At 52.3% G+C, this 140,298-nt stretch overlaps 4 protein-coding genes across 7 annotated transcripts; 2 read left to right on the forward strand and 2 right to left on the reverse strand.

Annotated features, from left to right (window-relative positions):
* The first annotated feature begins 3,056 nt into the window (after positions 1 to 3,056).
* Positions 3,057 to 6,860, forward strand: NPPC (natriuretic peptide C). Its single transcript, XM_063338101.1, has 3 exons — positions 3,057 to 3,213; positions 4,732 to 5,041; positions 6,438 to 6,860. The coding sequence occupies exons 1-2, from the start codon at positions 3,121 to 3,123 to the stop codon at positions 5,026 to 5,028; spliced, it is 390 nt and encodes a 129-aa protein (XP_063194171.1). The 5' UTR covers positions 3,057 to 3,120; the 3' UTR covers positions 5,029 to 5,041; positions 6,438 to 6,860.
* Positions 6,861 to 6,884: 24 nt separating this feature from the next.
* Positions 6,885 to 25,913, reverse strand: COPS7B (COP9 signalosome subunit 7B). Of its 3 annotated transcripts, none has more exons than XR_010071539.1 (8): positions 25,823 to 25,913; positions 23,571 to 23,746; positions 22,279 to 22,354; positions 20,654 to 20,742; positions 19,930 to 20,132; positions 18,542 to 18,647; positions 12,365 to 17,073; positions 6,885 to 12,262 (listed from the first exon to the last, which is right to left on the reverse strand). XR_010071539.1 is itself a non-coding variant. In XM_063338100.1 (7 exons), the coding sequence occupies exons 2-7, from the start codon at positions 23,730 to 23,732 to the stop codon at positions 16,915 to 16,917; spliced, it is 795 nt and encodes a 264-aa protein (XP_063194170.1). In that variant the 5' UTR covers positions 23,733 to 23,746; positions 25,823 to 25,913; the 3' UTR covers positions 6,885 to 16,914. The 3 variants fall into 3 exon arrangements, 1 of the variants encoding a protein (XP_063194170.1); XR_010071540.1 differs by having other exon boundaries at positions 6,885 to 7,329; positions 8,163 to 17,073; XM_063338100.1 differs by having other exon boundaries at positions 6,885 to 17,073.
* A 6,711-nt stretch (positions 25,914 to 32,624) lies between these two features.
* Positions 32,625 to 75,511, forward strand: PDE6D (phosphodiesterase 6D). The gene is made up of 5 exons (XM_063339891.1): positions 32,625 to 32,815; positions 66,024 to 66,112; positions 71,379 to 71,504; positions 72,363 to 72,468; positions 74,861 to 75,511. The coding sequence occupies exons 1-5, from the start codon at positions 32,766 to 32,768 to the stop codon at positions 74,940 to 74,942; spliced, it is 453 nt and encodes a 150-aa protein (XP_063195961.1). The 5' UTR covers positions 32,625 to 32,765; the 3' UTR covers positions 74,943 to 75,511.
* Positions 75,512 to 86,544: 11,033 nt separating this feature from the next.
* Positions 86,545 to 95,830, reverse strand: PTMA (prothymosin alpha). 2 transcript variants are annotated; one of them, XM_063339003.1, is made up of 5 exons: positions 95,673 to 95,830; positions 91,339 to 91,410; positions 90,536 to 90,623; positions 87,906 to 87,979; positions 86,545 to 87,449 (listed from the first exon to the last, which is right to left on the reverse strand). In XM_063339003.1, exons 1-5 carry the CDS (start codon positions 95,715 to 95,717, stop codon positions 87,402 to 87,404), a joined length of 327 nt encoding a protein of 108 aa, XP_063195073.1. In that variant the 5' UTR covers positions 95,718 to 95,830; the 3' UTR covers positions 86,545 to 87,401. The 2 variants fall into 2 exon arrangements, with proteins under 2 accessions (XP_063195073.1, XP_063195072.1); XM_063339002.1 differs by having other exon boundaries at positions 90,536 to 90,626.
* Positions 95,831 to 140,298: the final 44,468 nt, after the last annotated feature.

Here is a 140,298-nt window from a genome sequence, read left to right on the forward strand (position 1 = left end):
TTTGGGTGATGCCCCGCAGGAGCCAAAGGGGCGAGAGGCTTGAATCCAGGCTGGATGGAGCCAGCACGGCTGCCACCATGGGGATACCTCTGAACAGCCCTTAGTCTGCTGTCACACGGGAAGCATTATGTGACACGAAGAGCAGTCAAAAATGGATTTTCATGCCTTTCTTAGGTCACCTCAAGCCACCCCCTCACCAAACGCACCTCAGTCCATCTCCCCATAGCCCCTGGTTGGACGCTGGTGTCCCAGGGGCAGCCCAGCCCTGGAGCCCCTCTCCCCGCCCGGGGATGGGGAGGGGTGTCTCGTCCTCCAGCCCACCCTGGGGGGTCTCCATCCCTCCCTGTCCCGCTGTGCAGGATCCTCTTTGCTCTCCAGCCCCCGAGGGAAGCCCTCTCTGCCCCACACTCCCAGCTTCCACACATGCCTTGAGTCTGCCAGTTCTCAGCTGATGTGAGCATCCTGCAGGGCCTTGGGCCAAGGAAGGCACATCCCTTCAAGGGTTAAAGTCTTTCAGGTCCCCATCCCACGAAGCAAAAGGGTTTCGTGCTCTTAACCCCTTCCTGCCCACCTCTTCTCCCCCCTCTGAGCTTTTGCCACCCTGGTGGATCCGATCTGGTTTGAGTTAAGGGAAAGGCTTTGTGTGCGCCCGGCTCTGACTCCAGCGACTTTCAGCAGAAAAGGCAGGGTAATTTGAATAACAAGACTAATTGGATTTATTAAGCACAGCCCCTCCCTCCCCCCCCCCCCAAAAAAAAAACAAACCCGAGGCTCTGCACAGTGTGACAAAGAAAACACACTAATGAAAACCACGCTGGTGAAAGGGCGCGGGACGAGCCTCCTGCGGGCAGGCGCTGGCTGAGACCTGACCACCTTGTGGCATTTGTGGCAACGCTCTCATCCCTAGGGGCGAGGGGCTGGTGGAGAAGCTCTGATATGGCTCCCGACCCCACGTCCCGCAGCGTGCAGGGGGCAGGTGGCAAGCAAGGCACCCTTCCTCCCCACGCTGTGACATTTGCCCCTGGTGGTCTGCCCCATCTCCTTCCCCATCCTGGATCCCCCCAAGGAGAAGCCGCAGGGCAGCGCTGCCCGCGGCATCCGCCAGCACAACCAGTGACGGCAGGAGCCCGTGTCAGCTGTCCCACCGCTGGTGACCTCGGGCACCCCAACAGCCCCAGGCTGCGGAGATCCAAGGCTCAGTTCCCCGCTGCTCCCCCTTCCCCTGCACAAGCCCTGCTGAAAGCAGTAGTGCTGCAGAGGCCCCCCCTGCACCTTGCACTCCAGAGAGGCTGGGTGTCACACCTCAGCACGCTTCGGGGGGGATGAGAGCTGAACCCCAAGAGAAGGGGCCTCTCTCTGCTCCTTGCCTGCACCCACAGCTCCCTGGCACCCGGGGTCGGCTCTAATCCCGGCTCCCTCGCCTCGCTCTGCCTGCACGCAGACAAATGCCCAAGCACAACTTTACACTCCAAAAAGTCCAAGTTGTCTCCACCTGGCAGGCATGATGGAAAAACCACCGAGACCTTCTCCTTCCAGCTCCCATTCACATGGAGCTGAAAAGCCAATCTCCTTTGAAGTGTCCCGTGCCCAGTAGCCCGGGCTGGGGAGGAGGAAACATCTCCCTGCTCCCAAGCAGGGAAAACACAGACCCCCAGAGAGCCATGGTCCCCCAGCAGGGGCAGCTCCCCAGGGATTTGGGGAGCAGCAGAGCCCAGAAAGACCAAGAAAGGGAGTGGGAAGAAAGGACCAGCCTGGAGCCGACCCCGGGGAGAGCAGGAAGAGCAGAGAGCATTTCCCTGGTTCCAGGGAAAGGATTTGGAGTGGAAATCCAACCTGGTGCAACCCATCCCTGCATGCTCCTGCAAAGAGAGGGGGGTCTTTCCGCTGGCCTGATCCCAGTAAAAGCATCCCCCTTCCCTGGACGCGGTGCCAGGGATGGTGCACCGGAGCAGCCAGAGCCCCAGAGCTGCCCGGTGCCGGGCACACCATCAGCAGCGGCACAAATCCTGCCCTGCCGGCTGCTGAAGGGGAAGGGGGAGGGCAGGGAGGGGGGAGCACCTACTGTGTCCCCAGAGGCCCTGTGAGATGCTGGGGTTAATCCCGGGATCACATCCCTCTTCCGCACCCTGCAGCTCCGGGAGCAGGTCGGAGGCCAGGCTGCACAGCCCTGTGGTGGGTCAGCCCTTGGGTCCTGTCCCCAGCGGGGACCCTGTGACACTGACTGTGCCCCACAGAGGACATCCCCAGGGTGTGTGAAAGCCCCATCTCCAGGGCCAGGGACACCATCCAGCCCCCCCAGGAGAGTGGAGGGTGCAGGTCCCCCCCCTCCAAGCCAAGGGACCCACCTGGGTGCCCTCAAGCAGCGCCCCTGCCCCCTGCATCCCCCTGTGTCCCCAGCGTCCCTGCCAGGGAGGGCAGTGTCCCCCCTCCTGCCAAGCAGGGACCTGGGAGAGAAGTTGGGGGACAGACAGGTTCTGATTTAATCCTGAATGTGAAAAAAAAAAAAAGTGCTTTTTGCACTCATTCCTGTCTTTTGGGCTTAATCCCCCACTGGGACACCCCCCCTCCAGCCTGTGACAGCCAGCCCCCCAGGCTGGCCCGTATTCCTCCACAGGGGGTCACTGGGGAAGTGGGGGGGAGTGGGGGACCGTGGGGCAGCCGGGCAAGGGGAGGGCAGACAGCTTTCGGGGGGGGTCCGGGGGTGGTTGGTGGGGGGGGGGGGCGGACGTGAAGCCAAATGCCCCCCGCTTTCCCCGTCTGCTCTCCAACTCCCCGAGCCGGTTCCTTTGGGCTGATGTGTCATTCGTTCCTGCCAGGGGAGAGGGGACACCCCCCCCCTACCCTCCCACCCCCCCTTTAAATTCCTGCTATTGTGGAGTGGGAGGCCGGGTTGGACCTGGTTGTTTAGATGACATCACCGAGCAGGTTGGGTTATAAAATGAATGAAGCAGAAAGCCCAAGTTCACACGAGCTCGGCACTTCGCGGGCGGCTGGAGGGACCTCGGGGCTCCGCTCTGAACTTTGACTCCCGCCGGTCCCGGCCTCTCCCCGGGGCTCCCCTGGGCTCCCCGCTGTTTCCCCCCCCCCCTCCCCGGCCCCCCTCTCGCTCGGCCTCGCAGGATGCAGATCTCACCCTGGCTGGCTGGTGGACTTTTACTCGCGCTGCTCTCCGTCAGGCTGGAGGCGAAGCCGGCGTCTCAGCTCCCACAGAAGGTAGGGCTGGAGCTGCCCCTCGGTTCTCCCTCCTCTCCCCGCTCCCGCCGAGGGTCCTGAGGGCACAGGGGGGAGAATGCGGGGTGACTTTGGGGTGGCGGAGTCAGTGCAAAGCCGGGGTCCTCCTTCCCCGTGGACTTTTGGGCTGCTAGGGGAACCCACTGCTCCTCCAGCCTGTCCCAGGCGTGCGTGTCCCGGGGATGTCAGCCCCAAACCGGGTGGCTGGAGGGGGATGCTGTGTGCCCGGTACCCTGCAGGATTGGGGCCGGGGAGGGTGGCAGTCCGCTCCCCGGTGTCACCCCTTCTGTGCCAGGCGCTGGGGAAGGGGAGTAGAGGCGGAGCAGGGTGGGCAGCAGGTGCACGGTGAGCAGGGTGGGAGAGCAGAGCACTCCAGGCAGCCCTGCCCAAATGAGGGGGGGGGGGGGGGTGTGTGTGTGGGTGTGCAGGGGCACCCCAAATGTGTGTCCCGGGATGCTGAGGAAGAGGGATGCACTGGCGGCCACTGACACTGGGTGGCACTGCCCCAGGGGCCAGGGACAGAGATGGGGACATGGACTGAGGGGTGTCCCAGGACAGCGGCGGGACAGGACTGGGGGTGTCCCTGTAAAGACCTGGGGTGCAGGCGGCAGAGAAAGGGGTGATACAGGGGGGTCAGGGAGATGATTGAGGGGGGGAGCAGCCCCAGGGCTTGGTGGGCAGCAGCCCCGAGCAGGGAGGCGGGGGGGGATTGCCGGGAGATGGGGGGGGCAGTAGGGAAGGGGGTGTGACCCCCATAATTGCGGGTCAGAACTGGGGGATTGGGGGGACCCAGACAGCATTAACGGGGGGGGGGGAGGGGGGCAGCAGTGGGAAAGGGGACCCCTGATCTCTGCACTGCTACTGGGGACACTCTGCAAGGCAGGGGTGCAGGGAGGGCTGCTCAGAGTGGTGTGACACGCCCCCCCCCCCCCCCCGGAGCTGGGATGGGGGACAGGAACACCCCTCTGAAAGCTAGCAGGGGACACAGTGACCCAAGGGGCCTGAAAGCTGGCAGGGGACGCAGTGACCCCCATTGGGGGTCACTGCGTCCCCTGCCAGCTTTCAGGCCCCTTCAGATTGAGCAGGGGGGGGAATATGTGCCTTGACAGCAGCACAGCTGGGGGGGTGCAGCACCACCGGCCCTTTTCTGGGAGGGATGCAGTGAACCCAGCTGAGGCGGGGGGACACACAGTGCCGGGGGGGTGTCGGGAAGGCACCGCTACAGCGTGAGGCAGGGGGATGCTCCGACCCCAGGGCAGGGCGCACGGATTTGGGGAGAGGGGAGGATGCCCTGCGCACAGTCCCAGGGTGATGGGGGGACATTGCTGGAGGCGGGGTGCGGGCTGGGGGGGGATGTGTGTGTATGCACAGCCCCTAATCCCGGCTGTGCATCGCGGCGGGGGATACGCCGACCCCGCTGCGGGATGCGGGGAAGCCGGGGCGGGGGGGGGAGCGCTGAGGGGGGCGGCGGCGGCTCTCTGACCCTCTCCCCCTCCACAGGCCTCCCGCGGCTCGGCGGCGGCGGGTCCGCCCGAGGCGGCGGCGGCGGCGGCGGCGGCGGCGGAGCGGGAGAAGGAGCGGGAGAAGGAGCGGAGCGGCGGCGGCGGCGGCGGCGGGTCGGGCCCGCGGGAGGCGCGGGAGGCGCGGTCCGAGTCCCGGCCGCGGGCGGGCTGGGCTCGGCTGCTGCAGGACCCGCCGGGCCGCCGCCACAAGGGCGTCCATAAGAAAGGGCTGGGCAAAGGCTGCTTCGGCCTCAAGCTGGACCGCATCGGCGCCATGAGCGGCCTCGGCTGCTGAGGGACCCCTGGCGGTGAGTGCGCGGACGGGGCGGGCGGCTGCCGGCGGGGGGTCCCGGGGTGGGGGGGACCGCTCCGCTGCCCCTCGGTACGCTGCCGGGTGGGAGATGGAGCACCGAGCAGGGTTGGAGGTTTTCAGCCCGCTTGAGCCATCTGCAAAGCCCGGTGTGGCTGGCGGGTAAAGCCACATAGTTGGGTTTAACTGTGCCGCCATCCATCCATCCATCCATCCATCCATCCATCCATCCATCCATCCATCCATCCATCCATCGGGTACCTTGTCCCTGCAGAAGGATTGCAGACCCAGGCCTTAGTTCACGGTGAGCCAGACCCACAGGCTCCGGGGGGGGATGCAGAAGGAGCTCCGGTGCAGCCATACGTTCCCAGTTGCTCCGAGCATCCTACGCTTAGACATAGGTGACACATGGACATGTCTCAGAGGGCAGGGTACCCCCAAGTGCCTGTGGTGGGAGGATTAGTGAGGCACGTGGCTCAGCCACACTCCAATTAATTTAATTCAAGGGAAAAACAAGACACAAGTTCCCCAGGTGTCTCCTAGTTGTGATGACAGCCACAGGTAGCACTTTCCTAACCTAGGCTTTGCATCCGAGCAAGTTACAGGGAGCTGGGAGAAGTTCTTCCCGCGGCACTCCACAGCCGCTGTACTTAGGGACTGAAGGGCAAGAGAAGCATCACTTCCCCGCAGTGACCGGTTTGAGAGAAGCCCGGCAGCTCCCCCCTGGCCAGCTCTTCCCGAGGGGGCTGAGGGCTGGCCTGGTCCCTGCCAGCAGAGGAACTCACACTCGGGGCAGCGTTTGCCCACTGCAGCCCAGGCCACTCTTCTTCCCACGGCACAGCGCTGCCCCACGCAAAGGGATGTCCCTTGGCCCTGCAGTAACGTAACGGGGCACGGAGGGGACTGGATCCAGAACCCCTGTTGCTCTGCAGAGCAATGGGAAGAGCAGTTGCCCGCAGGACAGCAGCGCTGGTCCCTGGCCCTGCCCAGAGGGATGGGTGCTGCCCCTCTGCTCCCTCCTGTAGCAGCTCCTCGGTATTCCCAAGGAATCGCCCAGCTCAGGGCTCTGAGAAGTGCACGCAGGCTGCGCAGCCAGCTCACACCCATCCTCTCTCCTTAAATTCTCAGCAGGAAAAAAAGATTTCTGCTAGAGCCAGGGCCAGGAGGAGCAGCACGCTTCCCTCCGACTCTCCCCTAAATACCAGGCAGCCAGAAAGCAAAGGTCAAGCTTCTTCCTCGCTTTAGCACAAGCGAAAAGCTCAGAGAGGTTCTCTGTTGACTTCAGCATCCCCCGGCCCAACGCCAGGATTATTCTCGCCGGGGTTTCAGCTTGGGATGGGCGAGGGGTGGTGTATGGCAAGTACTAACAGGCACTTTGTTCTCGTTCCTCGCAGGGCTTTGAATCCGTAGTCCATTTTCTCCTGCCGTGGCCAGGCAGGGCCATCCCCCAGGCAACGCCTAGAAGAGCAGAGACCCTCCCCAGAATGGACAAAAGATGTGGCTGTGTTTTTCTTTTTGGTACGAGGAGTCATGGCACCAGCTGTTTTGGTTTTGTTATTTTTTTAAAAAGTGCTCTCTATCTTATATATATTATATATACAAACACTCACCAAGACAAGGGACAGTGCTTTTCCAGAGACTGATGAAGCCAGCTGTATAACGTTGCTGTTTGTAAATTCATGTCATGCATAAATGTATTTATGTTGTAAAGCTATTTATATATTGTTTATAAAGAGATATTTATAAAAAAATTATTTATGTAACTAAATGAAAAGTCAAGCATCGTAACATTTTTTTGTCCTAAGTAGTTGAAAAACTTTAAAAAAAAAAATCATTCCGTGTGGCATTTTGTAACCTGTCTTTATTTATCAAATTCACATACAATTTAGATGTCAGATTGATTGATTTTAACAGAGTTAAAGCAGGAATTGTTCAGATGCTTTAGAAAAGTCAGGAGCGAGAGAAAGGCCAGCTGATATTTTAAGCTTTGATCCCGTATGCAAAAGTAAACTTGTGCCCAATCCTGCGATGCTGTGATGGACCAAATCCTGCCCGGCGCTGCGGGCGGCTCCAAGCCTCTGCAGAACCCAGCTGAGCTCCCTGCGAGAGCACGCGGCCTCGGGAAACTCCTCTATCGCCCAGATCCCCACTGGCGCCTGCGGAAATCAGCCCACGATGTTCAACAGCCGAGCACCGGATCGATAGATAGCAGCACGACAAGAGCCGAATGTGGCCTAGATGCCTTTTATCTGCTTCCAGCCTGCAGGTTGGGGTCCAAATTTTGTGCTGTAAATAAAGCTGTATCACTGGGCGCCGTACAGAGGTGCAGCCCCTGCCGACAGCAACAGAGACAGTGCTGGACCTGGCCTCCGGCTGCGCCAGTGGGGACGGAGCTTTATGCCGGAGGTGTCGTTATTCCAGGATCCAGCAGCTCCTTAAGTATCTTGTTGATATTCCCATTCACCAAACCTTCGCCACTAAGCTGTAAAGCCCCTTCCTCCAGCAGAGATTTATTTAACTGCGCTTGGGACAATACATAGACAGACCAAAATATACTGAGGGCCGCCTGGTTAAGGATTCATGGGCACAGCTGTTGCTACAGCTTCTTGCTATGTAAAGTGCATGAAATAAATCGTTAAAATGACTCGGAGCTCTAAAGGCAACAGCAAGCGAGGGGGCGGGGAGTGCAGCAAACACACAAACTCCTGCATGAAGGCTCTTTGGTCTCGTTCTTCAAAGAGGCCTTAGAAAAAAAAAAAAAAAAAGAAAAAAAAAGAGCGGCAGGCGCCCAGCCCAGCCGTGACGGGAGTCACAAATTATGCCCTGACCATTGTAGTGGGCTGGGAAACAACGAGCATTATGTTCTGCTGGGCTCCGGTGCCTAGGACAGGGCAAAAAGAAAGTCACCAAGACCTAGAGGCAAAGAGATCCTATTCCTTAGCAACCACCAGGAAACCATAGAAACCTCCAGCCAGACTCTCCCCAACTATTAGAGAACATTAGGTTCACAGAACAAGAGGATTCATCCAGACACCTGACAGCTCAATCATCAGGTTAGGAGCGTGCATATGACGTTCCTAGCCTTGTACAAGCAAAGCCTCCGTCAGAGAGGTACCCACCTCATGGTGCCCAGAGAGTCCCGCCGGACGCGGAGCAGCAGCTGATGGACTACGTAAGTCGTTACCTACGGGGAACAAAACCAAGACCTGGGAGGCCAGGCTGGGAGGGAGGGAGGCAGGATGGGCAGCTGGCAGCTCGGTGCCCTGCCTCAGGGTCACCTGGAGCCCTCCAGAGATGTCCACGGGTAATGACAACCCACAGTCAGGGCTCTGTAAGGCAAATACAACGCCTGTGAAGGTGACCCTACCAGCCTCGCACACCTCTAGAGGGAAGGAGGGGCTGTGCCAGGAGCTCCTAAAGAGATGGCCATCAGAGGGGACTGCCCGCTGTCACCCAGCAAACCAAAGGGACAATAAGGAATCACTTACTGTGCAGACCTTACACACCAGGTCTGAACAGTGGTGCAAGAAGATGCTACTGCGGGTCCCCCTCAGGGTCCTGGTCCTTGAGCATGAAGCCAGAGTAGTCACCGTAACAGAGTGCCAGGCTGGGACGAAGGTGGGGACAATTCCCCCTGCAGAGCCACAGCAGGAATAAAACCATCTGCCTGGTGACAGAGGGCCTCTCCTCAACAGAGCAGAGGGAACTTGGTCTCAGGAATTCGGTCCCCAAAACATGACAACTTATGCAAGGCACCACCTTGAGCTCAGGCTGGGGACTCCCAGAGATCCCAGCCTGGGGTCACATTCAGTCTGGATTCCCATTTCTCCTTTGCGGCATAGTCCGAGGGGAACAGCGCAGCCCCACAGCATGGGTTCCTTCCATCTGCTGGGCTTCCTGGAAAAGAGCAAGCCCGAGGAAAAGGACAAAGCTGCATTGCAAAAGGGCATTAGTTCGGTAGAAGAGCAACCAGAGCAAGCGCTCCCTGTGCACAGGGAGGGATAACAGCTTGGGTCCTCGCCTGACTGCTTCCGCTCTGACCAGGGATAAGTCACCCTGGCCCTCAGCATGCTGGTGTCCCACCTGCGGGACAGGAACATTGCGCCCATGTCGGGGTGGGAGGTGATGTGGAAGAGAGAAGGCAGCACTCGGGGAGGGAAAGAGCACTTGGGAAAACCTTCGGATACACTCAGCCTTAGCACCCGCACGGCACAGCCAGACCGGTGGGTCTGACGCCCACAGAGTGGCCTTGCGAGTAGAGGTCAGTTTTCAGATCGGTTTGGCAGACAGGCCAGAATAGGAAATGGCTCATTAGAGCCCAGCAAGCACCTGATAAGGCCACAATTGGGTCTCCCTGACAGGGGCTCAGTAGGAAACAAGGCCAGCAGGAAAGAGAGGGGCCACAGGAATCTAATTAAGAGGGGAGGAGGCATCACGTGCAGCAGAAACAAACTGATCTCACATCACTGCCTCCTTTGTGGGCCAGCTAGGTCAAATCCTCACGACATTCAGTAAAAGGATCCAGGGTGAGCACTGGAAAACTCCCTCGCCACATCCCAGCCTGGAGACAGCATAAGTGAACATCAAGAGCTGTCCCGGATGCAAGCTGCAGCCTCAGGGGGTGGCATCTGCCATCCCAACAGCATGCTCCGAGAATGGCATTTCGCAGAGGTGGATACACACACCTGGAAGTGAGGGTGGCAGGAGTCCCAGGCTCCACTGTCCACACTGAAGTCAAACCTAGCACCCACAGGACCTACACGTTTCCTGCTCTACCAGCTGAACGAGCCGCAGCCACATTCAGCTTCCAAGCAGCAGCACTTGAGACGTGACATAGGAACTGCCTTGATTTCCCCTTTCCAGCAGCTGTTCCCAGCACGAGACGAGCCATAAGCCCACGGCCTGAAAAAACACACTGCTCTCTAGTGAAAAAGGACAAGAGCTTTCTCCAGTGCTGTTGTACAAGTGCCTTGCAAAGCCCAAACAGGCTTTGGAGCTCCGGTAACAGGGACACAGTTGCCCTCTAACGTGTGGGAATCAGTTCTGTTCCCCCAGCCCGCATTGCATGTTTTTCCCTGGTACCATTAATGTGGCTTTTCCAAGGTATTTATTGCTGAAGGGTTACAAAGCCCAGCACAGGTGACAGCAAATCCCAAACCAATGAAGAAAAAGAAAAGCCCAGAGCCCCAGAGCAGGACAGCAGTGGAATTTTCCAGCTGGAAAGGGACTTGAGGTGTTGAGCAGGGACTGCCAGGGGCAGCAGCACACAGGCCCCTGCCACTTGCTCTAAGACTTCTCCAAGCATGGGCTGCTTCCCTCAGAATGTAGAAAAACAAAGGGAAGGGATCACAGGGCAGCTTCCAGAGGGAGCCTGCGCTTGACACAAGCGCGAGTCGAAAACAAAAAGGGAATTGAATCCAGGCCCCTTCCTGTCAGTCAGCAACTAACCTTGTCAGAAGGGATGGCAGCACTAACCGAATCAGGCAATTCATTAGGTTGGGGCACACAGCAAAAGCCCACGCTCTCTGGAGCAGAACTACAGTGAAAATCCAGGGTAATGAGTTGCAAACTGCCTTTGTAAATGACACTTCTGCAGTGGCTCTGGCAGGCTGGGAAAAGAACTAATAGGAAAATCATTAGGTAGCATCCCTTTGATATTGTTGAAAACGGCACAGGCTATTTTTCCTGCCCCCTCCATAATTAACCTGGCATATTTCCCATAATACTCCAGGCCGATATTGCCACGGTGGACCACCTTATTTGCATCACGGGAAAAGAAGGGTGGGGTACACAGGAGGAAGATGACTTTTCTAAGAAAAGCTTAAAAAGCTTTAAGATTCCCCCCTTCCGTACACACGCACCTTCTTCAGTTCCATCAGCAACGAACCTCTGCCCAGCCAGGAGACCAAAGCGCTTTGCAAACTTCTTTCACAAAGTCAGCACAGAAGAGAGAGGCTGTCCTGGGCAACGCAGCTGTGGAGGAGCTCATTTGCCCAAAGTTGCTTTCTGCAGCTGCAGCAGAGCTGGAATAGGACACAGCTCTGCGCTTTGTCCCTTATTCGTAACGCTGTCCTTGTCCTTGATTTCCATTACGCTAAACCAGGTGACAGCCTGCACCTCCCTAGATGCGGAACAGCTCTGAGGAGCGATGCCTACCCACCTGCCTTGTCTGCCAGCAAGGAGAGGTGTCATCTCACAGTCGTGATGTAAAAGGAATAGCATCAGAGCTGGCAGGTGATCCTGTAGGAACCGGTGCTCTCTAACAGCTGCGAAGGTGACAATGAAACACCGAGACGTTACTTATTGCATCAGCACAAACCAGCCTTAGGACTGCGCTGATCACGAGACAGCAACTGAAATGCTAGGGCATTTGGTGAGATAAACAGCATCTTCAGGAAGAGTCTGGAGGGCCAGACAGCACTACTTCCAAACTTCATACCCATGAAGATACAACCCTACAGTCAGAGAAGCTCAAAATACTCGCAAAAAGGCCACTCTCTGATGGAGCGAGGCTTCACTTACCTGCCACAATCAGCGCTTCTGGAAATACAGAGGTATCTTGTGCACAAGCATTTGAAAAATGGCCTAATGATACTGAGATTTACAAGCCTCTATAGGAGACCTGGAGCTGTGGAAGGGTGTCCGATCTTCTACTAAAATTACACCAAGCAAGGGCTACTGGCACAAATTCTTTCGTGCTTTGTGGGGAAATACAACTTTCAGGACTGTTAGGTGACCTTACAGCATCCTGTTACCACCTAGAATTTCCAGTGTGCACGTTCATTCCCTGGAGCGAGGGCATCCTCCCTTCTTGACAAGAAAAACCCCTGGTCACAGCTATCACGCTCATGCAATTTGCTATCTGTAACGAATACATCGGGGCATCTCACGAGGTCTACACTCTGTGGGAAAAAGAAGCGCGCGTGCCTATGTATTCGGAGACAGGGAGCAAAGTGCTGCTTTGCCTAATCCTTTGCCTGGTTCACTAATCAGAGATGGGGGTACCTCCACAGTGCCACTTAGCAGCAGGGTGCAGCCTAGGCTAGGGCGTAAATACGCACTCTCCTTACAGTACACCTCTTCAGCTTCAATCCCTTACCTCTGGTAGCTCTGTGGTAGGGCCAAACTTGATGAAATATCAGCAAAATGTCAACAGTCCCTGAGAGACACCGACCTTCGCCACGGAGCAGAGTGAAACAATGACACATTTCTAAAAACTCTGCCGAGAAATCCAATCATACTGTCAGGTTAAAATTCCATAATAAAAATACAAGGCTGAGGTTACAAGTAGGAACTGAGATCACTCTAAACTTTAATTTACCTTTCTTGATGCCCCTGGGTTACTCTCTCAGGTTACACACAAATAAGCTAGACGGTTTCGCTTTTTTGTTCCCTCGCATTAGGTCAGATGCTATAGAGGACTTAGCAGGGAAAAAAACCAACAGCATCGGAGTAAGTGACAGAGATCTGGCTAGCTGGGTATATATATTTGTGGGGCAGGTTCTTTAATTTCTCCATTTCCCCATTATTTGGGGAATAATTGCAAAGCTTGCAACAGGCTCAGATACTGAAGTAACAAACAGCAGCCCCAACACACCTAGGAATGCATAAGCTTTGACTGTTTTACCCCAGCAGGAGGTAGGCTTTATTTGGTTTTCCAATCAGAGGCCTCTCTAAACAGTTTAGATGCACTCACATAAAACCTGTACAGAACTGAAAGTTTAGGAAAAGACCGATTCATCCATGTCATTTGTTACGTTTTAATACAGCTAGCAAGAGTTGATGGCACTCTCACTTCTGCCTCCCCTGCAATTAATAAGCCCGTCTTCCTTTGTGTGCAGGTGGACCAATGCATTTTCCCCTCACAGGATGAGCAGAACACTAAAAACACACATAATAGCACCCACTGGGTTCTGTATCATTTTCCATTCTTCCAGGAACAGAAGCTGCTCAGCAAAATTCACTTTGCAGGGCTGGTGGGAGAATGGCCATCACTTACCACCACTCTCATCCGCGAGAACAAAAGCTCCACTCTGGAGAGCAGCTCTGCAGGTCCTACTCCTGTTGTCAATCCATGGAGAGAGACCTGCAAGCCTGTGTGCAGCTCCACAAGCACCCATGGGATTTTAGAAGTCTGCACAAGACTGATTGTGATATGGTCTCAAATCTGAACACAGAAGGGTCTGTCAGCATCAGTGATTTTCCCTCCTGCTGTCAACAGAAGACTAAGCTAGCATTCAACTTATCTAAGGAGGTGAGGAGGGAAGTGAAAGAACAATAGATTTTGAGCCAAAACTTTTTTTCTTTAAAAAGACTGACATCAGTATTGCTTTATCATGTTCCAGAATTGCCTGATGTTAGCTGGTATCAACTGAGTCACAGCAGGAATGCCAGGGACATTTGTTAGCATGAGGCACAGCTTTAGGGCTAGGGCAGTCTACCAGCACTGCAATCAGCTGAGATCCTCTCTTCCATTTTCCAGCTCAGTGCTCAATTCCATATTAAAACAAGCACTAGTACAAGTGGAGCTGCAGAACATGAAGCTAGACAATAAAGCCCTGAGGAGCAGAGGGAAGGCAGCTCCATCTACTTTGTCTCCCTCCGGGTGGAGGAAGCAAACAGAAGTTCAATAGCTCAAACTCTGTCCTGCTGCAATCTTGAAGTAAGCTGCAGCTGGAGCAGCCCGTTGCTGTCATAAAATAAAGCAGGGCAGGATGCTCTCCCCACATCAGGGAGCAGAGTCCAGCAGCGCTGACAAGCTGCGGTAGCTGCCTCCAGCCGGCACATGCAGTACATGGGAGTTTGTATCAAACCCACCTCTGCTTCCACCTCCCCCGTCCCCATAGCGCAATTAAGCTCCCCAGGCACTCCCCAGTCAAAACTGTCTGCAATTCAGCCCCCACCAGCCCCGAATTCACACAACTCTGCTCCGAGTTGCTGACCTCCCTGCAGTCACAGGAAGCCAATGCAGTCTTTATCTGTTGTCCTTCTCGAACAGCACAGCACCTCCTGCATCCTTCCCTGTTAACAACTATGCCTTCTGCTTCATTCCTGGAATAGCTTCTACCTCTTTCCTTCAAGCCAGATTCATTAACCAGCTGCCGCAGAGCTGTTTGCCTCCCCCAGGTACTCTGTGCATGTCATTTGTTAATGACTCATCTCAGACTGGGCTCATTGCAAAGACGCCCCCCTCCTTTTGCGGCACCAAGTGCGTCGCTGGCACACCAGGAAAGGCAAACATGCAAACAGCTCAGTTCCCTCCAATACCCCATTCCCTTCTCCATCCTCTATCACCGTCAGCATGGGACAGCTCTTTATTCAAAGTGCTATTTCCTCCCTCGCTTCTTTGCTGATCAAAGGCAATGTGTACTGAAGCATAAATAAGATCTTCACCCCCAGCCAGGCTTTGAGAACAGGAAAAACGCAAGAACAAACTTGAAAACTTCCAACACACTAAAGAAGCTTCAGCAAACTAAAGTGACTCCTGTCACTGGCAGGCAATAAACACCAAGAATGCCAAATTTACATCTATTTCCCCAGCAGACTGTGGCTTGCCGAGGAGCTAAAACGATTTCCAAAGGCATTTGTATTCCTCCTGCCTCTTTGCAGGACAGATATTAAAAATGGGAAGGAAAAACGGCTAGTGAGGACCACAGAACCTCCCTCACTAGTCAAATCTAGTGAGGAACTGGATGACCAGTACGCTGCAGCTGCCCACACGGGAAGCCAGAAACAGACTTTGTCCATTTCCATCACACAGACCTATTAGACTTCGGTACATAAAGTCCACCTACACCTCCTGAGAAGCTGTCAGCTAAACACCGTGAGAAGCTACACAGAAACCAGTACTGCCACTGCTTGGGAAACAGTTCCCTTGAGATATAGGGGAAAGCTTCGTGCTCTGGGCTTATCCACTTAACATCCTTCCCCAGGAATTTTTTGGCTAGCATTTCTAGGGGGAGAGAGAGCTGGCAGAGAATCAGAAACCAAGGGACTTGACCCAGAGGCAACTGGATGAGAGGTATTTAGAGCCACCCCTCAAGATTAAAAGCTGGTGTGCCTGCACTGCAGGAGAAGAAAAGGAGAGGAATTTACTTTCACAAGTGTACAACGAGTCCTCTGACTGAGGACTGAAAACACGCAGACGGCAAAGACTTCTGGTAGCAATAAGAGGGAGGCACAAGCATTGCACAAGCAAGTGCAGGTGACAGCTGGCTGCAGGACTGGAGCATTGTCACAGTTCTCTGCTTAAACAGGTCCCCTGCCCGCTCACGGAAAGCCCTTCTCTTTACAGCATGGAGTGAAATGCAGGGGCCAAATTACAAAGCAGTACTCTGCCAGGCCAGAAGAAGGAATCGACTGGCCCAAGACAGAGAACAACTACGAACCTTCCACAATCAGGCATCCATGGTTTCTAGGCTCAGGACATTGGGCTCAGCTACTGGCTTTGCCACCGATCCTTCTCTTCTCACAAATTTGGACAATGAAGAACTACTGACAAAATGGGAAGAGTGCTTCCCTGCCTCCTGGATGTATCAGGGAGATCACTCAGACCTTCTGATAACGTAACACTGAGAATCAAGTAAATGCTCAAGTGAACAAGTGCTGTTGGACTACAAGCCTAAAGCAGCCTCAAAGCCAAGACTCCAGACTCTGACATTAAATCAGCATTTTTAATTTTTTTCTAAAATGTGCTTTTTTGTGAATTCCTGTTTCAATGCCAACCCCACCCTCCCCCTTAGAAAAAAAACCCACACCTTGACAAACTAGGTGCAAATCACCTGAAGTTAGTCTGTAACAAATAAAAAACACAAAACAAAGGCTGAAATGCTTTAGAATCACAACAATGTACAAAAAAAAAATGGAGGAAAATACAACCTGAAAGTGTTCAAAATTCAGAAATACTAGTCAAGTCCATTGCTTCAGCAAGGGGATGCTGCTGCGACCCCTGCCAGTGGGTCCTGGGCCACCAGCCTGTCACGATGCTAAACGGGCTCTTCTCCCATGCAGACCACTGTCGCTAGCATCCAAGGAAGAGCAAACGCATTACCCTTTGAAGGGATCAATGGGGGAAAACAACTCACAAGCAGCTCTGGGAGGTCACATCACATTCAGAAGGAACAGTTTTCTAGTATGCCTCTAACCACCTGCAAGAAGGAAGGCATGAAAGAGCAGCCTGCTTCCTCCTTATTGTATTGATGCCTCAGAGATGCAGAACAGTGCTTTAAATCTGTGAGAGATTAAAGGGCTTAGTAAGGGCAGTAAACAGACAGTTAAGTAAACAGCCCAGCACTGGATCTCATCTTCACAGAGCGAGGTAGCGTGAATTTCACCCCAGTTTAAAATAGACAGGGGTAGTGGAAAGGCTGAAGACTTCCATGTAAAGCAGTTCCTGGTCTAGAAACCCTTCTGCGCTCCCTTCGGGAATTAAAAGATCTGTGTCGATGGCTTCCTCGCTCCCAGCCTGGCTTTGGCAGCCACACTTCAACCCTGGGATTCAGACACTTGCTACAGAAGTTCTCCCAAGATCTGATTTAGTACAGCAGCTTCCTCAAGGTTAAGCAGCAATGAGACTGGCTGGGAGGGAGCAAAACTGTCCACAGATATTTTTTTTTTCCCCTGCCCCTTTTGGTTTGTCCCTTTCTTTAGAAGTTCCTCTTTACAGGACCAGAACAGGGACACCCTGGAAGTTAATAGAGGCTGCACAGTGTAACTTAGCCAGGTGCTGCTAACTGGGAGCTGTATTCAAACAGGGCTTTTATTTGCCAGCCTGGAAGGGACTGGCCCAGAACCCACTGAAAAAGGTGACGCAGGCCCTTTCTTGCTCCTCCTGTTGTCATTCCTAGCTGAATGACATTTAGATGGTATGTTCTAGTGACGGCTGGAGACCAGCCCTTTGACTTTGGACATCTTCTTTGTGGGCTGCCTTTGTTCTGTGTGTGGAGGGCATTCTCGTTCTACCAGCTGCTGTTCCATCTCCTGTGCCGACGACGAGGCTGTAGCTTTTAATGTTTTCTTTATGTTTGTGACCTGGCCAAGAAGAGACAGTGAATCAGCACCTGCTTCTTCCTCCCCTTGCAGTAGAAACTCTGTTCGTAAACATATTGAAAAACCCCTGGAGTATAGAGTGGAGATTATAAAACAAACTCTCCCCCCAGAAACATGCTCTGCACTTGAGTTTATTAAAGGTAATGTCTCATCCTCACTTAGAGCCAGGAGTTGTTAATATTTCCAGTCTGGGTCCAATACAGAATAACTAGAGACGACTTCCCCCCGCCCCGCAAGAGACAATGGCACAATATTGTACCACCTTTCTAGCTAGCTGAAGGGACCAACTACCACCTCGGTGCAGAAGGCAGCCATCCTACCATTCTGTCGGCCAGAAGCAGGAAGGACAAAGGAGACTGTGAAAAAGCAAACTTACTCTTAGGACAGCACATGAAAACAGAAAATGCCATTTGGCCTAACTGGCTGGCTGAGCCACAGATATTTGCTAGAAGCAGGAACAGAATTTGGTTTTGGGGGAGGCAGCAGTAGTGCTTCTGCTACTCTGGCTGAAAAGGAGAGATACAGCACCAGGCACCATACTCTGTCCCCTGGAAGCCTGTTGGGCTCACCAGAAATACAATGAGCAAACCTTAAAAAAAAAAATTCCAGGCCAAAACAAGTTTAGGAGTCAGGTGTGCCAACTCCAGGTCAAAGGCATCTGGCAAGCCAAATCTGCTATGGATGCCAATCAAGCCGCCAAGCATACGCTGCTTCAGAAGGCAAATGTAAACCTGCAGGGATGCAGCACTCTGCAAGAAATAAACCCTGAGCAAGTGTCTCAGGAGGACCATTTTCACCTTTACAGCTGTATTAGCCAAGATTTGTTCTCACAAGTAAATACACATCAGCAGGGGCTGAAATCGCGTGCCCGTGCTGCCATCTGCTGCCTAACTGCAAATGCAGCAGAGCAGGAGCGCTCCCAGGTCACGCTGCTGAAGAGAGCGTGTCAGAGCCCTGTCTGGGTGCTCAACTTGACCCCAAGAGAAAGACGCCAAAGGAAGCTGCCCAGGGCACTTTTTGCAAAAGCAATGAGACTCGAGAGATTTTTGTTAACTACACCTTCAGGTTTAAAACAAAGTGAACTGCTTTTTCCTTCCTGCCTGCCTTCTACAAAAGGAACAGAATTGCTCTGCATTAAAAGCACTTTCCCTAACAAATCAACTCAGGAAACCATAGCTAGCGCAGCCACCCAGCCTAGATTTATAAAAATTTATAAAGAAAAGTTCCAACCTGCTCAGAGTGGGCAAATTTGATGTTTGTGGTGTTACTAGCACATGGAAGCAGATGTGTTTTCTTCCTACCCCAAACCAGCACATCTGATTTGCATGATTGCTAGCCTACTTCAGAGAAGCCACAACCATGAACCAGGTGTTACCAGATTATTTTCTTTAGCAAACAAACATACACTTATCAACAAGCACATAGCAGTCTGAAGTGACTCTGGACTCACCTCCATCTCTACCTGCTGTTGAGTTCGGTGATGGTTCTCTTTGTATTGGTTGGCTCTAAGTACTTGCTGCTCAATTCCTAAAAGAACTGCTTCGCAACCATCGCACCTGCACAATACAATGTCAAACAGTCTTTATGAGTTCTCTGTGGAGCAGCTCAAATAGGCAATCTGAAAAGTCATGCTCGCCTATATGTTTAGGAGATTATGAAATTTATACTTCCTGCTTCAAGAGTTGAGTTCCAAAAAGCTGTCAGGAAAAAGCTTTGCTGTTTACCCAATGTATTTCACAGCAATCTTTAGCTAGTCCATGTTACTCTTACCTGCCCATCAAAAAGTAAATGCAGGTTCAATGCGCTTTTAACTTCCTTTTCAATCATAATTACTGCTTAAACAGAGATGCGATGCATTTTTCAAAAGTAAGTAAAAGTTTTAAATCAAACAAAAAAGGCAGATTGAGACAATCCCCCTGCCTCTTAAGCATTCAAAAGACAAGAGCACTCCTCCAACACAGATATTGTAACTGGAGAAGACAGAAAGGGAATTGGCAGTGGGTTCACTATTACCTTCCAAACAATGCTGTAAGGTCCTGGAAGCTGCCAGAGCCCTCCCACTGAGATGGGATTGAGGGAGTTGGAGTAGAGAAGCAAAAAACCTGCCCCCACCTCAGGACAGCATATTTGCCCAGCAGTTTAATTACTTTTCATGCACCCATTACCATAGCAACTAGGAAGCAATTCCCAGTCATCTCAAAACCTGCCACAGGCTCCACAGTCTACAGAGGAATTTCTTTGGGTGGGAAGGGAATCCTACAAAAAGATGAGAAGTGGCTTCCTGGCAAAGGTACAGAAGATAGTACCACAGTCCCCATATGGCTGCATGCAGCCTGCGTCTGCAGGAACAAAAAGGCAAACAAAGGCATCTGAAACTTTGAGCTTGAAGAGACATCCCCTCCAAAGAGCTGCGATTTGCCCATGCAGTCTTCATTACAGTGAAAAAGGCTGAAAAGTAATGGACAGTTCTGGTTTTGTTATCAAGTGCAACAGCAGAAAGAGGAGTAGCTCCCACCATAAGACCATGAGTCCAGTTTGGCAAGTCTGTTTGACAAGGCCTTGATTCCTCACTAGGGTTCTGCCGTGTAAAAGCTACAGTGAGAGCAGAATCTCAAGGCATAGTATAGTTTGACTTGATATAGAACACAAACTGAATCCTAGATGGGACCTTGGAAAACTTGTCCAATAGAATAACTCCTCCAAGTGCCTACTTACAGCATAAGACTTCTGATTAATGGAACATGGGGAAATTGCGCCAGCACTTGAAACTTTAAGGAATACGAAAAAAACAGGGTAAGTTATGTACAAGGAACAAGAAAGGTGGAGAGACTGCCTCACCATTCCTGGAGTGTTTTAACAATGTTACTGATGTCCTTCTTCTGAATGTCTCTGCCGATACAAAAATCCACCTCTAGCACCTGGTTTCGTTGATCCAGCTTCCCCTGGATAATATCTGTATAAACCGCTTCAATAATCAGATCTTCCAGCTCCCTCAGATTCCTCATATCCAGGTCCTTCAGCAACACAGAATAGGGAATGCACTAAAAACAGCAAGTCCAAGAATAAGTTAACAGTCCTAGAGCCAAAATGAACAGCTAAGTCTCAGAAAGTCAAGCCCCAAATGTTTATTGTATCCCACACTTTAGCCAGCAAGTACAGCACTGAGGGAGCATGGCAGAACAAACGCCTGCTACTAGGCTACGTAATATTCTGACATAACTTTGGTCATTCCTGAAACTTTGACATAGCACGTTCTGGAGGAAAAAAGGTAATGGGATCATGAAAGAAATTAACAGAGTTGATTAGTTATCTCCAGAACAAGAAGTCAGTGTTTTTAAGAATGATCCTCCATCTCCTGCAGTGAAAGAAGCCATACAGTTCCCCAGACCTTACTGACCAAATTCCATATTCCAAATTACCTCTACATTACAGGTACTTTCCTAGCTGCAGGATTTTTTGCAAGTACTCATGCAGTCTGATACAACTCCAATGCTATGAAATCAATGCCATTTTCAAAAACAAACAAACAAAAAAGACTGCTATCATACACTGTGTACTTTACCTTCATTCGGGAAGCCAGGCTTACAATCGTCAAGTGTTTCAGCTTGTTTTTCTGAGTCGCTGTTAATTCAGGCAGGTTATCTTTGTTTGCTGTTAATGTTAAAAAGACAGGATTCAGGACTTTCCTTCATGAATTATATAACCCAGGCTGCAAAACTTCAGGCCAGTTACACTTCACTAAACCCCAGAAGGCTGAACTCCTCCAGCTACTGGAGGTGCCAGTGAGCAGATAAAGCTGACGCTGATGACAGATTAGCACACCCAGGGAGAGACAGGAAAAGTTAAAAAACTAGTTGCAATGCCATTTTTCTCTGTTCTTTAGTAATTCTGGTTTTGGAATTAGAACGTAATTCACATCTATACAAATGGTGTCCTGCCAAAACGGTTGGTCAATGCTTTTTTCATTAAAGCGCTGACAGAATAAAATCTTCCCCCTTTGCTGATCTGGTTGTAAATACCGCTGGTCTTATTTCTCTGAAAAACTGCAGAATTTAGGGTCAAAAGTGTAAAGCACCAGGCTAAGCAAGAAAGGAGAACTTATTACTCTAGATACTTATATGGCCTCACTGTCATTGCATTATATTCATGTGCCTCATGAATATTTAAACTGAAAGGAAACTGGCAGCTTTCCAAAGCAAAGAAACTCTTTAAAATATCTGCTTTAACGGAAATTAGTGTTTTAGGGCCACTCAAGTTCTCCCATCCATCCCACCTCATTCAGTGCTCTACATTTTGACTACTTTTCCCCCCATTCTCTTTCTTCACTAGAAAAGGAAGAACAAACTGCACTGTCACATGCTGGGACACAAGACCTATGCACAGCAAACACATCCTCTAATCAGTCACAGAATTCACGAGGCTCGTGTTGCTCTACAGCCACTGGAATTTCCAGTCCCTGCACTTACGGATGCCACTTCTCCTTACAGAAACTAGAGAGCTCATCCACCACAGTGATAACCAACACTATGACAGAATTATTTGTCACATTCTGTAATGGTCTGGATTAGGCTGCTACCTGCAAATAAAGTATTAAATTGTAGCAAAATGGAAGCATAAGCACCAGAGATAAAAGCACACCCCGACAGATACTAAGATGATTCACACGTAGTCCTTCTGAAGCTGTATAGAAGTCATTATTTCGATTTGTATTCTTGCTAAGAAATGCTTCGTTTTGTTTCAGCAATGCCATCACAGAATAAGAGGTTATCGCATAAACCATACAGGTTTTTATAAATAATGCAAAACAATTTTGTCTAAGTTTTCTGCAGCTTCCATAACCATTGTCATCTGAATTTCAAAACAGATGTCTGAAATTGCACTCCACAGTGGTAAGCGGCCTGTGAATGTCAATGAATACTGCTACAGACCAATTCGAACCAGTGCTTCAGTCCAATCCAAACCAGTAAAACACCACAGTCTCTATCCCTTCCCTCACATTTTAGCAATTAAAAAGCACATATGACCCATAGACTCCCTACAAATAATTCGCCTCCCAAACAAATTATGTTCTTGGACACTTTCAGCCAGCGACACTACACCAGATACCACAGAAAGCAAAGAACCACCTCTGACAATTCTAAAGAGCAACCCAGTCTCGTACTCTGCAAACAGGCAACAGTCTCTTACCTACATAGTCTGGGTACGTTCCGTACGCAAAGAGGTTCAGCAGCTGGAAATAAGCAGCATTAGACCCTTCAGCAAGCTGGATGGGAAGAAAACAAAACAAATTCCATGTAACACGGTAATAGCCAATACAACACTGGTAGGCAACTTCTCCAGAGCATGTTTTAAATCTACACAGGACAAGTAGTACCCAGAAAAGCGATTATGTCCAGACCTTAAAGAGCTGGACACTCTCTAAGGCCTCATGAGCAGCAGCAAATTTCAGCATTTTCAGAGTCAACATGATCCAGCTATTTCGATGCACCAGAACTTAACTACAGTTCAGACAGTCAACTGCTTTGTGCAGCGCTTCAGCAGGTAAAAGAAAACGTGACTCTTAATTCCAGCTGACAACCTACAGGGCCAGCTCTTCTCATCATGTGGCAAGTAAGCAGGCAATGGCATTGGTTCAGCATCCTTACTATTACTGGGTACTGAGAAAGCTAAGACAGCTTAACTGCAGAGCCACAAAAACTTTAAAGCAAAGCAAGCTAGAACATTTTAAGTTGACCGCATTTGAAAGTAATAGCACCCCCCTCACATGCAAACGCTTCACTGGAATAACTGCAGCACCAAGCAGTAATTTTTATTGAGGGGTTTTTTAATACCTTCTGCTGCACACAGATCCAGGGGGAAAAAAACCCATACTTGCGATTTGATGCTGAATAACCATAGAGGCATTTTTCGGCGTATCTAACAGCCTGTTTGGAAAGCCAAACTTGCCGTATGCCACATTACTTCATCTGCAGAGACACTCAACCTAGATTCCCTCATTGTAGTAGAGAGGGGTGCTGGCGAGCCATTCTCAGGAAAAGCTCTGGAACTTACTTTCCACCCTGGTTTGAAAAGGTTTGGATTTGGTTACCACCCAGGCCTGATTAGACATCTGTTCATGAAGACTTTTGGAGAGTGCTGAAGTTATGCTTTCCAGGACAATGAAGGAGTAGAAAAGGATTTTTTTTGTTGTTGGCTGGCTAGGTGCCTTCTTAAAATTGTTACTGAGCTGCTGCCAGGCTTTTGCTGTATTGGCGATCACATTAAGGTAGCAAAGCTTTATATAGGTAGTTTTTAACACCTAATATATACAGGCAAAAGCAACATCAATGTCTCATACACAAACATCTCAGAAGCAAGGTAAGTCGCACCAAGCCCCTCCTGGCACAGAAATTTCACACACACGCAGCCTGTAGAAACTTCTGGGGATCCTTTATACCGGGAGTGCAGAAGGGGCATTAGGATAGAAACTCATCTCTTACCTCTTGCACATTTGTTAGCTCCAATAGCTCTCCAAAGACATAAACCCCAGGAGCCTCCAGCACTTGATTTATAAGAGCAGTCAGAGCTGAGCCACTTGTACCTTTGGCGAGTAAAATAAACTGCTCTAGAAGATTGCAGGATGGTTTCTGTTCTCCTGCCATTCTAGGTTATCAATCTGTCAACAAAAGAACATGATATTAATACATCCTTTCTCCTCCGCTGAATTCTGTCTGGCAGTGGATCAGAAGGTATGCTCAGCATAGTAACATTTTGGTGTCAGCAGAGCCAGGTTTTTCTTCAGTATTCAGAGGGCAGGCCAGGAACCCAGCAGGTTCGACTGCTGATTTATCTGGGGAGCAAAAAACAATTCACACAATATCTGAGCAAAATTTCTGCAGACTGTCCAGTCAGTTCCCTAAAAGGATTTACTCCTGCTAACAGGAAAGGAGCTTAGACTTGATGCTGTTTTCAGACTTTTCCTTCTACCAATGCTGACAAATAATGCCAACTGCAAAGATGTTTATTATTACGTCTGTTAGAGGCCAGCTAAGACTTCCTCCTTCCTCATTACACAGCTTCAAAACAGCAACTAACTTATTTATCCGTGAAGAATTGATCCAGCTTGTAGGCCTGCAAATCGTACCTTTTGCTTTGATATCAGCTATAGGTAAAGCATGAGTCCGTAATTCCTATTGCTTTCTGAGCCTAAAAGGCAAAAACAACTGTGGTCTATAAGTAGCTCACCAGTCTACATTGCACAGTTCAAGTGTTTTGGGTTAACTGGAAAGCTGAACTGATAAAAATACCCTTTCCACAAAGGCTCTATTTAAGTCCCCATAAAGAAAGGTCTTTGTCTTCAGCTGCTGCCCGACATTTCTGGTGTGCATGTTGTCTCCCAGCACCAACAAGTTGCTTTTGAAATGTAAAACACTATTTATTAACAAGTTCAACAAAATCAGTTATTTGTTTACAAACAACTAAGAAAAAACTTCCGAAGCATATTATTCAGACACCAAACAAGGAGCTTGGCAGATAAGGGCTTTTTTTTGTGTTATGTTTGTATCAGATAATTCTCAAGCATAGCATGTATCTTTTACTCTGGTATAGAAAACCAGACATGACAGAAGCTGTAACATTCTGTGTGACCACTGGGAGCACATCTGCCCTCGTGGGAGGTGGTACAGTCACACAGGTGTTCGCACTGTTTTGCCATGCCTAACCAAATTAAGACTTGTGAAGGCAACAGAACCAGCTTCCTTTACCAGTCAAATTCTAAAAATACACCAGTCCGTTACACTTGCAGATACAAATGGTCTCAACCTGACCGAGCAATCTTTTGCACTCTCTGAACAAAGATTTCTTGGTTATCAGTGTAAAGTCTTTTTGTTTCACCAAAGGCACGCGTGTAGCCTGACTGAAGAGCACCTCAGTTTTGACTGCGAAATCCCTGCAATACAGGTAACTCTCAACGTGGCTTCCTAAGACACCTGAGGGTACATCGGTACTAATCTCCCCGCTCACAGATAAGGAGCAGACACAGAGGACAGCCAATTTTCTCAGGAGAGCGCATGAAGTGACTGAGCTAGGAATGAAATCCAGATTTCACAGTTGCCAAGCCGTTGTCCTCCCTCACAGGTAATCAAAGCACGCACTGATGTATGAGGTTACAAAAGACTAATGGGGGTTTATCTGTGCCCTACTGAAAAAGAAAAAACAATTCTTTGCCCCTCTCTAAGTTTACATTCAGGCAAACGCGTTGCTATTGCAACCTGCCTGCACAGCCGTGTCACCGGAACCTACCGCACTGCTCTCTCCACAACTGGCGTACCCTGCTGAGAAGCAAGTAAAATACAAACGGAAAACACCTTAACGGAGCTCGCCCAAAGGCCACAGGAACCCACACACGGGCTTCTCCCCTCACCACGCCTCGCTAAGGCCCCTGAAAGGGTTTCATGGCAGGCAGACCCCACAGGAGGGGGGCGGCCAGGCCCCCCGGCCCTCCCGTCCCCACAGACCCCCGGCAGGGCCCTCGGGCCCCACGGGGCGGGCCGAGACCCACCGCAGGGGGCGATTTACCCGGGGTCCCGCCGCGGGGCCCTTTCGCCCCTCACCGCCGCCCCGGTTCCCGCTCGCTTCTCAGGGGACCCGCACGCCCGGCAGCGCCGAGACGCGGCCGCGGACCCGAGAAGGGAAAGGGCCGGTGCGCGGAGGGACGGGCGGGCGGGCGGCTCCTCCCTTCCCCCGGCGTTACCTCTCCGCTCACGGCCTCCCCGCCCGGCGGCTCCCGGCGCCGTGCCCGCCGCGCCTCAGGCCGCCATGATGGCGGCGCCGGTGTCCCTCTGGCGGCTCCTTCCCCCGGAACGCGCGGCCGCGCTCGGAACGTTCCGCCGCCGGGCCCCAGCACCGGCATCCCCCCGTAACCGGGCCGACACGGCCGGCGCACGTTCGCGGCGGGGACGAGGCGGGCTGGGTCCCCCCCGGTCCCCCGGAGCAGGGGGCGGCAGGCTGGATGTGCTGGCAGTGGCTCCCCCTCAAATGCTGCCTCTCCCCGTCCCAAGAAGCTGCTTAATTACGAGCAAGTGGAGTTTCTGCCTCTCCGTTTCAGGGATACGAGGTGCTGTGGGAGCATCGTGGGCTTTTTGCGCTTGACCCATGCCAAGGGGCCACCATCGTCAGGCCACGCTTCCATGTGTTCTTTGTTCTGACAGTGTGTTCTGTTTGACACAAACAGGTCCCATTCCTCTGTTGAATCCTTGTCTACGCTACAGCCTTCAGAGGGGATTAAATCTTCTGGTTTATGGCAAGAACCAGGCCATGCCCGAGAAGCTAAACTGGGGCCATTGGTTGCCCGGGGCAGGACGATGGAGACCACCGGCCACTGGCCAGTCAGTCCTCCTGAGGTGCGAATGGAAAAAAAGATGGCATGAAAGATCACAAAGGTGCTCAAAGTGATTTTAAACTCCACAGAAAAATGGCCCAACCAAAGTGCAGAGGTCAGTCTGTGATGTGGGGGAGCAGGGAGGGAGCTGGAGGGGTCGAGAGCCTTGCCAGGACACAGACCAAGAGCCAAAAAGCTGTTGGGGGCAGGGTAGAAGAGCAGGAAACAAGAGGGGGTTTGGGGCTTGTTAGCCTCCCCGACGTCTGTACCACACGATGAATAAAGTGTGCTTCTGTTAAAAATCCTTCAGCCAAGAGCAAAGTGCTTCTGGCTTTCAGTCAGCTAGTCCCTGAAGATCAAACCATGGACCAGCACTGTCAGGAGGGGTGAGCTTTCAGGGAATGAACATCAGAAACTATTAGGAAAACTGATGGTGCTTAGCCTGCGCCTCAGAGCCATCCGCAGCAGGTCCCCGGGGTCCCATCTTCCAGAGAAGGGGTGTCAGGCAAGCACAGAAATGCAGGTGTTGGGACGCTGTTGTGTCACGGCAAATTGGATGTAAAAAAACTAGGCTCTGTGCAGCAAGGGAACTCAGCCAGGGCTATAACAAGCCATTCAGTAATTTACTTAAGCCACACTTAGATCTCATCTGCGCAGGGAGGGAGAATTACCTCTTTAATCACATCCTAAACAGGCCTTCTACCATGGTTCGTGTCAGCCTGCAGACACGCTGGAACAGTTGCCATGGGCAAGCGAGTGCATGGCCTCATTTGTCTCAAGATTCATTAAAGCTGGGATCCCAGGCTGAAATAGGAATGGAAATACACGATTGTGAGCTATTTCCCATGGATCATTTTTGCACCCTCTTGCTGGAGCCTGCGGGTGAAAATCAGCTGCATTAGTCACACGGAGGTCAGCCAGGAGGGTCTTTTAGTCAGGTTGTCCTGACACCTCCTGACTGCAGCCAACCAACCTGGCTGGCTGACATGGACTTTGCAGGATAGTGTCAGCTAAGCTCAGCTTTTGGGATGGATTTCTTTTCTTTAAGTGAAATATATGAGGATGGCCAGCTGTCTCATCCCTTTTTAACCTGCTATTGCAACCTCTTGCTCCACCCATCCAGCTTTCTGCATGCAGGGAGATGTTAATCCATTTTATCTTTTAATGTTGGGATTATCTCTTGACTCACACCATCTCTTCCCACTATGCTGCTGGAAAGCCATGACATAGTGGCCATTACTGAAACTTGGTGGGATGATTCCCATGACTGGAATGTAGGGATAGATGGATACAAGCTCTTTAGGAAGGACAGGCAGGGGAGGAGGGGAGGAGGTGTTGCCCTCTACATCAGTGACCAGCTAGAATCGATGGAGCTCCACATGGGGAAGGACGAGGAACTCGTTGAGAGTGTATGGGTTAAGATTAAAGGGAAGATAGGGGAAGGTGATGTTACAGCAGGGGTCTGCTACAGGCCACCTGACCAGCAGAGCCAAGCAGATGAGGCCCTCCACAGGCAGATAGAAGTGGCTTTGTGTTCACAGGCCCTGGTCCTCATGGGGGATTTCAACCACCCTGACATCTGCTGGAGGGACAACACTGCAAGGCACCTGGAATGCATAGATGACAGCTTCCTCCTCCAAATGGTAGAGGAACCAACAAGAAAAGGTGCTAGGCTGGACCTCGTTCTCACCAACAGGGAAGGGCTGGTGACCAACGTGAGGCTCAGGGATAACCTTGGCTGCAGTGACCAGGAAGCAATAGAATTTAAGATCCTCAGGGCAACTAGGAGGATATATTCCAAGCTTACGACCTGGACTTTAGGCATGCAGACTTTGATCGCTTCAGGGATCTGCTGGCCAAAGTGCCATGGGACAAAGCTCTAGAGGGAAGGGGGGCCCAGGACAGCTGGTCAGTATTCAAGGATCACCTTCTCCGTGTCCAGGAGCAAACTATACCGACAAAGAGCAAGGCAGGAAAGAATGCTGGGAGACCTGCCTGGATGAATAGGGAGCTCCTGGACACACTGTCACACAAAAAGAAACTTTATAAGGAGTGTAAGAAAGGACAGCTAGAATGAGGGGCATATAAGGAAGCTGTCCGAACAGCAAGAGACCTGGTGAGAAAAGCTAAAGCTCAGTTAGAATTAAATCTAGCCAAGGAGATCAAGGGAAACAGCAAAAATTTCTATAGGTACATTAATGGTAAGAACCAAGCTGTGTAGGGCAGCTGACACGCTGGAGGGAGGGGATGCCATCCAGAGGGACCTTGACAGGCTGGAGAGGTGGACCCATGCCAACCTCATGAAGTTCAACAAGGCCAAGTGCAAGGCCCTCGATCTGGGTTGGGGCAATCCCAAGCACCGATATAGGCTGGGCAGTGGCTGGCTTCAGAGCAGTCCTGAAGAAAAGGACTTCGGGGTGCTGGTAGATGACAGGCTCAACATGAGCCGTCAGTGTGCACTAGCAGCCCAGAAAGCCAATCGTATCCTGGGCTGCAGCAGGAGAAGCGTGGCCAGCAGGTCGAGGGAGGTGATTCTGCCCCTCTACTCCACTCTCGTGAGACCCCACCTGGAGTACTGCATCCAATTCTGGAGCCCCTACTACAAGAAAGATATGGACATGCTGAAATGTATCCAGAGAAGGGCCACGAGGATGATCAGAGGGCTGGAGCACCTCTCCTATGAGGACAGACTGAGAGAGTTGGCATTGTTCAGTCTGGAGAAAAGGCGACTCCGAGGAGACCTTATAGTGGCCTACCAGTATCTTAAGGGGGCCTACAAGAAAGCTGGTGAGGGACTTTTTAGGATGTCGGGTAATGGTAGGACTAGAGGGAATGGATTAAAACTAGAGATGGGACGATTCAGATTGGACGTTAGGAAGAAGTTCTTCACCATGAGGGTGGTGAGACACTGGAACAGGTTGCCCAGAGAGGTGGTGGAGGCCCCATCCCTGGAAGTTTCTAAGGCCAGACTGGACGGGGCTCTGAGCAACCTGATCTAGTGGGAGATGTCCCTGCCCATGGCAGGGGGTTGGAACTAGATGATCTTTAAGGTCCCTTCCAACCCTAACAATTCTACGATTCTATGATTCCCCTTGTGATTCTGCAATCCAGGTCCCTTTTAGGCAGCAGATAATTCACCTTATTTCCCTGCATTGCCTGAGAAAAAAAAGCATAAATCCAGAGTACCAGAGTACTCCAAGCAGTGGGGTTGTGGAGCATCAAGAGAGACTTTGAGAACATCGTTTCCCTCAGTCAAAAGCCAAGGCATGAGGCTACAAAGTCACCTGTAAGGGATAGAGACCAGGAAGGGTGTGATTAACGTACAGTGACACCCCTCTGTCCTGCAGCTTCTGTCACACTAAGTTTGGCATCTGGTTCTTCAGGCTCTTCAGCACCCTGTGCCTCTGGCTGTTCATCCTGCTGGCGTCTGCCTCCTGCATGCCAGGCCAGCGACACCAGCTTCGCCCCTTGTAGGTGTGCACCTCCCGGTGCCCCAGGACACAATTCTGGAGCTGGTTCTTCCTCTCCTTCTGATGAGGGATGTGTCATTGGCAAGAAAATTACCACCCAGCCTCACCAAGGAGAGGGCCAACAGCGAACGCGGGTACTTTTGTGTTTCTTATCTTTTTCCTTAACTTTCATAAATAAGGTGGTTTAAATCAAAAACTCTTGTGAAAAGAGGTACATTAGGACAACGCAGGACCTTACCAATAACCCGCATAATACACATTACATTCTCAAATCATACACTAGGCTAGATTTAGCTACCAGGGCTAGGATCTGGTTCCTAAAGCATCTGTAATAATTTCACTTCCCAACAAACTTAAAGCAAAATGAAATCAACTGTTGGCACCATGGCCATGTTAGAGCAGGAGCAGGTGCATCTGCACGTGACCGAATGGCCAGTAGCTCTAGGGGTAAGCTGAGCTGTGTATGGTTCCGGATGCAGTTTTGTTTCTCATCTGTGTGTGCTTTCACCATGCATCATCCATTTATCCTCTCTCCTTCCAGGCTTCTGACCCCTGCAGCTGCCAGCACACATCTCCAGAACATGGGGTGATGGGAGCTCCCACGCTCTGCTGAAGAAGCTGTCAAGCTCTCCACATTTCACAGGATTCAGAGACTAAGCTGCTTGCTGGACTCTCATCTCACACCTTGGCCAGGTCGTTGCAGATATGCAGTTGTACATCCCCTTCCATGAAGTGTGGGGTGGGATGAAGCCCCAGGTTATGGAACCGTCTCCCGGTTACGCTGATCTGGAGAAACACCAGCTCGTTTATCTGCACCATGAGAGAACAGCTTCTGGGGATGCAGAAAGCAGGCTGGAGGCATCTTCTCACCTGCAATGGCAGCTCAGAAACTGTCACACCTGCCAGAGATGTGAAAGCAAAGGTGAAGTTTTCAGTACAAAGTGGCACAAAGGGATAGTGAGACTTACAGCAACTTTCTTGCAAGCAGATTGGAAAGACGATGTGCTCAAGGGTGTCGTTTGCGTTAACGCAGCCAAAGGATTTTGAGAGGAGAGAGATCTCAGGGTTTCTGTCACTCTCTGAGTTACTGCGTCACATGTTCCACTGCTGCTTGTGCCTGCAGCAGTCACAAAAACTTCACAGTTCTGCCATGAGCTTTTTTGTCATTTTCAGAAGTTCAAAAATGAGAGGCCTGAGCTTTCCTGAACAGCAAGGTGAATTTGGGGATCCTGAGATTTGGCCAGAAAACACAAAGGCCTCAACTCTAAATTCTGGAAACACTTCTACCCCTGTGCTAGAGAAACCCTTCAACACTGCAAGAGTTGCTCGCTGCAAGATCCGTTCGGTCTCTGGCTCTTTCATCTCTGAGCAGCCTGAACAGAGGCAGGATTGAGTTCCTTATGTCTTGAGTAAACCAGCATGTCGTACTTCCACCTGGCAGGATCCTCCCACACACCATTTGTTTCTGCCTTCTTCAGGTCTGCTTTTTTTCTTGCTCACCTTTTCTCCCCATCAGTCTCTTCTCCTTGGTGATCTTTAGTCCCTCTTCCTTAGATTGGCTGTGTAATTACATGCTATCTAAAACCCAGGAAGGACTCTTAATAAAAGATAGATATATATTGGCATAGCATATCCCTGGCGCTCTGCCCAGATTCAAAATCATGCGTTCATACACTTTTCAACTGATGGTGTGGAACTAAGCGTGGATCACATACATCAGGCAAATAGATGCTACCTATTTTTATTATTAAGATCTCTTATTAGTTATACTGGCAGTGGCCTTGTCGTTATGCATTAAATGCGATCTTTATTAATGTTCATGTTCTCCTCATTTGTACAGCGGCTGATTTGGAGGCAGGTGGAGCCACGGATGATTGTTCGCTGGTCCTGGATTACAGCTGCTGCCTTTATTTTTCTCATGACTTATTAATGCCTTGTATTAGCTGCGCTGATTGTTAATAGAGCAGTTAATTTGTTGTGCTCATCTTAAAAGAACAGCCTGGCTTCTGGGATGCGCTAACGAACCAGAGACTTCCCCCCACAATCTACTTTGCCACGCAAAGGCCAAATTTCTGCAGTACAAAGTAGGCTGCTTTTGTTGCAGGGAAAACACACCCTTTATTTTAAACTTTCTGTAACGCTGGTCCTGTCAGCCCCAGCCTCGGCACACGGAGAAGCGGCTCCGGGTCTGAACACAGCGAGCAGCCGGGCAGTAGCCAAATTCACGGCTACGCAAGCTGCCCGAGGGCCCAATTCACCACCAGACCTGGCCTCCTGAGGGGAAGCACCAGCCGAGCCCCCGCAGCCCGGGCTGCCGTCGGGCGGCTGCTGACCGGGCCTGTGGCGGCTTCTCGCCCCCTCGACTACCCCCGCGGCCTCCTCTCGTCGCGGCCTCCTCTCGTCGCTCCCTCCACTCGGCCCCCCCGCGGCCCGGCCTCACAACGGAGGAGCGGAGCGGCCGGAAGAGATTTGTCCTGCGGCGACTCCCGTCCCCCCGGCGACGTCAAGCCCAGCCGGGGCAGCCGCCTTAACGACCGCTGCGCAGCCGCCCTTGAATGAGGGAGGGGTGAATGAAGTCTGATTGGCCAGCCGCGCCGTCCTTCCTGCGCCAGAAGGCGGGGCGGCGAGGCGAGCGCGGCGGATGATTGGCCGAGGGGCGGTGCGGCGGGAAGTCGCTGGGGTTGGTTGCGTCGGCCAGTGGCGGGTGCGCGGGAGGGCGGGAGGGAGGGGGGAGGGGTGGGGGGGTCCTGAGGCGTCGCTGTCACCGCCGCCTTCCCGCCCAGGCCCGCGCAGCCAGGCCCAGCCCGGCCCAGTCCCGTCCGCCCGCGGCGCGGCGCGGCAGGACCATGTCGGCCACGGACGAGCGGGCTAAGGAGATCCTCCGGGGCTTCAAGCTGTATCCTCCCGACGGGGGCTGTGAGGCGGGCGGGGGGGGTGGGGGGGCGCTGACGGGACCAGGGTTCGTCGCCCCCCTGTGGCGAGGGCGCGTGCAAGGCCCCGCCGGGGCGGGAAGGGGGTTGTCATGGAAACGCCTCCCCGGCTGGGCTGTCCCCAGTGGCGTCGGCGGGGGGGGGTGCCCCTCCCGGGGCTGGGGCTGCCACCGGCCGGGAATGGAGGGGGACGGAGCCCCCGTAGCGCTGGGAGCCGCAATGAAGTGCGGGCTGCGGTGGGGGGAGGGCATCAGGGCGGCAGCCTCCCCGGCCCCCCGCCGCACCGGAGCTGTCCGCCGGGCGGCTGCTGACGGGCGGACGGAGGAGAGGGGCTGGGCTGGAAGGCGGCGGCCTCCGAGCGGCGGGAGCCCCCCACCCCGGCGGCGAGGGCAGCCCACGGAGAGCAGGTTGAAGTAGCTCGGCGCCCTCCGTCCCGGGAGGATCTGAGCCCTTCCCCTCCGGCCTGCGCTGAGGCATCTCTGCTTGGAAGGGAAATAGCTGGTCTTCAGGTCCAGGAACAACTAAATATCGTGTTTCTTTCCATATTGTGAGGTACTGGCACACATTGTGTTGGTCATGGGTGGGGGGTCATACAATGTCTTTTATTGCCAATATTGACATAATCTAGGTGTTAATACCTTTCTGGGCAGTTCATTTTAAAAACTTTTAATGTTGTGGCTTTCAAAAAGCATTCTCATTCCATGTCTATGTTATCTGAATGTGAATTTAATGCTGATAAAATGAGATAGAGCTGAGCTTGGAAGAGAAGTGAGATCCTGTGTGCACCCCTCCAACTCAGGATTTCAGTGGAGAAAGGCTTAACCTACAGGCCCATGCGCAAACTAAATATGAGAAGAGAAATATGCCACATATAAAGTAAAGCTACTATTATTTTACTATAGCAGATTCTTCGAAGCTTAGAAGACAGATGCAAGCTTGCTAGCTTGACCTTCAGACACCAGAAAATTGTTGTGGGTTCGCTTGTTTGTTTTTTACAGTGAAAAGGACAGAAGTGAACGGAGTACCCTCTTGATCTAATACTATTATTTCTAAACAGGGTTTTTTTTTTGCCCAGCGAGATGTTCATAATCTCTATGCCAGCTATAGCAGGATCCAATTTTCGAGGTTGGATTTAGACATATAGCTGCTATCAAATGATAAGCAGATGCTTTTCTTAACTTTTGAATCATTGTCCTCTCCCCTAGCTGGTTCTGGTTCCTACTGCATCTGGTTCCTTTGCTTCTGCATTAGCACTGTTGACAATTCTTTTTATTTATGAAGACATAGTATTTTAGCTGTCAAAACATGATTTAAAACCCCTTGTGCTGGCAATTAGAAGAAGAATAAGCTTCTGACAAGACCAGACTAAGCTGTTGGTAGATGTAAGGAGTGCTTGGAAAATTAAGCCTAGGGAACAAACTTTTAAGTTCTTTTTGCATGTGTGTGTGTATATAGTCTTTGCTGAGTAGCAGAATTTACATTGAAGGCCTTTGTCTAACTTTGAATGAAATAACCCATTTTGTTGTTTGTTGGCTTAAGTAGAAAATGCTTTTGCCCTTTGAGAGAAAGGATATTAGACAAACCTAAGGTAAACTTCTATTATCTCAAGTACCATAGCATGGACAAGAAGATTTAGTAGAAATAGTCTGCAGTTCCATGTTGAAGTACCTCAAGTTTAGCCTTCCTTTGCTCATCCTTGCAAAACACTGATATCAATTTTACTTATGACAGGACCGTTTCAGGCAAGAACCTTGACTGTGCTTCTCCAAAAACATGCTAGAGTACTTTGATAGTTGCCATAGGGGCCAGGAAGTATAAAGTCTGAGAAACAGGAAAGTTTGGAGAAACATTTCATAATTGGAACTTTTAGAAAGTTAAAATAGCTGAAAAACATTTATGTATGCCTTTAGTAAGCCAGAGGAGTGGCTGAACAGACATTCCTCATTTATGAGAGGAAGCCTTGAGACACTGTGCCATCCACACAGGAAGCTACTCATGCCCAGATGTGACCATGCTCTCTGTAAGGCAGCCATCAGCTCAATCTTCCATTTCCTTTTCTAAGAGCAAGCATGTATTCTAGAGAGCATTACATTTTAAAGAGATGCTTTATCTTCCACCCATTCTACTGCTGCATGTGCTGATTTAATTTCCTTAATAGAAAGGAAGAGAGAAACATGTTCTGAAGAGCTGTTGATACTTTGAGTACTTGAAAACTTTTTCCTTCACTGACAGGAGGGAGGGAGTTCAATACCACCAACTTCAGCATACCCTGCAAACCTGGCATTTCAAACTGAACTTGCTTTTAGCACAAGAAATTAGCACAGTATTACATGCAGGGTCTGTATGTATTAGATTCCTTGTGTGGCAAGATCAGTTGCTAGGGCAGAAAGCATCATTGAGGAAGCAGGCTTCCAAAATACATGCTTGCTTTAACACAAGAACAGCCACTCTAGCTGGAAATCCAGTTCACATTGAGTAATCAAAGTTTCCTCAAACAAGTTCTGTTTACTTGAGGTTCCCAAGAAGAGGTTAATTACAAGCTTACCAAATGATTGGGACACGCTGCTGTGGAAATTAAATTATAGCCCAAATCCACCCTCCAGCTTTAATGGTGAGATATGCTTTCCTTCCTCTATGACACTAGTGCAGAAACACGTTGTGGCTAGTGTCCTGAAATTTAAGCTGGAAACATTTACTCCTTCTCATGGATTTTGCTATTTGGAAGAAATTAAAACCAAAGGAGAAATATTTGATGCTTGCAGGCAAGTGAGGATATTCATTATACTTTTACACTTGTCCTAAGAATTTTTATGGCATCGGTTAGAAATTAAACACTGACGGCCCAGTACATATGTTGCAGTAAGAGACTGAAAGCAGCCAGCAGAAACTTTTATAGCTTGTCACTTCAGAGACAATATTTGTTAACAGAGCTTGTAAGTATTTTCATCAGCTCCTTGTTTTGAGGGCACTCACTTGAACAGCAGTCGTTACTCTTAACATCTACAGGTAGTCTAGTACTAAGAAAATGCAGACTGGTTGTTTGACTATAAGCAATATCAGTTCAGTTTGTAACTGAAGATTCATTCCTCTGGAATATTAGCCAAGTCTTACTTCTGCAAGTATTTATGCACAGCTGGTTGTATAATCTCCACTACATGACATTTGATTATGCCTTTTTTCTCCAGAAGATGGGACAGTTACTCTGCCAGGCTACAGAATAGCATCTTACTTGACCCTCACCCTTTCAAACATTCTTCAAGTTTCATTCTGGCATTTTATCTTTAGAGTTCATGTGTACTATTAAGTATATGTACTTAGCATCCTTTTGCAAAAAAAAAAAAAAAAGTAACACTTATAATGTATTTTCCTAACAGTCAAAACTCAAGGGTTTTTTTTTTTGATAGCTTCCAGCCCCCTTGATAATTTGTGGGTTGCCTATTTATCTTTGTTCTGATATAAACTAGCACAGAATGTTTTGGGTTTGTTGTTTGTTTTTTTTTTTTTATGCACTATGTTCACTAGAATGAGGACACTGTAGACAGTTATCCTATTTAATTTGGTTTGCCATCATTTGGAAAGCATACATGCTTTGCTTTCTTACCTAGCATCCATGCTGTACATTGGAAATATCCAGTCATGGTTTGCAACAACAGATTCACAGCCAGCTCTTGAGGGACCACAGTTCGCCTTCTTTATGCACCACTTCTTGTAACATTTCAGCCAGAACAGCAACAAAGAAAAAACCCAAACAAGTCAGTTGAGTCTCATAGCACAGTTAAGGTACTTAGTCTAGCCTTTCAACAAATGAGTAAGCACATCCGTTTTTCTATTTTAAATCTTACAAGTCAAACAAGGTATCACCTATTTTATTTTCTTCTGTACAGAGGAGTCTCATCAGAATTGAATCTCCATAGTGTTAATTGCCCTATAGATATTTATCAGTTTAGGATATGTTTTTCCCATGAAATTTCATATAAGGCTTTGCAGTGTGTCTTCAGAAGTCTCCTGAAACAAATGAATATGGTGAACAAAAGCACAAAGAAACAATAGGTCAGAATAATTACAGAGGTATGGAACAAGTATTTGTGGTCAGTATAAACATACACCTGTAGCTCAGGCACTCCAACATTTGTAGGCAAAACTTTATATGTCAAAGGCTCTCCTATTTTCTGGAATCTTCAAAGTTCCCTGTACAACATTCTCCTAGCTCCCAGAACTTCTTCCAGTACTGCTCTCACCATTATTTTTCTTTCTAGGAAATCATTCTAGCAGAGCATTAACCTCTTAGAGCGATGGATAGAGCTGTAATGAAAATATAGTTACACCAGAAACCATTAAGAACTTCTGGGAACTTTATATTACTCTGCAGACAGAGACACTTCTATTTCCAGCTTCTACCTGGTTTCTGCTGTACACACAGAAACCATAGTCAGTGACAATCTTGCCTATCAATTCCTAGAATAGTCACTAAAGCTTTTAACTCATTTGATGCAGCATTCAAGAGTTGAGAAATCCAAATGGAATCTCTATCAATTTGAGTTTCCAATTTATTTGTTAGGCCAGTAGATGTTTAGCTTATTCACTTAAAATGCTTATCTGTTGCAGTGTTTACAAAACTAACAAGGTAACAGCTTTAATTGGGTTAAAAATTCCCCTTTGTTTTGAGGTTTCCTACGTGGCTTCCTCAGATTTTGATTTATTTAGACTTCTTGCAATGGAATAGAAAGATGAATCACCAAATTCATGGGTTAAAAAGAAACACTGGCCAGCTGAAAGAGGCAACAAGGCTGCCCAAAAGCCGAGCAATGTACTCTGTAGCAAGCCAAAGCAGAACTTGCACGTAGCTTGTGCCAATATAATTTAAAACATTCTAGAAAACATGCATTTTTGCTTCCCCATTTGTGTTTTTGGGTCCTAAGAACTGGAACGTTCTTCCATCTAATGCAGAGTTCATTTATGTGATATGAAAAAATCAACCTTCTGTTGTTCTTGAACTTTTTTTTTATCATTTTCCCCATCTACAAACCTTAGAGTACTTTACAAGCAAGAATCGTCCGCGTTCCCCGTTAGTCTGCCGAACGAGTTCCATCCTGGCGGCATCAAGACATCTTTGTTTCAAAGAGACTAGAGTTTCACATAGAAGCTTTAGCCAAGTTGTACTTGGTAATTGAGTAAGTGTCACTGTGGTCAAGGTACCTTTACCATATCAGAATTGTTTCCGGCATTGACAGAAGTTCTGCAGTATGTAATGATCTATAGTTCTGGCATACTAAACACAGACTCTTTATGTTTCTTATGCATAAGTCATGAGGCATACCTGCAAATAGAGCAGGAGCAGTTTTACCAGGTTTGATTTTACCCAGGCTCCTCAGTGAGCACCAAAAACTTCAAGTCTTCCACTTGTCAACTTTCATTGAAAAAAGTATAAATATTTAATTATGCTTAAACAGTGATTTGCATTGACTTTATATCTGAATGAGCTACAGTCAGTTTTCTGCATTTCAGATTTAGTGCAATCCACTCAAAGTGTTGCTTTGTGCCCTTGACAGTGGCAGGGGCATTAAGACCTCCACCATAGTAGGAAACAAATGAGTTGCCAGGTGCTACAAAGAACACATGTTAACTAAAACTGATTAGAAAGTGTAAGCTGACACTGAAGTTTGAGGTTTTCTTTTTAGTGAGCAATATTACTTCAGCACACTGTGGTTACATTTTTATTGCTAAGAATTTATCCTTATTCATCCTTTCATCTCTCCAAAGCTTACTATCCTGCATTCACTGGAATTATGGTTCAGTATTTTTAATTATTGCTTAGTGCCAACCTAATAAGGTACCCAAAATAATGCAGTTGTCATTAGCAAAATTATTTCCCCTTATTTCCTTTATATCATATTGAGATAATAGCAGTTACTCTTGGCAAAAAAGGCCAAGATTACCTGTTCATATACCTGCTGCATGCTTGGCAGGGATCAATATCCCTCGAAGTTATTGGTGCCTTATGCTTCAGCCACTGTTACAGTATCAGAATTTCCACACAGCAGAAGATAGTAATTTAATCCATCAAGTGATAATTGCTTCTTCCCACCCCACAGCCCCATGCATCTTCACAGCCAACATGTAGGAAAAATGCCACACTTGCAGAGATTTAGACAAGCAGGGAAAGCATCTAAGAGTCCTCAAATTAAGCAGATTCTGTTCAGAGTAGGTGGGGTTTTTTATATGGACATCTGATGTGTCTCCAAATAACAGTCTTCTGTTAGCTAAAGCGGTCTTAGCATGGAAGCTGATTCAGCTTGCTCTTACACATGTTTAACTGAATTTAAGTTGATCTGCAAAGAATGTTAAAAGTGGAAGTTTTACATGAAGTCAGTAAGATAACAGGCCACTGCACTCAGACTTCTGCCTTTGACTTCCACAATTTATGTAAAATATAAGCCTCTTCTATTTCTCTGTCTCTAAGCTGGGAAATTAAGGCAGCTTCAAATTTGAGCTCAAACCCTCCATTAAAGATTAAACAAAGCATTGGCTTAATCTAGATAATCAAAGTTTGTATAGACGTATGAGATATGCTAGGTTCCCAGGTACTGATAACAAGCAGAAAATATCATGATCTATTAATGTCCACTGGCAATATTGAATTTTGTCTTTCTCTGCATATTAGTTTAGCATAATTTATCAAAAGTTAGTTCTGCAAGCACATGAAAGGTGACTTTTGCGCATCTGTTGCTCACCTTAAGGATCAGATTTACAGGTGATGTGCAAGAAAGAAACTACAGTAGCAAGCACTGAGTACTAAAAAACCCTACATTCTCAGGGGCTGCCTTTTTATCCTGAGACTGAATCAGGAGCAACCACAGAAACCAGACGTTTGGCATCTGTGTAGCATCACTCCCAGAGCAGTGTTAAAGAATCAGTGACAGTTTTTAAGGGAATACCCACACATGCTCTCTGGGCATTACTGTGAAGTTTCCAAAGCCCTTTGACATCACATCCAAGTAGACATAGTAGGACTATTGGGAGGCTCTGTCCAGAAAACACCTGACAGTAACTGATGTTATCATGAATGACAGTAGGAGCCACATCTCAGCTACATATTGCTAAATCCTGATCAACAGCCAGGATTTTCAGTTATTATGAACTTGACATTCCATTGTCAGATTTCTCCTGAACCCAGTTCTCATTGTGACACAAAAGTAAGGTATAGAAGAGACTTAAGTGAAACACTATCAGATTAACTTAGCCAGAAGCAAACCTTTGAGTTGATTATATTCATGACTAGAATATCAGGCAACATTCTTCTGGAAGAATGGCAGGTTTAAGTAAAAAGCAAGAAAAATAATTTTTGATTTTCAGTCAGCCTTTGGGATAACAGTGCACAAAAGCATTACATTATTAAATTTATCCACTCCTATATTGAAAGGATTGCTTAACTAGGAGCAATATTTTCTTCCATTAGAGAGAATGGGAGTGCAGGGGATTTTACTACTTAGTAATTCTGTAGAGGAATATTTATATGGGTCAGTTTGTATGCTACACTGTGTACACAAGCTTCATCTGCTCTGTAGTGAGTCAAGCTCATTTGGTCCTTGGAACAGCTGATTATATCTTTTCCTATTTACTGTATCAAGAAAATGGAGGGGAACTTTAATCACCAACAAATGTATATCCCACCTAAGCAAATCACCTGCATGCCTCTCTCCTCCTCACTTCAGGCCACTTGATTTAAGCCTTTCCAAAAGGAAGGTTACATATACTTGGAACCAAGAAATCTATCCAATGTTAAGAGTGTCATAAACTTCTAATCAGGACAGCCTGCTGGGCAAGCAGGGAGTTAACATGAAGTCACTTTGGTTTGGAAAGTCAAAGGAAATTCTACTTTAGGAGACAGTAAGAACTGGCTGTTTTCATTGCTTTAAATAAAAATTCTTTCTGTGTATGGGAAAACACTTAGAGACCCTCACTAAGGAGGAACCCATTTTCCAGTCATCTGTTGGCATGAGTTGTTACTAGCTCTGTGCTTAAAGGTGGCTGTAACATTCACAATCCCTCTTGAAGGAAGAGCTCGGCAGAGAGGGGGTAGAAAAAGAACCATTGTCTCCATTAGTGTACTGCCATGTGGTGGAATAGACCAACCCATCTGGAAATCGGACACCAATAAATACCTACTGGCCTTTAACACAGGGGGATCTTCTGGAGATGCTTTAGATGTTTGACTTCCAGTGTAAGTCTTTAGCATAGGCTCTTCAGTGCATTGGAAAACTTGCCTGTCAGTCACAGTCCAACTTCAGAATTGATTCTTCCTCTAGTAAAGCTTTTTTTTTTCCAGACGCTGAGATGAGGAGGAAAAAAGTCCATCTGACTTTTGTTTCACTTGAACTTTATTAGCCTTTAAGTGACAAAAGCTCAGTCCAGGAAGTGGTATGGGTTTGTTGCTTCTAAGGAAAGAGGACATCTGCAAAAAATATCTGCCCTTACATTCTTTTTGTTGTGTGCTTCTGTCACAGCAGCTGTGCAGAGCACAGATTACCATCCCCAGCTGCTCGTTACCTCATTTTCAGATTTACTAGCTGAGAGCTGAGCTGCTCAGATGAGCGCTGCAACCTCCTGTTTCAGTGGGAACGAGGCATGCTAGCTTAAACAGCTTAAGCGATAGGTTAAGGAGCAGAGACCTGTGCTGGTCAAGTAGATCAGGTTAGCAGTTTTACAAACAGCTCAGCTGCTAGATTTGGGGGAGAAAGTAAGAAGCAGCTGGGAAGGGCTGTGAACAGCAGTCCAGTCCTCCCTTCAGCGACCGCTGCTGTCAGATGTCATGCCCACAGCCTCAGTCTTACATCAGATAAGCTTGTTCTCAGCACAACCTCATGCTGTCTTCTCCAGCTGTCAGCACCAACTCACCTGAGGAAGGTTTCTCACATCACCATGCTTAGTTACCCATACAGTGCCAATTCCAAATGTCCTATCTTAGCATTGTTAGTTTAGCATTTTAACTTCACATGTCTCTTAAGAGAAACACCAGATCGCATTGGTAAGGTAGTCATCTCTCCCCTTACTCTGTGCAAGAAGTCTTTAACATTAGTGTGCTGTGTCACAAGTTACTGCCCAGCAACCAGGCAAAGCCACAAACAGGGTCTGGGAGCATGTTAACAAGTGCCCTTGAAAGCTCAATTCTCCTGCAATTCCCATGAGCCAGACATAGGAAATCACTGGCTGAAAATCACATCCAGCCTTGGAGAGCAAATGCATGTTATTTTTAAAATACTCTTTCCAGAAAAAGGGAGAGAAGCCAATAAGTTCCTCAATCCAGTTTGGGCTGTTCAATTTATAGCACCCTCATTAATCCGTAAGGAATCATAATTACACCATTGCCATAAAAATGCAGTGTTCAAACAGGTCCAGGAAGGAACTGTTTTATGTGTTTCCACCTGCAATTCCTTCAAAGGGAACTGCATTATATTAGTATAACACTGACCTTAATCTCAGCTTCTACAGAGAAATATTTAGCTTCTTAGAAAAAAGGAAACAATGGTTCCCTGGTCCTACCTGCATCTTCTAGTCTGTCACTAGAATAAACTCCTTAGAGTTTTAAACAAAAAAAAAAAAAGTATTTTAAAGTAGCCTGAACTGAAGGACTACCTGCAAAATAAAAACAAAGATTCCCTAAGGAAAGTTGAAAGCTTACCTCTTTAAAGAGGTTCTGTTCCTCAGAAAGGACGATCAAAGCTCCCTTCTCACCACTCGCAGACCCACCATGACATCCTTCTCCCCATCTATACAAAGTAGAGGTGAGGCATTAATCAGGCAGCTGCGGAGCAAGGCCCTACTCCTCCAAGACCTCCAGCCACACTGCCCTCATCGAGGCCCTCTTTCTCATTTAAATACAGCCCTGCCAGAGGCCAGGTGAAAATGTTTCACAGTTCATGATGCATTTATTTCACCGATAAAACAGTCCTGCTTAATAACATTATTTGTACAAGTCCTAGTTTTGCCAGTTCTGAAGTAGTAAATGCAGTGATTGAGGCAGAGGCATGTGTGAAAAGGGGCAAATTCAAATAAATAAAGACTGTATTTTAATGTAGGCAAATCTGTAAAGGGTCCAGAGAAGGCTAATTATGGGGTTTTTTTTGAGTTTTGAGTGCGTAACTTCACAGCATTGACATTCATCTTAACGTAAATGCTTATGAAGATACACACTTCGAAACAACTAAATATTTTAACAAAATAATAATTTAAAAATATAATATTTGTATCAGCTGTATGTCTAGCTTTTCAATAACTGAATTTTTATTATTAATAACTAAATCGAAATAATCCCCTTGTGAACTACAGCTGATTGAATTATTTATATATTCCCCAGTGACATGCTCAGAGGTTCACATCAGCATAGTTTGCAGTAGTATATCTGTAGAAGTAAAGTACAGCATTCAGAACCAAATATTAGTATTTTACCTGTTCTAAACTACTTGGGAACTTGTAATTTCTGTGTTTTGCTGTTGTGCTTTTCCAAACAACTTACTCTCTTTTCAGACTGCCATACTGTCTAATACTGTGTAAAATGTTGAAATGGTTAAATTGTCAAATCACTAATCCACACTGCAAATTTAAGTACTTCTCATATTCTAGTAGGTTCCTAAAAAGGCATAGTAATTCTGATAGGGAGTCCTTGTTTTTTGAGAATTCTGCCTCAATCTGCGTAAATCCCCCTTTATTCCTCCTCTCTGCCTCCGCTTTCAGCAGCCTCTGGTCCATTTTCAAGATTAGTTTCCTCATCCAACTGCCAGTCATTTCCTCCTGACTGTATTTTCAATTTTGTTTCGATTCTCCACTTGGTCTGTACGCTCTAAGTTTTCTTCCCTTCCTCAGAAGAGATAAGATAATGAACTTGTTTTCCTTGAATAATCTTAGTCCTGTCAGTTTTAAGTGGAAAACCAAAAATTGTTTGATCTATATTGCAGCATGGGGTCCTGCCATTAAGCTAATTTACTGCTTTCACTTTGTTAAATGACTTACTTGTGTCCCATGTAGCAGCTATTGATTTTTATATCCTGTGTTTTTAATACCACGTGTCTTAAAATGAGTTGTCGAGTTCTTGTTTGTATAGCAGCCTCCTATCATGTCAGCTGAAATTGTTCCTGGCTCTGAAAAATAACAGTGCCATATCGGCAGAGGGAAGGCAGCTTTTTAGAAGATACTGTAAAATCGTTCTTTCAATGACTTGCAGAGTGCTCCAGAGATATAACTACTTCAGTGGCTCAGATCCATGACCTATTTTTCTCTTGTCCCTTGGAGGACTACATCTGATTCTCACTGTGGCCTTGTCCTGTGAGTTTAGAGAGCCACTCACATTCACCTAATTACTTACATCTTTACTTACTCGGTTGGCTCAGTGTTGAGAGTCATTTTTTGCCAGTTCATCCCTGGAAAAACAGGGTAGCTGGCAGTGAAGATGTTCTTTGTGTTCGGTCATGGAGGCCCTGGCTGTAAGGGCTGTACTGTTTGTAAGGCTAGAGTATGCCCATTTCTCATGCATGCATAGCCTAACTTAAAAAAAAAACAACCAAAGAAACACCAACAAAAAAAAACCCAAAAAAACCAAACACGAAGTATTTGTAGCTCCGGTGAAATTCAGGACAGTACTCTCCACATGGATTGTATATGTGAGGAACCATTTAAGCTAATGCCAGGGAAAGGGTGGCTTATTCCCCTGCTGTGCCACATCAGCAAATAGGAGATTGGCATTTGTCATTGTGGACTTCGTGAAAGTGCTTGTCGTAGCTGTTTCTCTGGCTGATTTGCATTTTTATTTTGTTTATTAGGTGAAGAGTGTTAGTGCCAGGGCTAAATACTGTTTTACTCTAAAATCTCAATAAGATTAAATCCCCCTGTGATTCTCTAATTACATTTCAAGGATACTGACTTGCTTTCCCAGGGAACCTGTGGTGATCTCTAGATGTATCCCTGGTTACAGAACAACAGTGGATTGAAACAGCAAGGGATACGCTGTGTGTGAGATATTTGGGGCAGTGTTAAAGGTGCAGAGGTTCAAAAAAAGCCTGAAGTCCTTTGAGTAAACCCCCTTTAGTAGAATCGAGTGACTCCTGCCCTGCGAGCTCCAGTGTCACTCTCGTGCCGTGTGGGTATGCTGAGTATTCCTAGGAAATTGAAGAAAACAGAAGAACTGCGTTCAGCTGGTATTACTTCTGTTGCAATAGTTAGTTTTCACTCTTGTCATAAACACAAATCCTTACAGACTAATTAACAGATGTACTGCAGCAGCAGCACTAGTTTCACCTTTTCCCAGAAGGCTGCAATTGGCATTTGCTCTGAAAGCTATTTAAAGAGTATCTTTTCAGGATTTCATTCATTTTTGTCGTTTTTTAGCATTACTTGTGAAACAGGGCATATGAATGCACCTGGTAAAGGAAGTTCAATTGTCTGGCCTATTTTCCTGAATAGCATACAGAGCTATAATCCCACCCTGAGGGAATACACCCCATCTTTATGCCAGCTGGCTTGGGCAATATGGACCTTGTCAGTGCCAGGAGTTTTTGAACGCATGTGGCTACACCGTGTAAATGTACTGCACTGAGATAAAGCAGTGTCAGTGCTTTTCTTCCCCAGTGTCAAAGAAAAGGTGGCTATGCTGTTGCAAAAAGCTCTAATCTAGATAAAACCATAGGCTTTATATGCTTAAAATTTACTCCAGTGTAACTGTTTTTCCTTGATTTCCCCACTGTGTATGCCTTTATGCCAGGATGAGTGTGTCCAGTTCCAAATCACAGAAGTCACTTCAAAGCTTTGGAATTGGACTCTCTTGATGCAGAATAAGAACATCCAGGCAAGGATTAAATAAGGGATAGTTAGCTCAACTCTAAATTCACTCCATGCCTTAATCTGGATTGGCTTCTATGCATTGACAAACTCCTAATTAATTCAATTGCTAGTGAAAGGTACTGTTTAAAAATTAACGTTGTGTTGATAAGGTTTGGAGGAACAAATTCAGTAGAGTAAGGGGAGTTGAGAGAGAAGCAGTGTGTGACTGCAAGAGAAATTCAGTGCTTGATCTTTTATTCGTACCTTCTCTGAGACCGCCAACAAGAATCTCTAAGTGCTCTTGTTACTGTTGATTTTGGTGGCACGAACACCTGTCAATTAACAATTAGAATAAAACTCACAAGCTTATTTCCTGGAAGGTAGGAGTTATCAGATGTGATGACTGCAGGCTTTATTGATCTGATGGGGATTTGGAGTGCTAACAGGCAGCCTAAAGGTTCCACGGCCAAATAAAAATCCCTGAGTCCCTCAAGTCCTTTGCACAAATGAATTCTTCCTCTTTTACAGACCTCTCTGAAATGAAGACATGTCTCTGTGAAGACTGAGCTACAGATTTTCCCTAAAAGGAGTTTTTACAAACAGTCTTTTTCAATGGTGATTTTTTGCTTTGTTCTGTATAGGTGGATACCTCATTTGACAATATCTCTGAAACCTTCCCTGGCATAGTTTCTGTTCTCAGTACCACAAATTAAAAGTACGCTCTTGAAAACAGTTTTATTTCTGCTCTTTGTGGTTCCCTGGAAGAGCAAGAGGCTAAGCAACATCAACTTTATCAGAAATATAAAAAGTCAAGAGCAGGACTTTCTCTTTAGGGACAACTATCTGTCCCTCAAGTGAAAGAGGAGGGTGAACAGCTCTTGATATGAAAGATGCCTACTTTCATATACCAAGCATTCACCAAATGTATAAGATTGCTGGAGAACAACAAACTACCACTTGAGAGTTGTTTAAACTTGTGGCTCTTGAAGACTTTTGTGGTAGCTGTTGTTGCTTGGATATCCAGAGTTAAGGGTATCTGCCCTCCTCTGCATGGAAGGTAGTTCTAAGGCCCAGCTCAGAACAGGGTCTCTCTCCAGTAATAATGCAGCATGCTTGTAGCCTCTTCCAGTCTTTGGGCAGTTAACCAGAAGTAAGAAATCTTTCAAATGTACAAAATCTGTACTTCTAGGCTCTGCCCTGGGCAGTCTTTCTGCTGTAGAAGATTTTAAAAAATGACAGTCCCTCCCAGTTCCTAGATTTGATGTTCAAGGACCTGTGTCACAGTCCATGCTAATATGGCTCTAGATGTTGATTTGTCATGTCATATACATGAATTGTAATTTCCTCCTTTTTTCTTATAACATCTTACTGTCCGCTGATAGCACTGTTTTGGTGTGGGGTTCTCCTTGCCAAGGTGGGTATATTGGAATATTTAGGAGGCCAAGCCCAACTAGTCTTGAGTCTTTTGGAAGTCAGAGCAAAGTTGTGGACCATTTGTTCTATGTCAGTGCAGAGAGGAGTGTGTTTCAGGAAGACATAAAACTGTACGTGTGTTGCATTCATTAACAGATCCATCTAGTACTCTTTTAAAGAGAAGGTGAATGCAAACCTGCTTATCAGAGGTCTTAGGCTATACAGAAGCAATTCATCAAACTAACATCATCAGTGCCATCTTTTACAGATAAGCCATACAGTTACCAGACCTTGTTGTGTCCAAACAAAATCATAGGTGTTGAGTGAATGACTGTGCAGAAGCAGGTGGATATCAATTTATCCTCTCTTTCTACTGGGATCTAATCGGTGTCTGAATCAAGGAAGATTGGCCCAGCAGAGTACATGTTCTTGTAAGTCCCAGGGAGGCCTTAACAGACCTGATCCCACACAGTTGATCTCTGAGCCTCTGTATTCACCGCCCTGAGTTCAGATTTCTTCATGCTGCTTGCTACTGAGAGAAGAAATTAGTGTTCAGCAATATTGATTAGTATTGCTTTGCCAATAAATTAATATTATTTATTTTGTGTATAGTACTTTTTATCAGCTATACAAATGTTTGTGGGCATAGTGCTGAACCTCAGAAGAAAAAGTATCCCAATAGTCTTTGTAGATAAGCAAATGGGATCTATTTTTTCTTGTAGGTATGAAGAAGTACTTTAATTTTAGTTCAGAAAGGATGACGGAAGAAAGCTTTACTTATAACAGGTGACACAGAATAATCTACTATTGAAGCTGTGAGATTCTAGAATTTACATCTAAGGAATTCTGGAATCTCAGGAATTCTGGAGGAGGCTTCTGAGATTGCTTTGAAGATCTGTTATTTTTCTTCATAGGTGGAAAGCATTGCTTCTTGTTAAGGTTTTGCTGGTTTAGTTCTAGCTCCAACAAGTAGAATCCTTTTCTTATCATTTTAATGGGGTGAATCAATTTGCTGTTATTATACCAAAAATTTAACAGGAAACAATGTTCTCACTGATACCTTGAATAAAGTTTAAGTATAAAATATAATCTGAAATTTATAGGTAACACTAGGTAAAAATTATCTTGGAAACTAAGAGGTTTTCAAACTTAAAGTGTAGTTAACTAGGGTTAAAAAAAGTGTTTGGTTTTCAAGACGCATCTACTTTAGGACACGTTCAATGTGTAAGTATGTCAACAAATGATATGAGTCTGTCACTTGACATACTTGCTGCGCCTTCTTCATTGCTGAACTAAAGTAGTGTTGTAAAGAGATTTTGTCTTGAAATCAGCTCTTTTTAATGATTTAGAATTTAATGAGGTTAATGATTTAGAGTGCCCAAGTTGTTTAGTTCAACTGAGAATAATACTGGGATTAAGTTACTGCGAACAACTGCTGATTTTCCTGCCCAGATTTCCACTATCTCACATGTTAATGTGTTCCTCTCTTCTCTGCTCTATATCAATAGGGGTACTTTGGTGGAGAGGGGGGAGGTGGTTGCTCCTGTGGTAAATAACCTGTTTCTTTTCTCTTCTCTTAGTATGTGCATCTGTGTGAAAACATTTTCATGGAAGGCACGTTACTTCTCTTACCAATAGTTCTCCACAGAACAGGTTTCTCCAAGGGATATTTAACGGGTGTACAGTTCAGTCTAGGAGGACTCACGTGTATCTCCTCCTTATTTTGCAAGTTTTGTTTGGTTTTTGTGTTTTGTGTTTTTTTTTTGGGGGGGGGGAATGTTTATTAAGACTGAGAAAAAGGATTGCACTAGAAGATGGAATATATATTTGGTTTGTGTGGAATATTTTTTGCTAACAGCGATTACAGTAAAAATCTTGAGTAAAGAGCATCCATCTGAGAGAGGTAATGAAGCTAGCAGGACTGTTTCCTTTGTGAACGCTCTAATCACCTACTTAATGTTAATTTATGGCAGTACAGGAATGACTAATAGGAGGCTTTACAAACATACATGTCTAGGTAGTACATGCATCCTGTATGTGTGAACTACGTGGTGCCGATCTTTGACATGGGCAGCAGTCCAAAGGAATGGGGGTATGAAGAGCCAGGTGTTGCTGAACTGCTAGATATTCAGTGATGCTACAATACCCTGCCTTTTTTATCCTTAGAAATGGAATAAATAAAGGTCCTCTACGGAGAGGAGGACCAGTTGAGCAGCTTGGAGTATAGGCGCAAAGAATCCAGAGAATTTTTTGCACTGTTGAGGATGGTAGCATAGTAAAATAGTATTTTTTGAAATTAGAGCTCTTGTGGATTAATAAATATAATGGAAGCCTTTATGCAAAATATTACTGTAATTGCAGGCTCATGTTCTGATTGCCTTATCAGGGGAGACGAATCCTCAATGGCATCTTTGTTTGTCTTACAGTGGAAAAAGATAGAAAATAAGCAATTAAAGCAGACTTATTTAAATGAAAGGCAGTTCAGATGCCACATATCTGAGCATTCAGCTATGCAGTTCTAGCTAAGATTGTTGGTTAGTTTTTCTATTTAAAAAACCCTAATTTATTGCTGCTTTGTGTACTTGCTTTGTAGTGTGGCCAGACTACTGACAAGAGATAAATTTCTCTTTCTGTTTCAACTATGATCTTCTTTTCTCTCTTCCTGCTTCTCACCCTAAAGCAGTCTTATGAATGCGAACATAGAAATGAGAGGTTAATTACTTCCATTATGTTCTTGGGATCTTTGTTATACCAATGAATCTTGTAAAGAAATACTACAAGATCTGTTACTGGTCAGTTCAAAAATAAATGGACTTTGCTCTGATTGTATACCAGTTGACATTCTAGCAGGGAATAGCATGCTTATTGAGCTTTATGAAAGTGAAAAACAAACCCCTTGTTCCCTAGCTTGTGGTGTAAGTGCCGGCTAGGCATGGGCAAGTCCACCATTAAATTCCTATCTCCCAGGAACATAAGATACCCTAGGGAAAATCAGCAGACATCTTTTATATAGTGATAAAGAAATGTATTTTCAAAAGGAAATGGTTTAGTTTTTATCCTGTAATACCTACTCATAACAGCAGTCTGATATTAGTGGAAGATTAACATTATTCAGTCATTTAAATGTCAAATCTTTATGGCAAACTGGCATAGATTTTTAGTTAAATCTCAGATTCTTGCTTTCTCGTTGTGTGTCTGTTGCTTAATCTCCCTGGCCAGTATAGAGGATGTTGTGATCTCCTTGTTAAAGACGTCACACTGAGAAGATTGTAGTAGAGGAATAAATAGAACAAGTGTTAGGAAGCCAAGCAGCTCATCTTGCTTGAACTAAAATGCACTCCACAAAACTGGCTTCCCCACAGGTCTATTTATTCTAACTTTAAGTAAGATTCAGTTACCATTTTGCAAAGTTTCTAGCTAGCTCATTTGAGGCTCCTCTAAGTACATTTGCATCCTTTTCTGAAAATTTGTTTTACCTATTTGTGCAACTAAGTAGACAATATTTTTTACAAGAAGTTTTTCCTCTGGTAGAGACACTAGGCAAGGGAAGTGGCTCCCAAAGTGTGAAGAGGCTCAGAATTTCACAGGTGAGGTTCAGTAGGGAGCTTGAGCACTTAAAGGTCTGCTACATCTGGGCTGGCTGTGTGCAGGCCCATCTCGTTCTAATTATCTGTGCAATGCATTGCTAAAACCCGGGAGTTACTCTGGGTAGGAGCTGCCAGACCCATCCAGGCTGATTCTCTGTTTCCAGGTGCCAGCTGTATGGTCACAGTCTGCATCTTTGCTAACAGATATGCTGTTTCTCCTTATAATTGGCCTGTGTGGAGCAATCTGATGGGATAGGGCTATCAAATGTTCAGAAATCCTTCACAGATAGAGGAGATCCATCAAAACAAATAGACGTGTTTCTGCATGTCATTTTGTGAAAAGAAAAATAGCATATATGGCACTGCTGTATTTAGGAGTTCAACTACAGGTAGATATCTAAGATTTGAAAGATCTCCCACGAAAATGTTAAACTGTATGTGTTAACAGATTGCATAAAAACAATACAAGAATGAGTGAAAAACGAGTCCTTGCCCATTCTCAACTGGATCTTGTGAGGCTGGAAGTACTGGAAACTTTTTCAGGCAAAGTTAAGTTAGGAAAAACTTGTTGCTGGAACTTACTGCTTTTTTCCAGAAGTTTTTTTATTCCAGGACTGTGCTCAGACCTTGTTCTGCTCTGATTCCAACAGATTCTGAAAGAACGTAGTGAAAAGAGGAAACAAGGCAAGATGCAACAGGGTGGACACTTCCCCATAGTGGCTGCCTGCTTGCAATCCAACTCTGGGAAGCTTCAATGGGTATGGAAACACCAAATCCCAAAATACAGTTCCATTACAATACAGCGTAAAGGAATATCTCAATGTTACGGGTCCATTTTGGATCCTTGTAATAGAGCTGGTTGGGTGGCATTCGTTTTGCAAGCACAACTCGGCCTAGCACGGAGAGTTTATTTTTATTATTTTAACCAAACAGCTTCAGGACTTGGCATTTTCTCTGAAATTTAGACTAATGGCTCGACCACTGAATGCCCGTGTTCAAGGAGTCTGACTCTGAGAGTGCGGATGGAGTGCAGGTGGTATCAGGCTGTTTGGACTTACTTAAGAAAATATGTTTTTATTGGTTCAGCTCTTAAGAGTCTTTCAGACAGTAATCTCTGAATGTTCTGTACAAAATGGATGGTCACTTTTTACAAAATGGTGCCTGCCAGTCCCTGCCAGCAATGAACAGCCCTGGCATTTGTCCTAAGACTTCGTCCTTTCAGATTAACTGCTCACTACGTTTTGCAAAATTATTGCTACAGTTCCCAGACCTGGCAGTTTTGAGGACAATTTGAATACATAAGAAAGTGCTGTATTTCCACTCACTCACTGGGCTCCCTTTTACACCTAACGAAATTTTGTGGAAGGAAACCTTGTATATTAAAGGATGTTAGAAACTGTGTACCAGGAGCATCTCTAGTTTTTAGAGTCGGGGAGATTTTTTAACTTAGCTGGCCACCTGTCTTGTATGAACAAAGAAACTACCTGCGATATTAAGCATGACCCATATACGGACTTTGTTGAAGCACTTTGTCTGAGCTCAAAATATCCTTGAGTGTTCAGAGTTGAAAAAGAAAAGGAAGTTAAGCATTTTCACAGGAATTCTGCTTGAATTAAAATGAACCAAGAAGGGAAAAAATGCGGGATTTTCCCCCGACTCTCCTATTTTTATATTTTTGGTGGTTTTAAGTTGTCTTAATGAACAAGAATATTGCTGATAAGTTTCAGAGGTTTACTCATTTTTCTAGCTATAAGCATTTTGCTTCTTTTGTCAGAGCTATCACATCTATTTTTTTTTCCTGCTTTGATATGCTGTTTTAGACGCTAAAAAGTACTTCTAATTCTGCAAGCAGTCATCTTTATTTCCTTCCTGCCCCCTGCTTCCATTAGTAATGCTTGGCCGTGGTTCAGAACCACCCTGCTTTCTAGTTAGGGTGAATGAGAAACCACCAAAAGCAAGAAAAACACGGAGGGAAGGGAACCACTGGCACCGCTCCGTAGCATGATTGCAGCAATCTGTGCTACTGCACAGTCACTCCAAGTCAGAGTAAGAGTTTCCATCAGCCAGAAAGCACAGTTCCTGGCTGGCTAGAGAGAGAGAGGCAGTATTGTCGATTGAAGCACAAGAAGCCAAATACCTCCTGAGATCTCTCTCCTCTTCTCTTAGTGATTCCTTGTGTAGCTGGGGGCAAGTCTTCATGCTTATTTCTCAGTCTCTACAATATGCAGTTATTAAAAAGTTACTTTGAGAACATTATTTGAAGTTCTTGAAGCACAACGTGGTAGGAGGAATTGTTTAAATTATTAGTCACTGAGCTGTAGTGTATTGCCTATTCAGAGGGACATCCTGTCTTTCTAGTTAAATTACAGGATTTGTCTCTTGTCCGAGGTAGCCCAAGGTAGATGGTAGTGACAGTACGAAGCTGTGCAAACTCATAGCACAGTGAATGACTTCATGCCAAAGCCCCGTCTCCCATCAGTTTCCAAGCTGCAGATCTGTTCTGATATATTAATACCTCCAGGAAATGACATATTGTTCTAAAATGCATGAATCTGATAAATCTATGGATTATCGAAAGTAGTCCTTGGAGCTCACTAGGCTGGTGTTGCTAGAGAGCTCTGTAAGAAGAGGCGTGAGGCGACGGAGAAAAAAAAAGAAATTAAACATTAATGGGGTAAGAAGCACATAGTCACAACACAAGCACTGGCGGTGGGAAGTCATCTAGGCTTTTTGTGTTGTCAGTTGCTTATTTTACCAGAGGGACACTTTCAGACCGAGATGTTGCTTGGAGTTCAGAGGATAGATAAACTGAACAGCAGGGGAACCTGCTGATGCTCAGCTGTGCCATTTTCAATAAACATCACTTCGCTCAATAGAGAAATTATTGCAGAGGCCTTCAAGGAACAAAGGCATCGACTGGCCACAAACAGTGCTGTATAAAACTGCCTTTTTAAAGCCTTTTAGGTTTTTTTTCCACACTTCACACGAGGCTACAGGTCATTCAAGTGAAACTATATGAAAACGCCAGCTAAGCAGCCGTGTTTATCCCATTTAAAAATTTAGTCAAAGAAGTCTCTGTTCTTCTGCTCAGGTCTGTGCCCTGTCAGTATGGGAAAGTGTGAAGAATCTTTTAGACATGTAAAAAAAAAATCCACTCCTACAGTGTTGCAAAAATGACATGAAATCAAGCCAAGCTTTCCTTTAGAGCAAGCCAATATAATGCATATTTTAAAACAATTGAATAATGGTATAAAATAAAGAGGCATATCAAGGTTCAAAGTACCGTATTCCATTAAAGCTAATTTCATTGCATGACTGTCGTGACATCCTGTGTTTCAACTCTGTAAAGAACAATAGGCCATAACGATTTACAGGGAGGTAAATTCCTCTGAGGGCTTCTGGTTACAACCTCATCTATGAAAATGAAGTTATTCACCAGAACCCCTTGATAGATTGTTTCCATGAAACTCCCTCTAGTTCACTTATTGCTGAGAACCTTGAAATATTATCATAATAGTTCAGCTGTGTTGAAATGATTGAACGTTCTGAAGTAGTTAAGACGAAATGAAGTTGTTTCAATCGCTGAATCACTTTCAGCGTTCGCTTGCAGAAAGGAAAATTGTTTGATGTGCTAAAATTAAAAAGTGAGCAAACTTATTCCAAATTGTTTGGGGGTTTAAAGCATTTAACTTAATTTTAAGCATTCTGGATAAAAATTCTCTATCCAGCCAGGTTTGCATTGCAGGAGTGTTTCTTCCTCATCACATGTTCCTTGGAGTGTCCTCCCAAGCTGTCCCGCCCCTTTTGATAGAGGTGAGGCATTTTCTGTAAGGAGGTCCCAGTGTTTTACGTTTCAGTTGTATTTTCAGTTTCCCATATGTATGTGGTGCCTCTATGAGCTTTCTCCTTAGTTACATTCGGTTTTGTTCTTTCCACTGAGCTACAAGCAACCCACTTTAAAATCACGTTCTGATAAAGCCCTATGGATTTTAAAGGTCACATTCGTTTCTCAGATGAATACATCATTCCCATTGACTCACCTGCTGTTTCTGCAAACTCGAGAGTATTACTGATGACATTAATTATGTTAATATTCAAAGGGTTCTTAGCATGAGCTCAAGCTTTTCTAAGATGCTAATTTTTGAGATCCATTTAAAATGCAGGGAAGATGGGGAGGAGTTGAGTGTTATCGCACTGGAAAAGAGAAAATAATTTTCTTTGTGCAATTCATGCTTCTGAGATGGTCCGTGCAAGCAATGATGAGTTTTTCGAAGTTATTGATTGTTTACTACCTAGGATGTAAAGCAATCTCCAGATGTGATTGCGTGTTGTTTTTCCTGCTGAGGCATTGGTAAAAGAAATTCCGTCAAGCCCATTTAGAGAAGCCTGAAAAACATTGTGAGCACAAAGCAGCATAAAACCACTGCATTGCTTCAGCTCGCTTTTATTTTGGCACTGTTATCTGGTTCTAGGAACCATTTTAACATCTGTTTCTAGAGGAAACAAAACACATTTCTAACAGTAGCAAACAAAGCGGTTCCACAGATCTGGCACAGAAAGCAGCTTACTCCCTCTTGACAGGGGATCCTGCCCCATAAGCTGGCAATTTGTGTGTAGGTTTGATTTGGAGCTTATTCCCACTTTAAACAACATTGTATTCTATGTATCACAAGTGCATTTTGTTTTTTGCTTTAACTGTCGTTGATAGGGATCTCAAATTCTAGGGTTTGGGGTTTTTTTTTTTTGAGCTTAGAAGTGGTTAGTCTTTTTAGGTTGAGCTTAGTTCCTAGAGAAGTGCCTGGCACGTGCTCCAGAAGCATCGTCTGCCTGGCCTTTGCTGGAATGTCGGGGTAACGGGGCAGTCTTATCATCTGCTGCAGGCAGGAGCTGCTGGGGAAGGTCACAGATTGTTGCTTTTGTCTGAAGAAATCAAAGGTTGCTTGCAAATGCCTAAATTGGTTCCTATTGCTCAGCAGTGATAAAAATTGCTGGAATTTGTGAGACAGTTAAGCTTCTATAGGACTAGGCTCATCTGTACAGAGACATAAACCTTGAAACAATATTGTCTGCGTCCCTAGTTCAGCTGTTTGCAGACCACTGTGATTTATGCTTTTTTACTTTTTTCCCTCCTGATCACCCTTCGCTTCATCTCAGTAGGTCTGTAATTCTTTCCTTCAAAATGTAACTCCTTTCTTAGAAAGGAAGAGAGGAAAAGTCAGTGAAATTGAAGCCTGGCTTACTTTGCAATATTGCTGTGTATTACTGAAGAAAAACCCCCACATTCCCCCACCCTGCCTGCCCACGCTGGACACTTCTCTTTCCAGAGTCTAGGAGCTCTCCGTCTTTGTTGGTTTTGTACACGTACCTGTGTTTGTTAAGCCTACTACAGCTGTCCGATTTAAATAATTAAGATCTGGAGAGATTTCACTCTGAATATTTTCAGATAGTAAATTGACGAGAATGAAAATTAAATGTAAACTAACTGAAAGCAAACTGTGTGCCTTATTCTGCTACGTGACGTCACTAGGATGCTGTGGAGTAGAGATATATGTTAATTGTCCATTTAGATGAAAATAGTGAATAATAATTGTATTATTCAACCTAAACTGTTTGAAAGGCACAGATGTTAAACTGGATAGTCTGCATAAAATTTTTATTAGCAAATGTTGGACGTGGTTTTACTGCATTTCCAAAGTATGCAGAGTTAAATGGCTTCTGTATTTCTCTAGTTTGATTAGCATCTCTTTGCAGCTGATCTGACTATGAATTGACCTGTGCCGCATTTTTGTTGTAGATCTTTGCAGTGTGCCTCAACGTGAAAACTGCTAAGAGAAAACATATTCAGAGGTTCAAGCAGGAAATACCTTCATGGTGGGAACACAGCTCATCTTCAAAATGGTTACCCAAGGTGCAGGGAGAATGTGACACATAGGAATGAATACTGTAGCTTAACAACAGGACCAACCTTACTGCATAGTAGAAATGTTCTGAGGTCTACTTAATATAATATAATGTAGCAATATTAACTTCTGCCCTATTAGCATAATCTCTTATTACAATGAAGGTCGGGTTGACACAGTATTCAGTAACGTGTGTGACTGTTTTTCCAAGTATGAGCCAAGAACATCTTAATCCAGGACTGTCCAATGGATGTTACATGAAAAGATATTGTGGTGATATAAGATCTGTATAGATGGCGTCTGCAAGCAAAGATGTAAGGAGGAACATAAAAAGTGAAGTACGAAGTATACAAGTATATGGGGGAAGAAAGATCCTGGGACAAGAATTAGCAGGGTTCATTCATAGGGCTTTAAACTAGGTTTGAAGGGGGATGGGGATTAAAGCAGGATTACAAAAGTGGTGCCTGGGAGCAGCATACCAGTGCTTCCGGGTAAAAGTGTTAGCAAGGTTTTGCAATCTGTCTCAGTGATGGTGGGGAATGGTGATTTGTGTGGTAGCAAAGACGTGAGGGGTAGTGATAATTTGGGAACTACAGAAGTGTCCGAGCATGATCAGGTGCGAATTAGGGCTTGTCCCCCCAAGGAAGTAGCAGAACAGTTAGCCCAGCTGAAGTGCATCTACACTAATGCATGCAGCATGGGGAATAAACGGGAGGAGCTGGAGGCCATTGTTCAGCAAGGAAACTATGATATAGTTGCCATCACAGAAACATGGTGGGAAGACACACAGAAGTGGAGTGCTGTAATTGATGGCTACCAACTTTTCAGAAGGGATAGGCAAGGAAGGAGAGGTGGCGGGGTGGCCCTCTATGTTAGGGGCAGTTTTGAATGTCTAGAACTTAACACTGTGTATGACAGTGTTGAGTGTGTATGGATAAGAATTAAGGGGAAGGCCAACAAGGCAGACATCGTGATGGGAGTTTGTTATAGACCCCCTAATCAGGATGTAGAATCTGCTGAAGTATTCTGTAAGCAGCTGGCAGAGGTCTCACGATCATTTGCCCTTGTTCTTGTGGGGGACTTCAGCTTCCCAGATGTCTGCTGTAAATATAACACAGCAGAGAGGGAACAGTCCCAGAGGTTCCTGGAGTGTGTGGAAGACAACTTCCTAACACAGCTGGTGAAGGAACCAACTAGGGGAAGTGCCCTACTGGACCTACTGTTTGTTAACAGAGAAGGTCTTGTGGGGGATGTAAAGGCTGGAGGTCGTCTTGGGCACAGTGACCATGAAATGGTAGAATTTTCAATTCTTGGTGAAGCACGGCGGGGAGCCAGCAGAACTGCCACCTTGGATTTCCGAAGGGCAGACTTTAGCCTGTTTAGGAGCATGGTCGAGACTGTCCCTTGGGAGGCAGTTTTGAAGAGCAAAGGTGCCCAGGAAGGCTGGTCATACTTCAAGCAGGTTCTCTTAGATGCACAGGAGAAGGCCATCACCATGTCTTGAAAAGCGAGCCGACGGGGAAGAAGACCAGCCTGGTTAAATAGAGAGCTTTGGCTGGACCTCAGGAAAAAAAGGAAAGCTTACATTCTCTGGAAAAGCGGGTTGGCAACTTATGAGGATTATCAAGATATAACAAAGCTATGTAGGGGGAAAATTAGAAGGGCCAATGCTCAATCAGAACTCAGCTTGGCCACTGCAGTTAAAGACAATAAGAAGAGATTCTTCCAGTATATCAACAGAAAAAGGAAGACTAGGGAAAATGTAGGCCCACTGATGAATGAGACGGGTGCCCTAGTGGTGGAAGACACAGAGAAGGCAGAGTTACTGAATGCCTTCTTTTCTTCGGTCTTCACTGCTAAAGCTGTCTCTCATGAATCCCATACCCTGGAGGCAAGGAGGAAGGTCTGGAGAGAGGAAGATTTTCCCTCAGTTGAGGAGGACTGGGTCAGAGACCACTTGGCCAATCTGGACATTCATAAGTCCATGGGCCCTGACGGGATGCATCCACGAGTGCTGAGAGAGCTGGCAGATGTTATTGCTAGACCACTCTCCATTGTCTTTGAAAGGTCATGGGGAACAGGAGAGGTGCCTGAGGACTGGAGGAAGGCTGACATCACTCCAATCTTCAAAAAAGGCAAGAAGGAGGACCCAGGGAACTACAGACCGGTTGGTCTTACCTCTGTCCCTGGGAAGGTAATGGAGCGACTCATTCTGGATGTTATCTCCAAACACGTTGAAGAACAGGAAGTTATTGGAAGTGGTCAGCATGGATTTACCAAGGGTAAATCATGCTTGACCAATCTGATAGCTTTCTATGATGTTATAACTGGTTGGCCGGATGAGGGGAGAGCTGTAGATGTCATCTACCTCGACTTTAGCAAGGCTTTTGACACTGTCTCCCATAACATCCTCATTAGGAAGCTGAGGAAGTATGGGCTAGATGAGGTGACCGTGAGGTGGATTGAGAGCTGGCTGTGTGACAGAACTCAGAGGGTTGTGATCAGCGGCATAGAGTCTAGTTGGAGGCTTGTAACCAGCGGTGTCCCCCAGGGGTGAATACTTGGTCCAATTTTGTTAAGTATATTCATTCATGACCTGGATGATGGGACAGAGCGTATCCTCAGCAAGTTCGCTGATGATACCAAACTGGGAGGGGTGGCTGACACTCCAGAGGGCTGTGCTGCCATCCAGCGTGATGTGGACAGGCTGGAGAGCTGGGCAAAGAACCTAATGAGGTTCAACAAAAGCAAGTGCAAGGTCCTGCACCTGGGGAGGAAGAATGCTAAGCACCAGTATAGGTTAGGGGTGGACCTGCTAGGAAATAGTTCTGAGGAGAAGGATCTGGGGGTCCTGGTAGACAGTAAATTATCCATGTGCCAACAATGTGCCCTTGTTGCCAAAAAGGCCAATGGAATCCTGGGCTGCGTAGGGAAGAGTGTGGCCAATAGGTCGAAGGAGGTCATTCTCCCCTTTTACTCTGCACTGCTGAGGCCACAACTGGAATACTGCATCCAGTTTTGGGCTCCGCAGTTCAAGAGGGACAGGAAACTGCTGGAGCGAGTCCAGCGAAGGGCAACTAAGATGATTGAGGGACTGGAGCACCTCCCTTATGAGGAAAGGCTGAGAGAGCTAGGACTCTTTAGCCTGGAGAAGAGAAGGCTGAGGGGAGACCTTATTATGGCATACAAGTATGTAAAGGGTGCGTTGAAGAAGGATGGTGCCAGACTCTTTTCAATGGTTCCCAGTGACAGGATGAGGGGCAATGGGCGCAAGTTGGAACATAGGAAGTTCCGTTCAAATACACGGAAAAACTTCTTTACGGTTAGGATGACAGAGCACTGGCACAGGCTGCCCAGGGAGGTTGTGGGTCCCCTTCTCTGGAGATTTTCAAGACCCGCCTGGATGCAGCCCTGAGGGATGTGCTCTGGGCAATCCTGCTTCAGCAGGGGAGTTGGACTAGATGATCTCTAGAGGTCCCTTACAACTCTGAAGATTCTGTGATATGATATTGTGTTGACTTTTTGCTATGCTGTTACAGCTGTTAAATACATCCCTCTGATTATGTAATTCGCTGTGAAATGACTTTATTGTTACTGAGGATTTTTGCTGCATTTTGTCGTGGTTCACATTAATCTGTGGATCTCCCTGGCTTCTGTTGCACAGCAATTTGTTCTGTGCAGGAGACTTTAAAAGCAGGCTCTTTTACAGTGAGTACAGGAGTGTCAGGAGCGCTTTGAAGGGATAATTGGCTTCCTTCCATTTGAGGATTATTGTCTCTATTAAGAGCACCTTTCCAGTCCCCAGCACCTCCTGTCATTTGGAGAGAAGCACAGTAACCCATATCTTGTGCGTCACTCCAGGAAAGCTGGTTTATAATAGCAGAGTTCTAAAAAATGCCTGCGCCTGTAAGAGCTGTCATAGCATGCTTTCTGACTAACCTGGAACCCAAGAGAATGTGCTGCTGTCTGAAAGCAGGAGAAGTTGACAGTGCTATACCCAAAGGCTCCAGTAATGTTTGAGAAATAGCTTCCAGTTTGTGTGTTTGTTCTGGTACTTCTGTTACTAGACAGAATGGATGGATGCTCATTCAGTTCCTTCAGATATGATTTTGCACTGAATTTCAGCCTTAGGCTAGGAGGAAAGACTCCTTTTCTCTTAACAGGCTGCCAACATGTGTACTTGTGGTTTATTAAACACCAAAGACAGCAGCATTTCTCTTGAGTGCAAACAGAGTGAACTCGAGGACCTGATTCAGCAGAATGTCTGTGCATATGCTTAAATTTAAGCACATGCTTAAGAGTTCTGTGGAAGAGGGATTTGGGAGTTGTAATAAAAAGCGAGATTAGAGATTGGAAAGATTAGAGGACGAATGGCATGAGTGCAGTAGAGGCATAAGGCCATTTGGGTGGTCTACTTGCTAATCCTGTAGTTTGTTAGTTGGTAGTTATTTTGCATAACTTATTTTGGTCCTTACTCCTCAGACTGGGTTGAAACAACTGAGATGCAAATAGTCTTCTGGGAAAATGTCTGATAAAAATATAATCCCTAAAGGCTGATCTTTACTTACCCGTAACATTCTTTAAAGTAACATGCTCGCCCATGTCACGAGTGCCTGCTTCTGTCTGCTTTTCACGACAGATAATGTAAAATCAGGAGTGAAAGTTGGGCAGTCCAAATCAGAAGCTTTTCTGGGTCTGCAACAGAGATGTAAGTCTGAATTGTTCAGGGCTTTCAGCTCCACCTTCTCTCTGTCATTTATCCCATAGGACAATTCTTATTAACACATAATTGTTGAGATCCTGTTTGCACCTGGCATGTAGTGAACTGTTCTTAATGTTGCATTTCATGTACACAAAAAAAAAAAAAAAAGAAAAAGAAAAAGCTGGCAAAGATGATGAAAGACCTTCCCTTCCAGGAGTGGTTATGAACATTAGGCTTGCTTTTATTATGAAAGATAAGAGTGCAGCAGTTCCTAAGGTTTTAGAATGGCATAGACAGCAAGGACTAAAATGGAAAATGGACCATTTTATGGAAGAAATGACACCTACTCACCTACTTTTTGCTGCAGCCTTTGAGATATTCAAGAAGTGCTAAACATTACAGCACACAAATAATAGTCAGGGGGATTGGGGTAGAACTTCTTTAACTCCATACTACTTTAATGATTAATTTTGTTTGTACTCATTATCTTCCTTCAAGATTATTCTTAATTACCACTGTGGTAATACATGCAAATATTTTGCAATGCTAAAGCAGTTAAAGATAAGTATGTATATTTTGATTTGTTTGAAGGAAGTGATCTCTATGACAGATACCATAAAGAAGGAATTTCTGTTCTAAGATCAGAGGTATTCAAGACAACAAAACTTGGATTTAGAACTGCACAAACCATTTCCCTTCATCAGGCTAAGCAAAGTAGGTCTGTGAGGAAGCTAATTCATGTCATGTATATAAAGCAAGTCGAATTCCAGCTGCTACAAAGCTTTTATGTAAGACTTTGCTGACCCAATAGGTGGTGGAATATAAATAGATCAACAGTACACCCTTCCTTCTGCTGTTCTACCTAATCCTTCCTTGCCTTCAGGATTGAAGAGTATTTGATCTATTGAGTCTTAAATCAGACATTGTTTCCTACAAAAAAAAAAAAATCCAGGAGAATGAAAATTTAATGGTGTGAGAGTGTTCTTGTGATTTTAAAATGAGAAGCTGAATTGGGAATATACTATTGTTCTTCCTTTTTTTTTTCATATATATTAACTGCACAAAGCTGTAACTGCCTGGCTCTCTACTTGCTCTCCTTAGCTACCCCTGCCAGGTGGCTTGACATGAGCCTTTTCAAAAAGAGTAATTGTGTTAAACCTATATTAATTTACTTTCTCCTTTTCAATAATACTTAAAATGCCCTCTTCATCCTGCCTGCAGGTCTCCACTGCTGCTAGGAAGATGGAGCACTTTTTATTTTTAGTAACAATATCTCTCATGCTGGGATGGAAGAATCTTAAACCAATTAAACACATTAGAAGATAACAGTGTGTGTGGGTTTGGTTCAAGATCTCCATTTTCTTCACTCTGGGGTATGTCCTAGTACCAGCTTTTCTATCCGATATGACAGAAATAGTGTGGATAAGCTGCTAACTAGGTAAGCAGTACAGCTGCTGCTTTGTCAGGTATTCCCTTGCCAAAAAATCACTTGAGATGGGTTTTGACCTTTTTTTTTTTCTAAATTCCATTACAGTTAAGTTTTAGAAATTATCTTGATTTTGACTTAGGAAATTTTTTTCAGATGCCTGTTCCTTTTTAAACATCTATTTTTTTAAAAGAATGAATCTCTTGAACATGAAGTGGTTTTCCAGTAGAAGAGGATTGTGTTATGCACTTTATAGATTTGATGATTTGTTCTTCCCTTTTAATAATGCTCAGCTAGTAAGAAAAAAACTTATGAACTGCCTAGATTATTCTGATCCCTTAAAATATATCTGGATCCACATATTTTAACTCTGTGTGTACACTCTGAGTAGCAGGTTGATTACACTTTTTTATTTGCAGAAGTTGGAAAAGCCATGTGCTGAACCTGCGCATGCTTCTGCCTAGGCCAGAAAGCCTTTGCCTACACTGACACGACACCTTTATTCATTTGATACGGAATTTACATGGGTTAGCAATGTCCACGTTGTTTAAATACAAGATATTTTCTAGGAACTGTGGCATGCGTTGCTGATCTGCATGCTCTCCTCAGCGGGGATATAATCGTGAGCTTTTTATTTATTCTTCATCTTTAATTCGACGGTCAGAATACAAAGCGTGGAGCGAGTTGTCCTGCATGGATTTACTCATCAATACAGAATAAAGTCTGATGGCACTTTATAGAAGTCTAACACCCCAAATGTTAACATAGCTAGCGTTGTTCAGCACAGTAATGTAACTTGTATCACTTCTCTTGGACTGGATTGAGAGAGAAATCCTTACCGGGAGACGCAACAGAGGTCAGTAGTCTAAAGTAGTGTTTTCTCTCATCAGAAATAGTAGCATTGCAAGTAAGGATAATAATTAAGCTGTGAGGCTATGTATAGTCTTTGAAGGACACTTCTAATGTAATACTTCTGAAAATGGCAAATGTGATTTCAGAGTACTCCAAAAATTGATAAGGGAAGAGGGACAGGAAGGTAAGGCAAGGCATGGCAAGTAAAAAGAAAGCTAGTCCATTAGTTAGAGTACTGGCATAGCACTTGGGAGGCTGCATCAGTTGCTGGGTTTGGTGTTATGGTTCGTCTTTCATCCGCGTTTCAGAGGTCCTTGTCTACTGCTCCGTTTGGCACTACACAGCCTATGGCCAGACCTGTGAGCTCCTAACTCCCACTGATATTGGTAGTGAACAAATAGCAAGTAAATACTTCTGAAGGGCATCATTTTTTTAAAGGTAATACAGGTTTTTGGTAATCAGGTACCCAATTTACTGAATTACTGTATTGCTAATAGTGAAAAGTGTTTGCATCACAGAGTTTTGTGAAGATAAATGAATTTGCCAGTGAGATGCTCAGATTGTCTGATTTGTTATTTTTCCCTCGTACATGGCATTTGATAGATTGCACACTGCTTTCTATGCACATAGCTTCACCCTAGCTAGTTTGTATGTTTGTCTGTGGGAAGATGTATCTAAAAATGGTGGATTTTTTTGCGACATTTTAAATTACGGTTGGGGTGGTTCCATCCTGTGGGTTGCGTTGGCTGGGGACTTGGAGTTTTCCAGCCAGCACCACATGAAGTGCCCAGCCCCGCTGCAGGTTCTTCTTGCCACGCTGCTGCTCATTTTCTCTCTCTGACTTGCCTGCCTACAGCCCCCATCTCCCTTGGTTTGTTAGCTGGGAAGTCATCTCCACCTTCCAGCTTTCTGCCAGGATATTGAGGTGACATGGGGACTTCTGAGGATGATGCTTTCCGTCTTCTCCCCTTTTCACTTTTGCCTTAATCCCAGAACAAGTGATAGATATTATGTGTTTTAGAACAAGTCTAGAAGGACATGAGCAGGCTGCTCTATGCTTCCTCTTCCCGTGCTCCAAGTTACTGCTAAGTTTTGGAAGCTGCAAGACCATGCCTGTGTAAACGGACCCTGTGCACGCATTCCCATCTTTCTCCTCCCCCTTGCCCTTTTACTGCAACATGGAAAGTCTTCAGGAAGGGAAAGGCTCCTTGCATCTGCACGGAAGCAGCCATCTTCCCTTCCCTCCTCCACACATGTAACGTTAAAAAAAATGTTGCCCTGTAATGCAGAACTTGCTAAAGCATCTGTTTCTTCCCTGGAGCTCTGGAAAAATGACGAGTTTGTGTAAGTCTGCCTGGAAACTGTGTTAGAGGATGAATATGCATATCTCTGACAGCTCTTATTTATACCTAAGTCAAGGGCCATGTTGTCCCTCTTATGTTACTCTACCTCCCCAGTCAGTTCCTTGACTGCTCCTTGAACAGTTGCTCTCTCCTCTTCTCCCAGATAGGTTCCAGTGTCTTGTCTGAGAAGTACTGAGTACAAAGGGTGCACTGCCATAAACCAGCAAAAGAAAACACCTGGAAAGTTTGTGTGGCCTTATCTCACAGATCCTGCTCTATTTGGGCTGCTTACATTTATGCGGTGGCTCCTCAGAGCCACTCTGATGAGCTGTGGAGCAGGAGGCTGCTGCAGGGCCTCGGGCTCACTGAGGGCTGTGTCCCTCTTCAAAATGGCATCGGGCAGGTGTGCAGGCTCCTTATTCTCATGTGTCAATGTCTGACTTAGGTTATGGGAGAGATTTTTCAAAGGTGTGCTTAAGATCATTATTAATTGTCCTTTTGAAAATATGAGTATTTCATACTTGCCTATAACTTTAATGACTAATTCACTGATCTGGGCTTTTTGAAAGCTGGCACAGCCGCGCTTGCTATGAGTGATAAGAGAGGATCTCTCTTTGCTTAGCACTCAGCAGCTGAAGAACTCCCATGAGTGGCAGTTTCCAGGTCAACAGCAATAGAACAATCCTTGATATTAATATTTTGTAAAATAGGAAAACAAGCTCTATCGGGTGTTATTCTTTTTCTAATGTTATATAGGAAGCACTTCTTTTTCTAGCATTTTTCAAATGCTGGAGAACAGAAAACGTTTGTCTAGAATTATCTGTTATTGTTAGCAACATCCTTGCTTCTTTGCAGCACAGTGACATTGCCTTTATCCTTTAGAAGCAATGGAAAATGATAAATGAGGTTAACAAGCTTCAGTCTAAAGTGAAAACTAAATCTGTGACTATACAGCTCTTGTATTCATTCTGGTCAAGGGCTGGTTTGTTCATTTATTTTCCGTGAAAAAGCGTCTTTTCCTTGGCCTCTTGAGAACCAGAAAACATGACTGAAACTCAGCCGGAGTAGCCTATTTCAGGGCTTAGCAAAGAATACTAGGTGCAGCATTTAGTCTTGTTTTCCTTAATTGCTTCCCAATCAGAAATTGGATGAACCTTCGGGATGCAGAAACAGGGAAGATCCTCTGGCAAGGAACAGAAGATCTGTCTGTACCTGGAGTGGAGCATGAAGGTACTGTGTGGCCTCACTCTGCATTTGAGGGCTGGGCGGTGCTGGATGTCTGGGTCACCAGAGCTGCGAGTGTACCCCTGCTTTGAGGGACAGGTGTCCTGGCTGTGACATCACACCTTCAGATGCTTCCACCACGATAACCTGGGGACACATGGAGAAGGGTGGGAATGGATCAGTGGCTGGCAAAGGGGACAAGTGTTAAGTGGGGAGCTCAGCTGTGTAAGGAATGAGTGGCCAATCTTTGCTAGGTTGAATGTTGGTTCCAAGATGAAAAGTATAAAAATATAGACTTTTCTCAGTATAACAACAGGGTTTAGTCAAGGTAGACGTCAAATGGAGAACAAGTGGGGAAGAAGCATACACAGTTACTACCTTGCCTGGCCACAACTGTCATAATATTCTGCACTAAATTCAACCTCTGCTTTAAAATGGCGCACAGGGCACATTTGTTCTGCTGTCCTGTCCCTCTGCCATTGCTAGCAAGATCTGTTGCCCTTGCACTTCTGTCCTCGCTAAGTAGCAGAGGACTTCACTGTCCTTTACTCTTCCCCATTTGTGACAAAGCATGGTGATAGGTAATGCCCCTTGCCAAGAGCTTTGCTTTGGCTCTGTGAAGAGTCTGATCTCGCTGAATTAATTTTGAAGGCTTTTCTATTATGTGAGTACTACACAGTTGGTCTGCAGTTAAGTGGAGTGAACTTGATCATTTAATTATGCTGGTGACATTGGTGTATTTTTGGTTAAACATCAAGGACCGAGTTCTGCCTGGCACTACTAGGACTTACCTCTCCCATAAATAGGAAAATCTGTTGTGTCTGAAGGAGGCAACCAGTGTATGAAGATCCTCCTCTGCCCAGAGAGTGTACAGAAGATCTGTGGCAAAACACTGTGAGTCCAGTAGTCTTCCAGCAATATACCTGGTTTCAAAGCCAGCTTAAGGCACAAGAGAAACAAGTGGCCTTCTCCTCATTTGGTCCCCAATCAACATTCATCTGCTCTATGACAAGAGTTCATTAATAGGACCAGTATTAGGTTGTCTCAGCCTAAGAGGGGCCTGATGCCAGGAACAGAGGATGCAGGTCAGAGCTGGGGGAAAGCAAAGCTGTGACTCAGTGATCACTAAGAGCATTTTCCAAGCTTTGTCTCCTTCAGCCTTGCTAACCTGTACTTGATTCTTATAGCAGTGCTAACAGCAAACACTTCTGCTGATGGGCCTTAACAGATATTTACCCATGCCTATGGTATGAGATACCTATATTCAAGAAAAACATTCCAGCACCTTCAAATACAGCTGTAGGAACGCAATTGAAATACAACTTCCAATCGAAATGTGTTAATTCATCAGATTAGTCCTAAATTTCTTAAACTGCAGGTTAGTGATGCTTTGCCACCTCGAAATAACTGTGTAACGGGAGACCTAGGAGAAATGAGGAATCAGAATTTAGAAAGCAGAAGAAACTCAGCCAAAAATATTCCCAGTCTTCCCAGATTTTGTACTGCCAAAGCTTCTCCTTGGATGCATGGCTAGTCTTTGAATCCCCTTCACTCTTGCCTCAGCAGACTGTTGTACTGCCGTGGTTCAGTGCAAACTACAGAAAGGTGTGCTTTGGGGCAGAGGGGACAGCTGGAGCTGTGTCTCAGGAGAGTGTGTTGTGTTGCCCCATTTCCCTTCTGCCATCTTTCTCACTTTGGCAAATCACATCATCTCACTGTGTCTCAGATTTTCCTCATATGTTAAACAGGAACCCTCACCTCCATCAGAGGAGTTTGGGGAATTAATTAAAGCATACTCTGGCATGAGATTAATGCCAGTTGTACAAGGAATTGCTAAAACCTTATCTGGTGTGCAGTTCAGTCATCCATCTAGAAGATGGATGACTGCAAACTGGAACAGGTGCAGAGAAGAGCTATTAGGAGAAGCCACTGAAAAGATTATGGATGGGAGGATGGTCTTCCTTAGAAGAGGGGAAGAAAGCTGTTCTTTTATGGCTTAGCAAGAAAAGAAGGCTGAGATGGATAGATTCTTCTCAATAAATAGGCTAAGAAAAGTGAGAGGTGTCCAACAAAGGAGGATAATCTGACTATGAATTAAAAGAAGGTGTGGGAAAATGCAGTTCTGGTACAGTCCTGCAACAGAAACGGTGAGGGCAAACAGAACACACAAGGCCATGTGTGTCTCAAGGTCATTATGTAGTACTTATGTGTGTGTGTTCTGTGGCCATTCAGGGCAAATCACAGTCTAGACATAGCAAACAAAGAATTAAATATATAGCAGAGTGAGTAAAATATATTTCTTTTAAACAGGACTTCTATTTGCTTTTTAAGCAGGACTTCTATTTGAAAGTACAGGTTTCTTTAAAAAATGAACTCTTAAGTTTCAAATCATGTTACTGTATTATTACCTAAACTTAACTATTACCACTTAGATTAAATAAAAAGAATATTAAAGTGGTATCGCATTGCTGCCAAAGTCTTAACATTAAACTGCTGAAAGTAGTGAAAATCACTGCCTGAGTACCTGAAACTGGAATTAACCATCCAAACCAGCTTTTGACAGCAGCTTTTCCATGTACCCAGTCAGCTCAATTCAGTGACAGTGCACTCAAAACTGGGAGGCAATCTGGGAGACCCAAATCTAGAAAGTTTGGTTTCTTCCAATATACAAGCAAATCTTGGGAGTAAACTGCTGAGGTCCAGCACTTGTAGAATCCCCAGTGTTGTTCCCAGTCACCACAGCCAGCTTTCTTTTAGGAAATGCAAATAATCCTTTCATTATCTAAGAATCATAGAATCATAGAGGTTTGGGTGGGAAGGGACCTTAAAGATCATCTAGTTCCACACCCCTGCCCTGGGCAGGGACACCTCCCACTAGATTAAGTCGCTCAAAGCCCCATCCAGCCTGGCCTTGAACACCTCCAGGGACGGGGCAGCCACAGCTTCTCTGGGCAACCTGGGCCAGTGTCTCACCACCCTCACAGTAAAGAATTTCCTCCTAATATCTAATCTAAATCTCCTCTCTTTCAGTTTAAAACTGTTCCCCTCGTTCTATCACTCCACTCCCTGCTCAAGAGCCCCTCCCCTTCTCTCCTGTAGCCCCTTTAGGCACTGGAAGGGGCTCTAAGGTCTCCCCGGAGCCTTCTCTTCTCCAGGCTGAACAACCCCAACTCTCTCAGCCTGTCCTCACAGCAGAGGGGCTCCAGCCCTCGGCGCATCTTCCTGGCCTCTTCTGGACCCGCTCCAACAGGTCCATATCCTTCTTATGTTGAAGGCTCCAGAGCTGGATGCTCTACTACAAGAAAAGATGTAGTTTGAAATATAACAGAAGTTTGTCTAAGACAGCTTTATTTCTTACGCATCTCAAATACTTTAGGTAGTTTCATTAAACTCTGTGAAAACATAATGATACAGATGCATTTCAGTTTCTAACTAAATGCGGTTGGACCCAAAATGACCTGCTTAATAAATAAGAAATGTGTCATTCATCGTTTTCTAATCTAATCAGAATTAAGTATCTGACTAAATGTATGTTAGCTATATAAGTGCTTAAATAAATGTGCAGGTACAGTATATCCTCAGGTTAACAAAAAGCAGTACTAAATGTAGGATAAAGCCTGCACTTACCTGCACTTCAGCATGTTTTAAAATGGTCCTCACTGATGAGAATCAAACTTCTTTCTCTTCTTGTTAATGGAGAAAGAGGCATAAAAGCAAAGCGAGTTTAAAATAAATAATTTCAATTACAATTTTCTGCTTGATGGTACACATATAAATTAAAATCTTTTAGATCAGGGGTTTAAAGACTACAGACTCCTACTTTTATTAAAAGTAACCTTTTATTTTGTAGTTTTACGATATTAAAGCAAACATTCTCAGCAGTCTGTCTTGAGGATGAAAGAAAAGTAATTACTAAATTGCAGAAGTCATTTTACACTTAACTGCAAAGGGATGTTTATTCACAACAGGCTGTAGTCTGTACTTGTGAGGGCAGTAAAGCATGGTGCCATGCAGATTTCTACACTGGAAAAATAAAAAAAAAAATACTAAAAATAATTAGAGAGCTTTTACATTTAAAACTCTTCCCTTACACTTTTAACTTTCTTTTTTAACTTTTTTCTTTTAAACAGTCCTTGGGCTGTGTACTTCTCCATGGGATAGGATGGTAGCTTACGTTCCCTAAGCCTCCAGCTTTCTAGATTGGGTTCATATCAAGGTCCTACTCCACTAAACTGTTCTACATTAGATAGATTTGCCTGGGGTTTGGCAGACTCTTCCTTTTATTAAACAGCAGCCTGCTGCCTGCTCATGGACCGTTCGATATGTTTTCCATTTAGGAACAGTTTGGCTCATAAAGCACGTGCCAGCTGTATTCCCTCCCCTCTTTATTTCTAATAAATTTACATGAAACATTTTCTAATACGCAGGAAGGATTATGTATAATCACACCACTGAAGTATGATGGGCTTGAGATATTTTTACTGCATTGACTCCCCCTCGTATTCTCCTGATTATGACCTTTCAGCATATTAATTGATGCTCCCAAACTGTCCCTTCGCTTACTCCTCCACCTCTAAAAAAAAGCCTTATGAAATATCTACCAGGTAGAGTTTGCCAGTTGCTATTGGTGTCTCACCCACTGCAAGAGCCCAGATACCTTGGATTGCCAAATTACTCTATCATCTCTTAAACTCTCTCATTTGGTACTGACTTTGCTGCCTGTGTGGGTCACAATGTTTGGGGAAGGGACATTTTGTATACTTTTACAGGACGCCTTCCCAGAGCTCTGTGAGATGGCTGAAACAGCGCGGCTGGGCTGAGAAATAGCCGTTTGTGGTTTGCTGGGGATGCACAGTCTGAAAGGGAAAGAGAAGTGAGAAGGTCTAACACGCTTGGTGTACTAAGCAGCCCCTCGACTGCTTCTGATCTTCAGCACACTTCCCAGAGTAAAAATTTAAGTTGCATCTCACATTTCGACTTGAAGAATTGTGTTTTTTCGTAATAAACAGCTAAGAACCAGGAGTCTGAGATCAGCGTTGTATTCCTGGTTCTGTCACAAGTTTCTTTCCTGGCTCTGGGCAAGGTACTTAAACTATTTGCATCTTGGATTTCACTCCTGCAAATGTAAAAACAAAGTCCTTTGTGTTTGCATTTCTCCTGCTACTATGATCTTGTACTAGCACTAATCATTATTTCAGAATATAATAGCACCTGAAGCAGCTGGGTTTGCATTATTGTGTACAAATAATGCTTCTTTATCTTGTTTTCACAGCTCGAGTTCCTAAAAAAATCCTGAAATGCAAAGCAGTGTCTCGGGAGTTAAACTTTTCCTCAGCAGAACAAATGGAAAAATTCCGACTGGAACAGAAAGTTTATTTCAAAGGGCAATGTCTAGAAGGTAGGCATCTGCTCTGTGTGCAGTCCTGCTGCAGCGCAGGGAGCGACCCCCAGCGCGGCAGGGATTAGAGAAACTAAAATGGGTTGAACGCGGCGATTTTAATTTTTCAGAGTAGCACCGAAGCACTCATCTCGTCAGGACTAATGGGCCACAGTATTAGGGATAGCATTTCATAAGTGTATTAACACTTCGTTATGTAAGCAAAAAATCTGGGTAATCATGCTTCAGGGCATAAATCCACCGCAGGCTGCCTGAGGCAAGGAAACAGGTTATTTTAGAGTCAACCATTATGGGGATTCATGCATCTTCCTCAGAAGCACCTAGTGCTGGCCACCACCAGACTGGAGGCCAGGCCGGGCTAAAGGAGCCTCTGGTTTACTTTGATCACAGCAGTGCCACCGAGTACTGTCCATGTGACTCCATAGCTGCACATCTGAGCTCCCTCGCCGCAGTATTACTCTTAATCTGGGGTGGAGGAGGGGGAGATAAAACATTGAGCTCCTTGTCTTTTGGGCAACCGGTTGTACGCTTAGTCTCAACTGGATCCGGGGGATGTCTGCAAGAGGGGGAGTGTGGTTTCCCTGTTCCCAATTAGGTGTGATAAAATTTCCACTGAATGCTAAGGAAGTGGTGTGACTTTATCATTACCATCAGCTATTTTAGAAAGGGAGTATCTGCTTTAAGAGAAGGGCAGGGTTCAGTGCAGTTTAAGCTGTACAAAGTAATTTAAATGTAAAATGTTGGCAGCACAGCAGGACAGTTTAGGGAGTTCCCCAGCCTGTCAGGTGAAAAGCAAAAGGACCACTTGTGGATTTTATCTTCTTTCAAATGCCTCTGGATCTTCTTTTTACTTTGCAGAATGGTTCTTTGAATTCGGTTTTGTGATTCCTAACTCCACAAACACTTGGCAGTCCTTGATAGAGGCAGCACCTGAATCACAGATGATGCCAGCTAACGTTTTAACGTGAGTGCCTTGGGCTTAAAGAATGTGAGAGCAGGCAAAGAAAAAGCAGTGTGTGGCATTTCCTTGGGAGCCACAGTGGGAATGAAGAGAGGGAGCTGCTACCAACTCTGAATCACCCTCGCTACTGTTAGCTGTTGAGAGATAAAAGGGGCTAAGCCAACCTCATTACCTTCTTTCCCATAGGTCCAATTTGCATTAATATAGCAATAAAAGTTTGGAGAAAGTGGAACTGATCCTTTATTAGAATTGCTTAATTTTTTTGAAAGGTGAACCGTGAAAGGATTTTAAAATGCTTTGCAGCTTAATACCCCTTAGATCCAGGAAAAAAAAGAAAAGAAAAAAAAAAGATGTTTGGGCCATTTTCAAATCCAGATATTGATCACTGACTCTTGTCCAAGGTGGTTGGTTTTCATGCAATATATCACCCATTGGAGCTGTTTCATCACTGTACCATCTTGCCAAGCTTTGTGTCTTTTACATCGGATTATAAACCATGCATTTAGTCATATGGAGTTGGATCTGGGGATAAAATACCCTTAAAAGGTAGGAAACAATCATTTTACAGTTCACCTGTAATGGGATTCACGCACCTTCCTCAGAAATGTCTAGTCCTGGCCACCGCGCACATTGACTTCACTTGTGTCAGGACAATGCTCTGAGCGTGGACAGCAAAGCACGAGCTGTGGGGGGGTGACAGAGAAGACTCCTTGAGGGAGGCCCCTGGGAAGCTGTAATCACTGACAAAAAGCCACCCTGCCTGCAGTGCTAGATGGGTGCTGGCAAGCACATGAGGAGCACGTTGCCAGCGGAGACAGAAGGGTATGGGAATCCTCCTGCCAACAAGAGGCAGACAGGGAGCAGCCAGTTTCACCGCAAGGTCACAGTGTCCTCTGGAAGACCTCCCTCTCCAGTGTTTTCCCTCTCATTCCCTGTCTGGAGGAAAGCCAGTTGCATAGAGAAGGCACCGAAATGGGAACTACTGTCACTAGTTTCTATTCACAGCACGTTTCAAAGAGAGAGCGGACTCAGAAGAGCGCATCAGTGTTCGAATAGTGCTCCCTGCCGCAATCTGCTCAGAACCTCGTGCGTACCACACACGTCCTCGGCTCCCAGAGCTTGTGGCTTTCAGTCAGTACAGGAGGAGCCAGATTTGGGACTTGGAGTAAAGAAACAAAGACATCTGACAAGTTGATTTTGACCATCTCAGGAAATCAAGGCATTTTCAGGACTGGAAGTCAGGAGAGTCCCGTTCTCAAGTGTCCTTGAGGGTTTTCCAGTGTCTCATTCTTTCCCTGGAGTCTGTCCACTTGTAGTGGGCAGCCCAGATCTCTCTCCTATTCATGGAGGTGTCCTAAAGTCATTCGTGAGGCTTTTCAGCAGAATCACCAGCCCAAAGAAATCCAAAGGGGTTTTTGTAGCCCAAAGAAATCAGCTTTTTTCAGCTGCCAAGGCTTGGAAAGGCCATCACTTTCTGATATTCCCGAAGACCTTGTGTTTGTCTCGGTGTTTCCATAGCAGAAGAGAATGGAGTTGTGGTATCTGGTGCTAACCAAGGCATTCTGCACAAGGGATTCCCAGGATGAATGAATATCAGACTGAGAACATTCCGACATTTGAGTTCGAGCATAGTCCACGCCACAGCAAAAACCTTACGCTTTTGCCAGGTTCAGCTTTGCCAGTGCTGCAGATACCAAGAGCCACAGCGGAGATGGAACTGCTGCTTTGATTTTCAAGAGCCAGGTTATTTAGGCATGGTCAGATCACACTGCTTGGGCATCCAGGTGTTGTAATGGCCCCAAAGTTCTTAGTTTTGTCTACCAAAATCTCCAAGTCAGCAAATTAAATCATCAGAGCTTTTGTCACACCCAAATCTACATTTCCCTTGCAGTTTGTATAAAATACGCTTCTGCGTTTGCATTTAAGCGCTTCTTGAGGGAAATGACATGTTAGGTTGGTTGAAGTAGCTTGCTCAGCACTGGAGGACAGAGATGGGGAATGAAAAAAGAATTCCCATCGGTTTTCACAGTTCACTGCAAGAGAGAGGGGCCTGAAGGTGCTGGGGCTGCTGGTTTATTTTTAGCAATAGAAGCGAGCAGAAGTTTGCTGTCGGTGAGCACTCCCTGCAGCCTGCGTGGTACTGAGCCCAGAAAGGGGGTGATAAGGGAGGGATGGGGGGAACTGCTCCATGTAGGAATGCGGTGGAGAGATCCTTCAGCCCTGACGGCCCCAGGATGAGGACACAGTGCTCACTGCATGCGGCTCCAAACCAAAGCTCGCGTTGTGGGGGGTGAGGTGTCAACCCAGGCTTGAAGGAGCATTGGGAGGAGCAGGCGTTTTCTACTGTTTGTGCATTCTTCTAATGCCTCTTCTTTCTCCTCTTTTCCTTCCACAGTGGTAATGTTATTATAGAAACCAAATTCTATGATGACGATCTTCTCGTAAGCACTTCCAGAGTGAGACTTTTCTACGTTTGAGATGGGGCTTTTTGGAGCTGTTTTAGTTTTCCTCCATACAGTTCTTGGTGCAGAACCCCCCGACTATCCAGTGGAAGACACTCCCGTAGGCGGTGACCCTGGGGACCAGCTCAACGTGGGTTGTGACCTTTGCCCATCAGTTATTTTTTGCTTTCTCCTCTGACAAGACCAGACCAAACCCTCAGAGACAGGACCAGCTGCTCAGCGGTACACTGGGGAATAGAGGCTGTCTCTGAGCACGGGCGAACGATGGTCATGCAGAACCAATGCTGTAAATTATGTTAGCCTCATCCTTTGTACTCCTCTGGATCCTGGTATAATCTCCCGTGTCCACTCACACCAAGCTCTCAATGCGTTTCATTTTTGGAGGATTAAGTTAACCTTTTCATTTTTCTCATGTTGTAGGTTTTTATCCTTTCACTGGATTTCTGTGTAACTGGTCCACACATCCTCTTACCCTGAACTTGTAAAATAGACTGTGATATCACCTAATGTAATTAAAACAAATTTCTCAATTAAAACATTCCTACCGTCCAAAGAAGGGAAGAAATGTTAGTTCTGTGCGTTTTCCTTTCTGTTACAAAAATGCCTCGCAGCGGGCACAACCTCCTGTCAGGCAAGCCAGCAGCAGAACAGGGCTTTCCACAGCCCTGCTCTTCCGCAGCCCCCATATCCGTGTTAAATTTCTCTTTCTCCAGCTGACCACGTAGCAGAGGTTTCCTGACTGCTCTGAGCAAGGTTTCTCCTTGGCCTCGTTTCTGTCCGGTAATCCCTCGGGGCAGTTTGTCCCGTTTGCCTGCTCACCAGTTTCTCGAGCAGCACTGCACGCTGTTCCGCTTTTCTAAGTTTCTGGGGACGCTCAAAACCCCTCCGGAAAACCCTGTGTTCCCTCGAGCCCACCAGCATCAGCTCGGAGCTCCCCAAAGCACCGCTGGGGCTGCGGTTGCCGATACCAACAATCCCCACGTGTGCCCAGCTTTAATGACACACGGCAGCAATTTTGCTACGAGAGGCTTCTCGAGCCCTGCTGCTACTCATTCCCCGGTCGTTTTTAATTAGCTCTAGCACCTGTAAATGTTGGGAAGGGGGCAGTTGCAGCTTCTGCTCTAAACATCACGGGCAGCTTTATGATCGCTCGACACCTTGGTCAGCCTGTCCTGTGGCTGGGATTGGGATTCTCGGGAGAGTCACAGGGAAGCGAAACGCGTCATTTCAGACCCTGAATTCAGCCACTGGGTGTAGGTGGGAGCGATACGGCATAATTTTTTTTTTTGAGGTGAATTGAAGTTGGACCATTAATCCCCATGAGAAGAGCATTATCCATCGTAGCAGCTTTCTCATGGGACCTCGCTGATGGATTTCAGCCTGCTGGGCTCGCAGGGCAGAGTCTTCTCAGCGGCGTGCCCCGTCCTAGGCCAGCCTTTATACAGGCATCAACCAAATGCCACCTGCACCCGGCATGAGCAACACCCAGCGACAGTGGTGTCTCACCAAAGAGAAGAGAGAGAAGGTATCAAAACAGGAAAAAAATAAAAACTCGAGGGTCTTGAGAGCCCGTACCGCACCTCTGTGCCCCAGGATAAATGCTCTGCCAGACACACACAGGTGTCCGGCAGGGACAGGGAGAAGGTGTCACCTCTTGCCAAGCCGAGCTACAACCGGGTGCTGGGGAGCCTCTGCCCCAAGGAGCAGAGGGATGCTCCCAGCGGGACTGACTCTAACCGGGGCGCCTTTTCTTCCAAGGGCAAACGCACTTGGAATTCTCACACCCCGTTGTCCTCACCGGCGAGGAAGGGGCCTGCGGGGTGCCCTCCCTGGGGGTCTCCACGGGGGTTTCGGGTGGCCACCGACACGCGTAGCTGCGGGTCCGGCGGGGTGAGCTGCCCTGGGGGGGGGGGGGGCGCGGGCCCTGAGACGGCCCGAGGGGACGCCCCCGAACCCCCGTCCCCTCCCCGCTGCCCCAGTTCGCCCAGTTCACCCAGGGGGAGCGGGCCGGCTCTGCGGCGGGTCATTGTCGCCCTCAAGTGGCTCCGTGGGAAATAGCCGGCTGCTCCCCGGCTCCTGTCCCTGCACCAGCCTCTCCCAGTTCCCCCCAGCATCCCCCAGTGCGGGGCTCAGCCTCCCTTAAAGAACCGAGGGAGCAAGCGGCGGGGCCGGGGCGGGACCAGCCGGCAGAAAGGCCCCGGTAGGGCGGTGGGGGGACAGTGTGTTCTGACCATTCACCACCCAAAATCCGAGTGAAGGGCCCCGGGTGCTCGGAGCAGGAGCCCACGCTTGGCCCAGGCGGCTGCGTGTCCCCTCCCGGTGGGGCTGAGGGGGGTTTGGGAGCCCCGGGAGAAGGGGCTGGGGACACAGTGCCGACGCCGCTGCCCTCAGCACGTCCCCTCCCCAGGGCCCTCGCACGGGGCCATTGGCACTGGGGCAGCAAAAGGCCCCAGCAATGGGAAAAGTGGGGCTGGAAAGGGGGAAGAGCAGAGCAGGAGGCCAGAGGCGCGTGTGTCACCGCTGCCACCACCCGTCCATGTGGCCAGGGTGGTTCTGGCTGTGGCCCGAGGGCAGCCCCACGCCACCCTCTGTGCAAAGGCTGGGGGCGGGGGGGGGAAGTGGGAATGGGGAGCAATACAGCAATTCCCCCTTTTGTTTACCAATAAAAGTTCCCACCTGGAAACTCACAGCCTCGGCAGACATTCCTGGGGCAGGGAACCTTCCCCCAGCCTGGTCCACATGCCGGGCGCTGCACGAAGGGAAGGCTCCATGGTGGCATGAGGGGCAGTTTTGGGGGGGGTGGGTAGGACCCAGCTGGATCAGGCAAGGAGCCTTTTGCCACGCAGGGCCCTTCCTAGAGCCCAGCCGCCGGCAAAAACCCTGGCTCACCTGGAGCTGCTGCCTCCCGGCGCTTGCTGGAGCCGTTGGAATCTGACCAGCCAAGCAGGGCTCGGGAGAGGGAACCGGCCGGATTCAGCAGCAGCCGCTGCCCTGGATGAGTCCCGACTGACAGCCGCAGCTTTCCCCGGCTCATTGTTCGCAGCCGGAGAGTTTTGGCCTCGACAGCTCCCATGGCGGGTGCGAGAGAGCCTTCCAGCTGCCGGCACGCAGGCGGCATCTCTTCCTGCTGGAGCCTCAGGGCAGGGAACGTGCTTGGGAGGCTGCTCCCCGCCAGCCAGACGGCTGCCATGCAGGGCTCGCCCCCCGCGTCAGGAGGGCTGCGAGCAGCCCCGGCAGCCTGCAGAGACCTGCGGGGAGGGCAGGGCCCCCGCGGAGCCCGGACGTGCTGCCAGAGGCCACAGAGGCACATGGGGGAGCGGAGGAAGGAGAGGGGAGAGCCAGGGCTGTGCACAGCCTGGGGGGGGGCAGCATGGAGAGATTTGGGGTGAAACTCGTCAAAGGCAAACTTCACCCTCACTGCCCTTCAGCCATGTCTTCGCCTGAGACTCTCCAAGCTGGGGTGCTGCACAGCCGCTGGGTAAAAGCGGTGAGGCAGCACGGGAGGAGGGTGACACACAACACGCTTTCGGGGAGCTCTCTGCATGGTTTTGGGGCGCATCACCCCATAGAGGCTCCCTGAAGCACAGGCATGGCTTACGGCAACGAGAAACACCCATCGACAGGACGCAGGGCTGGCTGTGGAGCAGGGCCCTGGGCACGCTGGGTTCTTGCCCACAAGCTGCGATGAGGGCGGTGGGGGACCAGGGCCATCTCCTCCCCACCGCACAGCGAGCACCGGGCTCCCACACCCTCACTGCCCGTTGCCAGCACCCCACCAGCACTTTACCGACCCCGGCTGCCCCCCGGGCACCTTCCCAGGCCACCGCGGGGGCTCTCAGCTGCCCCACCACCCCGCAAAGCCGACTGGGGCTCCCGCTGGCGCGCTGCCCCGGATCTGCCCTGCCTAATAACACTCAGACGGGGAAGCAGAGCCGTCCTAACGTGGTTAATTACCTGATTCACGAAGGTTACGGGCAAACAAAAGGTGCACAAACAGCCCAGGGCTACATTATGTTCGGTGCCTGCTTTGCTACTCTTACCTTCCCGTGGGTGCAGGCAGCACGTGGTGACAGCGGGCAGCACCATCTCATCCCAACATACCCACCTCTGTCCCGCCCTGGTGGCACTGAGCAGGGACAAGCGGGCAGGGAAGGTTCAGGTCCCTCTGTCCCTTATGGGGGCAGAGATCCCGCTCCTGGGTTGCCAGGATGGTGCAGGCAGAGCCAAAGCTGGGCATCGAACCCCTCGGACACAGGGACCTGGGGGCTGCCAGGTGACTTCGGCACAGCCCCATCTGTCCCCAAAAGCAGCAGGGCAGCGGCAAGACCCCCAGGCCCCATTTTCAATCCAAGGTGCCCAACTCCTGCCCTACGGAGGGAGCTCCCGGCCACCAGCCCCTCAGTGCCACAGGACCTGGTGCCATCCCTGGTGCCGCTGTACGTGTGACGGCAGTGCTCCCCGCCAGCACCCACCAACGCAGGAGTGGAGCAGGGTCAGCCATCACCATGCCATTCCCTTGCTGAGCATCCCATTCCCACAGGGTCCAGGTCTGTGCCAAAAACCCGCCTGTACAACCCTCACCACGCCAAAATCCTGCCTGTTCTGCCAGCGCCCCAGGGCCAGGCAGGGTGGAGAGCATGGCAGGCGCCCAGGAGGGATGACGAGCTGGGGACACAGAGAAAGGAAAGGAGGGGACAGCAGGACACTCTCCCAGTGTCCCAAAAGCCAGGCTGGAAAGTGCTGGCATTGCCCAGGTGCACAAAAGGGGCAGGGTGACGAGTCGTGGGAAAGGAATCCACCCATGGCAGCCACGGAAGATGGACACCAAGAAACCTCTAGGGATACAGGAGTGATGTGAAGATCCTGATGACGAGGGATTTACAGAGCCAGGGTCACCTGGCTGATAGAGAAGCACAAGTGGCCGGAGGAGAACACAGACGCCCGACTTCCGTGGGAGGACGTGGCAAAACCAGCAGCTGAGGCCAGATACGCTTGGCTCAGAAAAACGGGAACGTTTGCACCCCTTGCTGCTTCCCAGGATCCTTGCGGGAATCTCCCCGGCGCAGAGCAGGGGAGGAGGGTTCTGGCTGCCCCGGGGCCAGCAAACACGCTGTGCCGCCTCCTCGTCCCCGTCCCCCGACAGCTCCTTTGGGTTTCCCGGCGGGGAGGCCTCGGCAGCGCGACCCACGGAGACGGGGCAGCCGCGGCCTGTCCCCGCGGCGCCGCCACCGCTCTGGAGGGGGGCTTTGGGGTGCCGGCCTTCCCCGCCCCGCAGCGCTAGGGGGCGCTGCAATACAGCCATAGCGCCTGGGCCGCGCGGCGCCTGCGACAGCGCCGGGGAGGAGACGCCGGCTCGGGTCACCGCCTCGGCCAAGGGACCCCGGGGGAGCCACCGAGGGCCAGCTTGGGCCCATCGGCCCCACGCCGGGTAGGCTGGCGGGCCACCTGGGCCGGGCCGGGCCACAGGTTCTGCCCCGAGAGAGGAGCGGTCCTTGCACGGGGCTGGACGTGCCGAGCCCCGCGCCAGGCCGGAGCCCGCCGTGATGCCAACGGGTACGCGGTTGGGAGTGGGGCTGCTCCCGCCGTGGGGTGAGGAATCCCAGCATCTCCCGCGGGCACCGGCACCTCCATGCCTTGTGCCCGCCTTCGTCCCTCTTTCAGCCCTACCCCTGCCAAGCCGGGGGGATGCACAAGAAGCCCCGAGAGCCCACGGCCACAGCTAACGGCCCAGTGCGGCTCCCCACAGTCGAACACAGCCCCCCAGCCTTTGGTGGGGACCAGCCTGCTCTATGGGGTGCCCCAAGACCCCCCCCGTGGTGCAGCGCAGGGGCAGGGAGCAGCAGCTCCCATGCCTGCAGCGCCTTCAGAGCCCCACAGCAGGGGCCTGTGGGGGCCTCGGGTGCCCCCACGCTCACCCCTGCCCACGGCAGAGCCCCACAGCCCCACTGCCCACCCCCCCAGGACATCACCCCAGAGCTGCAGCCTTGCTCCCACCGTCCATCCCGGGGACGGGCCTTTGTGCTGGGGGTGTCCCCAGGGAGGCAGCATGCCCTTGCTTTGGGGGGATTAGCAGGGCTAAGGGGGAATTTGCCCCAGGACGGGGAGCCAGCCCCTGCACTGGCCGGGGTTTGGCTCCCCAGGGGTCTGTGCTGCTGGCTCTGCACCCATCCGCGTGGGGTGGGTGCACCCCACAGCAGTGGGGAGCTGCTGAGCCCTCATGCTGCCTTTGCAGCCTCATTCAGTGGTGGAGCCGACCCCGGGAGGCTCAGCAGGCTGCCCAGCCCCACGCAGGACCACACTCCCTGCCGGGCCAGGCAATTTGGAGCCACATCCCTTCTCTGCCTGTGGGTCCGGAGCTGGCAGTGCCCGGGCTGCCGGCTGGGGAGTGGGTGGATCACACGTGCCATGGGTTGTCCTCCTCAGCATCGCCCATGGGCCACGCACCAACTGAGCATCCAGGTCTCCAGCTTTGGGCACACGCTGCATCACGTCTGGCACCTCCTCCCCTAAGCTGCGAAAGGGGGGTGCTGGTTTCCAACTCCCTGGAAGTCCAGGGCCAGGAGCTGGCTCTGCCTGTGGCAAAGCTGAGGGGGACAGAGAGGTGCCCACAGAGCCCAGGGGCGTCCCTGTGCCCAAAGCGAGCTGGAGAGCCCGCATGCCCACCCAACACCCATCTGGCACGCAGGGAGAGACAGAGCCCCTCGCCTTCTGGCCTCCCTCCTGGGCAGGAACAGACACACACAAAGACCCCATCCCTGCAGATTTACAGCCTGAGGTCTCCATCCCTGTGGATTCTCCAACGGCTAATTCGGCTGAGCTTTCCCCAGCTGCCTCCCTTGCACCATGCTTTCTTACAGAAGGGATGAAGAGCATCTCCAGATCCTCGTCTGCTCCAGAGTCCAGCACTCGCTGCTTCCTCCCAGGTCTCTTCCTGGGTCACGCGTGGTGCAGCATTACGGAGGGGCCTTTGAGCCCACCACCCCTCCCTGCGGGGCTCCCCAGCTGGCCATGAACAGGAGCCATGACCCTCCTTGGGGTTTGCAAAGCCAAGTGTCCCACACAGCCCTTCCTCCTGCCCTCTGGAGAGGATCAGCTCAGCCAAACAAGGTGGAGCAGCCATCAGCCCAGGGAGGGATGGAGGATTCCCAGTGTCTGCACAGGAGGAGCCACAGGCACCCCAGCCCTGCCCCCTCTCTGGGGCTCTCACCCCAGGGTGGAGAAGGATTTGGAGTGGTGGCCCCAAGGGGACCTGGCAGCAGGGTTTAGCATCCAGCTGGGTTTCAGATCTCACGGAGCTCCACTGGGCTGGGGACTGCCAGGTCCCTCCGATTGCCAAGTCGGGGTCTAGGACCGGAGCTGCCCCGGCCACTGAGGAGGACAGGCTGTGGGGCTCATGGCAGCCAGGGATGAGACAGGAACCAGATCTCCCACATCTGCTCTTCAGCGTGGGCTGGGCTTTCCTGCCCACACCAGACAGCTCTCAGGGCAAGCGCACAAACATCCCTGCGCCATTGAGGCCACACATCTTTGCTATGTGGGATGGGCCAAGACTGGCCAAAGGCCCCAGGCTTCCCCAGCCTGCTCCCAAGGGGGCTGCTCCCCCAGGACACCTTGCACCCTGAGACAGCTGGCAATTTCTCTGCCAGAGGAACAGCTCTTCATGTCTATTCTCGACAGCAACACCCCAAAAGTACTTCTGTGTTTGTGATCTTGAGGAGTCATGCCTAGAAGGCAGTTTCACTCATCAGACGCTTAAGTAGATGCCAAGTATTTGCCCAGACGCACACTGCACCAGTAACCCCAGCCCGCGTCTAGTTTGGAGTCCAAGTCCTACATTCCCCACAGGCAGGTTCTCCACCAAGCCCTCAAGGTGCTCCAGATTTCATGAAGGTTGTCAAGATGCAACAAGAAGAGTTTTAGATGAGACTAACTGAAAGCTACAGCTGGTGCAGGACAAGCTTGAGATGATGAAACAGGTCCTAACCTACTATAGGCAGGAGGTGAAGACGGGAGATAGGTCTATTGGCCCATACCCAGCCCAGTTGCCCACAGGGCAAGGTCTCAACCCCACTGGTTACGCTGGTTGTGACCTTTGGTAGCACAGCTCCACCGGCGTGTTGCATTTCAGGCCGACCACGTGGAAGTTGATCTCAATTCACCCGGTTGTTCAGCCACTCACAGGACACCATTGTGCCCACTGAGGCCCAGCCACAGCAGAGTCCTTGGGAAGGGCTGCCCTTGATCGAAGTGGCCACCTGTATGCACCAGCACAGCCTACGACCCCTCCAGGCTCATATGAGGCACCCTGCAGCTCTCCTGACGGCTACGTTTAGGAGCTAACTGGGTTATCTTCAGTGGCCAGCAGCCAGGTAACACGTGCCAGAACAGCTTCAGCCATTTGCCTCCATGGTCTCCAGGACCAGCATGCTCAGCAGTCCAACCAGGATTCAAATCACCCATGAGACATGGGTCACATCTGCAGGCAAGGGGCAGCACAAGTACTTCTGCTCCACAGGTTATGGCTGTGAAGCTCTAGGTGAGGGACCCAACATCATGACACCATGCCTGAAGGCACACAGTGGCTACGTGCTCTTCACCTCCAATCCCGTGGCATCAGTCCCCCACAGAGCCTGGCTCTGGTCACCAGGCAGTGGCGGAATCATCTTCTGCGCACCGGAGGCAGGTGGGACTCCCCAGGTCGCAGCGGGCAGCCCCTGGCACAAAACCGTCTCACCACAGAGACCATTTTTAAGATCCTCAGAGATGCCTTCAGCCAGCACGACTCCTGCAAGCCCTCTCCTGCTGAGGGGAACCTGCTGCTCCCAATCCCCATCCCAAGACATCATCCAGGTGAGCAATCCTCGTAGCATTTTTGGATTCACCCAGGAGGCCCTGCGTGGCATCAGGCACCAAATGAGATGAAGAGCCACCTTCAAGCCCACGTTCCCCCAGAAACCTCCCAGGCAGGAGGCTCTTCCAAAGGACCATCACCCCTCCACCCGCAGCCAGCCCCAAACACAAGCAGAGCACCGGCACTGAGGGGCCTTTATAGCCCTCGGTGGGGTGTGGCTGCCTCTGATTGGCTGGGACAGCTGACAGGTGGCAGCTCTGGATTGGCTCGGAGCAGATGCCCTTGCCCTGCGATTGGCCAGCTGCTGCTGCAAAGGGTGAGACAGCAGCAGAGACAGGTGGCAGCATGTGGTTGGCTGGGGGGAAGTGCCAGGTGGCAGAACAGGATTGGTCAGGCCTGGGTGCTGCTCGACTGTGATTGGTGGCAACAAGACAAGGGAGACAGGGAAGTGGGGGGAAAGGAGGGACAGCTGGCAGCATGGGATTGGCCAGTAGGCTGTGCCGGTGCATGGGGATTGGCTGGGGCCGGGTGGCTGAGCAGTGGGGCTGGGAGGCGCTCCCTGTGGTGGCCCATGCACTGAGTTGTGCCTGGTCTCAGCCCAGTCCTGAGACCAGCCTGCCCCCTCCCTGCTCCGCGCCCAGGGCAGCGTCTGCCCTCTCTGCACCCAGGACATGGGACCACGTCCAGGGGCCCCAGGGTAGCAGTGGGCTACCAGATCCTCCCGTGACCCTGCCACGAACGGGCAGAGACGGGGTGCAGAAACATCAGGGCCACCCTGCACAGCTGGCGGGGAGGGAGCAGGCCTTGGCCTCTCCATGGCCAGTGGCCACTGGGCTCACAGCAGCCAGGCGAGGACCAGGAGCTGGGGGGCTGGGGGCACCCCCCAGTCTGCGCTCTCTTCACCCCCGGCTGCTCCGTGCCCGATCCATCGCCAGCCTGTCCAGCCGGTAGCAGCCTTCAGGTTGACCACATCCCACACTCCACAATCCAGTCTGAGGAGGACGTCGCTACCCCCGGGTTCTGGGGGGCTGCAGGTCCTGCTCTGCATGGGGGGCACTAAAGATGCCGCTCCCCCATGGGTACAAAGATGGGCCCCAGGGGCCTCATGCCAGCTGTGCATGCAGGTTCCTCATGTCCCAGCGACACGTGGAGCCTGCTCTCACCAGCTCCTCAGCTGCAGAAACTTATTTGAATAATTTGCCTCGCAAATCTGCGAGCACCAGCTCGAACTGCAGGTCCTCGGAGCTCACCACCATGCACGAGCCGTGCACGGGGCAGCCACGGCGGGGATACGGGGACGGCTCCCGGAGCTGCACGACAAAGCCCCACCCAGCAGCACGGTGACGCTCGGTGACAGTCGGCAGCACCATGTTGCTACTCCCATGTCATCACGTCCCATCGGGAACATCAGAACTCTGCTAATCAAATCTAGCACCAGCCTCCAGCCCTGCTGCGAACACCTCAGCACCCAGGCAGGGCTGGATATGGCCCTTGAATAGAGGCAGTAAATCTGATAAGCTGTCAGCTAGCACCACGATTAGTTGGATAATTAAGGACAAGGAGCCAGATTTTGAGCTTATTTGCCACCGGTGTAAATACAAAGTAAGTGACCTGGCTGCTCCCGGGAATCAGGAGGAGCTGTGAACCTCACAACCAGCGCATTAAATGCACAATGGTTTCTTTTCTTAAAAAAAAAAAAAGAATAAAAATCACCCCCCAGCATCTCAACACTAACGGCCAGGCTTACAGGGCGGGAGGAGGAAACGAGACCATCTGGCGAGGCTCTGGCACAGCCCGGGTCAGTGGGGAAAGGGGACTCGCCGGAGCCAGGAGAGGGTTCAGGAGGCACAGACACACGGCAGGTTCCTGCGAGCCATCTCCACACACCCGGCAGAGCTATTCTGAGCTCCAACGCCCTAGAGGAAGGAGGAAAAATTAGTTGGAGGCAGGTTAGGAGCAAAGCAGCAGAGGTCTAGGCTAAATTACAGCATTTTTGGTTTGGTTAAAACAGACAGACAAACCCCCGCCTGCCTCTCGGGGTCCCACCACCGAATCACTGCTAACTCAGCGCCCCAGGAATTGGTGGGCAGCTGGTGCAGGCTGGAGATCCCCCAGGGACCAGTTCTGGGCGAGTTCAATCCCTGTGGAGCACTGCCTCACCCAGCACATGCATCCTATCTGGCTGCCGTAAACAAACTCCATTGGAAGGGGGGGGAGGGCATTTGCACAGCCTCGGCACCCACCACCCATAGGTCACCCACCACCCGTGGGTCACCCACCCACAATGAACATCACAAGGAAGGATTTTTGGGGTGGGTTTCTCACCCTCACTGCACCAGCCAAATGCACTCCCCAAGTCTGACGGCACAGGGGCAGCAGGACTGCTGAGCAGCCCATGCCCCCAGCTCACTTTCCATCTCCCTCTACGCCTGAGGGTTTCCCAGTCTACCCACTCCCTACACATCCCCGGGAGCAGCTGGAGGAAGCAAACGCCACACCGGAGCAGAGCTACAGCTCTCCGGAGAGCACAGCCATGGGAAGAGGCTGCCTTTGCCTGCCCTGGCAACAGGAGCCAGGGGTGGGGGGGGTGACACAGCCCCAGAGACACGCAGCCCTCAGACCCTCCCCATCAACACCCACTACCCTCTCTTCAACTCTCCTCCCAGCCCCAAAGTCCAAAGCAAAGAAAGGAAGGGGAGGAAGAAAGAAATAAAAGAACTGAAACAAATGAAAACTAAACCAAAAAGCAGCAGTTGGGAGGCAGCCTTGTTAGGACAACTCAGCAAAATAAAATTCCGGTTTATTGTTGGACAACATTGTTTCACACATACATCAAACAGGCCAAAAAAAAAGAAAAATAAAAATAAACAGCAACTTCATAGACAGAAAAAAAAAAAAAAAGAAAACCTTTTTATCTTTGGCCTTGCCACCTCATACAAACCACGATCTATGGTACAGCTAAAGTACATACACAAAAAAAGTTACTGGAATGCTCAGAATAAGATTGTAAATTTTTTTTTTTTTTTGCATTTTTGTCTTTTTTTTTTTTTAATTTTTTTACAAGGTTTTGTTTTATTCTCCTTTGAGATAATGGTTTGGGCCTGGTCACACCACAAGTAAAGTCAGAGATAGGTAACAAGAGAGATATACACTTCAAAGCCCCCCTTTTGGTCAATCCGAGATCACTTAAAAATGGCGGACCTCCTAACAATATGTACAAAAATATAAAATGTAAATAAAAAATACAAACAAATTCTCCTTTAAAGTACTTTTAAGAAAGAAAGCAGGGCCTTGAAGTTTTGGTGCTTGGGGGGGAGGGGGTCTGTAGGGGGAAGGGGGGGGGTTCTCTCCCCGCTAACGGGCGAATCGTTTCATTATGTTGGTTGAGTGGCAGCGCCGCACCGGGGGGGCCAGGGACGGGGTTCACTCTACTTGGTGAGGATGACCACGGCGGAGGGGGGGAGGAAGGGGGGTGTGTGTGTCTGTGTGTTTGTGTGGGGACGGGATTGCAACGGGAGGGAAGGGTCAGGGGGGTCCCAAGGGTGAAGAGGACGCGCTGGCCTTTTTTGTTGGTTTGTTTCCCTCCTTATTTAAAAAAAAAAAAAATAATAATAATTTGCTGCCTAGTCATCTTCGTCGGTTTTCTGCTTCTTGGGATCGACGTCGTCGTCCTGAGGGGAAAGCAAAGCCGTCAGGAAAGGGGAGACGGGGGAGCAGGGCTGCTGGGAGCAGGGGGGGGGGGGTCTGGCAAGAGCCACACCAAGGCAGGCAGCGAGGCAGGAGACTGTTTTGGGTCCCTCTCCCGCCCCAGGGACAAGGGCAGAGCAACACAAGCATTTACCCCCCCTTCCTGCAAAAATCCCCTCTTGCAGCCAGCTCCAGGACCCCCACCCCAGCCCACCCTGGGAACCCCCAAGCCCGCGGCCAGCAGCTCCATGCAGCCGGAGGGGGCACCTCACTAACGAGGCCAGCGTATAAATGGAAGTGGGCTGTGTCCCTGGAGAGGGATGGGGAGGGAGTGTGTGGGCAGGGCGTTCCAGCCCCACAGCCCAGCCCGGCCCCGCTGATCCTCCCCTCAAGCCCTCTGGTGACACAGGTGGTGCCGAGGGGGTGGCCACTCTTCCTACCTCATCGTCCTCAGCTGCCCGTTTGCCTGTGGCTCCCTCAGCTTCGTCGTCTTCATCACCATCCTCTTCCTCACCTGCATGGAACAGGAACATGAGACCCACGCACCTCCCCTCTGGGTTTATTCCTGCCTCAGCCCCACACTGTGCTGTCTGCCTGGAGCCCCACCTCCCCAGCTGCCATGGCCCCTGCGCAGCTGCCCGAGGACACCGGGGCTTTCGGGGCATCCCCCAGCTGACTTGACCCATCAAGGGGGAAATAAGGACTGGCAGCATTGAGCCCGGCTCACACCTGCATTTGTACCACAGGCAACAGGACACCAAAACCAGCATCTACTGCGAGTACCAAAATCACAGAGGGGGAAAAAAAAAAAAAAAAGGCAAGGTGAGGAAAAAACCTCTTTCTAGTGGCTGCTCTGCCTAACTGCTCCTGATTACTTCTGCTTCCCTTCGCAGCTATTAGTCCATCTTTAATGAGTTAAGAGAGCCAGAACGCATTAGTTCTGAGTCAGAACACTTTCTAATTATCAGAACGGCAAACAAACGCTACACCAACTTATCTTACAGCCAGGGAGGAGGATGAGCAGAGAGCTCTGGGCTTTGACCCACTTTGAGCTCAAATAGGCCAGTGGATCAGAACAACCGAGTCTATCGCCTTCGGCCAGTTTTGGAGGGTCGAGGGCAAGACCGGAGGCGGAACAACCTCTCGGCTGCCGAGACGAGACTCTTGCGTAACAGGAGACCCTACTAAAACTTATAGCGTTAAGGCCAGTAAGCTGGCTTTAAACCACCGCCACGAGCCACACATATAGACAGCCGGGGGGATTAAGGTCAGCCCATCCTCCCCTCCCTTCTCCTCTCCCCAGCCTGTGCTCAGCCACGGCGTGGCCCATGCGGTGGGAAGGGCCAAGATTAGCTCCCGGCGATGGATCAACACCCTGGCAGCCATCACATGCACCGGGCCGGCCGGTCAGGTGACAGCGCCAAGCTGATTGGGAGCATTTTTAGTTCTTTGAGCTGCTTTAAAGCAAAGCAAATAATGAGATGGGATAGGGAGAAGGGTGAGAAAAATATACCCTCGAGCTCCCCTCTGCTGTCAAACTCCGGGATGGAGTTTGGCTGCAAGTGCTGGAAATAAAAGAGCTGATGCAAGCTGCACTTGCTGCCTTTAAATCTCTCTCCTGCAGTGTTTCAGCTGCTCAGGTGCGGCTCTCAGGCAGGGATCACCCGAGGGCAGTGGGCAGGGCAGGGACGGACAGAGCCTGCGGGATCCTGGGGAGACGTTTGTGCCTCCAAGTGCTGTGTGCCAAACTGTGGCTGCACTCGGCAGGAGCGGGGCTGGCACCGCGGAACCAAAGCTCCCCAGGCTTGTGACAGCAGTATCCAAGCAACACTTCCACCCCACACACAGGCGCCTGCAACACACGCATACCCCTCCCGCCTGAGGAGGGCAGGGAGAGGCAAGTATTCCCCCTTCTTCCACCCCAAAGCAGGGCTAGAGGGAGATGGGCTCAGGACAGCACATGGCAGCACTGTGCTCTGTCCCCAGGGTTCAAATCCTGAGTATGAACAGGGCTACGATTCCCAGATTTTTCCTAGCGAGCCAGATCCTACCAAAGGGCACAGCAGACAGCAGGCTGCTGAGAGCAGAGCACTACCCCAAAGGAGACAGCTCTCCCTGCTTACATGGTCTGAACAGGCCCTGACCTAATGGTCATTAAATTCCCAGCCCTGCCCCTGCCTCCCCAAACTAACCAACAGGTTAGTAGGTCAGCATGTAAACCAAAAATTCACAGGGGATTAACCTAGTAGCAGCTAATCAAGGGCCCTGAGTTCATTTCAACATAACAAGAATGGTTTTCTCTCAGCCCTAACGAGCGATAAAAATAAACAATGTTATTCATCCAAGTAGATCTTGGGGGGAAAAAAAAAAAAAATAATAGCAGGGAGAGTGAGAAGTGATTCGGCAAGTCACTGCTGGATTTCTGGTCACTGCTGCCAAAACCCACTTCCAGGCTGGGTCGGGTGAGGAAGCAGGGGAGGGCAGGGAGACGCGGGACACTGCGGAGAGGGAGGGTTCAAAGCAAGCCTGGCCGCTGCAGTTGGAGGAGCGGGGAAGAGCTGCAGGTTCCTCTGGGCATCCAGCCCAGGAAAGGGCTGCGAGAGGGGACCACAGCAGCCTCTCAGCATGCTGAAGAACAAGAATAATGTCCTATCCTCTGTGCCTGGGCCAAGGCATGGCCATCCGGGGCTGTCCCCATCCCAGCGGCTGGCCACTTGTATCTGCAGCAGCCGTTGTGATCGCAAGAGTCAAGGGCAGGTTGTACTACTTGCACAGAAGGGACTAATGCACTTATTCAGTGCCGTGGTGCGGTGCCGTCTGGCTGCAGGAGAGAGGAAGGAAGGAATCTGCCCTCAACCTGCTGGAAGGGATTCAAGGCTGACTTCACTCCCAGCGCTGGTGGCCCGGGCAAGTGAGGAAGGACTGAGCCCGGCTGGCAAGAGCTGCCCGACCGCAGCCGCGAGGGGGAGATGCTGCTCTCCATCCTCTGCTTCCTGGCAGCCTGCTGTCCAGGACAGGACACAGCAGCCCTGGGTTGGGGACTGAGGGAACAAGGAAAAGTTACCATTACCCTCTTCCTCCTCGTCCTCTTCCTCACCACCTTCCTCTTCCTCTTCGTCTACTTCGTTGTCGGCCTCCTGCTCTCCGTTCTCCTCGTTCTCCTTGGCAAGACAAAACATCACTTAAAAAAAAAATGCACTGGGGAAGGGAGAAGGGGGAAGAGATGTTCAGCAGAAGTGCGCGTCCCCACCTTTCCTCCCTAAATCAAAGCACCAGCCCCCCCGGAGCCCCAGGCGCCCGTCCCACTTCCCTGCCTGCCTCCACACGATGCCGGCAGTCCAGGCACGAAGGAGCAAGCCTAGAGTAACTTGGGGCTGCAGCTCGGAGGCCAAGACAAAAGCTGCAAAGGCTCTTGTGACACATTGAAACACAGCAGAGTGAAATTTCCCCCAGCGCCTTAAAAATAGGAAACCAACCAGTTTATCTGTACACAATGTGTTTCCCCACTCAACTCATTGTAACACTGTAAATCTAGAGTTTGGATGGGTTGGTTTTTTTCTTCCCCTCTCTGCTTTTCCTGTGCCTAGACAGAGGGTGGCACTGGATACAACTTCACACAGCTCTCAGGGAGGATATCCAAGCCCAGCCCTTCCTTTCTGCACACACATGAGCTCCTCACAGGCTTGGGAGCGACTGTTGAACCTGAAGCCCCAAAAGGGTCAAGGGCTCCACACAGCAGAGTGAAGCCTCTTGGAGGGGTCCCCTCTCAGGCAGGGCTGGGGACAAGCTCGCAGCAAAAGCAAGAAGGGAGAGGAAAATAAAACGGCGTTGGTGTAAGGGCTGCCTCTCCCCGCAGATCATAGCAATACTCACAGCGTTGCCGTTGGCCGGTGCATCTCTGCCATTTTCTGTTTCTTCAACAACTTCCTTCTTCTCTTTTAGATCCTGGAAGGAGCAGAAAAGCAGAGAAGTCACCCTGATTCCAGATGCCTGCGTCAGAGAAGCTGCAGATCAGGTGCGAAAAACACAGTCCGAGAGCGAGCAGGAGCTGGCTTTCTCTTCACGCCGATTTGCTCTACGATTTGGTTGCCACGTTCTGGCTCCTCCTTGGGAACGGGAGAGCGTGGGGGTGAATCTCAATCCAAGCTGGCCTTGCCAGAGAGCAGCTATCTAAAAAAGAGACTACTCTGTTTCACCTCCAAGCTCCCAAACACACAGAGCCGGCCGCCTGCATATGCTCAACAGCAGCAGAGCTGGCTGATTGCCCATCTTAGCACAGTCCACGCAAGCTCCTGCAATGCCACTGAGAGCTGGCAGCCCCGTGTCACACGTACCGGGCTCTGTCACCCCGGAGCTGTGGACATCCACGGCTGCTCGGTACCTTCGCGGCAGGAACAAATCCCAGGGACTCATTAGCAGAGACCCGTGGTCTCTGCCCTGCCTGAGGGTGGGAGGGAAATCACAGGGCAAATATTACACGCCTGGTCTTTCTCGTCAGCGAGAGAGAGGAGACTCCAGGATCCAGCTCGCAGCTTTATGTGTAACAGGATGGGGTGGGGGAAGAAGTTCTATTTTTACTCTGCTCCAAGAGCCGTGCCTGGCTAGTTCGGTTCAAAACTCCACCGCGAGCAGAGCAGGAGCTTGTGTGTTTTTGCTATTGATCACTGTCAAAATGTCATGCCAAGTCGCTCGGCAAACAGGCTGAGAGGATCCAACTTTATGTTCCCGCATAAAGAACACTTGGATTTAACACTGGCATCTCTGCTTGCATCCTCCTCCCCTTCTGTTCCTCCATCAGCTGGAGTGAGATCCTTCGGTGCAAGGAGCATTACCCCAGCCAAGGAAAGCAGAGAGAGGCCCTTCCCCGGGGCCAGCAGCACGGCCGGCTTCGGCAGCGGCCACAAGGTCTTTAAAAGTTGCTGGCAGCTCCCTGCTTCGCTGCAGCACCGAGCGGCTTCACCCCCCTCCTGCCCGCCCTTTGCGGCAGCCAGCGGGCACTTTCACCACCACCCAGCCACTGTCACTTCCTCGTGGGGACACCAGCGGGTAAGAGCCCGGTCCCGGCTCTGCCAGCACAACCACTGCTCCGTTTCAGGAGGGCTTCTGCTACCCTGCTTGAGGCAAGACAGCGCAGGGGTTTTAAACCACCAGGTTATTTATTTAAACCGTTCAGACCCAGACAGGCACACGCAGACGGCATTGCCAGAGGCAGCAGGCTGTCGAGGAAAGGCTTTCTTTGGGGTGACTTACACCTGTTGATGGAACCTTGCCTGATCAAACCAGCATCCCCGGAGCCTGGGCTAAACAAAAGCACAAGGTCCCTCCCTCTTCCTTTTACCACTCACATACAAATCCCAGGCCATCTCCTCCACACTGCCCCATTCCACCAGTTTTACATTGCCAGCGGCTCCTGCTCCCCTGTTCCTGGGAGGCTGATCTCAACCATTTAACCTCCCCACGCACCACCACGCTGCTGCGCTCTGCAGCCGCAGCCTCACATCAGGCATGCAGGCAATAAAGCACTTCCCAAGTTCAACCCGGAGCAAATGAAGCAGTCAGAGTTTCCACGCCTCACCGTGCCCGATGGCTCCTCTCAAAAGGAACCGTTTCACGAAACGTAAGCAATTCTCCCTCCCGGTGAAGGAGGGAACAACTCATTCTCGGGGATTTTAGCTGGACAGATCTCCAGCCCTGACCTTTCCTGCACCGCTGAAGACACTCTCAGTCTTAGCGGCAGTGGGGATGCCAGGTCATGAAGTCTGTGCTAGCAACAGTGCTGCCGGGAGAGGACCACAGCGTCTTCCTTTCCCCAGGCACGGTCCAAAACAAACAGACAGATGTGCCTCTGCACCAGGAGTCCCTGCAGCGGGGCCGCTTTAGCTCCAGAGCTTTGACAGAGCCTCTAATTATAGGTGTGGCAGGGCTGTTTGTCCATAAAATAGCAGCGGCATTTAGTCATACGCCGGCTGCCCAGCGAGTCCTACCTTCGCTCCCGCTCGGCTCCCGGGATGCACGGGGCGGGGGGGCGGGATCCCGGCGGGAAGGGGCTGGGATAGCCGCTGCCCACCGCCCCAGCCAGGATCCGCGTCCCTCCGTCCGTCCCCGGCGCCCGCCGCATCCCGCGCCTGCCTCCCGCCAGCAGGGGGCAACCTTCCCGCGCCCCGCCACGCGCCCTCCCGCCATTCGAACCGCGCGCCACTCTCCGCACCCCTTCTCATTGGCCGCCCGCCAGCGCGGGGGCCCACCCCACCCACCCTGCCGCGGGGGATGCCGGGAAATGTAGTCCCGGCGGACTCCGGCTCCCAGGGGGCGGCGCGGGCAGGGCCGCACGTGGTGGGCGCCCCCGCGGCAACGGCGGCGGAGGCCGGGGGCGGTGCTCGGTGCGGAGCCACCGCCCGGGCGGGGCGGGACGCGACCCCCCCCAACCACCACCATCCCCGCCTCCCGGACGGCAAAGCGGGACGAGGGACGAACGGCCCCCGGTGGCTCCGCGCTTCCCGCCACCGGTGTGGAGGTGGAGGGGGGGGGGTGTCACCTTGCCGCCGTGCGCGCCTCCGCTACACGGACCCCCGTTCGCCGCCCCGGGAGGGCGAAACGGGCACGAGGCCCCTTTCCCGCCACGCCGTAAAGGGCAGGGGAAGGTTAAGGGCGAACTTGGCCCCGTTCCCCCCCGGGGAGGGATGGGGATCGACCCGCGGCCCCGGAGCGGAGGCGGGGGGGAAGCGTATGGCGGGGAGGGTGGGGGGTGGGTGCGCAGGAGCGGGAAACAGAAGTGAAATCGAAATCTGCCAGAAACGGCGTTTTGTTCGTTGTTGTTTTTTTTTTTTTTTTATAAACCCTCTTCGCCGTCCGGTTTTTTTTTTTCCCCCCTCTCCTCCAGCCCCGGTTCCCCCGGGAGCGGCACGACCCGGTGCCGGCCGGGACGCGGGATGAGGAGGCCGCCGGGCACGGTCACCCCATCCATCCCACGCTCCCGGGTCGGGTCCCCCCGGCTCCCACCGCAACTTTCCCGGCAGCGGCGGGAAGACCCGGCCGTGGCCCCCGGGGCTCGACGGGGCGGATCGCGGCCCGGCCCGGGTGCCCGGCGCCCCCGGGGGAGGCTCCGCCGCCGTTCGCAGACAAAGGCGGGCGCCGGGAGCCGCGGCAGGGACTCCCGGGAGAGCCTCTCCCGGTCGGTACCGGCGCTCCCCCACCCCCCCGCCCCGCCACCGACTCGCAAAGTTATCCCGCTGCGAGGGGCTCGGCCCGGAGCCCCCAGCCCCGCCGCAACCGGGGCAGCTCCGCGCGCGGGGGGCTGCAACTCCGAAAATAGCAACAGCCCACCCCCCCCGCCACCTCCGGTGGCGACTCCAAAATAGCCCCCCCCCCCCATGGGGGCAGCTCCGACACAACTGCCCCCCCCCCCCCTTCCGGGGCGGTGGGGGGGGCCGGGGGGCAAGTCCGAAAGAGCAACTACACCCCGCTTCCTCCGGGGGTAGCGCCGGCACAGCAATTCTCCCCCCCCCGCCATCAACCGGGTGCAACTCAGAAACACCGACCGCCATCCCCCCCCGCGGCTTTTCCGAAGCAACTCCACAACACTCACTGCACCCCCCCCTCAACACCTCCGCTACGTACTCCGGCGCGCTGCCCCCCCCGCACACCCCCAACCCCCCCGCAAGGGAAGAGGCCGAGCGGGACCCAAGTTTGACGGGGCTGTCAAGCTCCCACAGCCGATTGAATGGCTCCGCCGCCATCCCCCCGCCGGAGACCGGGTACCTGGGGGGCAACCATGCTGCCCCCTCCCCCCCCCACCCCGCAACACCACCCCCCCCCTCCACCATACACACACACGCCGCCTCTCCGAGTCCCTCCGCGGCGGGACGGGCCCGCCGCCGTGCCCGGGAAGGAGCGGGCCCGCCGAGCACGGCGGCACCGGGCGAGCACGTTTCCCGCACGCTGTTAAAGACAAAGAAACGGCGCCGGCTGCTCCGCGCGGGGGGGCCCCGCACCGAGCCCCGCGAACTTCAACCGGAGAAGGGCGAGGTGGGGGGGGGGGGAGGAGGGGAGGCGGGCGGAAAAGCGTGGGAAGGGGTTAAAAAAAAAAATTTTTAAAAAAATAGAAAAAGGTTAAAACTGGAAAAATTTTGCTTGGGGGGGGGAAACACATTAAAAAAAAAAATAATAGTGGGGGGGGGGGTGAAGCGAGGGGCGGGGCGGGGGCTTACCTTGGCGGAGATCTCGGCGCTGGTGTCCACGGCCGTGTCGGACATGGCGGGGGCGCGCGGGGCTGTGGCGGGGCTGTGGCGGCGCGGGCGGCGGCGGCGCGGGCAGAACAATGCCAAGATGGCTTTGCGCGAGCCAGTGGGGACTCACGCGGCGCCACGGCCCCTCTTATAGCGCCGGGGGGCGGCGCGCGCGCTGCCCCGCGCCGCGCCCATTGGCCGCGCGCGCCGCCACCGCCGGCTCCCATTGGCCGCCCAGCAAACAATGGGCACGGCCGCTTAAAGCGGCAGGCGCCGGCCGCCCGCCGGCACTGCGGCGATGAGTTCGGGCCCGGTCTCAGCGTGGGCCGAGAGGAGCCGGGGAACGGGGCGGGGGGGGGGGAAGAAGGAAAGAGGGCGGGGCTCCACCGCCCACCTTCCCCCCCCTCCTTCGCCCTGCCTCCGCCCCCGCCGCCTTCGCCCCGCCCCGCCGTGTGAGGCGGCAGGGAGCTCCTTCTCCCCCCCTCCCCCCCCCCCCCCGCCGCAGGCAGCCCGCATGCCTGCGGAGGGGCGGGAGGAAAAATAATAAGAATTACCAAAAAATAATAATAGTAATGCGGGAGAACCGGCGCTTCTCCCCCCTCCCCTCCCCACCGCGCCCGGGGAGGCCGGTGGCGGTGGGGGAGCCCCGGCTCCTCGGCGGCCGCCGCGGGGGTAACCCGTGTGTCCCGTCCTGTCCCCCCCCACCCCGGTCCTCTCACCCGCGCAACATGCGCCGTGTTTCTCTCAGCCCCGCGGAAACTTTTGCCTCAATAATAACAACAACAACCGCCGCCCCCAGGCAGGCGGCAGCCGGGGCGGGGGGGGGGGCGGCCGGCTGTCCGAGACCGCCGGGGGTGCTGGCAGGCCACCGCCGCGCAGAAATGCGGGATTCCCACCCATTTGCTTATTTTACAATTAAAAAAAAAAAAACAAACACCAAAACACAACACCCAGGTCGCTTCACCGCCCCTCTTCTCCCGGCCTTTCGCGAGCTCAAGGCTTGGGGGCTTCCCCACACTCCTCACCATCGCAACCCGCCGTTACACCGGGACGCACCCCCCCCCCCCCGGCCAACCAGGGCCACCCCTGCCCCGCCGCCACCGCGGGGTAACGGGGCACCGACGCGCTGAGCGAGGGGGCTCTGCCACACTCAAGATGGCGCCGAGAGCACTTCGTGGGGAAACCACACGCTTTCGACACCCAGCGGGAGCCGCTCCGCGGCCCACAACGGCCCCACGGGCGAGGCATTGCCGCCCGTAAGCGATCCCCGGTGCGGAGAGCGCGAAGGAAGGGACGAGGGGGCGAGGAGAGGCACCCTCAGACTGAGCAGCACCTCTGCCACACTCAAGATGGCCGCCGGGACGAGGCAGAGCCTGTCCTCGGAGGGCGGGATATAGGGATCGAGCGATGCTGATTGGCCGGCAGCGCCGAGCGAACGCTGTGCTGACGCTTTGCGGCTTCTTATTGGCTGAAGCGCCTGTCTGTCGATAGCGGAGTGGGTTTGAAAACCCGGAGCGGGCGCAGAGGGGAGTGCTGGAGCGGAGCTGGGGCCGCCCGGTTGAGGGTACGGGGCAGCCTGCAGGGGCGCGACCCTCCGGGGGGGCCTGCTGCGGGCTGAGGGTGGGCTTTTCGCGGCTGCTGGGAGCCGGGTTGTCCCCCCTCCCAACATCTTCAGGAGAGCTGTGGAGAAGCCACGGCAGCCTCTGCACTGCCCGGCACCTGGCGTCGCGGAACAAGGCATCATGGCGCCGGCTCCCTCACCCCGTCCCCACATGCGCCCGGTGGCTGGGCGCCGAGGCCACGGGATGCCGTTTCCAGGGGAAAATGTCCCTCACACAAAACATAGTAGCATCACAAACAGGCTGGTCCGTGCCTGGTCGTGCTATGGAGCATTTTTCTCCTCAGCTTGGGCATCCTGCCCCGTGTGGGAGCAGCCCTGAGGTGATGATCATGGCAGGAGCGGGGAGGGGGTGGGCTGTGGCGGGAGCAGGAAGCATGGCGGAGGCTGAGACCTCATGTCGTCTAAAGACCCTCCGACTGACCTTCTGTCAGGACTGGCCATCCCTTGCCCCTGTTGTCCCTTGCCCTCGGGGTACAGTCTCACCGGCTGCGAGCCCAGCACGGGAAACTCTTGGCTTTGCATCAGGGCTGCTCTCTGTGCCCTGCTCACGGCTTTCAGGTGCCCGGTGTTTAGTCAGGAGGGGCCTTCTGGGGACAATGAATTTCTCACATTGGATGTCGCGCTCTGACCTGGCGTTGGGGCCGGGCAAGATCCTCTCCACACGCTTGGAGGTGGGGGGGGTGAAGCGGGGGGAAGGACAGGGCTGTGGAAACCGGGATTTCTGGTCGCTGCTGGGTACGCCTCTCACTCAGTGTGATGGAGACAAGGGCAGCTGCTGTCTATTCCCAGGGACTGCACTCTAGTGTGGGTTTGGGGCAAGTTGGTAGCAGGGCTGGAGGCAGGAGCGCCCTCTGCTACAGCCGAGCCTGGGGCTGGCGGACGGTGAGTCTCTAAAAGCGTCCGAAAGAGGAAAGAGATAAAAAAAAAAAGCCAACCACCCAAGCCCAGCCCTAAAATAAAGCACTTCTGCTAGAACTTGGCTTTAACGTGCGCCTTCTCCTCAAACCAGGTATGTGCCTTTGGGCTTGGGGTTCCCACGTTGCACGAACAGTTAAAAAAAAGATGTGGGATATTTAGGGAAGAAAATCAGGAATCCTCAAGGGATGGTCACACCAGGATCCCACAGAAGACACAGAGAGAGAGAGAGGGGGGAGAAAAAAAGAAAAACAACCGAGCCTGGAGTGGAAGCAAAACTGCCTTAAACCACTTTGCGTCGGAAATCCATGTATAGCCCTTGCCGCCGTCCCTCCTTGCAGCGGGATAACCCAGCTGGTGAGTGCCCCTGCGCGTAAGGCAGAGAGAAGAAACAGGCTCCACTTGGCATTTTATGCCTCAGCAGTCCAAAAAGAAACAACAACGACAAAAAAAAAAATTGTTGCCTGTAAAAGGCAGCTGCTTCTTTACCTCTTCTCCACCCCTCCCGCCGGCCAGGGCTGAGGAGCGGCTCTGCAGGGAGCAGCGAGAGGAGGAGGAAGGTGGAAGGGGACTTTGCAAAAAGTGCCCGAGCATCGGGAACAGAAGTTTCCAGGGCTGAGCTCTGCCTGGGACCTTGCTCCATCTGCGGCCGGCGATCACTGGCAAAAGGAGCCGAGGTGCCGGAGGAGGCGGTAGGAGTTTTCCCTCCTCGTTGGCCGTTTCCCTAGCTCAGCAAGTAGCAGCCTCTCTAATCCCCGGTGAAGATCCTGCTGTGCTTGGGCGATTATTTCATCGCGGCAAGCTGCTCCTCGGAGGAAATTCTCATTATGCTCTTCGGAGAGGCAGGGGAGGGGCGACTGTCACTCAGCCGCTCTGGAAAAAACAGAGGGATGAGCCTGTAGCATCCCCGGGCTCCGGCGCACGAGACGTGGTAGTGTTTCTAGGTCAGGCTGGTGATGCGGGACGTGAAGCCAACAGAGATGACATCCTGGCTGTGTCACCTTCTATTCCTCGATGGGCAAGGGTTGCATGCGGGGGCCGCGGCTTCATGGACGTTTGCTCTGTGTGACCTGGAAGGAGCACTGCTGGATGGGCTGGAGGGCAATGGAGAGGTGGGAGGGAGCTTTATGTGTGCTCACAGAGGGGACCAGAGGTGCATAGAGCACTGGGGCCAGCTCATGGGTCCAAAAAGCGTCTTTGTGAGACCGTGGGGCCAAGCGTGAGACCTCGCCACAGGAGGCAGAGACTGTGCTTGGAGAGAGCACCACCCCGGGAAGAGCCGACGAGGCTGCCCTCCTCCCCGTGTCCCGGGCTGCTGCTCCTCCATCCATCCCCACAAACCACATAATCAGGAGGGAGCAGGTCCCTGTGGCGTGCGTTAATTAAGGGATAGAGACACCGACTTCGCCTTTCCCCAGAGGATTGCAAAAGGCCCAGGCGGGCCCCACATTTCAGCTCACGGCCATCCCTGCTCCAACACGCGTTCTGGCCCCTGCCTTGCAAAACAGGGCTCTGACTCACCGACCTTTCCCAGCCCGCTGCTCACCGAGCCCGGAGACATTCGCAGGGATCCCTCAGAGGGATGTAGGGAGTCTGGCACCCAGAGCGGAACGTGGTGGGCAGGACGTGGCACTGTCCCACTACCATCCCCCTCGGGCCTCCGAGAGGAGCCCTGGGGTGAGGACAGCTTTCAAAGGGGGGTTATCCCCCGTGACAGGAGGATATGGGAAAGGGAGAGTGACCTCTCCAAGTCCCCTGACCCCAGCAGGCAATGACACCATGGTCCCTTGATGTCTAAGATGCTCGCTGGTTTCTCCACGGCTCCAGGAAGCCACAACCCTGGCTGGCCAGGAGGCGGTGGCAAGGGAGCACCCTTTTCTGCCTCCTTTGGCTGGGTGCTGGCAGGAGCCTGGGCCAGGTTGATGGCAGCAATACACCCCAGCACTGCTGCTAATCCTGCTCCTGCTTACAGGGAGGGTTGGGACACAATGGGGGACAAGGGAAGCCTCCAGTTTGGGATGCTGGCTTTTCCAGAGAGACCACAACAGCAGGATGGGAGCCAACATCACCTCCTTGCTTGCCGAGGGCCAGCGCCGGTGATGCCATGGCCCGGGAGCTGGCACTCAGATCCACCTTGCGTGCCAGGACGACCCCAGCTCACGCCTGGCAGGCTGCCGGGGCCCCACAGACGGGTTTAAAGGCAGCAAAGCTGATTATTGCTTTTCTCTCAAGCAAAGGGTGAGGAGGGCATTGGGGCAACCTGCCCTGCAGGCAGGGGGAAGAGACCTGTGCCCCGGGGCGTGGGCTTGGTGAAACTTGAAAACAGTTGTTTCTCTCTTTCAGTCAGTTTTCCGGTTTTTTTCCCCCGGTTTGAAGGCGGATTGTTACTACCAGCCCGAGTGAACGACGCCGTGGATCAGACTCAGGACAAGGGCCTATCACATGGAGATTGCACACACCCACACCCTGCCCCGGGCCTGGGCCTTGGGCCAGAGATGTGGTTTCACTCCTCGGGGCTCCCGTCCCACTGCTAGAAGTGATGCACGGAAGAGATTTAAAAGGAGAGAGAGAGAGAAAGGTGGGAGGGAGGAGGCGAGGCCAGACTGTCTTCCCTCCCTGCCTCTCCCAGCGCTTTGCAAACACGAGGTCTTTGCAACGTCCTCAGGAGGTGGGAGAACAGCCCCCTGCAGGTGCCCAAGGCTGGGTGAGTGTTGGGGCAGGGATTGCTGCGTGGTGTGGCCAGTCCCAGGCACACAACCCCGATCGTGTCCGGCTCTCCGACCCCATTCCTCCTGCTGTCCCCAGCAGGACACCCCCCAGAGCTGCCCCACAGGGGTTCCGACCCAACCGGGTCCACCCTCCTGCCCCAAGCTGGCCATGGGGCACTGATGGACGTCATTCTGCAGGGACAAACGCGTGGAGAGCCACCGCTCCTTCGTCTCGTCCCTCCTTGCCGCGCTGGCACACCTGGGAGAAGACAGACATACAACGCGCACGCACACACTCACAAAACCAACCCCAAATCTGGATCAGTATCAGAGAGAATTAATTACTGGCTCATGCATATTCAGATGAGAAACTCGGCTGAACCTGGCGGCAGTTCGGCGCCTGGGGCGGCCCTGGAAAGGAGAATTCCTCTGGAGAGATATAAATCACCGCTCCCCTCTATTGCTTCCCCCGTGGAGCGCTACCTCCTGGGGAAGACTGAACCTTGATTTCCTTTTTTTCCTCCTTCTTCTTCGTTTTCAATCTGCGCGGGGCCCCTGTAATTACAATGGGCTGCTGTAGGGCTTGAGTTATTTATTGGGTAACAGCGACACACCTACCCAGCTCCAGCCGCCAGCCTGCCCGCGTGTCGCGGCTTGTCCTGCCTACCCGGCAGCGCCCGCCATGCTGTGCCGTGCCGTGCCATGCCGTGCCATGCCGTTCTGCTTTAGCTCAAGACAGCACAGGCAGCGGCAGCAAACAGGGACCACCAGCCTTAAGCAACCCACTAAAGACACATCCACGGTGGTGTAGCCCCTGTGAAGAGGGGCGAGAGCCACGCTCTTGTTTTATTGCAAAACACCGTCTCGCACACACATTTGTGCGCTGCTGCGGCATTGTGCGGATGCCACCAAAGCGCACACTGGTTGTGAAATCTTTGGCCCCATTTTACAGGTGGGGAAAGTGAGGCACGGAGCAGGGAGGTGATTTGCTCGTGGTTATCCCAGGAGGTTGGAAGAAGAACCCACGCCTCCGGCCAACGTGCTACTGGGCAAGATGCTGGCTGAAGCTCAGCTCAGTGCTTTGGCTGGTGGGACCTGTGCCCCCCAGCCTCTGTGTTGCTTCCTGGCGGGGGTCCTCTGCTCAGCCCCGGCTCTGCATCCCCCTGCCCAACCCCACTCCCCCCACACGCAGGCTTGTGCGTTCGCGGGAGACGAGCACTCGGGGCTGAAGACCACATGGCTGGAGGGAATTAAATAATTGATGGGCCAGAAGTCTCGAGCAGCTACTGAATCTCCAGGGGCAGCATTTGAGAGGCAAAGCAGACCGCTGGACAAGCCCCTTCTCTCTGATACAATGCCAACATGTCTCACTCCATCCTGGGGCTTCTCGTGGGCTGAAGATGTGGGGCGCCGGGGGTGGGAGTGCTCCTCCTCTTGCCTCACCTCCCAGCTCGCTCCCCGGCTGCTGAAGTGCTGGAGGGACTGGCCATCTTCCAGCCAGGATGGGAGGAGCTGGGGAGAAAGGTGGCTGAAACCCTCCTGCATGGGATGGTTCCCACTGAGCAGCACCCTCGGAAAGAGCGGGCTGAGCGGGGAGGAGGAAAAAAAGCCTGCAAAATCAAGGCGGGTGCCCAGCTCTTCCCTGTACAAGGGCGTGGGGCCACCAGAAAGCAGCAGGCTCCACACCAGTGAAAGGGACAGCTTTTCTGCCATAGCTGCGGCCTCCTTGCTGTGGGAGCATGGAGAATGGCTTTAAAATTTGCAGGAGAAAAGCAACAGGATAAATTCAGCATAGAAATCGGATGGAATTAGATACAATGGTCCTGCTCCCTGCTCTGGAAGTCCCTTGTCTCCAAAGCCTCAGCACCTGGGAGGAGGTCGCTGCCCCACGGCCCCCTTCCTGCTCCCTGAGCACCGGGAAAGAAAGGCCAGTCACTCACTGCTGGCACAGCCACGCTGGGCATCGGGGGGTCACAAGGCGAGAGGGGTAGCCCCTGTGCAATGGCCGTGGCCACGCAGATCCCAGGCATCAGCCTTGCGGGGTTTCAACGGTGGTAGGAAGATGAGGTTTCCCCACCCAAAGCGTTGATGCAGAGCTGCCACGGGATTTGTCAGGCTGCAGCGCGAAGCATCTCCTTGCGCTAGACATATTTGTCGATATTTAATCTGCCAATAAAAGCAGTGCATGACCAAATTGAATATTTAATTTAATATACACTAACCAGGAGCTGGTTGGCATTTCACCCAATGGAAAACGTTTGCTGCCCTCTCTCTCTTTTTAACGGATTTTTCATGAAAAGTTATTGATATTTTTCTTTCCTGGGATTTATTCACGTCTTTTTTTCTTTTAGGTGATGCTGTTATGATCCGAAAATGAACATTTTCATTTACCATCTCAGGAGCCTAATGAACAAGGTATTTCAATAACCATTTGGACAAGTATTGGGGGTGGGGGGGAGAAGAGAGAAGAAGAATCCATTTCGCATCCTCAGAAATAGCCCCCCCTCTGCCAACTTCAGTAATTTGCAGAAGAGCGGTTTCTTCATTTTTTTTTCCCAGTATACTAGATGAAACAGTTGAAAGTGTTTGAAGCTGGCAAGAAAAGCATTTCTAGCTACTGATGTCATGAAAATAAAAATTGGCAGATTTTTCACGCTGGGTCAACGTGTAGCGATAAGCACAATGCCATACCTTTAGGAGCAGTATTTGTTGGTAAACAGATGGGAAGCAGCCCATAATGTCCGTAGTCAATAACACACAGCCAATGTGCATTGGCGGGGTTGCTGTCGGAGCAATAAATCAAGCATCTTCCTGGCGGAGCCTGGACCATCCTGTGTGCAGACACCGTTAAGCCTGTTGTGGGCAAAACACACAACGTGGAGAATCGCAATGAATAATTTAGAGAGCACCCTTCTTCGTCGCTCTTAAACTGCCCATTGAGTCATTTCTGCTGCTCCCATTTCAAGCGGCCGGAGGAATCCTTCCTATTTTCCATGCCAAATATAGCAGTTTTTCCACAAATGCTCGAACACACAAGCCAGGAAGTTTCCCTACGCTGGGTGAGTCACTGGAAGTTCAGGCTGCAGTTTCACGATTGCTTCAAGCCGATCGAAGTCTGTGCCGCTGCCAAAAGGATCCCTCCGGCCCTGCCCGGTGAGGCATCCCTCCTTGTGCAACGAGAGTCAGGTTAGGGAATGGATCGGGCTGAAAACAAATTCTGCCAGGGTGGGGTTTTTTAGAGGGAGGTGGATTTTCAAGAAAATCATTTGGCCAACTCGTCTCATGGCTGTGTGGATTCGAGAGGAGGGAGGCCTGTCTGATCTGAGGTGTGTTATAAGGATGTGCCTTACATCAGAGTGACGAAACGCAGAGGCAAAGGGGATACGGGGGGAAATGCTGTGCCCTTGGAGTCACAGATGGGTGAGTGTCCCCTGTGTCACACAGCTCAGCTGCAGAGCTGATGGGGGCTGTGTTCACACCCCTAACCCCAGGATGGGAACACAGGGAAGATCCCTGCCTGGAAAGGATTTTCTTGGGTGCCGTTTCTCAGATCCATGCCAAGGACGTGATTTGGGACATTGGGACCAATCTGTATCTCAGCATTGTCCACCGCTAGGCCAGGATGCTCAGGCATCCTACTTCAGGAGACACCTGTGATACACAGGATTTTGGAGATATTTATACCTCCTTTCTTAGGAGCAGGACCACTCTCTTCCTACTTCTTCTCTCCTTTTCACCCTCCCATGTGCCCACATATTTTTTCTAGCTACTTTCCACATTGGTTTCCAAAGCAAGGGAGCCTTCCCCCCATTTTTGTGCCCATTCCCTTCTAATTGTTGCAAACCCATGGGACTAGTTTTAAACAAATTTGATGGGGGGTGAGGAGGAGATCCCAGATCTTCTTGCAAGTGTCCTGGAAGCAAGTGTCTAAGCAGAGCGGGGACACTCACTAGCACCCCTCCAAGAGAATGGCCACTGCAAACTCAGGCCTTTTATTAGTCTCCAGAGAATCCACACCAAGCACCACAGCCGAAGCATGGTTTCAAATCTGCAATTTCCCCAGCGCTGCTCATCCCTGGGGGTGAACCTTAGCTCCTCGCAGCTTCACCGGGTGCCCTCCTGCCCCTTCCTTAGTGGATGTGGGGCCAGCATGGCTCCTGAAAGGCTCGTGCCCTGGCTGGCCTGGGGTTTTGGGGCTGCAATCCGCTCCACAGTGCTCCCTGTGGGTAAACCAGCCTGGCTTGTTGTGTGTTTCCAGCGCTCTCGAGAGCTGCAGCTTTCGTGGCTGGGGGATCCCCGTGGCTCCGTGGACCGCTTTTAAGGAAGGGTAACTGCAGCCAGCAAGCGTCTTGCCAGGTGGTGTGGGTTTGCTACAAAGGAACTCGTGTCTCTGGTGGGATATTTTTGGAGATCAGCAAAGCAGAACAGGTTGAAAATCCCTGCTCTAGAAACCTGCATTATTTTTTTTCCTCCTCTCAACATTTGGTCCATTATTTCTCAGAGACGGTGCTTGCCTCTCTGCAGAGAAGCCTTGCTGATGGGCAATTTCTCTGCCTGCTTTGGAAAGGCATCCCTGGTCACCTCCAGTCTCTTCCTCTCTCCTCTGAGGGAGCCTCGTGGCCAGAGTTTGCTCCCGCTGGCCCAGATCCAGGCAGGCACTTACGCAGGTCACTGCTCCAACTCGGAAGCCAGTGTATCGCTCCCAGACTGCCCCGGGGACTAACAGGTTTTCCTGCTCCATCTCCTGGAGAAGCTGGGGAAGGGAGCGGGGGTTGGAGCTAGGGCCAGAACTGGCTCCAGTGCCCATCTCTGGATGAGCTGTCGGAGGCGCTGGGGTAGTTCTTCCCTACCCTATGTGACCCTGCTGTCCCCAGGCACTGGCACTGCAGGATGGCAAAGGCACCGGGGGTGGGACATGGCACTTCCTGGGCAGTCCAGGCTGGGAGGGTGCCCAAAGGCAGCCCGAGTGCGGGGTGGGACAGCCCCGTCACGGACTGCTGGCTACCACCAAGGAAAGTTCCTCCTTCCAAGGGCTTTGCTTCCTATCTCCATCATTTTCCATCTGCCAGGGCAGACAGGGGCCAGGACTCACCCTTGCTAGGAAAGCCTCTAGGCAGGACGTGTCACCATCCCTGCCTGCCCTACTTCTCCCCAGGGTCCCTAGGAGATATGGCAAGGAGCAGCCATGCTCAACGGTGACTCCATTGGGTCCCTACAGCTCCTGCCCTGCCATGGAGACGGCTCCTCATGCAGAGAGCCAGGCAGGTGTTGGGACACTGATGGTCCCTCCCCAGATCCAGGTGACTAAGGGTATAGGGACATGGTTTGGTCACCCTGCAAGTGCTTCCCTCTCCACTGCTCACCTGCAGGACCCAGCAGCTGGGCTCAGGCAGGCACCTCAGCTACCTTGGTGCAACGGGGACCAGTGCCTCTTTGTCCCCCTGCGATGGAGGCCTGGGTGGGACACAAATTTCTCAGGCTGGACACCTCGTGACAGCCAAAATCCACACCTGAGAGCTGCGACGGGTGTCTGCTGTGAAAGGACATGGGGGAGCCAGGAGCAAGCAGGACCGAGAGGCACTGCTGGGGGACGAGACCGCTCAGCACGTGCTGAACCCGGTGCAGCCCTCACCCTGTCACCTCTGACATGTGCCGTCCCCCTGGGGGACAAACCTTCCCAAGGCCACAGCAGCAGGGACTCCACACCCCACGCGCACAAGCCAGGCAGGCTTCGGCATCCGAAAACCCATGGGGAGGAGGGGACGGGGCAGGGCAGGGAGGCAGGGGAGCAGGATGGTTCCAAGTGCTTGGAGATCAGCCCGTAGGGACGAATTCAAGGGATGCTACACCCTTCCACTTCCACCTTGTGCCAGATGCCCCTGGGTCGAACCGGCTCTGCCCATGCCGGGGTTAGCAGGGTCCCTGCATGGCCCCCCCCTCCCCGGCTGCGGTGGCCGCCCCTGGCAGATCAGTGGGCGCCGCGGGACGGAGCGGAAATGAGGCGGCCGAGGCCCTGCAGATCTGCTGTTTATCTCCACGCCACTCGCACGCCCTCGGCCAGGCTCTGGAAGAGTAAATCACCTCAGCCTTCCCCAGCCATGCTGTTTCCATCCTGGCTGGGACAACGAGGTCCCCAACGGGTCTGCTCCCTTAACACGGCCGGGACTCCACTCCCGTTCCCCGGCTGAGCTGTGTGGGCTTTGCCCCAGGATGTGAATTTGGGTGCTGGAATTTATCCGCGGCTGTTTTGGCTGTGGCTGAACTCCACCTCCGGGCAATGACATGTTGTTTCCATAGTAGCTAATGGACTGGAGATGGAAGGGGGGAAACACATACCCGCACTAAAAAGGGACTCGTGAGTAATGTGGTTGCTCCCAGCGCAGAGTAGGAACAACTTTCTAGCACTCGACGCAGCCCCTCCTTCGCCCGGCGCCTGTAAAGTGTCAAGAGGAGAGCGTGTGTGTGCAGACCTGTGTGGGAGCAGGCATGGGGCAGGAGGACAAGGGGGTCCGTGTGGGTGCTGGGGGGTTTGGGGGTGCACGGTGGCTATGCAGGGACAGCCTGTGCAAAGAGAGAGGGGACATGGCAAGCGTGAGAGCCTGTGGGGTGGGTGCAGCGCAGGTGGTGGGCACACACGTGGGTGGCATGTGTCTGCAGGGGTGTCCGCACCCTTTTGTGTTCCTGGAGGGAGCAGCCCTAGGCAGACTCACACCATGGTGGTCCCCCAGTGCAGAGGCTGTCACAGACAGTGGTGTGGCTGGGACAAGGCAGGCCATGGGTGTCCAAGGGCTGTGCTCACCCACAGGACAATAAAGGACAAGGACAAAGTCTGGAAAGTGCTAAGAGGCAATGAGGGAGGATCAGGACTCTTCCTCCCTGCTGGACTCCCTGTGCAGTCACTGGATGGGTCTCAGTGTGAGAGCAGGGGGCAGCCCCAGCTCCACTGCTGACCCGCTCACAGCCTCCCAACCATTCCAAGTCCCACAGCTCTCCAGGAGCAGGGAGGACTGGATTTTCCTCCCATGCCACAGCCCTGGGCTCCTCCCTGGCCAGTCGGACACAGCACCGGGGGGCCACCACCCTTTGATATTCCCATCACACGCAGCAACACTGTGGACCAAATCTGCCCTCGGAGGAGAACAGCTCCATTTCTTGACGAGCAAACAGAACATGGCTCTTGGGGACATCCCTGTGCCCATCTCAGCCCGGCAACCCCGGATGGATCCCTGCACCCCAGCTGCTGTTACAGCATTTTTTTCCACTTGCACGTTCCCCAGCTTGTTTGGCTGCGTAGCTCCCGCCATGTGCGGTTCTTTGTGTTGTTTGCTGTTAAGTAAATCACTGGCAGCTCCCCAGAGCGCTGGGTAATGGCAGGATAATTCCCAGCAAGACCCTGGTAATTCACTTGAAGGAAAGCAGAGCAGAGGAAAACAGCACTATTAGCCATTATCCCGGCCTCTCAAAGGCCTCCTCGCCTGCAGAAACGCCGCACAGTGCAGCAGGCATGCCTGCCATGGCTCCCTGACACTGTGGGCCATGGAAGGGCCACAAGCAGCTGAGGAGGCCAGGTTTCAGCCTCGTCTTGCCAGCCGGGACCAGCAGACAAAATGCAGGCGAGCGCCTCTGCCTGCCGCAGGCACAAGCGGCTTGGTGTCAATCCCAGTAAAAGGACCCCAAGGACGAGAGTTGGGTGATGCAGAAGTGCCCATCAGGCAGCACAGACCTGCGGGATGCTCTGGCTTCAGGTCTCCTATCGAGTGCATAGGATGCACAGCAGGAACAAGGTCCTGAGCTTCAGGAATGACCCTTCGGCCAAGAGCCACTGGGCACCTGCCCTGCCACCAGCGGAAGGCTGACAGCTGGAGCGGGGAGGAGGATGGTCACGATGCTCTGTCTGCCGTGGGCTGCTGGTGGGGGAGCTTTGCTGCCTGCAACAGCAAAGATAATGTCCCTTCCAGAAAGCCTCAGCACTTTTCACAGCTCCCTGTTGTTGGGACACTTTGATCCTGGCTGGGGCACACCGGGGACCGAGAGCAGGGTTTTGGCCGGGGGTTTGCTGGGGGCAGCTCAAGCACTGACCCTGCCCCACTGAACCACTCTTCACCCATCGGATTTGCGTCTGTATGTGGTTGTCGACGCCAAACAGCTTCACCCAGGCTCTCCAAAGACCCAGATGCGTTTTCGACTTGCACGGGTGCGTGGCACGGCGTGGGGACGCCAGGAGAGCAGAACCCACCAAAGAGCTCAGGGGGCAGCCGAAGGCAACAGAATCCCTGCAAGAAGCCGCCTGCTTCCTTCCAGCTCTGCAACGGGGCGCCGAGCTCCTTTCCAAACCTGCCTGTGAAGTGGCTGCCGGCATTTCTGAGAGAGGCCTCTGTTTGCAGAAGTGCCGAACTTCCCCCCGCTGAGCCTCCCGGCCGCCGGTGGCAGCCCCCCGCCTGGCTCCCCTCAGCCGGGGAGGGCGAGGTGAGCTCCCGCTCCACCCAAACCCACGCTCGCACCCCTCGGCATGCTCACACACACACACACGGGCACCCACACACGCAGGAATGCGTACACAAAGCTGCACGCACGCTTATACATATAGGCGCAGGTTTTTCTGATGCTTCTCGTTAGTTGGCTTTAGACCAAAGTCCAGGCTTTGTCGGGAGCAATAAAGGCTTCCAGGCCAGGCTAGTAGTAAAAGTAGTAAACTTTAAAGGGGAAAAGGGTTCTCTGACTGTTTCTGCAGCGGTGGTCGCTTTTGCCTGACAAAGCCTTTCCCTGTGTTCGCTTAACGCACACGCACATTTGGTGCTGATTAATGGAGTGGGGCTGCAGCTCCAAGCGCGTGGGGCAGCTCTGCTCCCTGGCACCCGCCCCCCGCCCCACACACCCGCTCCCACCCAGGTTCTTCTTCCTGGCAGCCAAGCGGGGTCCGGGAGACCCTCCCCAAAGTGACACGTCTCTGGTTGCTCTCCCACGTGCTCCCTGGGAATGGTTAGTCCATGGAAGAAGAGAGTGGTGTTTTGGTAGTCAGCGCCTGCACGTGTTTCACAGCAATGCCCTTTGCTCTGAGCTTGTGCGGCAAGGAATTAATGGCCCAGGAAACAGAGGGGGTTGCAGAGAGATTGGGAGCAGCCTGTCTCTCTTGGAGAAGTCAGTTCCACTGTTTTGGGTGCCGGAGGAGGTCCTAGCCCCCACTCCAGTTGAGCATTGTGGTTGCCCTCGAATGTTTTGTGTCAGAGGAATAGATAATGGCCCTGACCTTGGCTCTTAGGCTCTACTACAGCCTCATGCCATGGAGCACCCAGAGACAAGGAGAGCTCGAACTCACCTCAGTAAAGATGTCAGAAGTCCATCCGTTTGGAAAGCAAGGGCTTGCTTCCACTTTAAAGATGCAACGATCATTTCCCTAACAGCATCAAGGGCAAAGCATTCACCCTCATCAGCCCACGGGGCCTCCAGCCCTGAGATGCTGGCATGGAAAGCATAGGACAGGTTTGTCGTACTTCGCATGAGTCGCTGGAGATAAATGTGGTAACACTGCTCACTGCTGTCTCCTCAGGGCAGAAGTCATCATGTCCAGGATACTGTGCTGCTATGGGGCAGCCAGAAATGGCGGTGAGAAAGGGAGGAGGTGGCAGAGATGTGGCCATGTCCAGAGGGACAAGATGAAGTCTGCCAGGTGGAGCAAAGCTTTACTGAGGGATGCTTCAAGGTGATAGGTGAAGGGGAGATTTTACCACCCCTAATATAACCATCTCTAAGACTGGGATGCCTGCTGTCATCAAGCAGAACAGAGAAGCACCTTCAGTGCACAGTCCATCTCCTCTTCCTCCCAGATTTCACCCACCCCATTGTGTTAGTGGCCTTCCACCAAGGAGGCAAGGAAAATGCTTCTCCACTTCTCCCAAAACTGAGGGATGCGTCTTCATGTCATGGCTACCCTACTCCCTCTAGGAAGCAGCCTTTCACTACCACCTGCAAACGTGATGCAAGGCCAACCAGTCTGACTCTTGCCTCCCTTATATCTCTTTTCCTTTGATTGCTCCGACTTCAGCAGAGTCCCTCCTTCCACCATCACAAGACAACATGTTGGGTCACTTGTAAGAAGACAACCCTGGCACAGCTGCCGTAAGGCACGTGAGCAGCTCTGACCTAACGGCACTTCCCTTGAGCACCATGATCTGGGGGCTCAGCATCAGGCTGGGGGTTAGGATTTTGAGAATGAACAAGTTTCCCAAGTTGAGACCACCAAGAAAGGCCCTGTTCGGTCTTTCGGGTTGGTGGCAGTTCCAGACACGTGCCAAAGATTTATGTATCAGAGAGGCTTCCAGACCTTTGCTGACTCTGGGCTGGGGTTAGCCACACTGTGGTGCTCCACCCTTGACTGTTTTACACTGCATGTTAAGGGATGCCTTGAGGAGGGCAGGCTGGATAAGCTGTCTCCCCAGCCTTGATTTCAGGGAGCCCATTCGCTCACCTCTGGGTCTTAGTGAAGCAGATGGAGGTGCAGTGCATTTGGGAGGATCAGACCAGAAAGAATGGCCACCCCTCCCATGTGGCTTCTCTTACACCACAGGCCATTGTAATTTTGCCCACTTACTCCTACAAGGGATGCCAAATCAAACACTTCTTCCAGAAGGAACCAAGTCTTGATCTGGAGATAAACCCATAGGGTCTCGGTCTCTCATTAGCTAGTTCCTTCTGATGATTAATCATGCTCCTTGTTGAGGAAGCCTGATCATTTCTAATGTGGGTTTACTCTGGCTTTGGAATTTAGCCATTGGTTTGTTGCCTATGTTAAAGCACTTAGTGTTGAAATGGAGGCAGTTAGGCTCCTGAGAGAGTTTTAACTTAAAAAACTTCAACTCCCAGTTAAGGTTTTTGTCAGTGACTATAAAGAAAAGAGTCATAGGACCTCGAATGAAGACTAAGGTGGATGGTTTTGTTAATGGAGCAATAAAACAATAAATCTCTTGGTGTGTAAAGGTGCTAGATTAGAATGAGTGTAGATGGAGCAATAAGGACATTTTAGCATTGTCTATTCTCATAAGGCATTAGCACAGTCAGGCTGTACGAACACCACCTTCTTGAAGACACTTGTGAGATCAAGCACCGATAACGATACATTAAGTGGCCCTAATGCGGAACTGGTACGCATGTGATGTTAGCCGGCAGAGGTAGGTATCCCAGGTATGTGCTGTGGGTTACCTGCGCGGGGTATGTTGAGATGAATATGTACGTTTGGATTGCTGTAGGGGATCGAAGGGCGTGTCTGAGGGTTTTGTTTCCCAGGGTGAGGTCTCCGACACCTGTGGTGCATCTTCCTTCTGCCAAGCCAGAGAGATTGGGAACACGATGAGAAACGGCTGGAGGTTTTACTTTGTTAGAACGCATCCTTTGTGTCAGCAGCGGGCTGCAGAGTTTGTGTCTTGTTGGTTTCTCCTCTGTAAATGTTCGGTGTTACCTACAACAACTGAAATTAGCTTTCCTGTGGCCTTAGGAAAACAGTCATACACCTCTTAATCTCTGTTTCATTTAGATAACCAGACGAGGCATGTGTGCTCTTGTTCCCTCCCATGCTCAGGCTTCCTTGCAGTGATTTTTTTCCCATGTTCACATCTTCTCCCGTGTTTCATCCCCATTAAAAATAAAACAAGGCAAACCAAACCAAACCAAAACTGAAAAGCACAGGCATGACTTCTGCATCAGCCATGTCATTGCTCCCTATTTAAACATCCAAATATTGTCCTGCTCCTTTTAGTCCCATATCGCAGTAGGAGCTCTGGTTGAGTTGGTTGCATCCTCCCACTCGGTGCATGAAGTCCACGATCTGCTGCTTGCATTTGACTTGCTAAGGTGTTTGGTTTGAATGGGTTGAGTTCACCAAAGGAGCAAACCACTGAGGAGCATTGTGATGCCCTTATCTCCTTACCCGTCCTTCTGCCATGCGCCGGCATGATCAGCGGTGAGAAGGATTCAGGAGCATCCACCTTCCAGGGAAAGCCCATGGGGAAGACCCCTGTGTGTCAACAGAGTCCAACTATTTCTGAGGCCCACCTGTAGTGGTCTCCTATAGGAAATACTTTATCGATCACAGAGTTCTCAGGCAAAACATTCACAAGAACAATGTTGAGGTCACACAGTGACCTTGACTTACCAAACCCAGGATCGTTTTTGTGCACCAAACCTCGTTGCCACAAAACCAGGGCCATTCATTATTTTTATTTTTGCCTGTTAGTTCTGTGTTGGTTAAAAGCTCAGATTCTCTTCCACTCTTTTGCATGATGCCAGGTTAGCAGGTCTGATTTATCCAGTGATCTCATTTGCCTTTTTTGGAAATTATGGCAAAACATTAACATTTCTCTGATCTTCTTGCAAATAAAGATTAGTAAGGTGGGACACCTCTGCCAGCTCTCTAAGGACTCTTCTGGGCTTGTGAGGCTCTAATATCTTTCTCTAATATCTTTCCAAGATTCCAGTGGTCTGTATGATATCTCGTCTGATATATCCCCCTCCTGCTCTCCGAATGGAATTACTTACCGAGCACAACAACTTTTACATATCACTGTTAGTTTTATCATCTCCATGGTGTTAGGTGGAGACTGTATCAATGTTGTCACTTCTTTTGTTCTCCATCTACCTGCAAATCTCTCCTGTTGTCCTCACCCCCGCCCAACGTGGATTTTTTCCGTGTTCTTTTTCAGCTTTCCTAATCAATATCTTAAATTTCCATTTTATTGACTGATTTTTAGTGTCCTCCCTCCCCTCCAGTTGTAATATGTGTAGCTCTTTGGTTTCCAATTCACGACTGAATCAGAATGGGCTTCTGGCCAAACCCGTTTCCTCTCCGTGTGCACTGTGGCTTGCCAGCTATCAAAAACTCTTTCTGAAGAGCTCACAATATTTTCTCACATTTTTTCTAAATTATTCCTCCCGGCCGGTTTCTCTCCTACTTTCTCCCAGCTTTGGAAAAATTAACCCTATGGCCCATCACATGTAAGTGAGCCAGAACTGCCCTTTTTTGCCCAGAACAAGCAGAATCAGGTCATGCTGACTAGTCCCCAGGCAACCACTGCCTTCCAGCCCAGTGATTAATTCATCTGTCTCTGTCATAACGAGGTCCGGAGTCACGTTATTTTGTGTCCTGTGTGGTTCCTTTCATGTCAGATCATTACCTACAGTTTCCACAACCTTCGTTCTTTGCTTTTTCACCAGTGGACGTGTCAGACCTTCAGGACAGTCTTCACCCAGGCGTAATTTCTCCAAACAACCCAGGGTTTTATCCCGATGGCAGGCCGAGGAGTAGTGAGCGGCTCCTGCGCTCTGGTTCAGCTGCCTGGTGCAGAGCCTGGCAGGCAGGACGGCTCTTGGGTGTTGGCGTTAGCACATCGCTCCATGTGCAGTCCAGATCTCGCACTTCGCAGTTATCAATAATTCTAAACCGAGGAAACAGCCCGTTCATAAAGCGCTCCCTCCCACGCAGCTCTCACGCAGACTGTCCTCCTTAAAGAGGCTACAGCCACGCAGTGCATCCTTCCCCTCACGTGAACCACACCAGCGGCTTTCATTCCTACCAATGGCATCAAGTTTTTCCTCATCAGGGAGGGCTTCCCATTCCTTTGGCTTGATAGGCACAGATCTAACACTGGCGTGTATGCCACTGAGATCTCTTCCAGCCATGTCCTCTGCCACATGGGCTCATTCTATTGATAACACATTGTGTTTCAACTGCTTTTATCTCCTCAGTGTCTTTGCCTTGCACTGTCAGCCCAATCCTTCCCCAGGCTGCCACCGGCTCATCTCAAAGCCATGGCAGTCGCCAGCAGAGCGGCAGTCTACGTGTAGCTCGGCCTCCTGCAGAGCCCAGGGCTTCACCTGACAAAACCAACACAGCCAGTCACTTCTGACACCTTATTCGTTTTCTTTTGTGACTGGAAAAGTCTCTACAAATCCCTCTTGGACTTTTTTCCACAGGATGTTCACCATACTGCTGTGTGTTAACACCAACAAAGACTTGTCAGATGACTTCAAAATCCCACCCAGCCTCACCTTTACATCTCCCGTCCTTTTTTCCGGGAGAAACCACAGCATGTCCTATAGTTCCTGGGCTATTTAAACATCTCCATTGACTTTTTACCTCTCGACCCCAGACTTTAATTCTCTTTCTCCAGTGTATAATCCGTCTCCGTGTGCCCATGGCACGATTTGTGTGGGTACCCAGAAGGTCTCCGTGGTGGCTCCAGCCTTCCTCGAAGTTGTATCTGGTGGGCTGGGGCAGCGCTGAGGCACAGATACCTCTCAGTCTGGAGCTTCTCCTCCTTTCCCTGGGCTGTTTGGGGGATCCCCAAATTCATGAGCTCCCTGGGGTGTCTCGGCACTGGAGCGGACACCATGGGCATCTCGTGGTATAGTGAGCGCAGGGTGTGTGCGCCATTTAACAGCCACCTGGCTGGACCAAGGGGTGAGAAATGGGGCCAGAAAAAGATAAGAGGGTCATTTCCAGAAGAAATCCCTCAGCTACAGGTTGGCAAAGGGTGTGTGGGAACCTCCCAGCCCTGCAGCCAAGAGGCCAAGGTGATGGGCTCTCGCCTGGGGCTGGTGAGGGTCAGCTGCGGGGGGGAAGAGACAAGGGAGAGGAAAAGCCCGGAGCATCTCCAGACATCTCGAGGAGACGAGGTGAGTGCAGAGGAGAGCAGAGCAGCATCTTCCGCTCTCCCCGTGTGCGCAGGCAGCCAGGAGGCCGTTGGGATTCAGATCACGGGGGCGCCGTGGCTTGCCAGGAGAGGCCAGCGGCCCTAGGGTTGTGAGTTGTCTTCTGCAAACAGAAATAACAGCCTGGGGCACTAGAGCCCACAGGCAAGGCGGTCTGCTTGGCCTTCTGTGGGCTCCTTCCTCTTCAGGGCCAAACAGCCCCCAGGAGGGACATCCCTCACCCCTCCCTGTGCCCTCTGGTGTGTTCCCATGGGCTGTTGCAAAGTTTACTGCCTGGAAAAATGTTCTGCCAACAGTCCTGCAAGGAAAACTGCAATAAATCTTTTACATGTCTCATCCCCAGGAGGGGGACAGGAGGACAGAGGTGGTGTCAGAGCAGAGAGGGCTCTTGCTCGTAGGGGACACACAGCCTGTGCTTGAGCCTGCCCTTTCTCTCACTGTGACGCCAGCCACTGTCCTCCCAGGCGCTGCCTTCTGCAAAGTGGCTTTTCCCGTGGTGTCCTCTGTCACCCCGGTCCTGTCCCCAGAAGACCTTTCTCACTCCTGAGCAATGCTGGTAGCTCCCGGCCTCCAGGCTGCTGGCTGATGGCTTGCTGGGGTGCCTGGGCAGCACGGGCTGGCAAGGGAGGGTGGCTTAGCAGGAAGGTTTTTCTCTCCCTGCCCTGTGCACTTCATTGCCGGGGAAGGTGAGAAACACAATGCAGAGCCAGCAAAGCCAAGCTGGAAACAACTGCACCCATAAACGTGGGCAGCCGGGTGCATCGGCTCCCCCCAGGCAACCCTGTGCGAGCACCAGGCTGCGGTGTTAGGGGAAAGATCAAGCTACTGGTAATCAGCTCAGGGCTCGGTCTGTCGGGATCACGCCAGGCTCCGAGGGCACGCTGCCGGTTCCTTGGCTGCTCGTTTTGGTTTCTTCCCCAGCTTTTCCTTCCCTTAGGCAGCGGTGACCGATCGCATCACGTAGCACCAGCAGCAGCCATGACGGGTTGCCGGAGGGTACCATACCAGGACAACGCTCCATCTCGCTACAATCTGGAGCTAATTCTTAATCTGGCGATGAGCTTTGGGGATTTCCCAGCGCTGACACACTCTGCAATTGCAAGAGCATCTGAATTACAGCACCCATCCTCCCTCTGCACGAACATGGGCCTCTGTCCCTGCAGTGGAAGAAGGTGGTTTATTGTCTAGATCCGATGACACCGGCTTTCCCTAAAGCCACCTCTTTCTTGTATCCCAGCTTCCCAGAGAGGTTCAGCTGCAGGCAGTTTTATGGCCTATTTCTTGGTCCTTTGCTCATGCAATGAAAACGAGCAACCCAGAAGCCAGATGGGACAAGTATTCCCAGGTAGGAGCAACTGGACAGGAAAAAAAAGCCCAGAAAATCACATACGCTTTTAATGTGGACGGAAGCCTGGTAGGACACGGTGCAGCATGAAATCCAGACTGCGTGAGAAGGGAAGAGAGATGGAGTGGGGCAGCCCAGAGGTCCATCTCCACTACTGCCCCATGGTAGCCAGCCTGGGGAGGAGCGCAGGAGCAGGAACCACAGGGTGGGATTGCCCAGGTGCTCCTCCAGCCTCTGGCCACGGGCAGCAAAGGGATGTCAGAGCTTTTGTATCTATCAGACTTCTGTGGATTTTTCTTTCCATGACTTCCAGTCATGTACATTCTCTTTCCAAGTCTTCCAAGATTTTGTCTGCTTGTTTATTGGCCATGTGCAAACCTGTGAGCACCCAGGGCCTCCTGCAGCAGGGAGTCCTGCAGGGAGTCCTTGTGTGACCTATGCCACCCATTTTGTATCTCCACCTTCTGTTTCCATTTGCTGCCCCAGTCGGTCTGTTGTTGGTGGCAGCAGGAGCAGTCTCCCCAACACACCTTTTCCTTGCCGCTTGGGATATTTTAACCTTCTATCTTCTCCCTTTGGTGTCTCCATACACGTGGGCGTTGCAGCCGTTCCCTGCATGGAGCATCCTTGAAGCGCCACTCTGAGCCTCATCCAGCTCTAGGGAATCATTAGGAAATGGGAGAGCCGGAGCAGCAAGGGCAGGACCTGCCGTGGGCAGGGATGCAAGCTGCAAACCACTTTGCCCTCCCTATGCAGGGATGCAGAGATGCAGGGATGCAGAGATGCAGAGATGCAGCCTGCAAACCACCTCGTCCTCCAGAGGGCAGGGATGCAGGATGCAAGGATAAAGTGATGCAGGGATGCAGGCTGCAAACTATCTTGCCCTCCACGTGGCAGGGATGCAGGCATGCAGGGATATGGTGATGCAAGCATGCAGACTGAAAATCACCTTGCCTTCCAGAGGGCAAGGATGCAGGAATGCAGGGATGCAGGCTGCAGACCACCTTGCCCTCCATGGGGCAGGGATGTGGCCATTCAGGGATGCAGGCTGCAAACCACCTTGTCCTCCACAGGACAGGGATGCAGGAATGAAGGGATGCAGGAATGAAGGGATGCAGGAATGCAGGGATGCAGGCTGCAGACCACCTTGCCCTCCATGGGGCAGGGATGTGGCTATTCAGGGATGCAGGGATGCAGGCTGCAAACCACCTCGTCCTCCACAGGACAGGGATGAAGGGATACGAGGATGCAGGATGCAGGCTGCAAACCACCTTGCCCTCCACAGGGCAGGGATGCGGGCATGCAGGGATGCAGGGAGGCAGGGATGCTGGTATGCAGGCTCCAAAACACCTTGCCCTCCACAGGACTGGGATGCAGGGATACAAGGATGCAGGCTGCAAACCACCTCGCCCTCCGCGGGGCAGGGGCTGAGGCCGGGACGGGGTCCCCCGTTTCGGGAGGCAGCGGGGTTTGCTCGGGGCTTTGGGAACGGGCCAGCCACCCTCCCCAAATCTGTCCCTCCGTGTCCCCCCCGCGCCACTCCGCGACTCTCAAGCGTGGAGCAGGGCGCCCTCTGCCGTGGGAGACTGGGGCTGCCGGGAGCGGGGCGAGCGGTTTTGGGGCGGCGGGGGGGGGGGACCCCCCCCCCCGCCGCCCCAAAACCGCTCGCCCCGCTCCCGGCAGCCCCGTTACGGCGGAAGGGTGGGCAAAGAAGCAGACCCCCCCTTCCCTCCACCACAGCAACCACTTGGAGAGGCTGGATCCCTCCTTAGCCCCCTCCCCATGTACACCCCCGGCCCCCCATTCCCACCCAGGGATGCTGTGACAAGCCATCCCACTGGTGTCCTCCTCCACGTGGGGTGCAGCGCCCTGCCATGGAGCGGGGCCTTTCCCCCCAGGGGAAGGAGGAGAAACGTGTTTGTGCTCCCCGGCTTTTCCTCAAAGGCTCTTTTCAAGCCGCGGCTCCCAGCGAGAGGTGCTTTGCGGCGTGTCTGGGCTGGTGAGTTTGGCTGCCGAAGACTTTTCCGAGCACTTTTTGTCTCGTGTGGCTCCTTCCCTCATTCCCTGCCGCCTGCCGACCCTCCCCACGCACCCCATCTCGCTCAAGTCCCTCCTCGGAGGGAGCCGTGCATCCTTCCAAGCATCCCCAAGCCGCTTTATGCGCCCTGGTTTAGCAAAGCGGTTCCAGCAAAGCTGGCAGCGGTGAGCCAAGACATCACAGCGTCCAGCTGGCTCCTCTCCTTGCTGCTGGAGGGTTCTGCGTGTCCCCTGAGTGTCCCCAGTCCCCTTTATGCACCTGAACATGGCCGCAGATTTGTACTCGGGCCCCGAGCTGCAAACTCAGGCTTGGAGAAACATCCCCTGCGGCTGCCTCCGCTTCCCCCAGGGGAACGTCTGGCAGAGCCCGACACCAGCCATGGGCTGATTTATGCCGCCGCCTGAAATAAAGCGTTGCCTGTCCTGCTCTTCACGCTGGGTGAGCTGAGCCCGTTCAAAAACCAGTTTCAGGAGGAAACTTCTGTGATCCCTTGGTGTGAACCAGGCCCACGCAGACAGGTACGGGGGCACGCTGCACCCCCCGGGCAGGGCATGGGAGGGGTGTTCACAGCAGGGATGCAGGCAGTTGCAGGGGCAGATGCTCTCGTTCTGCAAGGAACCATGGGCAGGGGCTTCCCACAGCTGGCTTAGAAGAAAGGGAGACAAGGGGCTTTTACTAAGTCCCCAAATCCCCTTCATCTAGGTGTATCTGGGTGTCACCACTTGGGGGGTGCAGCATCACGTGGCACCCAGTGGGAAGCAGCGTGGGGCACGGGGCAGCACCTACCCTGCTCTCTCCACACACCGGGTGCATGGGGCAGGGACCCAGCTGGCCCCAAATCGCAGCTGGGACATGCGTGACTGCGCCCTTAACGCCTCACATCCTCCAAGTGATGTGCGCTGCCCCCCCAGCAATGTCTTGCCCTCTTCCCCCCTCCCACCCCAGCTCCAAAACTGCCCTTTGGGGAAGGAGGCAGTGGTCTTTGTGCGCCTTTAAGACGCGGTGATGCTTTGCCAACGCCAGCTGCTCCCCAGCCACACACGCTCCCCTACAATGCCCTTTTCATGCGCAGCGGCCGTCTGGGCAGTGAAATGCCCCTTCAGAGCAGCGCCGTGCCCGTGCCAGCTGTGACTCTCGCAATGCGGGTGCTCTCTCAGCATGGCACAGCGTCCTTGCCAGCTCCGGCATGAGCGATGCCAGTGAATACCCCCGGAGGGTGGGAGCAGGCTCTCGCTCAGTGCAAACACGGCATCGGCAAAGGTCGCCGGGCACCGCAGCTGCCCGGTCCTCCCGGCATCCCCGTGGATGCGGGTGCTGGTCTCTTTCACCCTGTACTAAACGCCTGTCTCTGCTCCGGGTCACCCGGCAGTGCTGCAGTCATAAATCCCGGCCACCTGCCCTCAAGGGCCAGCACAAGCACTGCCTCGTTAGGTTTAGCTAATAAAGCAACAACAACGACGACAAAAAGAGCTAATCCCCCAGCACTGGCACTGGGCAGCGAGGTACCATATTGCACCGGGGAGGAGCTGCGAGGCAGCCGGGCCGGGCAGGCTGTGAGCGGGGCGGACGGGAGCCCGCAGCCATATGGAGCCAACCTCAGCTCTGCTGGGAATTACAGCAGTGATGTTTCCAGGGAGGAAGCTGGTGTCCCAGGCCTGGTGGGTTTATTTGCAGCCTCCAGAGAGGCAGTGCATCCTTGGGTGCGGGGAAGGGGAGGAAATGGGTTCAGGAAGAGAAGCAGCATCACGGAGGATGCTCACAGGGTCACAGGGGTGGGCATGAGCCCCCCGCCCCCGTCCCCGTGGGGCTGCTGCTGTGGGTATAAAACCCAGAGCCAGCCATCTCTAAGGACCCCCTCTCAAAATGTAGAGTGTGGCTGTCCTTGATGCCTCTTTCAGCCCAGTTTTGCCCCCGTTAGGACCCCCCTCAGCCCCAACGTCAGGGCAGTTCCAGCCTGGCGTGCCCCAGCCCAGCATCTCTTCCCAGCCCCGGTCCCTCCGCAATGCGGTGGCATCATGCCGAATGCCACAGCGAGCAGATGTCCTATGGGTCACCCAGCTGCCTCCTGTCCCATGGGCTGCCTGCAGCAGTGGGGGGCAGGTCCCACAGATGCTGCTGCTGTCACGCCGCTGCCCCTCGCTGCCCTGACCGTGGCTCCCCTGCACAGCTTGACTGAAGTCGGTGTGAAAGTCCCCCACTGGAAGGGGACCAGAGAAACCCCGGCTGCACAGGGATGGGCCCTCCAGGTGCTTTGGTTGCTTGGGCATTTTGGAAGGAGGGTCCCTTTCTTAGTATTCTCCCCAAAGTCTTCCAGACGCGATCAGCCCTGGGACTGCACCCATCCCAGGCTGTGACTCCTATGCTGAATCACGCCTGCTGCGAAGCCAGGCAGATGTCCTCATCATGTGCCCCTGCCTTCCTCTCTGTCTCCCTTCCCTTCTCTCAGGAAAGTCTGACATGGCTCACATCCCTTGCTGATGAGTGTCGTGCTCGCATCCAGGCTGGGAAGCGGAGCATCCTTAACTTGCTGGTCAAGGTAGAGCATCACTTTCAAATGAGCTGCATGTGCTTGTGACAAGGACTGGGGTGTCCCAGCAAAGAGAAGTTGCTCTGCCCTTAGAGAGAGGAACGTTGCAGAGAAACGCTCCCCATTGCGATGCTCCATTGGGTGCTGGGACTCACTGGCCAGTCTTAGGTGCCATGAGTGGATTTGGGCATGAAAAGCCAAAAGGAAGCTGGTATGTCATGACTGCCCACCAGGGTGGTTGATAAGCTGGAGCCCATTTGGCTGCAATGCTGTGCAGTGCTGAGGCTGTCTCCCCTTCCTTGCCATGGACAGACGTGGCCACCACGCTCCATCCTGGCTCACCATGGGCAGCCAGCCTGAGGAAGTGTTGCAGAAGAGTGAGACATTCAGCATCTTGGCTTCTCCCTCAAAATGCCACCAGCCTCAAACAGGGGCTCTTCAGCTCTCGCAGGCGTATTTCCCAAGGAGAAGCCTGTGCTCACCACTTTCTCCTGAGCTGCAGCCCAGGTTGGTCATGAATAATGTATCGGATGCTTCCGATCGATGCGTCTCACCCAGACGGACTCGCCTCCTCTCCGCCAGCCTTCCCCCAGCGCCTTTCTCATTCTGCATGGCTGGACCCGCCAATGCTTGTCACTTGTTTGCTGGTGGCATCACGCAAGGATGGTGCATCACACCTGGTGGATGAGTGGAGTCCAAGGCACCAGCGGCCATGGCCAAGCAGGGAACTGGCTCCGTGGATCTTTTCATATCCTGTTTCCAGTGGGAAATTGGCAGATCCAGGATCTTCCACTCCACCAGGGGTTTCCCTGTGAGGCAGAGCTCAGCATCAGCAATAGGTAACTCTCCCCTCCACAGCAGCAGGGACGGGAGATTCATACCCAGTGGCCTCAGCCGGAGGAGAACATGGATGTGAGGATGCAGGACCATCTCCATCAGGAGACAGAGAAGGCAGGATCAGCCCCTGAGGAGCTGCAAGCACTTTGTGAATGGGAGAGCAGCCTCGTGCCACCACCAGGCCATTTGCTATGGGGCCAAATGGGTCATTTTCATCGCACATCCCCCTGGGATGCTGTGTCACCAGGCAGAGCTCCCCTACCTGAGGGGTAACGGGGCACAACCCTTCTGAAAAGCCTCTGAGAGGGCGCTGATGAAGCCTAATGGGATTTGAAGCTCAGGGATCTGAGCCAGGAGCAAGGGCTGAGACAACCTTGAGCAAAGGGGGATCAGCAGAGGCGGATGCGGAAAGGAATGGCCTCTCCTAGGGGTGCGTGTCTGGGCACACGCACAGGCACTCGCCTGGGGTTTGCAAATCCAGATGGATTTATCCTGCCTCCAGGACTTTGGCCAAGTAACGTCTTGGCAGGAATTTCTTGGCCAGACGCGGAGACAGCTCTGGCCTTGGCAAGGCCAGCTTTGAACCTTTCAGACAGACCAAGAAAGTCTCCGATCACCTTAGACTTCCAGTGGGACGCAGGTACCAGGGCTCCAGTTGTCCCCGTTAACTGGGCTGTGCCCAAGTGTCCTCCTCTACAGCAGCCCATTTGTGAGCCTCCCGCAGCACCTCTTGGGTAGCTCCCAGCCAGCGAGGAGGACAGAGAGATGCTCCCAAGCCTTGGACTGCTATGATTTGGCTGGTTCCCATTACGTTTCCAGGTCACTTTGGGTCAGGGTCACCTCTGTCTATCACCCACTCAGTCACCACCTTCACTGGCTGAATCGCAGCCTGCAGCCTCAGCTGGGTGCAGTCAGACCCCCATCCCCTGATGTCTTCTCCAGAAGCTCAGCATCTGGCTCAGCATCTCAAATTCTCTGTTCCCAAAATGTTTTGGGATCACACCATTACCAGCAGGGCCAAGACCTGATCTCTTGGCGATGCTGGAGATTAGCTCCAAGGCCTTGAATTGGCAATGGAAAAGGAGGCAAAGGATGCTCGGGGCTGTTTCCAACTGGGCCAGGCACGTGGTTGGCGTTGGAGGCAATCCCTCCCCAGGAGTGCCATGGGGCAGTTGACAATCACAAAAAGTTCCTCCATCCAGAAGATGCTGTCCAGTGATGGTCCCGTAGCCCCTCCACTTCAGAGCCAGGAGCAAACCCGGCGGGCTTACCCCTTCCCAGGGAGTTAACCTGACTCATCCCTCTGCACCTCTACAATTTAACCCACCACCTGCTTTTCCCAGCCGATGCTGGGATGAGCCGATTTGCCGATTTGCTCCATCTTTCCAAGAGCCTTGGCTCCCTCCCTCTCCTCCTCCTGTCTCCGGGGAAAGTGGTTCCCAAGGTGCTCGGAGCGGCGAGGCCAGGAAACCAGGGCACTTCTCCAGCTCACCTAATTATTGGTTACTGTCCCTCTCCCTTGGTGCCTAATTAAATAGAGCAGGAGGAAAGCCCAGGAGAAGCTGCTGAAGGCACAGGAACACATGTGCACGTTACGGAGAGGCTGGTGAGGGGCCTCATCCGGATGAGCTGCTTCAAAAACAACAGGAGGGGAGCGATGCCAGGGAAAAAGCAGGAGCAGAGACCGGACCTGCTGTCCAGACCTGGATGCACACACATGAAGCAATGTGTGCTTCACGCAGACTTGCTCCTATGTGATCTGCGAGACAGCTATTAGGTTAGCAAGAGGCGAGAAGAGAGCTCATCCTGGATGCGATCCGTAGGGATGAGCATGTTCAGGGCTGGCGGTCAGGCTCCCTCTCAGGTTCCCAGCTCCCGGCCAGAGCATCACCTTGCTTGTCTCCCACCCCAAACTTCAAGCCAACCATTTTCTATTGAAGTTTCAACATGGGTGGCTTGAACCCAGTCCCAGGAGTGCACGGGACATGAAAGACCATCTCCAAACTGATTTCCTGGCTGCCTCAGCCTTGAAATCCCACAGAACCGTGGGTGGAGTTGGGTGCTGGCCCAGGGTCCGGCAGAAAAGCCCTGAGCAGACCTGAGTCCTTCCCCCATTGCTTTGAGAAGATTTCAAAAGACACATTTCAGCTTTCAGTGCTTGACTTGAATTTGCTGTGGGCCAGGGCTGCCTGGCCCAGCTGCCCGGCTGCGGCGTGTCGAAGGGGAAGAATCCCTCTGCATCACTGCAACAACTGCAAAGCTGTGGCCCTTGGGAAGACGTCACCGCAGGCAGAGGAAGAGCTGAGCTGGTATCACAGAGGAGTCTGTCCCAAACGCGATGCCAGCCCCAGCTCCCCGCTGGGTCACCGTGTTCCCACAGCCAAACCAGCTCTGGTTTAGTTCCTGCTCTTGGCTGGATGAGGACGAGGGGCCAGACTGTCGAATTCACCCGTGGTGTCCTGACGGAGCCCGTGCGTGTCGCTGCGCGCAGGCAGAGCCTTGCCCCATGCACACCTAACCCTCACGAGAGCGGTGAAGGCAGGAGCCCGAGCGCAGGCAGCAGGCGGTGCTGGGACACTGGAGTCCCTGCCTGCTCGCCGGCGAGCGCGGGGCTGGCCACCTCATGCTTTTCTGCAGCCATTGGCTCCCCTCCTGCCTCCTGCCAGCGTGTTTTTCCCGATGACAAATAGTCCCTCGATGTCACCAAGGGTCACGATGCTGTTACATTTCTTGCTGAAAGAAGCACTGAGGTCCTGGGTGGGATCAGGCTTTTTCTGGCTCCGTGTCTCCCTCCCGCAGCCAGCCTGGCCCCGCGGGGCTGCTCTGAGGGGCGGTGAAGCGAACTCGCCAGGACCCCGCTTAATAAAAAAGGGGGCTTCGCACGAAAGCTGGAACAAATGCTAGCAGGAGCGTTCGCTTTGCCAGGACGCTCTGGCCAGCTCCAGCCAAACTTTCCCTGCGCTGTATTTGTGTTTGTTTTCCCCCCCGTTGCCTGGGCTATTGTGGGAGATTTATCTTCAGGAGAGACAAGGCAGCTGGGTTTGGTGGCATTCCTCTCCTTCAGGCTCCGGCCCATTTTGGGCCATGCACAGACGAGGGTGAACTTAACGTGCGTGGCCTGGGCTGCGCAGCGACTTCCACCGGATTCAGGAGGGTTTAAGCAGCAAGGCAAGCCCTGGGGATGGACGGGGCATCCCAAAGCACCATGCCACCCTTCCCTGCCTGCATCCCTACCCAGCAGAACCCTTCAAACCCCCCATACCTCACTTGCGCCAGTGCTGGCAGCCTGGAGACCTGCCATAGCCAGCGAGGAGGTTTTCAGATGCGCTTCTGAGCAGGTCTGGTTTCGCACATGGGCGCTGCGCCGGGGCTGCGTAGTTTTATATACAGGGTGATCTCGTTAAAGTGTGGGTTTTAACAAGTCTTGAGGGTGATGCCGTGACATCATTCGCGCTGTCTGTCAGGGAGCCCTGAGCACTGCTAACCCAGACAGTTCAGCTCCGGGGTTAATTCCCGTCCCCGAGAAGCTGGCCTGATCAAAATCTCTCTATGGTTTTACCCACCTGCAAAGTAGCAGCAGAAATCCAGAGCCGGGTCGGGTTCCCTATAGGAAAAGAGAATAAGAAATCAAAGAAACGGAGCCTGGATACAGCCTGTGTATGAAGTGGCCTTGTTCTTTTTTTCGGTATACCCGCTGATCCTCAAGGGGGACTTGCCACGGATAGGTTTGCCCCTCCGTCAGTAGCCACAGAGGCCACTCGCCCTCAGTGCGGGTCCCTCACAGCATGGGGATGAGCCCTGCTCTGGGAACCGGTACAGGCACGGGAGGGGGGGAGCGGAGGGGAAGGATCTCAGGACACCACTTTGAATTAAAATCTGGGGGTTTTTTGGTAGGTGAATAGGCTCGACACAGGGTGGGTGGTGCCAGCCTGGCTTCTATGCCTCAGTTTCCCCCCCGGAAGATACCAGCTGCTCAGGCAGAGGTACACACAAGTCCGACAGAAGATGCACAGAGAGGGAAAGAGGCTGCAGCATCCGAATCCATCTCCGCTGGCATTGCCAGGGGGAATTCTTCATGAGGACATGAGGCAATGGCCGCACAGCGCGGTATGGAGAGAGTAGCCACTGAGTTAATTTGACTGCCAAATTAACAACAAGGGCAGTCATTACTGAGCGGCTCCAGGCTCTCCATCCCGGTGCGCTGCTGCCCAGGGCCCAGGGAGGTGAGCAGAGCTCGGCAGCAGAGTGAAGAGGATGGGCCAGGGGCCCTGGCGAGGCGTTCACCCCGTGCCCTGCGATCAAAGCCCAGTGCAAGCACTGCCGTTGCAGAAATTCAAAGCAAAAGAGGGGCTTGGAATTGGCATTCCCAGAGGTGCCTGCCCTCCCGTGTGCGCTGGAACACCTCCGGAGAGCCTTCCCCTTCCTGCGGCCATCCCCAGAGCATCCACCCTGTCCCAGCAAGGTGCTGCTCTGCCCTGCACACACCTGCATGTGGACACACACACATACATGAGTGTGGACACGCTTCCCAGCTGTGCATGGACACCACTTGGTGCTTCCCTGGTAGCTTTGCTCCTGCTAGAAGATGCCCAGCACCGAGGGGTGACACTTCACACGCAGCCCCCAGAAATTATTAAAAGAAAACAGGTCATGAACCGTTCAGACTCCAGCCTGGGATACTTTTTACCCAGGCTGAAGCACGATGGGGCTGCAAACTTTTCCCATTGGGGTGGGATTTTGCAAGGTTTTGGACACTGGGGAAGGCTCTCCGGAAAGGTTCCAGCACCAGCGGAGATGGATTCGGATGCTGCAGCCTCTTTCCCTCTCTGTGCATCTTCTGTCGGACTTGTGGGTACCTCTGCCTGAGCAGCTGGTATCTTCCGGGGGGGAAACTGAGGCATAGAAGCCAGGCTGGCACCACCCACCCTGTGTCGAGCCTATTCACCTACCAAAAAACCCCCAGATTTTAATTCAAAGTGGTGTCCTGAGATCCTTCCCCTCCGCTCCCCCCCTCCCGTGCCTGTACCGGTTCCCAGAGCAGGGCTCATCCCCATGCTGTGAGGGACCCGCACTGAGGGCGAGTGGCCATGCACCAAGTGGTGTCCATGCACAGCTGGGAAGCGTGTCCACACTCATGTATGTGTGTGTGTCCACATGCAGGTGTGTGCAGGGCAGAGCAGCACCTTGCTGGGACAGGATGGATGCTCTGGGGATGGCCGCAGGAAGGGGAAGGCTCTCCGGAGAGGTTCCAGCGCACACGGGAGGGCAGGCACCTCTGGGAATGCCAATGCCAAGCCCCTTTTTTGCTTTGAATTTCTGCAACGGCAGTGCTTGCACTGGGCTTTGATCGCAGGGCACGGGGTGAACGCCTCGCCAGGGCCCCTGACCCATCCTCTTCGCTCTGCTGCCGAGCTCTGCTCACCTCCCTGGGCCCTGGGCAGCAGCGCACCGGGATGGAGAGCCTGGAGCCGCTCAGTAATGACTGCCCTTGTTGTTAATTTGGCAGTCAAATTAACTCAGTGGCTACTCTTTTCTACCCCTGCTCACCCTCTCTGCATGGTCACCACTCGAGACTAGGGTACAGGAGGGGTGAAACCAGTCCCAACCCTGCTGCTCGGACAAACACCCCAAAACTCTTTGGTGCATGCCTGGAGAGCCGAGGCTGGCAGCCAGCACTGCTGGAGACTGGATGTGCACTGGCCCTCAAGGCTGGTTGAAGAGGGGAATGTGGCATGGGAGGTCTGCGAGGAGTGTGGCTCTGCTCTGAGGTGCTCCGGGCTGGGGACAGGGATGGCAACAGGGGCCTGGGGCTATCCTGGGCTCTCTCTGCGTAAAATTTTCCCCATGCCTCAGTTTCCCTCTCTGTAGCTGGGTCAAACATGTGCTCAGAGCCTGTGAAGCCAAAATAACCCTTGGCCAAGCACGCAGCTGCTGAAAAGGAATCGCACACCAGTACGAGCATCCGGGGCTGCAGCCGGGGCTGTGCTCTGCCGCTCTCAGCAGGCAGGGCTCTCGGGCCACCCCAAACACTAAATATGCTCCGTGCAGGTCACTGAGCCCCAAAACACCCCCCTCCTGCTTGGTGCTCTTCACAGCAGCTCTGGTGGGGTCAGAGCCACCTTCTCACGGGTGGGATGGGGTGAGGACAATTGCTCTGCTCACCCCCCGCCCCGTGGGGTGCACCCAGAGACAGCTCAGCTCCGCCGTGCCGGTGCTGGTGGCGGCGAGGACAGGGTCCCCGCTGACCCCGGGGGTCTGACAGCTCGCAGGGCTCCTGTCTTCCCGCAGCCCCGAGGAGGGGGACAGGGATGGGGACGGGGACCCGGGATGGGGGCCTGCATCCTGGACAAAAGGGCTGGATTATTCGGTACAAGCATACCCCCTGCCGACGAGCTGGAAAAACACAGCTCCCCGGACACCCCCTCAAAAAAAAAAAAAAAAGCAAACTAAAACCGGGGGATAAAACGCGGGGGGGGGGGAGCGCTGGAGAGGGGCCGGGCGCAGGCAAGGGGCTGGAGCCGGGCGTCGCCGGCAACACGCCTGAACACCCGCCCCCCCCTCCACGTTTCGCCAGGCCCGGCACTAGCAAGTTTTTTCCACAGGAGGTTTGCGGTTTCCAGCCTTTCCCGGCCGGACCCTCCGCCCAACACACCGAGCCCCGCTGCCAGCCCCCCTCCCCAGCCCCGCAGGCAGGGGGGGTGCCCGGCGGTGCCCTGCCTGGGGCATCCCCGGGGTTGGTTTTTCCGGTGCTTGGGGTTGGTTTGCACTTTCCCCTCCGGTGTTTGCCTTTTTTTTTTTTTTTTTTTTTACATTTTAAAATATTTTTTTTTTAAATTCTTCTTCCTTCCCCCCCCCCCCTTCCCCTGCCCCCCCCCCCCCCCCAACCCCCCGGCAGCGCTGCCCCGACCAATCAGGGCCTTGTGGGGTTGGGGGAATCGGGCCGTGGGCTTTAAAAGCGGAGCCCTTTGTGCGCTGCAGCCCGGCGGGGTCCCCCGCACCGGCGGCCGGGATGCGGGGCCGGGATGCGGGGCCGCCCGCAGCCGCCGCCGGGAGGAGGAGGAGGAGGAGCAGCAGCAGCAATAGCAGCCGCCGCAGCCGCCCTGGACCACGCTGCACCGGCGGCCTCAGGACCCCAGCTTCCCCCCTCGGCAGGTATTTCTCCTCCCTCCCCCGCAGCGAAATAAACGTGCGGCAGCCCGGCTCACCCCTCACACCATTTTGCCGGGTCTGGGATGGTTGGGAGTTTTTTTTGGTTTGGTTTTTGGGTTTTTTTTGGTTTTGTTTTTTTTTGATTGTTTTTTGTTTTTTTTTTGCTTTAACCATCTTGTTTCCTTCCTCCTGTGCACCTGCTGGTTTGTTAGGGTAGGGTTAGACAGGGCTCTGTGTGTTGTGCTAGCGGTACGGGGGTGCTGAGCAGGCTGGGGTGATGGGGGCTCCTGGTGGAGCGGGGGGTGCTGCCCACTGGTGGAGGCGTTTGGGCTCGTTGGGCACAGGTTGGTGTCGGCGGCTGCGTGCGGGGATGGGGTGAGTGTCGAGCTGCTCCCTGGGGCCTGTCTGTTATTGTAGGGTCGCTCGAGGGGGTGGGATCAGCACTGCCCATCACAGCTGCCCCAGGCCCGGTGCTGTATGTGCACCTCCTGGCTCTCCTCCCATTGCCTGTGGCTGGACACCCCCAAACCCTTTGAAACTTGGCCCTGGACAGACCTGCAGCCCAGCTCAGCCTCTTCCCAGGTACAAGCTTTGGGGTGGCTCGAACCTGACCCAGGACATCACTGCAGCTGCCTTGTCATCAGGTAGTGCCACAAGCGGTGGCCCTGGGCAGCGGCCACAGCCCTGCTCTGTCCCCAGCCAGCCCTGCTGCAGTGGGACCTGCCTGCATCCCCGCCGGCCCCCAGCTCAGCCCTGACCCCCCTCTGCATTTTGGCCAAAGCCCTGCTCCATCTCAGAGCCGCGCTGTCCTTGACAGCGGAAAATCTCCCTCCTGGGCTGAGCAGTGACAGCTGGAGCACCACGAGCACTGGATCTGGCCTGTGTCATGCTTTCCTCCATGTCCCTGCCCCTTGTGCTGGGCTGGGAGGAGGCACGCTGGTGGCCCAGGCTGGAACTGGAAGACAGGAGAGGGGTTAGGTACATGGTAGTTAGACATCCCACCTGGGTTTGCTCTCTGCACCTGAGGGAGCCCCAATCCTGGTGTGGACCCAGAAGAGGTGGGGAAGCATCAGGCTCGGCTAGGAAGCACGAGTGGCCCCAACCTTCGGACCGTGGGAAGTCACCCAGCGAACTGCCGGTGAACTTGGATGCCAGAGTGGTGCTTCTGTGCCAAAGCCACTGGCCTTGCATGAGCAGAGGACGGAGGAGACATCGGTCACAGCCACCCCACGGACCCACCTCTCCTCACCCCTGTTGTTACAGGGATGCGACCGCCCCGATTGCTGGCTGGAGCCTGGCTGAGCACCCACGCAGCACAATGCACCCCGATGGGACTTGCAGTCTCCCCTGTGGCACTTGGGATGGTGACAAGCCTTGGCTGGGGACCAAGGGCAGGCGCTTGCAAGCCCCCACGTGCAGGCAGCCGTTGGCATGGCCGTTTGCATGAGCAAGCGCCAGGGTTGACCGCAGGAGCCTGTGGTGACCACGGGGGGCCCAGTCGCTGTGGGGTCCTGGCGGCCCCAGGGAGCAGCTCGGGGGCAGTTACGCAAATGGAGAGGAGTCAGGAAACCAGCCGAAGGGCTGCAGAGGAGTGAGTCTGAATTTCCCTTCTCGCCTCTGAGTCACCGGGGCTGACTTCCCTGGCTCCAAGATGCCGTGGTGGTGCCGCCTGAGAGCCTCAGCCAGGTTCCTTCCAGCACGGCATCACACCTGGGCACCAGCTGGCCACAGGGACAACTGTGGCTAAGGAGGTCTGGGCACTGAGGGTCCCCTGCTCCCAGGCTTGGTCCCCATGTACAGCGCAGCCCCACGGTCCCCACGCTGGCTCTGCGGCTGCTGCAACCACAGCCAGGACCTACAGCTGTTTTGGGAAGGGGCTGAGCGTGATGTGGGGTGGTGACTGGCTATGGGGGGCTGGTGGTGGGACAGAGTGGGGGCGGTTTTGGGAAAGGACCAATTCTGGCTGTTCTCAGCTCAGTCTTTGTTCCTGGGGTCCCTCCACACTTGGCTCTGTAACAGCCCCCAGGTATAGTGGGACTGCTGCGGGGCCCTCATGGAGGGGTCCCCCCTGTGGCACCTCTGCCATGGGATGCAGATAGGCAGATAAGCTCTTTGGGAACAGAGAAGCTGGAAAAGGGGCATTGGTGGCTGCCAGCATGAAAAGTCCAAGGATTTGGATCTGGTACAGTCTCCTGAAAGTCACCCTTGTTCCTTCCTTATGGCACATTCCTGGGGGGTGCCGTGCATTTGGGGAGGCTGCCATGCCCCTGGAGGGCAAGGGCTGGCTCTCCTCTGCTCTGTCCCAAGACAGTCCTCTTGCACGGTGTCCTTCGTCACAGCCCCCTTGGCAATAGTGGGGGATGATGTCCTCTCCTGCTTGCCAGCAGCCCCGCGCATCCCCAGGTACCACCACAGCAGGGTTGCCACGCTCTGCCCGGCTGTTTGCACCCAGACAGCCCGGTGGCCCAAGAGAGCCGTCTCCCATCCTGTCACAGGCGCATGCAGTGGCTGTCCCCTGGGAATCAGATGCCACGGCAGGCACCCTGTGATTTCACATGCAAATGGTGGTCGGGCTGGAGGCAGCTGCCTTCTGTCAGATACAAAAGGCATCTCTCTGCCTGCCACAAAGGAGGCAGAGTGCGTGCGTGTGTGCATGCGCGCGTGTAAACAAGAGCAGCAGACTGCACCCAGGCTTCGGCCACTTCCTTGCCCTGCAGGAAGGACACGGTGGCCTGGCTCTGAGGGACGGCCACCACCAAGCGTGCCACCCCGGTGTGGCCAGCTCGGCAGCATCCCTCCTCCCTGCAGAGCAAGCCACAGGTGAGCGCGTGGGACGTCGCCTGCCTTGCACGGAGGAGCAGAGCCCAGACCTTGGAGCAGCTCCTGGTACGTTGGAAGGGGAGAAGCTTGCCCAGAGCCTGGTCTGGCGTGGGGAAGGAAATTAGTTCATGGCAGCTGAAGGTCCCCATCACTGCACGCTCTGCCCTGGTGCCTGCTGGAAGCGCCCAGCAGCAGATTTCCTCTGGGATGAGAGAAACACCAGTGGGGAAATGCCCTTGTGTTGGGGGAGACAGATGTCCCAGCAGGATGGGGTGTGCGCGGCCACCCAGGCTGTTTTCCACAGGAGGAATGCCCTGTAATGATCCTAGAAGTGCCTTTGGGTGACAGAGGCCAGGCACCGCGTGGCCCCGTGACACTGCCCACAGATTCCCGTGGGACGTGGGGACGGGTTTTACTGCCCCGAGGTGGGGTACGCAGGGCGAGCCCCCTGCGGCTCTGCGGGCTCTGGCTCCTGCCGCAGCCATTTATTTGCCCCTGTGCTCTCCTTCCCGCGCTGGAGGGAGGCAGAGCACACTGAAAATACACCCACCGCCTCCCCCCACCACCCCCCGCTTCCTGCCTGTTTGCTTCCTCCCCTCCTGGCCTTGCTTTTCAGTCTGACTTCCTAAGAAAACAAAGGTCGCACCGTCACGCTTTGCCTATATATACACACAAACACACGCGCGCACACACACACACATGTGTCCGTGTGGCTGGCGCCCTTCTAATAAACTTTGACCGCGTTTCCATCCCGGTGGACAGAGGGGCGGCGATCTGCAAACACGCTGGGGTCAACGGAGCTGGCAAAAACGAGCAACTGGGGGAGGGAAAGAGAGAGGCTCCCCTTTCCTTTAGCACCGAGGCGGGTTGCTCTGCAGCTCAAGCCCTTATTAGACAGAGGAGAAGCCGCATGTGGGGCACCCGGCATGCCCCACCTGCAGGAAGGGCTTTGATCCGGGTTCACATGGGAGCCACGCTGCTGTGGGAGCTCCCTGGGGGCCGACGGCGTGACTGCCAGCCCACGCACCCGGGCTGAGCCCCGACAGACTCATTCCACGGCTGGGGAGGAGCTGAGGTGCTGGATATCGGTATAAAAAAACATGTTTTTTTTCTCTGAGGGGCATCTGCTGCTGTCTTAAATGGCTGGTTTTCTTCTGTGTGGAGTGGAATATGTCTCTCCTCACTCCCTGGCCACCACCTGCGCAAGAGCCTGTCCTCTCCCCACGTCTCCTTGGATGTGTTTTAAGCATTGGCAGAGGAGGAGCACTGGGGCGGAGGGTTGCGTGTGTCCATGCCCAGCCTGATCCAGAGAATCCCCACGTCAAACCCTGGCTGGGAATGGGGTGTTGGGACACAAGCTCCGGCTCCAAGCCCTCTGCCAACACCAAAGCCCAGCTCCCAAACTCCCTGGCAGCCCCAGCCTGCGCCCCCCGCACCCTAGAGATGCCACTGGGGGGACGCTGAGCTCCACCAAGCCAGAGGCAGCGAGCTGCCATCCAACGCGCTCATCTCACAGCTCCATCTTCCCCCCCCAAAAAAGCCCCAACTACCCCAAACCCCACTGCAAAATCCAGGTTGAGAGCGCAGGGGTTGCAGTGACTTATCTGCTGTAGTTTTCCAGAAACTTCCAGCCTGGACTTGGCGTTACCGCAGCGTTTCCGTGCTGTCTCAGCAGCAGGGTGCCAGCAGGGACGGTGGCTTCAGCCTGCACCACGCTCGGCAGAGCCTGGGGCAGCGCCGGAGCTGGCAGTGGGCTGGGGACACCGAGCAGGTAACCCGCGGTGCCCTGTGGGCCGTGCTGCCTTCGCCCCAATCCGTCTGAAAAAAACCAGTTTAATTATTAAAATACACTTTGGGAAGAGCTTGAGGTTGAGCCCGTAAGGACAAACCCCTCCCAGGCTGCATGGCAAAGGTGAGTCTGGAGGATCAAAGCACCTTCGCTGCTCGGTGCAGGTGTGACTCCTGGGCACGACACGTGTCCCTTTCTGTCCCCAAGCTGCAGCCGGTGCTCGGGGAGCAGGGGGGATGCACTTGATGGGCGTCAGGCTCCTCTTCCCAGGATGCAGCTTTTCCAGTGCTGTGCTCCCCGATCCCGGGCAAGCGAGGGCTGCCGTGTGCCGAGCCCGGTCCCCTCCAAACCCACCGCTCCGTGCTGCGGGCAGCTGCAGCGTTATCCCTCTCCTGCCCCGACGGCAGGGCTGCCACGCGTGCTGCCCGCCGCGAGCCAGCCGTCCCCGCGCCCTTCCCCACCGTCACACGGCCTCCAAAGCAGGGGTTTTATTGCATCCTGTTTTGCAACGGCGGCGGGGACGGGCCCATCGCGGGGCTCCAGCAGGTCGTGTCCCCCCCCAAGCCCCGGCAGGACGGGCTGAGCGGGGGCGGGAGGGGGGGCTGCAGCTCTGCCGCCTCCAGCTTTGGCTGCTGACCGTTAATGCCGGTTTTATTTTTTTTTTACTCTCAGTGTCACCAGGACGTGGTTTATTCCCAGGAAGGAAGCCGGGCAAAAGCACGCTCTTAAAATGCTCCGGTGGCCTTTGCAGCGGGAAGCCCTCAGGCTTTGCCAGGCAGCCACCTGAAATTAGAGTAGGGGGATGCAAGCAAGTGGCCTTGGAGCACTGCGAGGTTGCCCCAGTACCCCCCATCGCCTCCCTCCCTGCTCACCCCAGCCTGGGGGGACCCCTGGGCTGAGCAGGGTTGGGGGGCTCGGTGGCCCCCCTGTTGCGTGGAGGCAGGAGGGGGCAGATTGAGTTATCTCCTGTGCTGGGGGGGGGGGAGCTGAAGGCGGGTGCTGCTCTGGCACCCATCCCAGTGGCAATTACTCCAGCGGCATCGTGCGCAGCGATGATGCCACGCTGCAGGAATGGCAGGGGTGGCTTGCCTCTGCTCCCGGAGCTGGCGGGAACCGCCAGGCTGGGATGGGGCCCATCCGGCCGTGCCCCACGTCGGGTCCTCCCAGCCCTCCTGGGGGGTCCCGAATCTTCCCAGCTGTGACCCCACCCCAGCCTGGTGCTGCCCTGGATGTTTCCCTTCCCGGCTGCAAACGGGGAACTTGTGCTTTGCAATAAGCGGGTACACGGGGCGCACTCCGTGGGGACGTTCCCATGACCTGGTGTCCTGGTCCCCTGCATACTTTGGGCCCACAAGCAGGATTTGGGCTCTCATTTTGACTGCACACAGCACATTCCTGATCTTTGCGGTCGCAGCGGGAAGCTTGGAAACGGACCTGAAGGCAAAAAGCAAAGGAGCCCCTTGGGCTGGTGCTTTCTCCCAGGGGTTGGAAGACACCCGTGGTGGTGGGACCTGACGTGGCTCTTTCCAGCCTCTTCTCACCCAGAATTCACTTCTCTTTCCCCAGCTATAACATTTATTTCTCTCTGAAAAACACCCTTCCTGCCATTGTCACCCTTGGCCCCGCTGTGCACCCAGGCGGGAGGACCTGGTCCCTGTCCCACTGCAACAGCTGCTGCTCCCCACCGCCCTCCCTCTGTCCCTGCTCAGCGCTGACGCCCTGGGCTCCCAGTTGCGCTGATGGATACTGGGATTGTGGCTCTCGGCCAGCTTCCCTCCCTTGCAGCCTGGAGTGCCAGCTCGGGCTCCCGAGGCTGGGGGTGCTCACACCCCATCTCTCCCCATCCGTGGGCACCCACTCCCCATTTCTCTCGCCAGCCTTGGTCAGGGTTTGCTGATGGGAAGGCGTCCCAGGGAAGGTCCCTTGCCCCAGGGAAGGGACCCCAAGCCCCAGTACTTGCCCAGCACTCAGGGCTGACCCCCCCAGAATAATATTTCTGTCTTTGCAGACCCCCGTTAGGTCTGCTCCCCGCACCTGCCGGCCATCCCATGGGATCTCAGCGGGGGGACAGCCACCCACCACCCAGCCTGCTCCCACTGCGGAATGCAGGGAACTCCCTGACCCCGCCATGAGACCTTGTTTGGGGCCCGATGGTTATTAATCCGAACTCAACACGCAACTCCTCTTGGTGAACAGGCCAGCTGGTACTTGAGGGGTGGACAGGAATGAGGGTTGGGAAGAGGGAGCAGGCTCCTGGCCGTATCCAAGCCTGGGAGTGGGATGCGGGGAGAGCTGAACCCCGCATTGCAGCAGGCGGACGCACAGGAGAGCAGCCAGCCGGGGGGAAGGTGACCCTGGTCCCCAGGGCCATCGCTTGGCCGTGTGCTGGGGGATGTGGCTCTCCTCTGCCCCCAGCCGCTTCTGCGGGAGGCTGGCACGCAGCATCCTCCCAGACGCGTCCCCCAGCGCCGGGCACAAGCAGGCCAGCAGGTTCATTGCGATGCTGAACTCCGTCGCAGGGAGGGGATGGAGAAGGGACTGAATATTTAATGCCGGCAAAGTGTCTTGACGCTGGCGGCTGGAAGGCACCGGGAAAGGGACGGGAGCCGTGATGGGAGCACTGCTCACCGTGCGCAGCTCTCGCAGGGCGGCCGGCAGCCCCCCGGGGCAGGGTAGCACCTGCGCAGACACTGTGTCCTCTGCCCTGGCTTTTTGGCCCCTCTGCTGATGAAGGCATGGGTCGCCAGCCCCACTTGGCACCCGGCAAGAACACCGTAGGGCAGAGAAGGGGGGGGCACAACAGGGGCTGGGGGCTCATGTATGCAAAAACAGGGGCCGTCGGGGTGAGGATGGCACCAGGCTCTGGCCCCGGACCATTTGCAGGTGAGTTTTGCCCTGAGCGGCCACTTGGCTTGGTTCCTCCTTGGGGGGGGCTACTCGGGGGGGAATGCAAGCCCTGGCCAGGGAGGTGTTTTGGTTGCATCCAGTTTAAAAGTTGGGTGGTGCCGAAAGCCAGGGAGAGCTGGGAAAGCTCCAGTGCAGTGGGAGGCAGGAGAGACCGAGCTGTCATTGCCGGGACGAGATAAACCTGAAAGGGGAAACGGAATCCAGAGCGGGTGGCAGACAAGGGAGGGAGCCGGGACCAGCGCCCGCAGCAACGGTTTGGGGGCAGGACGCTGCAGGCGGGTCCCCGGGCGATGGCGGGGAGCATCCCGGCTGCCTCCCCTCATCCCCCGGCCTCGCACAGCCTCCAGCATCACCCGCTCCCTCCTCTTCCTCATCCCGGCCCCACTGGGCACTGGGGAGTGGGACGGGGCAGCAGAGAGCCCAGGCTCCCCCTTCTGCCACCCCCCCCACCCCGTTCCTGACCAGTGACAGGGGGCATGGCTGGGATGGGGCTGTGCCTTCTGCCACCCGGGAGGGGACGGCAGCGGGAGGGACACTGCGCCCTTGGCGCCCGGCTCTGCCCGGGGACACTGCTGCTGGTCCCCACGGGGTGACAGGCCCAGCCTGCCCGTGGGCCAGGGCTGTCCTCCCAGTCCCCCGTGCACCTTCCCCTCTGGATGGGGGGCACAGCACCCCCCCACTGACTGCCCCCGCCTAAAACAGCGCACCCCACTGGTTGCCCCCCCACAGCAGAACGCTTGCTGGCAGCCCTCCCCTCCCCAGCACTCTGCGGGGGGGGATCTGGGGCTCAGGGCTACGGCACCGGTGAGGTTGGGAGGGGCTGGAGCACCCCAAACTGTGCCTGGGGTGTCCCTCCATCAGCCGCCTCCCCTTGGGGGTGCACACGCTCACACTCACACACACACTCACACATACGCACTTTTGCAGCCTCACACTGAGCCCTTGCTCAAACACTGAGGAGGAAACAGGGGGCACCGCCTGGACACAGCGGGGGTGCCACACGTGTGTGCCCCCGCACGCACATCACACACGCGCACGCACACCCCGAGCCACACACAGGCTCCCACGTGTGCACCCCCGTCGCTGCTCGCGTGCACACGCGTGCACACTCACACGCACTCTTGCTGTCACCCCCCCCCCCCCAGGCTGGCACACACGTGCTCACACGGCCACGGGAGCACAGACAGTGCCATGTGCGCAGAGAGGTGCGTGAGCACTCACGGTGCCATGCGTGCAGGCTGGTGTGCGCGTCTGAGCTGTCACCCTTCGGCAGTGTCCCATGTGCCGAACATGTGTGCACCGTGTCCTGTGTGCAGAATGTGTACAGTGTCACGCGTGTGCAGCGCCACATGTGCAGGCTGCCATGCGTGCACCGACGTGGTTGCGTGTGCCGACTGTCACATCATGGCACACCCGCGCGCCCAACCCACAGGTGATGTGCACGCGCTGCCCCATGTGCCCCATCACACGGGTGCAAACTGTCACACGAGTGCCCAAATCACGTGCGCGCATGGTCACGCATCACCTGTACACCTCTCTCCTGCGCACGCAGCATCTCCCTGTGCCTCCCTTGCGCGTGTGCCGTGTCCCTCAGGGACCACTGCGGCCCTAGGCCAGATCCCCCATGGCGGGGGGGGCAGGATGAGACCCGCGGGGGGGGGGCCGGGATGGGAGAAGGGCCGTCAGTGCACCCCCAGTGCAGCTTCCGCCAGGCTGAGGCCGGACCAAACTCATCACACGTGGGCACGAGCCGGGCCTGAGATAAGGCGCCTTCTCACATGCAACTCGGACACGGGGCGGGGGGGAGGTGGCCGTGGGGCGGGAGGGGGACACGCCTGTCCCCGTCGTCGGGGGCAGGGGGCGGGTGTGTGTGTGTGTGTCGGGGGGGGGGGGTGGGGGTGTCTTTGTTCCTGCCGCCGCCGCCGCCGCCGCCGGTCCTCCATGATGTGGAGAGGGCGCGGGCGAGCCCGGCGCTGCGAAATGGCGGCCGGGGAGGGGGGCGGGGACCGGGAGGAGGAGGAGGAGGAGGAGGAGGAGGAGGAGGAGGGAAGGCCGGGCGCCCTCCCCGCGCCCGCCGCCGCGCACACAAAAGGCTGCAGGGAAAACACGGAGGGCAGCGGGGCGCCGTGCGGACCGGACACCCCCCGCCCCGCCGCGGTGCGGGGCTGCCCCCCCCCGCCCCCCGACCCCGCACCCGGTGGCGAGGCGATCCCCGGTCCCGCGGCGGGGCCGCCCCTCCACGCACAGGTGTGACCCCCCCCCCCCCCCCCCCGGCGGCACGCACACGCGTGGTGGTGATGGGGCGGGGGGGAGCCCCCGACCGGGACAGCGCCGGGCCAGGGGTGGGAGGGTGAATTATTTTTTTTGGAGGGGGGAGAGGGGAATTGGGGCGGGGGCGAGCCGGGAGCGGAGGGACGGAGGGAGGGAGGGATGGGGGGGCTGCGCCACTGCCCCAACCGCTGCGGGCAGCGTGCCCCCACAGCCCCCGTCTTTGGGGACATCCCTTGCCCCCCCCCCCCCGCAAAGCGGGGACTGGCATCCCGTGCCCGGTGCGGCGGCCGCCGCCGGGAGCAGGATCCTCCACCTCTGCCGGTCCCGCTCCCTGTGCCGGCGGGCACGGCGGCTCCCGTGTCCCCGTGTCCCACTGGTGACGGCTGCGGGACCGGCACCGGCACATCATGGTGCCAGAGCCGTCGAGCGGGCACCGAGGGGCACCGGGACACACATCGGTGTCCCGGGATGAAGCCGTGCTCCGGCGGGCAGGGAAACCTCGGCGCGTCCGGGCACAAAGCGGCTTTGTGCCGGGCTCTTTGTCTGAAAGGGGCTCAGTGGCTCTTTCCTGGGTAGCCAAAAGATACCCCACGGCTGGCAGCCCACGGGCAACGTGCCCCCTCCCAGCCCCTGTCCCCCTGGCTTTTTGGGATGGGGCCCTTCCCGGGGGAGAGGCTGGTGGTGGCGGGAAGGGAGGGGACCCGCCAAGCAGGGCAGCCTGGGTCCCCCGGCAGGTCTGGCCTCCTCGGCAGGTCGGGCCGGTTCGGAGGAGCTGCGGGGCCGGGGTGGCTACTGGGCGGCCCCATGGTGGCTCCCTGGGGCCCGTGGCACCCACGGCTAGGAGCTGGCAGGGGGGTGGGGGTGAGACTAGGGCAGGGGGTGTAGGCACTGAAGCCCGTTAAGCTGGGAGGGGACATGGATCAGAAGTCACCACTCCCGACCCCCTCTTAGTCATCCCTTTCCTCTCTGCCGTGCCCACAT

The sequence above is a fragment of the Chroicocephalus ridibundus genome, chromosome 6 (genome assembly GCF_963924245.1).
Source record: "Chroicocephalus ridibundus chromosome 6, bChrRid1.1, whole genome shotgun sequence".
Lineage (NCBI taxonomy): Eukaryota > Metazoa > Chordata > Aves > Charadriiformes > Laridae > Chroicocephalus > Chroicocephalus ridibundus.

Bases quoted from the DNA above. Each gene is read 5' to 3' on its own strand.
- NPPC (XM_063338101.1), top strand. From the start codon at position 3,121: ATGCAGATCTCACCCTGGCTGGCTGGTGGACTTTTACTCGCGCTGCTC. The intron at 3,214-4,731 runs GTAGGGCTGGAG...CCCCCTCCACAG, and splicing joins CGTCTCAGCTCCCACAGAAG to GCCTCCCGCGGCTCGGCGGC.
- COPS7B (XM_063338100.1), bottom strand. From the start codon at position 23,732: ATGGCAGGAGAACAGAAACCATCCTGCAATCTTCTAGAGCAGTTTATT. The intron at 22,355-23,570 runs GTAAGAGATGAG...CTTCCCATCCAG, and splicing joins AGCTAACAAATGTGCAAGAG to CTTGCTGAAGGGTCTAATGC. The intron at 18,648-19,929 runs GTGAGGCAGTCT...TGTATTGTGCAG, and splicing joins GTTAAAACACTCCAGGAATG to GTGCGATGGTTGCGAAGCAG.
- PDE6D (XM_063339891.1), top strand. From the start codon at position 32,766: ATGTCGGCCACGGACGAGCGGGCTAAGGAGATCCTCCGGGGCTTCAAG. The intron at 66,113-71,378 runs GTACTGTGTGGC...TTGTTTTCACAG, and splicing joins ACCTGGAGTGGAGCATGAAG to CTCGAGTTCCTAAAAAAATC. The intron at 72,469-74,860 runs GTGAGTGCCTTG...TTCCTTCCACAG, and splicing joins ATGCCAGCTAACGTTTTAAC to TGGTAATGTTATTATAGAAA.
- PTMA (XM_063339002.1), bottom strand. From the start codon at position 95,717: ATGTCCGACACGGCCGTGGACACCAGCGCCGAGATCTCCGCCAAG. The intron at 90,627-91,338 runs GTGAGTATTGCT...TGTCTTGCCAAG, and splicing joins CACCGGCCAACGGCAACGCT to GAGAACGAGGAGAACGGAGA. The intron at 87,450-87,905 runs GTAGGAAGAGTG...CTTTCCCCTCAG, and splicing joins GGGCAGCTGAGGACGATGAG to GACGACGACGTCGATCCCAA.